General features: G+C 42.6%; 2 protein-coding genes and 1 long non-coding RNA gene across 4 annotated transcripts; 2 read left to right on the top strand and 1 right to left on the bottom strand.

Annotated features, from left to right (window-relative positions):
* The first annotated feature begins 61,469 nt into the window (after window positions 1-61,469).
* Window positions 61,470-77,863, top strand: API5 (apoptosis inhibitor 5). 2 transcript variants are annotated; one of them, XM_075152360.1, is made up of 14 exons: window positions 61,470-61,665; window positions 65,209-65,370; window positions 66,305-66,398; window positions 67,455-67,520; window positions 67,880-68,031; window positions 69,388-69,594; window positions 70,140-70,244; window positions 70,930-71,019; window positions 71,595-71,776; window positions 71,986-72,079; window positions 72,587-72,643; window positions 73,562-73,638; window positions 73,990-74,126; window positions 75,724-77,863. In XM_075152360.1, exons 1-14 carry the CDS (start codon window positions 61,597-61,599, stop codon window positions 75,801-75,803), a joined length of 1,572 nt encoding a protein of 523 aa, XP_075008461.1. In that variant the 5' UTR covers window positions 61,470-61,596; the 3' UTR covers window positions 75,804-77,863. The 2 variants fall into 2 exon arrangements, with proteins under 2 accessions (XP_075008461.1, XP_075008462.1); XM_075152361.1 differs by lacking the exon at window positions 75,724-77,863 and adding an exon at window positions 74,404-74,520.
* A 70-nt stretch (window positions 77,864-77,933) lies between these two features.
* On the bottom strand, window positions 77,934-79,269 carry LOC142083149 (uncharacterized). Its single transcript, XR_012673992.1, has 2 exons — window positions 78,866-79,269; window positions 77,934-78,758 (listed from the first exon to the last, which is right to left on the bottom strand). It is a non-coding gene; the product is annotated as an uncharacterized LOC142083149 (long non-coding RNA).
* TTC17 (tetratricopeptide repeat domain 17) lies at window positions 79,207-143,488 on the top strand. Its single transcript, XM_075152359.1, has 25 exons — window positions 79,207-79,437; window positions 97,328-97,417; window positions 98,954-99,123; window positions 100,133-100,244; window positions 101,390-101,521; window positions 102,180-102,289; window positions 102,580-102,724; window positions 103,102-103,241; window positions 103,485-103,645; window positions 103,959-104,071; window positions 105,631-105,771; window positions 106,212-106,327; window positions 107,466-107,640; window positions 108,226-108,303; window positions 110,542-110,766; window positions 112,956-113,142; window positions 130,160-130,330; window positions 130,976-131,226; window positions 132,238-132,403; window positions 134,862-134,982; window positions 135,320-135,479; window positions 135,957-136,040; window positions 137,663-137,782; window positions 139,954-140,097; window positions 142,416-143,488. The coding sequence occupies exons 1-25, from the start codon at window positions 79,222-79,224 to the stop codon at window positions 142,545-142,547; spliced, it is 3,660 nt and encodes a 1,219-aa protein (XP_075008460.1). The 5' UTR covers window positions 79,207-79,221; the 3' UTR covers window positions 142,548-143,488.
* The last annotated feature ends 691 nt before the right edge of the window (window positions 143,489-144,179 follow it).

Raw genomic sequence — 144,179 nt, 5'->3', positions numbered from 1 at the left:
CAGGCGGGAGGAATGGTCCGTTCCTCCCAAACCTCACATGCTGCCTAGAACTGTTACAATGAAGGGGCCATATTTTTAACACACACACAATTCTTTTTAAAAATATGCCATCTCAGGCCAAAGGAGTAAAGCTACAGAGTCAGTCTGAAAAGAGCTCTAAATTGAATGGAAAACCAGCAAACTTCACTCTACTAGAACTCAGATAAACTGAATTTTCCTGGTGGAATTGGAAATGTGGAGGCAGAAGAGGAGGACTCTGATACCCCCCTATAATCCCCTAGCCCCAGTGGCTGCATATGCCTGTACATAAGATACTAGATTTGGCAACACATCGTCTGGATTGGGCTGATATGTTCTAAAACACCCCTTATCTTTAAAAATGAGCTACATTCTTTAGCAGTTGTAATCACACAAATGCAACTGTCTGAGTGTCACCCCATGTTCCAGGTATAAGCATTTGTATTCATTAGAGTTCAGGAAAAAACTCAAAAACCAAGGGATTTCTATCAGGTGTTGATGTGACCAAATACGCACCAACCCAGCAAGTCAAGACGTGCCAGTTTTACATCTCTCTCTGACAGAGCTGACCTGCACTTCACTCTGAAAGCATTAAAACTCTTTCTCATTGATTTGTTTGTTTAGTTTTGAATTTGTCCTATTAACAGATTCTCTGTCAGCCTCATAATGGAACGAGGCGCTCACTAAGAGAACCAGTGGAGAGTTTCTCTATGAATTTGTCAGGACGATGGAGAGTGGTATTGCATTAAAGAGCTGCTTCCAAACGGTGAGAGAGGACAGAGGTGCTTCCCTATGCACAGAAACCCCACCAACAAAGGCAATGGTATTTTATAGAGAGATCAGTAAAGGAGCTGCAGCACAGAATAAAGCAGGCAATGGAGACCTCATTGTTCATCTGGTTTTGTCCACCTTGAGTGACAAAATGCCATCTCCATTCTGAGACATCCATGTCGGGGTAACAAAGCAGTGTTATGTCTTTGTATCTTGATGCCACACTATGACGAACAAACACATCATAAATGTGAATACTATTGCATTGCGTCACGGACAGCACAGTGAGACTTACAAAGCTGAGGCTCTGCCATTACCACAAAGGTGGGGCTTGGGAAACATGAGGCTCAGAATAGAAACGCGAAGACGCATTGTTGGTGGCTCAGGGAGTGAACCTTCCTTTGAAGCATCCAGTACTGGATTTGCCAGGCACAGGTTTACCTGGGGGGACAGACTCTACAGAGGTTGCAGTCCCATCTCTAAGCAGCAGTACAGCAGATGCTCACACGGTGCCTGGTGCTGTCTCAGCTCTGTAGCCCCTACTCAAATCAGAGCTCTGTGTGTTAGGAAGAAAACATGATGGACAGAAGCCTGAAAGGACAAGATAAAGTCTGTCCTAGTTCAACCTCTTTTAGTGTAGAATCGCTTGAAAAACTAGTTAGCACCAATATTTGCCCTTACTATGAAAATCCTAATGAAGATTCTTCAGGAAAATATCTATATACAAGCATAATATTAAAGCTTCAAATCAATTGTTCTTGTGTGTGGGAACAGACCCATGAGATCTCCCTTGCAATCCAAAGGATTCCATGATTACAAATCTTCTGTAGTCTAATTTGATCTGTATATGAATGTGTGTCCCTTCCATCTTTTCCCCTAGGTGAGTGCTCTGCAGCTGGATGCTTATCTGTCCATCTGTTTCAGTAAACACAGAATTAACTTTATGGCCAGAAAATGCCATTTAATGCACTTAACCACATTTAATGCAGAGGTAATGAAAGGCACACTAATGCTTCCACTGTCCACGTTGGGTATTTAACTACCACTGTCAAAACCCATCTGTCTTTTGTCTTGTTGTCTCCCACATAGTTACAATTGTGATGTTGTTCCTTCTTCCAGCACTGACCCTATCTTTAGCTATTATGGGTACGTCCAGCGTGATGTCGGCACCTTGGCTGACTCCTCATGTTGCTGTGTTGTAGCACTTTACAGTAGCTGCTTCGGAGTATTTGGGCAAATAGGCTGTCACCTCCCTAGATTCCAGCTGCTTCTGCCACTGCTCTTCTCCATCGTATCTTCATCCTAACGGTTGCATTGGCATTTTAGAATAGGTTGCTGTATGGTCTCTGTGTCCAGACAAAGGATCTTGTTGGAGCACATTGAAGAGCTTTCCCAGCCTTTGTGTGTGTTTCCCTGCAAGGAAACAAGGGCCCATGGTGAGCTGGAGGGCACCCACGTCCCCTCCTGGCAGCAGGTAGGCTATGACTGCAGCGCACACTGGGGACCAGCTCAGGGCCATGCTGCAGAGAGCATGGCAGTGTAGGTAACATCTTCCTCTACCATCAAGGCTCATATTCAACTCCCTGCAGGCCTCGGAGGTAGCTCAGTCTCTCTCGGTACATGTACCTCCTGTGGGCCCCTTGCAAAGCATCTCTCCATGACTTTGCTCTCCTTTCTCTGTCACAGTCCTCTCACCACACGTTCAGTCCTGCAAATGCACACCTAAGTGAGCTGTGAGGACGTGTGAGTTGTTCTGATCACGTTTTCAGCTTCACTTCTGTGAAGATTCGAACAGCTGAATTGTTTTTGCTTTGTTAGGAGCTTATATTTTTCCAAATATAGAAAATTTTTCATGAATGAAAATTTGTGAAAAGCTGCAGACGCATAAAAATTTATTGTTCTGGTCAACTCATAGAAAATAGAAACCATATCAAACAACTCAGCCGACCAGTCAGGCAATGGAAATTGTGAGCTCTCTGTAGTGATTACTCTAAGGAATCCTTGTTATGAACAACCTAAGCAGCTCACCAGCTGAATTATTTCCATTAAGACAACTCCTCCCCAAAAAGAACAGCTGAAAAAAACAAAAGCCAATCAGTGAAGAAAAAACATCTGGCTATCTGCAATTAAAAAAAAAAAAGAAGAAAGAACAAAACTAGCATCTCACTTCTCCACTCCCTTCCTAGGCAGGCTGATTGATCTTCCTTGACTTTCACATTCAAAACGCAGCTAATGGACTTCATTCCTTGCGCCTTGACTTGCGGACCTGGGCTGCAGCTAAGCAGAAAGCATTTATACACCAGATGCAAATAAACAAGCATTATTATTATTATCATTATCGTTATTATCATCATCATCATTATCATTATTATCACTATTAGCAGCAATATCATTATTATTAAACGAACTGCTGTTTATTTCTATCACCATAGCTTTTAGGAGCTACAGCCATGGATTAGGACTACACTGTACTAGCTTTATCCAGCCAAGCAAAGTCCATAGTGATAATCTCCTTAGTTTATGGCCCTGTTTACACCTGTGCCCGGCTCTGCAGGAGCGGGATGTCAGTGGATGTCTGCCTTCCACACTTGGTTCCCTGGAGAAACAATAATGTTGTGTTTGACCTAAAAGTCAAGGGGACTCTAAATATTGGTGAATGGATCTGGAATGATTTTCACATAAAATCTCACTGTAAATCCTTCACGGTGATGAACAGACCAGTATTTTAAAATGCCCGTGCTAACGGCAACCTTTAATAAATTACGAAACGGCTGAACTACCCAGAGCTGCCACTGCCAACCTGCACACTTGCAGCGGGAAGTGTTTTATGGCCAGATAAATGCTTATGTGGTTGTATTTATGCGAGGAGACCATGGCATCCTGTGAGAAGTAAATCACCCATGTCTATACCACTCCCTTCTCCATCTTCTCTGAAAAGAAGTCTCAGCACCAAGCACAGTGTCAGTCCCTGTCAAACTAAAAAGTGTTTGGGGTTACCCAGCACCAAAATTAAACAGAGTAAGTCATATTATACGAGAAAACTATGAAGATGAAGCCTCTTCCAAGAGGTCCTTCATCTCATGCCACCAGTTGTCGCCTAGGCCCAAGCACAAGTCTTTCCCTGACATCTAAGGTTTCACTGTGAAAGAAGGGAGGCAGTTACCATCAGTCTTCTTAGGGCTGTCCTTCACATACCTCTTGGTGGACTATATTTTCACTGCTGATGATTACCCAGCAAACGGAGACTGATGAACCTAGGAAGCCATCAGTGATACTACCTACATTCAATTCCTTTGTGGTTACAGTGAAGTTTCCTGTTGCAAATGCCAGGTCCTTGGGATCAACAAATTAAAATGTGAGCTTTCTTGTCCATGTTTCCCGAATTTGCCTTAGTCATTCTGCTCGATTTTAAACCAAAGGACATGAGCGAATGAAGCAGTTAGCACATGACAGGGTGTGACATAGACCTACAGTGAGTAAAACACTAAAGGGTAAACAACTTCAAAGTATGTCACATCTACTTCAGGCTTAGGCGTACACGTGGATAGTTTCTGGAGAAAAGCTTAGAAGCTTCTGTAAATTGTGAATCTACATCATAGAACTATAGACTGATAGGGTAGTTCAGGTTGTAAGGGACTCTGGAGGTCTCTAGTCCAGCCATCTGCTCAAAGGAGGGTTGGCTATGGGGTTGGACCAGACTGCTCAGAGAAATTTTCCACCTCAAGATATTTCCCCGTATTATATATTGTTATGCAATTCTGCTGTTACTATGAGGCTGCATATTGACAGCATGTGCAAAGATCTGTAGCCAAAGAGACGGAGAGTATCAGTCAGTAGAGGTAGAACATTATTCTTCTCATCCTGAATCCTGTCACAAGGTGGGACAGTAATTATGATGGGTGCAGCCAGGAACACCTCAGCATATTCTTGTTCTTCAGAGCAGGAAAATTAAAGGAATTGGGAATCTTATGACCAGGAACTACCACTGCATGGCCCCATGACCTCCCTGAGCCTCACTTGCCTCCAATGTATCATCAGCCTGACACTTTACTACTTCACGTCTTAAGCCATAATAAATGTTTAGTGTGTTCATAGCCTTAAATGAAAGCACCATAGAAATGCCGTAAAACTCATACACTTTGGGGCAAAGACTAATTTCATTATGAAATAAAAACATCTCCCTAATATCAAGAAAAACCTGAAAGAAAGCAGAGAGGGAAACAGTCAATTCTTCTACCTTGGCGGCCTGGCCTGTCTTCATTTGCAAGTCATGTAACTTAGCAGGCGTGTATTTGACTGCACTTTGCAGGATATGCACTAGCAACAAAATAATTTTCTTTATAAAATGATGAGAATTTATGTTTCCCTACAAAATGCTTCAATAACATAAGCCATCAGCTCAGAGAATATGTGACCAAGATACCTAACACCTTCCTCTTTCATCTTTATAATAACTTTAAGGGTCTCTCCTGCAGCTCTTAACAAAGTAGAAAAGGGCCATATGGCTTTCTCCTAATTTCTTTAGCATTTCTCAGTGGATATTTATGAGGATTACGAATAGGCAATTGGGAGGCAGCTGGCATATTCGAAACATGCCACACTTTTCCATCACAAGAGAGAAACAGCCAAGGTATACGGAACAAAAACCTTTCTTTCTCTTCCTTCTGTGTTCAGACCATCAGGCAAGGAGTCAGGTACCAGCCTGGTATGTGCCACATAAAAACAACTGGGCAGCAGTGAGTGTTTAAAGAGTCAACGAGTGATGAAGTGCAGAGGTGAAACCACCTACTTTACTCAAGGAAGTCTACCTTTGAGAAGACATTTCATTTCTTTCTTTTCAGTGGTCCTGCTGGACATTTTCAACTATCAGTGCTTTAGTTTTTATGATGCCTTTCATCCCAAAAGATCTTCAGAGGCATATCCAGCTGCACAAATACCCTCATCTTTGCTTGGTATAAGGTTCTGCAAGTACTAAATGATGTGTACAAATGATGTGACTGCTCAAGGCAGGAAGCGGTATCCTGTAATAATTACTACCAGAATTTGATCGGGCAGTTTAATTTTTCTTCAGAAGTTTAGATAATCTCTTCAAAAGGAGCTTTTGACTGTTGCTTTATTAGCAAAGTAACCTATCAAACTCCTTCTTCTGACTGTGACTTTAACAGGTTTGAAATAGGACCTAGATGGACAGTAAACATGGATTTAAGTCTTTTTACTAATGTAGATTTCTTTAACCCAGTTAAACAGCTGGTCAGACAAAAAGGCATCATGTTCAGTGTTCATGAAATCATACAGGCTTCTCTTGTAGGAGAACCCGGCTTCCGTCTGGATCTCAGTTCAGGGACCCCAATGACTCTCCAGCCAGGTGGATCGGACAGCTCAGAGTGCCCAAATGATAGCTAATAGACACCTCCAGTATGTGTGAGATAAGTCAGCTGCGCATCTCATGTCATGTTATTTACCCAGCTGATACCTCTGTGATCAAGCTCTATATTACTGCTTGGGATGTAGTGTCTTTTTCTAGTAACTCCGTAATCAAGCATTTTACCTATATAATACCTTCTGATTGCATGAACATATATATTTTATGTGTCTATTAGAATCATATTGTGCTGTAGATAAGATTGTGCTGTTTCTAAAAATCCCAGCTAGCCCTCCCGTCCATCTTTAGTTAACTAAAGACATTAAACATCAGGGTACCAGCACACTGAGATACCAACACCAGGTAGAAAGGATTTAACAGTGTTCCTAAAACTTATTCCAAATCGCATTTTTTAGACTTAAATTCTGATAATCAGAACATTTGCTGTCATTATGTAAATACTATGATGAATATTCAATGATATTCAAATTAGGACAGACATCATTTGCGTTAGAGTTCTACATTTCTGCACTTCTAACATGGGTATGTATCATTTTGCTGATTTTGCAGACTGAAACTGTTAGTTACATTTTATTCTTGCTAATCATGCAGGACTAAAAAGTTTGTGAGGAAGCTAGCACATAGATCATCAATAATACTGCTGTACTGAAAAAGTAGAGTTTTTCTGGTTAGTAGCATGCAGGCAAGCACCAGCCTATCAGATCTAAGACTTAGTTTTAAAGCAAACCATTTTTTGTACTTGTCAGATGAGCAGATTTAATTTGGAAATACAGGAAGGCAATAAATATAGAGCTCCAAGACATTTTATGACATTTTTTCATGAATGTATGCTGAAAGGGAATACTTTCTAAGCACCTGATGTATCACAATATTTCTCATTTTACTGACTTACAGACAAATGGCAAATATTTTACTGTTTAGAAAAGTATTAGTCCTGAGCATCCCTAGCAACTTTTTCTTCATTTGATTTAAGCAGAGTTCCCACACTCAGGATGTCACTCATAGGTCCTGAGTTGCAATTCCCAAAGCAATAAGCAAAGCAGAGCCAGAAATACCAAATGTTACACTGTGAACCCACAGGTCATCGGTTTTCACCCAAGTAATGTTTCTGTTCTGTTAGGGAGTATGAAGAAAAGGACTAAGTCTGCAACAGAGGCCAGAAGTCTTTGCAACAGGGTTCCCAAAACATGGGTGATTGTGTTAGGAACACAATTACTCTTTTAAAGCTTATAAAGTAGGTACATCTCTAATTTTGTTTGAACGTAGATTAATTCACTCTGCTGAGATCCATGAGAAGAGAGAGATCCTGAAGTTCCTTAAGAACTGTTGGAAGAATTTTAATTGCAAAAGATCATGTGGAGATGTTTCTTCCTACACAATAAATAGAATAATGAAAAGTTACTAGAAATTTCCATGCTTGTTTAGAAGGATATCAAATGTTTGCCCCAAGAGAGTCACTTTGGTGTGTATAAATGCAAAAAAGATACAAGTTTTTCTAAGCAGGTTGTACTGGCTGCATGGAAAGCCAAAAATACCAGTTCAAATATCCTAATAAACAAAATGGACATAATGGAAAAAAAGAAAGAATCTGTTTTCATGAGCAGTACAACCCAAATACGCATGCTTGAGAAGTTAAAATGATAGGCAGTCCCATCTTTAAATTGACTATAATCCATAATTACCTGTTGTCTCAGTATTTCAGTAAATTAGAATAAATATTTAATCGTAGATACATCTATCTCTAGCAGTGAAGTCCATAACATTTGACCATGAAAAGTAAGAAGAAAGTAAAAAAAAAAAGTTCTTTTCCAGTTACACAGTTAACCTCCAGTGTACATTTTAAGCATTTTCACAGGGCCCGCAAATATTGTAAGGAGAGAAAACTAGTCAACACATATTTCATTTCTTAAATCAAATTAATGGTTTTCTTTCTTAAATGAATCTGGGAAATTCCCTGAAAGAGATATCAGACACTTTGACAGCACATTTTTAAAGACCTGAGCTATTTCATTTGAAGACCAATGTGTTGCAAATAATCAGATCTCCAGCGCGTAGGGTCCAGGTCGAGCAGCAAAAGAATTTCCAAAGCCTTGTACAGAATGTTAAGTTGTCGTGGGTGAAGTGAGAGAAATTTTGTCTGTTGATTTGTTTAGTTAGTCGCTTTTTCCTTGTGCTTTTTTCTAGATGGTCTGCTAGGACAATGATCACACAAAGCTGTTCCTGTCCTGGACAGGGGAAGAACGACAGGTAGGTCTTTTCTATTATATAAGAAGAAAATAGTTTCCCTCTGCAGTGGCAAGTACCTTCCTTCCCCCTTTAAAATAAAGAGTTGACCGGGATTTCCCATCCATGAGAGTGGATAAAAAAGGAGTCGTTATTCCTAAAATATTTCAAGAAGTTCTTCAGACATCCAAGTTACAAAAAAGTTGCTCAATCTGTTAATAATCTCATTCTAAATGGATACTCAATTTGCAACATGGAATTTACACAAAACATGTACAAATGAAACAGCAATTAACCTTTAGTTCTGAGCATTTTTTTCTTCCACCCAACATGGGTCAGTTACCATAGACATTATACCTACGTGATCTGCAGATGTGACTCAAAAACAGCTGGAGTCTCCATCTCAGCCACATCTCAGCACCAGGATAATTAAAAATCTGCTAAAAAAGAAACGAAAGTTCATCTGAAACACTAAGAAAAAAAAACGAGTTAAAAGGAAAATTGCTGTGGGGGAGAGGACTTTGAAACTCTGGGAAAAAAGACTCCGTTCATCAAGACAAGACGTCCTGGCCAGACCACGAGAGTCTCCTCTGGAGGTCAACGCGCTGTGAACGTTTGGTGTCTCGTGTGGTTCAGAGCCCAGCACAGAGCAGGGCCTGGTCCATTCACAGCTGAACTCAAAGTGGTCAGTGCTTTATAGCTGAAGCACGCACCAACGCCATGCACTTATACCATAGAGCAGTTGATTGCAGCCGCCTCTGCGTACAGCTCTGGGTCACTGTCCAAGGCGTACGCTGAAACACTACGATAACTGTTCCAGTCAATGCCTTATAGAGAATATATTAAAATTAGTTGGCAGGAGACACCATCCTTTCCTGATGAGATTTTCTCAAGGGCTTTTCACCAGCTTCCAAAAAAGCCTGAAAAAGAGCAAAAACGCTGTGGGAGTGTGCTGTAAGGAATCAAAGAGAAAGGAGGCTTCAGGGTTTTGCTTAGCCTTCTAATTTTAGTAGGATTGCATTTTGGTTACCCTTCCAAAATTATCTATGTTAACATTCATATGATACACTTGCCACAGGATTTGTGCAACGCCTTCAAAATGGAATAGCTTTGTGCAGTTTCTTTTAGGCATCATCTGAGAGGCTTTGTTAAAAGTTCTTTCTGCAGAAAGGAAAGGAAGTTCAAAAGGAAATTTGGCTGCACAGCGTTCACCTTTATGGCATGGATATTTCATTGAGATAAGTAACGTGGGCTTCAGAGAGAGTGAAGAGTGCACAGAGCGCTTGGAAAACACACGTGGTCTTTTCCTCTGCAAAAGAAAGGAAATGAAAAGCAGTGTCTGTCCCCACAGGCTGGACCATGTAGCGCATTGCCACATTTTTATTGAAATCATCGTCATAAACTTCACGTAGCATCACTCATGTTAATGTATCACAGAAAGCTTTACAGGCTGAAGAACATTTCGAGAATTACACAAATCATGCTATCCGTAAGAGAAGCGAGTCAATCAAATATTTATGGAGCCCTATAGAAGAGCTGCATGAGTGGATAATGCTACTCTGTATGGACGCAGCGTCTTTTACCTGACAATGGCAACTTTGTATGGACTGGGAAACTGAGGCAAGGACGTCTTATTCCTTTCACTCCAAAGTAACTCAGCCAGAAATACAATCCACATTACCTGTTACAGCCAGTGCTTCTAACCAATGTATTGCATTGCCTTGAAGGTAAAGCAGAAGGGAGGAAAAGAAAGAGCTGAAGAGATAAAAGCATAGAAAAGGCAGGGGATTTTCATCTGAAATATGAACAAAGATATTGAATCAATTAGGTAGAGAGGCACAAAGAAGGAGAAAAAGCCTGATGTATTTGGCTTTCTTGGGGAGAAGATGAGGAAACAGTGTGCCAGAATCCCAGAACTCCAGCAATGCTCATGGGTGTCTTGAGGAGCAGGAGCAGTGGAGCATCCCTGCCACAACCCGTAACTCAGGTGATTTGCTCTGAACCAGCAGTTACAGCCGCCCAGAAAGCAGTATGGAAAGGACTGATTACATGGAGCCCAATGCACCCTGCCTGGGTTTTATTTCTGAGATTATGGTGACACAAACTATTATGAATTACTGTTTGTACAGTACTTGGGCAATGTAAATCACTGTTTCTTTATAAGTCCCATGCATTATTAATGGTATCATCCTCATGAAACTAAACATCTTTATTCTACTGGGTAAAGTGTGTAGAAATTAATAACCAAATTAGAGTAGCATTTCCGTAACAGAACAACACGGTTCTTCTTCTCTTTGAAATGAGGCCAGAAAGTAATCCCAGATGGAGCTGAAGTACATGACATGGGAGGCTGAATATCACTTACGCTACCGTGCTATGTCTGTGTGCAAGAGAGACAGAAAGTGCCATTACCTCCACTTGTGCATGAAATCCTATTCAGAATGTTTCAGTGATACGGATAGGAAGGGTAAACCTGCCACCTGGGATTGCTTAATGAACATTGTAATTAGCAGCACCAATTAACTAATTGTTAACCTGTCAGGAGATAGTGCAGAAGCAGCCAGCCTGCCTGTCCATGTTGTCCTGAAGGGTGTTTTAAAGCTGGGGAGGCTTGCAGCATATTAGGAGCCCTTCACCTCACAGTTTGAAACTGATGGCTTTCCTAACACATCCATCTTAAATGGAATACAGCACTGCCTTGAAAAATTTCCAACATAGCAATCAGAAATTAGCAGTTTGCCAACCCTGACAACACTTCTGATCCAGGTAGAGTTTTTTCTTCCTACCTCCTATTTTCCCCTGGGGGTGGGGAGGAAGGAAAAAAAAAAACCAAACAAACAATCAAAACAAAACTTGAAGGAAATTGAGATCCTAAGGGTCAAAGCTTTAGATGAGGAGGAAATTTTAGAAAGACCAGTCCAGACGGAGGTTCAGAGAAGTCCAGTACCCTAAAAGTGATGATGGCTTTCGAAAGCAACAGAATGAAAGACAGTTCCGGACCACAAAACCAGCTGGTATGAAATTGTAATCCTTTCCAGGCAGAAGCGCTGATCCACAGGTCACCCATGAAACCCGAGAAAGAGCCTGCAGTCTCTGACTCCACCAGTAACAGACTAGCTGCAGGATGGTGCTGAGCACCCACTGCTGCCCTGCCGCTGAGCCCAGCCTGCTCCTGGGGATGTGCTGCAGCCCCTTGAGTCCAGGGGAATCTCCTAGGCCCTCTGATCTTTGTTGTTTCTTAGACCAAAGTCCAAATTTTATCATAGAATCATAGAATCATTATGGTTGGAAAAAACCTCTAAGATCATCGAGTCCAACCGTCAACCCAACACCACCACGCCCACTACACCATGTCCCTAAATGCCTCATCTACACATCTTTGAAATACCTCCAGGGATGGGGACTCCACCACTTCCCTGGGCAGCCTGTTCCAAGGCCTGACCACTCTTTCAGTAAAGAAATTTCTCCTAATGTCCAGTCTAAACCTCCCTTGGCGCAACTTGAGGCCATTTCCTCTCGTCCTATCGCTGTTACTTGGGAGAAGAGACCAACCCCCACCTGGCTACAACCTCCCTTCAGGTAGTTGTAGAGCACGATGAGGTCTCCCCTCAGCCTCCTCTTCTCCAGGCTAAACACCCCCAGTTCCCTCAGCCGCTCCCCATCAGACTTGTGCTCCAGGCCCTTCACCAGCTTCGTTGCCCTCCTCTGGACGCGCTCCAGCACCTCCATGTCCTTCTTGTAGTGAGGGGCCCAAAACTGAACACAGGATTCGAGGTGCGGCCTCACCAGTGCCCAGTACAGGGGCACGATCACCTCCCTGCTCCTGCTGACCACACTAGTTCTGATACAGGCCAGGATGCTGTTGGCCTTCTTGGCCACCTGGGCACACTGCCGGCTCATGTTCAGCCGCTGTCAATCAGCACCCCCAGGTCCTTTTCCTCTGGGCACTTTCCAGCCACTCTTCCCCAAGCCTGTAGCGTTGCCTGGGGTTGTTGTGGCCCAAGTGCAGGACCCGGCACTTGGCCTTGTTGAACCTCATACATTGGCCTCGGCCCATCGATCCAGCCTGTCCAGGTCCCTCTGCAGAGCCTTCCCGCCCTCCAGCAGATCAACACTCCCGCCCAGCTTGGTGTCATCTGCAGAATTAGAATGCATTGTAAATGTAAATGCTTATCAGCATTCTTGTAACAGATGGGTTTACTTTAACCACAGCTAAGCACAAGCAAATTTCGCAGTAGCAACTGCCATAATATGTGGTAATCTGCACCTTTGCCATGAAGGAATTAAAGGAAACAGCACGGTATGAGAAAATCACTGGGGCTTCCACCTCACTTCCTTCAGATTTTTAGCAAAACACAGCTTTATTTCTGAATGAATAAATCATACAATGTTGGTTGAAATACGGAAACACAGTAAGATTAGCTAGAATTAAATACTTTCTCATTTTTTCTGCAGTCCCCAAGCACTTCTTCCTTAAATTTTACCCAGGCACACACAAGTCAATCAATGAGCGGAACTGTGCTCCTCCGCAACTTGGCTTTTTAGTCCACGGCCACCCCCACTCTTCTACTAATCTCTTCAGAGCAGCGTCCGGTGCCCCGGGCACCCCATCCCCCCCGAGCGCTGCCCCTTTAGCAGTCCGGACGTCTCTGTCTGAAAGCGTTGTGTTTCTTTATATGTCAGCAGTCCTTCGGCACTTCCGTGAGATATTCCAGTGGTTTTGGAATCCTTGTATTCACGTCACACAAAAAATGCAACTTCTCTCCAAAACCACTTACAAGCAGGAAGATGTGTAACATTGAGAGGCAAAGAAAAGCAAAGAAAATTTAAAATGGGGTCTATAATGTTAATTACAGCCTCTCAACCGGCTTATTTAGATTATTTCTAACTTGCTAACACTATGCAATGGAATGGGCTAACATTAAGTTTAAATTTGGCAGACTTTCAGAGGTACAGAGGACTAAAATCACCATCCCGGAATGTTCAATACATTTTGATATGCTGGATCTAGTTCTAATTACACGGCAGAGATATTTGTAGTCTGGAGAATTCAGCGTAGCATACAGAAATCTGACCCGGCTTCAAAACAAACTACCTTAGGTACCAAAAATAGCTTAGCTATGGCAATACAGGTCTCCATTTAGGTTAATTTACACTTTACCCAGGCAATCCTTGCTGCAATAGGATCACTCTTTCTGATGCAGCACTTAGAGGGAAAAAACCCTTGACATCTGCAGTCCCAGGAATGAGGAAATAGGGCCAGGGAGAGCTAGAACAAAATGCACCTTGAAGAGTCCTGGCTAGGCAGGATTTTGCCTCTGAAGTGATGGAGGCACAGGGTAAGTCACTCTCTCTGACCCTCAGGAGGAGCCACCACCTACGCCCCAGCTCCAGCAGCAGCAGCCTGCCTGCTTTCCGGGGCTCTTTGCCTTGGCAAAGTAAGGCAATAACGGGACACGGCCTATGCCACCACCCCTCTTGCTGCCGTACCTTCTGGATCCAGGTTCTTTGTGCTACACCACAGTCCGGCCATCGCGTAGTCTTATCCGAAGTTTGACTTGGCGTGCTTCTGGTTCATTCAGCACCAGACGTTCCTGTTGTTACTGTCCACAAGCCTCACTCTGAACATATATGATGTTTGCATTGAATCGTCAGAACAAGCTGGCACCAGGCAATTCCCTTGCTGGCAGTTACGTTGGAGACTTCTACTTCTGAGGGGGCCATATGGCCTCTCCTTTAGCAGGGGCTCTCCTAGGCACCCTGTAGGCTCTTTCCTCCGATCGCTTCAAGCTCCGCTGTAGCTACACCAATAAACTGAGAACCTGAGTCTTCAGGGATATCAGAAAAGCTAGCACCTTCAATTAGCATCACATTTTCTGAAAGTACTATATATAGATGCCTTTTGTTTGACTTGTTCTTAGGGGTAAGATGACATCAATGGGTTTTACAGAGTTTAGAATGCTCTTATCTACCCTTCAGTATCATTAGATGTCCTATATTAGAAATTTCTATTAGGGAATGCACATCATGATGTTATCTGATTTTTACCTCACAATAACAATAAAACAAAAATCCAGACCACCTAACTGTGTGCCAAGAGCACATCATTACTTATCTTTTCTATTTTTCAGTGTAAGACTGAGATTCTTTCATTGCCTAAAGTACTTTTTGCAGCTTATCTAGCTTCAAATGTGCTTTGAAATACAAACCTACGGTTTCGCAATAATGACTCTTTCACATCTTCTGATCACTTTTGGGAAATCAAAATTGAAAAGCATATTTGAATGGCAACTTCAGGTCATGTGCCCATGCAGTGGAATTCTCAGCTGGGGCTTCAGGAGGTATGAACGGCACAAGAAAGACAGAGGAGCTGCTCCATGTTGTAAGATGTACTTGGAGGACAAGAAAGTAGGAAATGGCATAACACACTTATTCAAGGGTAAATCGTTTGATAAGAAAGAGGCTGTAGGAAGGAGAAGCAACAAAGTTTAATACAAAAGGTTATGAAGGGATAGAAATTTTTAAAAGTTTTTCTTTCCATTCTGAGCATCTCAGATCAACAGATCACAAGGTATCTCAGACAATGGAGATTTTTATCCCTCATTCATACTCAGAATGAGGCAAGAAGAAAAGGCAAGCAGACACATTGCGTTTGTCCAGGATTGCACAACTAATGACAAAGGCAGAAGTAGGACCCAGCAAAGAATCCAAAGTCATCGAGTGTGAGGGAGCTAGGGGCAGAATTTCCTGACTCCAAATCTGGTGGTGTACTTCACTAGGTCTCTCTCCACTTATTCCAAAAACTTCTGTTTCCTGAAAACATCACCTGCTTGTTGGGAAGCAGAAAAAAATAAACTTGAGATGATTGAGACATGTTTCGGAGGAACATTTTGTGGGGTTCATACAATTAGAGTGGGGTTCTTCTGAAAATATTTCCAGATATTCCAAGTGTAAGTTGTCAAAGCTCAGATAATAGATGATGAGTGTTGGTTAAATAAAATGAATACGTAAGTACTGAACAACTTCAGGCGTCCAGCCCCTAAACTTCCATTCATGGTTTGAATGCAAAAAAAAATTTGCATTTTTAAGTGGAAAAATGAATGGCACCCTTTGTAAGTAACCTCCTCATTAAGTTTTCCTCATTCTTCCTTTGGGCTTCCCAGTTCACTAGATTACGCTAAATTAAGCTTACAGTGCAGCATAGTTGAACAGTCTGTATTTTCATCTTCTTCCCTGGGAACCATCAAGGTCAATCTACTAATCAGTTCATTTTTCTCAGAGATCCACAAGGGTTGATTACCCCAAGGGCATCACTAATTAATATTCAGGGTTGAAATAGAAGACAGTTAAGCTTGATGCTAATTAAAGCTGGAGACTTTCATCCCCAGAAACCCACAATGAAGTCAGTTTTATTGTTAGAATGTGTTTTGCACCACCTGTTTTTTTTCCCTTTTACCATTTCAGAAATTTCTTCCAGAATCAAATCTGCCAGGCTTTTTCTCTGTTCAGTTTAATGGTCTGAGACACATTTGGTCAGCTTTAAAAGTCTCTGCTACTATTCCAAAGGTCATCAGACACCTTACACATCTTTTTCTTCATGCAATCTGGAAGGATATTTGTGAACATCCAGCAAACTCCACATCTTAAAGCATTCACAGCACACACAGTCTGCTGCTTCTTGCAGATTCGTCCTTCACAGGAGATCTCAGTGGGCATGAATGAGTTTGGAGGATCAGAGAACTTTTCTTGGGCCTCACCCAAGCAAAGCTGTTTATGATATCCCTGATCATCACTGAAGACCTCTTCTAAACCCTGTAAAATCAGTGCCACCTATTTAAATGCACTTCAGATCACGCCTTACAAAGACATGAAAAATGTCCCTAATGTATATTCATATTTTCAGATATCTTTACCTTCTGGAGTTCCTGCCATTCCTCATTTACCCCCAGATACATAGAATAATTACTCTCGATACACTTCAGGAACTATCAATAGCCTATTAACTTGTCATTTCCAGGTCTATACACAGGGCGCTGCATCACCCTCTGTGTCACTGACATTTGATGTCCTGCTATTTGCTTTTCTTGATAGGGCCAGGGTCTCTGAGGGACAAAAGATGGAAGTAATGTCCTGCACCCATTAAAATTAATTGCATGCAAACATTAGAAACCAGCCACCCATTTCAGTCATGAAATATGGATAAGGATTTGCTGAAAGCCATTTATATTAAATTACTTTTATGATAATATTTAACTTTTTGGTATTAAATATTTAGTGCCCTTTTGCTTCCCCAACGTGACGAACCTTCAAGCTCCCATATTTCTGACAGAACTGCAGAAAGTGGCTCACTAGTACCTTCGACGCCTGTCCTTGAACCTACAAGTTGATTCTGAAAAGCAGGGATAGACAAATAAGCCAGAACCATGAGCACCTGCATGATGCAGCGCTGGACCGGTGCCAACCAGTTCAGATTAGAATGGGGCATACACTCTTCCTATGCACTGCATCCTTCCTCAGAAGATGTCAAAGGACATCACTAACTTGTATTGAGTTCCCATCCACAGCCTTCATGAAAGGTAACTAGATCTCCCATATCCGTGGTAGGCCGTTGTCACCAAACGAACCCTTTCCTGACAGTCAGCAATGGGCAGGCAGAGCTCTCAGATCCGCTCCCAGCCCCAGGGCAGGGCTGCGGTCTCCGTACTTGTGCGTCGGTAGCAGGACATCCACAGCCGCTCCCAGCCCAGGGGTCTTGCCAAGAGCCCACTGAGAGGATTTGCCAGCCTTTGGGGCATCAGAGAAATCTGTGGCCAAATGCAGAACATCAAACGACAGAGACCAGCTCCAGTCTCACTTCCATGTTACAGCCAAGAAGCAGCCAAGAAAAAGCTTGGTGCTACAACAGCAGCACCATTTAGCTCAACTGGGAGTTGAGTCAGGATTGACACGCCCCCCCCCCTTATAAAAAAACCTTTTCCCTCATTGTTTTTTCCTTCATGTTCCACAGTAATTCAAAGGGAAAACAACATCAACAGCAATTCTGTGTCTTGACTCCTCTTCCCAATTTAAGCAAACTTGGTGTTGACTTGAACTTCCCGTTAGTTAACATGGGAGCTCTCTGTGTACCAGCTGCCTCTGCTAATATGATGATCAAAACCAATAGCTCAGATTATGTTTCACTGACAGCAAAAGAGATGCTTCAGCTGCTCATAAGGGAAAGACTAGAGTGGGATCAGCATTTATGGTGTTGAAATATTGGCCTCTGAACAGCCTGGAGCGATAATATGATACACAGAAAAGCACCCAGCTGCTGGTTGTGAACAGAATCTCAAGTGAAAGACCATGCAAATAAACCCCAGCTTATCACTGTCAGTATCAAAGATTATAGAAGGCACATTCACTGTGCTACACAAAGCTGCTCAGTCCTGGGGATGCCGAGGAATTAACCACAGGAATATTAACTGACTGGGGAAGCTGAGGGCACTTGCCCTCTTGCTAAAGAAGTGTGTTTGACTGGGTGGCTGAAAAGCTGGCCAGAGCAGTTTGATCCTGCCTGTGGCAAATATTTCATATCATTCATAGACATCTATGCTTAGTTCACATTTAATTTCACTTAAATGAGAAACTACTGTCCAGTCTTGAAATACTAAATTAATATTTATAGGTGTTTACTTAGCATTAACAGCAAGCAACTGTGCGGAGTATGTGTCTTGTGAATATAATCTGGGGCTGCAAAATTAGAGGTGAGATGGGACTCAGCTTGGGCAAAGCCAGCTCAGAGTGGGGTCCGTCTATTTTGTGTCTTTGAGTCAAGTAAAGACAGAACACCTTCGGTCTCAAAGAGAAGCCACCTCCATTGCTTGAATCAGAATAATTAGTTCCTCCCCCATCCACTCACACTAAAATGAACTGTCGCGTTTCTTCTTCTCTCCAAAGATAAGGAAAAGCTGGCTATAGCTCTAACGAGCGCTGCAGTACCTTTTTGGAAGTATCTAGCATGTTTCTTCATTTGCTCAAGTGTTTCAAGGCGAGTTTAGGCTACACATAAAGATCAGTCACTGTCAGCAATAATCAGAGGAGCAGCTCTGTTTCTCTTTGCCTTATTCAACCAAAGCTCAAGGATGAAAAACAGATGCTTGAAGTTGAATTCAAGCAGGTTAGGCCAACTGGCAGAGTGCGCTGCTCACGGAGTTCGCAGTTATGGTGCAGGCACCTTAGGCTACTGATATAAAAGCCCATTTGGTCAATGCTGTGCATAGATAAAGAGAGTTCCTCAGTCTCTGATGGCGAACTCTCACAGTGCTTCGCAGGAAAATCCAGCTAGTGAAGAAAGCTACAGAACATTAGCTCAGCCACAGGGGTTATGGCAAATGCACCTTCCAGTCTTCAGCTCTGTACACGAGCTTCCCAGAGGACATGGAATTAAGTTCTTAGTCTCGGTCTCTATCCTCAAGATGTTCAATGGCTTGAGGCCAAAATAAGCTAGAAGCTAGGCACCCAGAAAATGAGAAACACACACATGCTGTGTTTGAAAAACCTGGTTTAAATGACTTGCCAACTTCCTAATAGAAATCTCCTACAAAGATTTTTTTCGCAATAGATGAAGAAATGGAGAAGCAAGCATAACATCTACTTCTGTAATATCTGTCAGGCAGCTGCCGGTTCGTAAGAACTTCCTTTCCTTCCCGACGCTCCTTGTCTTACTGACTGCACGTTGTTTAACACCTCCAGCAGACAACAAAGGCATCTCACATGAAATGATTTCATGCCCTTTGTAAGCCTGACTCGGCCCACAAGCAGGGCCCGTGCTGTGCTGTGAATGGGACTCCGTCAGAGAAGGTATGCCGCTGCATCATCAAGAGCACTCTGGGAAGCGTAAAAGGACAGCTAAGATTTCAAGGGCAAGTTTGGTCACATCTACATTTCTTGCTGGGGCTAAGGCCCCGTTATCCACGCTGTCCTACTTATATTGCCAGCTGGTGTAATGACTTGGAGTGAAGAGGTGAGCAAACACAACACAACATGGAAATCAACTATTTTGGGCTTGAGTGCCACCTAGGCCCCTGAGCTACTATAAAAACATAACCTTTCTTAATACATCATCTACTGTTCTTTGGCCAGTGGAATTCACAGGCTCAATGTTCTTCCTGTTTTGAGTAGTCTCAAGCTTTTCTCAAAAAATGTTACCCAAGAGCGTGAGCTGAAAAGCAAGTTCTCCCTGATTTCTGGGGACGTAGGGCCAGATCCTATGGGAGAATGATGGTCCACCAAGCCTGCAAATCTGCTCCTAAGGACCTCGACCCATAAAATCATTACTCTCTTCTCCTGCTTGAAGAGGTACCTCTTCAAGCATCACTTTGCACAGGATAGAGAGCTGTAAAAAGCCTTGTTTGAATCGTTTAAAAATTACCTTTGAGCATACAAACTCTGCATGGGCAGGATCAGAGGCTCCTGTTCCTCCTGTCCTCCATCCCCTATGTTTTCCTTTTTCCTTCTCTGGGGTATGTCAGTTCATAGAGCAGAGAGCAGAAAATGGCCTAGGGGCTTAGGGGGTCTACAAATCCTTATCACGAAACAGCAGGTAATAATTATACCTCTGCACTCACTGGGGCAATGGAGACCAGGGGGATTTATCCATAGAGGAAAAAGGGAGTACTTTGCCTGGCCATGTAAAGAGTTGTGTGTTATAGTGACAGCACATTGAAAATATTGAAGAGAGGCTAGAATATAGAGAATATATCATGAGCATCTTCTTTCCTTCCAGCGGTGTGGGTCTAGGTGTTGAGCTACCTTTCAGCTTGCTGCAGGTAAGACATCGCAATCCTCGTGCCCTAGAACTTTTCACGTTATGGTCAGCTGCTCTGTCCAGGCTCTGCCGGATCTTAGCAGCTTCTTTACTCTGCTACTGCATATTATTTCCTCACTGGATGAGTGCAAGGGTGCTGCAATTCCCCAGCCCTAGGCTGCTAACGTCCAATGTCAGGCTGAGGGCAAATGATCCAGTGTATGCCCAGCACTTGCAAAAGCACAACCTTTGCTGGTAACGTGGCGAGTAACTTTGGCTGTAAGTGTCTTGGCAGATTAAAAACCGGTCATTGGAGGCTAGTGACATTTTGCCTGCCACTATGTACAGCTGCTCACTTGTTACAATTACATCTTGCACTTGTCTCATGCTTTGTGGCAGTCAGCCCTTTGCTTGGATTTAGGCGAAATGGTCTGAAAAGGGACAAAGGTTCATGGTGTGGGAGCAGCAGCTTAAGAAGTGGTTTTGATGTCTGCCCAAACCATTGCCATTAGAGGCAAAAGAAATGCCAATCCGGAGCTGGCAGAGTGTTTCAAGTGCTTTGAGTGCGCACAACTGCATGATGGAAGTGACAGTCAGATGATGCCCCAATCATCCTTTCTCACTGGAAAAAGCTTAAATGCACAGTCATTCTCTAGGAGATAAAACTATTCTAGGGAAAAAGGTTTTGTTGAGGGCTTGAGGGAGGTACTGAACAAGCCAAAACATATTTTAAAGAAATTGTTCATAACCAGTGCTTGTATTAGAAATTTCTAGGGGAAAACGAAGCATATCAGGAAGGCGGAAGGCATTAAAGGCACAGACATGAGTTTAAACCTCTATTGGGAGAATAAAACAAATATTTGAAGAGTTTCATACCTGATATAATTCCATCTTTTCATGAAATCCAACCCCTAAATCATTTTGGTTATCCCGGTTTCCAGAAATGGATGAGAAAGGAAGAATTTTAATTCTCGGAATAAAATGACGCTTTCTAATCAGCCTACAAAACGTTCAGACCCTAATGTTCTGAATGCTACCATTTTAATTTTTCTAGAACAACTCATAATTTGACTTGATTATCCCAAAAGACTATTTCCTGAGATAGTCTCACCAAATGAGGGCCTTCTAAAACTATTTCAGTTCTTCTGTTGACTCTGGCAAGGTCTTCCTGGAACTCCTGCCATCTCCACCAAGCTCGTCCAGTTGTCACTGTGGGGCTCTCTCCAGCGTATGGCAAAGGAATAGATGCCCACACACATCCTTTATCTGTCTGAGGGAAGAGCTATGCTGCTCTAGGCACAGCTGTGGATGGAGCACACAGCAGGGATGGGCACGTTCTGACTTGATTTAATACTGCATTTTGCCGGGCAGAAAAATACCCCAGTGTAAAAATGTCTTTGGCAGAACCTCACCCTGCAATGTCGATCCTCCCCTCCCTCCCCCCGCTTCTCAAACAGCTGTGGTGCTCTCTCCAGTGTTACTCTAATGCCAGAATGTTTGCTCATATTGCAGAGATTTTAGGGATACCAGCAAGCATGTGTGTGTGTGTGTGTGTGTAATGATTGTTGGAATACCTCCCCACTGTCAGTGGAAAGGCACCAGGAAGGGAAGGATCCAGAATGTCTGCAAGAACTGGTGAATTAGTCACCTTTAAAGAAAAAAGTACCTGCCAGAAATTCTCTGCTTTAACACTCCGCAGACCTCTCCTTCCCACCCTATGTCAGCAAAATGTGCTTAATGGATCATACTGAACCTTTGCAGAATAGCAGCTGCTCATTTTAGAGATTTAATAAATTAAAGGCCAGATTCAATGGGCTATGGGTCTGCTAGTGCCAGACACGAACTGCTCCAAAAGCACATGCTAGATCTGGATTATTCTGTGATCTTCGTTTTCCCAGACTACAGGCCAAGAACTCAAGTTAAATGGCCAGCCATGGCAGTAGTGAAATAAGAGTTTGTCGAAAGCAATAGAGAAGGTGCCACACTTGTGAGCTGAACTCAATAATATACATTTTATGGTTCCAAGCAATAGCCCAGTTTAGGAAAAAAAGTCTGCATCACAAAGGACTTGTCCTTGTATTATTGCTAGTGGATTCTGAAAAAATAAACGTTGAAGAATTGCCTGAGCCTCTCTGGTTATCCACTGTTGAGCTGGGTTCTTAGCCAGATAAGTCAAGGCGAAGTATTAATGATCTTGGTCCAAGGAAGCACTCAGTCACATCTCTAACTTTGGTATTATAACTAGTCCCATTGGAAGCTATCGCACCACTCAAATGCTTAGAGGTAGACACATATCTAACTACTTTCCTGCCTAAATCCTTCAAATGAAGAGCTAATATTTATAAACAGGACACAAGCTGAATAAAAGCAGAGAGTGATCCAGACCAAGCAAAAATGGAGACCAGTAAATGCAAGTGCAAAGTGTTTCCAGTTAAGGGAGAAACTAGAGAGATACTGAAGGGATGCAAGACGAAGCTCTACATGTAGACATTAGATGTTGTACATGAATTGCAATACTGAGTAACAATGCAGCAAAAGGACAGCTTTCCCCAAACGCTTGGACACGATATTGCCCCTGAGGAAATTAATTGAATTAGATTAATAAGAATGTGAAAGTCCCCTTTGCAAACATAACTGCTCACATACACACAAATGCAATTATTTTGTGTTTAACTGACAGGAGAAATTTGTGTGTGAAATTAGCACGGAGAAGAACTATTGTAAAACAAACAAATAGCATGGGAAGTGCTAACCGCACAGTCAATGCGGCAAAGATCCTGTGTTCTGTCTATGACTCAAGGAATGAAATAGGAAAGTTAAGAGCTCACATCATGAGCTCCCAGCAGCGTGACTGTTTATGTGCAACAAAAGGACTAAATAAATATAAGGAAATGGGGAGAAAAAAGTTCCATCAGCAATTTTTAACCATATGTTTTCTAAAGAAATAACCTCTCATGGAGCTTTAGCTCCACTTACTGGCTGTAAATTAAAGTCCTTCTAGACGTTCAAAGGACAGCTCTCAAATAATTTTTACTGCCTCCAGCCTGATCTCCCTTACCGTGCAGCTGAGCTACCCTCACTGACCTTGGTGCAGCATAAATCAGAGGCACAGCAGTCAGCAGAAGTCGCTGAGGTCCACATGACCGGCCACACCAGCATTCACCACATTCCTGGTGCTCCGAGCTCCTCCAGGCTACCTCACTGCTGCCAAGTGGGTCCAGCGCTGGCAGGGCACGAGGGCATACCTGGGTACGGAACATAGCAAGGGCAAGGCAGGGCGAATGCAACCGCGATTCATGAAGCAGAGAGATCACGTACAAGTCCTCATACAGTTGCAAGAGGAGTATTTACCTGCGTGAAGCAGTGGCCCTGCCACCTCAGCACAACCGATGTCTTTTTAAACGTACTACAACGGGTGCGTGCCTCACATCATGGAGCCGTGGAGACACTGCTGTGCTTATCTGGCTTGGCTCCTCCTCAGCATCACAACTGGATCTGCAGCTTGAATTTCCTCCTCACTCTGACCATGCAGCACCCATGCCCCATGTCAGCACAGACACTTAGGAAGAACCAGAAATGCCAGACATAAGATAAGCCACAGTGGCCAAAAGCGGGTAAGGAAACAGCTGGAAGTCCCTGAGTTTCCCATGCACTGAGGCCCACGGCAGACTCCTGGCAGGAACAGGTACCACAGAGCCTATAGATGGCTGCTCAGAGAAGAGCAGGGCAGGCTGGACTTACACCAGCAATATTCAAGGGATCCCAGCAGTTACCCATTCAGGCACAGGGAAGCACACACGATCCAAAGAGCTAGACTGGAGCTCACCAGCAGAAAGAAGAAAAATCCCTTCCGGACTAGGGAGAACAGCACATGCTGTCAGTGGTCCATGTAAGGGCATTGCATTACCCTAATTAAGCCTGAACAGCAAATGGCAAAAATTCCTTTACAGAGGCAGAAAGCAATAAAAGGTGGACTCAGAAAGCCATGAGACAACTGTCTGCCAAAAAAACCACACCCTCATGATACCTGTAACATCAGACCATCCTCGAGAATGGAAACAACGTGCTTAGTCAACCTCCTGTTCTCCAGTACTCTATATTCTGGACGTGCGAATAGCTTCACTGTTGCCAATTTTCACAAACTTTTTCTGACCTTCAGCAGGGTGAAACAGGCTGTGGATTTCCCTAGAGATCTCCTAGCCATGCCCCAGTTCTCGTGGGAGGAATCCCACGAGGGTGAATCCCACCTGCTGCTCTTGCTCACAGTCACACACTTCACCCAAGCGCCTGACGCCCGTCGCGATCCGACAGGCTATGGTGGGTAAGGCAGAAGCTCAGGTGGTAGAAAACGCTGTTATGATCACTCCGAGTCTGCAGGGAGTCGAGGCTACCTCTTGACCTGCTCGTTTGAGGTTAAAAGACGTTGCAGCACAACTATACTATCAAAGCAGTCATCTTTAGGTCAGAGTTAACTGAACCCAACGTGACCTTACCTCTGCTCATTTTTCTAGCGTAGAAAAGCCCAAAGGCAAATGCAAAGTAACATGTATTAAGAGGGACTACCTTAGAAAGGTTACCTCTTCATTTAATCATACATTTCAGTTATTGCTCAATTAACATACCTCATGCATTTTCATCCCTCTATTACAGCGGCAGTATCTTTAGACCTGGGGCTGTACGGCTCTGTGCCAGGCATTTACTGTTATCTGCTCAGACAGGTCAATCATTTTCCTTAGTGCAGACTGTCAGCATGTGTCCTTTCAAAGCAGAGGATAATTTCTGGGGTCTTTTATGAGGAAGCATGCCAGGTATGTAATACAGCGAGGGCACCCCTGTTTCTCCTCAGCTCCCTATCTGCACGAGGGCTGGAGGTACGCCGGGTTGTGTGCAGGTTCAGGACCCAAGATGACAGCACAGGACCCCCAGCTCTAAAGTCTCCTGCTCATCAGGAGCTTTGGTCTCTATACACCAGGTAGCACCTAACTTCTCTGTCACGTCCATGAGTAAGAGATCCAGTACAACACTTCAGAAGTTCAGAAAGAATGATCAGGAATTTCACAGGCAGACTCTATAATAGATCAAATTATCTCTGAGCACAGAGTGAAAGATTTGATTCGTTTATACAACAGGGTGTCATCATGACTGTATTGCACACACATGCAAAGAGCTCCCCAGGCAGTAGAGTCCAGCACAGGTCCAGAGAGAATTAGCTACAACTCATACAGAGCTCCTCGCCAAGCTGATCATGCTGCTTTCAGGACAAAAGCTAGTATCTCCAGATATAGGCAGAGTACTGCCCTACCTATATGTACCGCCCTACGTCGCGGTCATGCAGACGCCGCAGTGCTCCAGTGCAGTGTACATGAGCCTTCTGTGGCTTGAGCTGAATGAAAAGCATTTGTAAGCATGACAAGTGAGTCACAGTTTTTGTCCAAAGTGAACTCTGGAAGCATAGGCTGGTTTTAGTGCATCTCTCTGCCTCTCCAGATGAAGCCCATCCGTCACTTCACCTTCAAACTTGACCAGTTCATACGCACTACAACTACTGCCCCAGCTGCTTGTCACTGTAAGTGGCGGAACCTTAAAAGCAGTGTTATAGAAAAGATGAACTGGGTTCAAAACAGGAATACTGTGTGTCGATCCTTTGGGACATGGCCTTCCATATCCATAGGGAAGAAATTGCGTATTAAGTAATGGATTGCACAAGCCATGTTCAGGCTTACAAGGCTGTTTGACTCAGTCGATGAAGTCGAGATGTTGCTCTTCTGGTGAATGGGAGAGTGAATTCATGCTCCCATGGCTCCATACGCAGAGCTCCAGGTCTACGTCTTACTTCATTTTCCAGTATGGCGCACAGAGGCTTCATGCTAGCTATCTCCACAGGGAAGAATCATTCCCAACAAAAGCCAGGAGAAAAATCACAATCACAAAAGCCCTTCTAATAGAAATACATTGCCATAAAGGACAAGGATAAAAAACCTTTGAAACTGAAGAAGGCTTCGCTTGCCCAGAAACATTTACCCATTTAATATAAAGTCTCAGGAAGGAAATGCAATAATCTACAATATTATCGCTGAACTGCTGTATTACCTAAAATATACATTAAAAAGTCACCCAGCTGCGAGACAAAATATCATTAACTTCCTGATCTTTAGAGCAGCCAAGTCCTTCAAGGGATACTTAATATCAAAGCACAGCATATCTCACTCTCAGCTGAAATGGCTCTGTACAAAGTATAAAAGAAAAACAGGCCTTACTTCTATTAAGCATGAAAGCTGAAGACTACAACAGAAATTTTTGATCCTCCCATACCTCTGAAATGGAATAATTACACAGAAAGAGAACAATTTCATCAAGAAATTGTCCATCAGCTTTCCGTTGGAATATGATTTTTGTTTTTCCTTTTTTCCCCTTCCTTCTCTACACAATCATTCCGGTGTTTCAGATAAAGTTAACAGTGATGAAAATGTGCCTGCTAGCCAGAAGAGCCTGAGGAATGAATGGATGTGGGGTTCCCTAGGGGAAAATGAGTGGAACAGGTTGCAGGATACATAGTTCACAACTTGTGTGTCATTATTCAGAGTGGGATTCTTCTTGTTCAGAAATTGAGCTCAATGTCTTTGTATTGCTTAAGTCCTACAAAGAGTATTAAAACGGTGTAGGGGCCTTGAGCTGGCCAAGTGTACTGCTCTTTATTCTAAGTAGTGAGCCTTGTCTAAAACCAAATGATCCATTAGACTTATGGCAAATTCAGATGAGATCGGTAAAGATTAAGGGATTAAAAATCAATATCACATTTAAATGTAGATTTGAAAGTAATTCTTACCAAGTCCTGAGTCTGATATTCTTGAAAGACAGCGGGGGAATAGTAGGTACTCTATCAGGAGTCACAATCCATTTCTACTTGCTGAGTGTGGAAAGAAAAATGCCTACTGCAAAATAGTGGCCGCGGTATCACAATATCTCTTCAAGAACAGGTAAAGATCAAAAATTATGGGAGAAGGCCCACATCTCATCTTCTCTCCAGAAGATGTATTCCCCTACAGTGAAGGGGACAGACTTCTGAGTCCACCTTCTCCTCACCACAGGATTTACCACCAGCTCCCCTACCCCAGCATCACGGGCAGCACCAGTGCTCTACCCACCAGACACGCTTCTCCCACGAAACATAAATGTGCTGCACATAAAGAGAAGGGAGGAAATACAATTTAGTCTGAATTTGGGGTCACAGTTCCACGAAGACTGCTCAGAAATGTCATGATTTATGGAAGGAGCTGGTATTGTCTTCATTATTCTTACTAATGTGGAAATGTGGGATGTAGAGAAAATGACCCAGAACAGGGAAAGAAGTCTGGGCATGTAACTTCATTATTCTTTTAGAAAAGGTCTTCAAAAACTCTAGGTGTGTAGACAATTTGGACTTCTAAGAGATGAAATGCCAGTATAGGGTGCTGTTGTACGCTGGTCCCTTTTAAGCTCTAGGTACCTGTAAATGTCCCCTTGTGTTTAAGGGAGCTTAACTAACACAATATTTAGACACCTAAGAGGTCTATAAATCAAAAGCACATAAGGTAATCCCCTAGCATTCACGTCCATGTTATAAACTAACTGAAACCTCAGATCAAATTCGCAAACATATCACTGTTTTCACAGACTATTCTCCAACATGATATTAAGTGATACTCATTAAAACCGGTGATGCAGTTGGAGTAAAGGGAATAATACAGAGGTAGTTCAAAAGGAGGACGCAAATAGCTCAGAAGCTGGCGTAAAGCACGGGCGGACCATCCCTGTATCCACCTGACAATGCGGTTTGCGGCACAGGCTTGTCACAGCCACGCTGCAGCACCAGGAGCGGTGTCAGCTAAATGCGAAAGCTCTTTTCTTTCTCAATTCTTATTCATGCTTACAGGTTCTGTGTAGCTCTCCCTCCTGCAGGCTGAGATCTGACAGCCAAAAAAGGGCTATTGGATGAATTTCACTTTTCTCTCTGCTTAAGTCTCAGCTAATTCTTCAGCTGTGTCAATTGGGACTTGAGTGGTAGATAAAGCTTGCAGAGGCTCTCTGCAAAAGAATAAATTTCACTCTTTGCTGCTGTGTAGTTTACAGTGGCTGATTTTACAATTCACCTGAGAAATCTTTAACAGAAATATTAATACTGGAAATACAAATATTGGTATGAACGAGATATGAATGGAAATGTGGGTATATGAAAGCACCAGGAAAAAATGGCAGAACAAGGGCCAAAGGACTGGTGTGCATTAATTGCTACAAAACACCGCATCTGTGATTTTATGCAAATGACCAAAAAAAGGAAGAAAAAATTCACTTAAACATAAGGTGAAGGTGGAGAACAGTGCTGGAGCCATAAAATACTCCGGTAAGGAAAAAGCGAAATTCATGAGTTTTACCTACAACCTATATGGGGCAAGACAAAATATGAGGCAACAGGTCCAAACATCATGAACTCCATATAAAGGCACGTGTATTTCTTACATTCCTCATTTTTAACTACAATAACATACCACTGCAGAAAAATTTCAGAACGAGTCTGTATATATTTACTTCCTTCTTCACAAATAAGTCATTTTCTCCATCCTTTTATTGTCTGGTCTCATTCTAGTTTATTGGCATCCTCTCTTTCTGGGATGTCAAACAGTGAAAGAAATATTTCCAGAGCTCCTTCAGTGCACACCCTCTTCAAAAATTGTGCCTTCTGATCTACTCGGACAGCCGCTGTTTGTTCTGTGAGTCTCATAACAAGCACGTAAGCAGTTTGCAGCACATAGGGCAGAGGGCTTTGTTTGCAGGTCTGATGTTTCTTTTTTAAAAAGGTGTTAAAAGAAGAGTCAGAAGGGCCTTGCAGCTGCTGACAGCATGTTGCACAGCCTCTGGAGTGATGGGCATTTCTTCACTAGAAATATTTCAACACCAGAGATAGACCTAGGACCGGTGCTGCTCTTTGCCGCGTTTGCTCCAATAGCAGCAGCAGGAGACTTTGGCTCCGGCCATGGCAGGATTTATGCTCTCCCTAGCCCTGCCGCAACTCCCGGTGAGGTTTTAGGTGAGCTGCCGACACAATCAGAGCACGCAGCAGACTCCTGTCCTACGGGCAGACTCGGGCAGCAGGCTGCACTGCCTGCCCTAACGCCCAGATCAACCGTGCCAGCGTAAAACGTGTGATGTGCAGCTTCGACCTGCGGCAGGTCTGGAATGACCACTGTCGGTCCCCGAGACTGACTCCTCCGATCATTCACGCGGCAGTCCATCTGTCCTAGCTCCAAGTTCCAGCGGAGCGAGAGAGGAAGAACTACAGACGATAGGTGGGCTGTGCTGGCGGGGACAGTTTGTTTTCGTTTGTCATCCCCTTGTGACCCCAGTGGCAGCAAAGGGGCCGTTCTCACTGCACCCCGACCTCGCCCACAGACTAGCAGCCAGCTGCCAAGAAGGTGGAGGCAGGAGAAGCACTCCGTTCCTCCAGCTGGGAGAAGAAAGGGTTGAAGCATGCAGGAACAAACCTGTACACGTGGCACACGGGCAGTTCTCAGCCCGTTCCTTCGCTGCCTCCGTCTAGCGCTGGCGCAGTTAAAGAATTAGGTCCCCTTAAAACAATCAAGTAACAGAAGACATTCTCTAAGGTTCTCTTAAAGACGTAACTGAAGACGGAGTGGGTTTGGCTGCCACGTGAAACAAGATTCATGTAGGAAAGGAGCTACTTACCCCATGAGATGTCGCATTATTCCGGCCCGTGAAGGAGGCCACTTACCAACTTAATGAAAGAACGGGAGGAAAGCGATGGGTTAGGAGCAAGACAGAGCATGAAGGGAAAAGCAGGAGAGATTAAACAGAATGAGAAAGTACAAGTGAGCTCTTTTACATCCACTGCCACATAACACAACATACTCCAACCGATCGATCGAACATAATGTCGTAATGCTAATGCAGAAACAAGAGAGGTAACTTGGCCATTTCGCTATCTGCCACTACTGTAGTTAATCAAGTTTCGACATTGTGGTTTTCTTTCCTTTTTGTTCCTCCCCAGACTAAACCAACGCAGAGGCAGCATGTTCCTGCAAAGCGGCAGGGGCCAAAGAAGCAAATGGGGACAGGCTTGTTCCTCGCTGGTCCTGGTACGCTCTTCACACCATCGGTTCCTGTGCTTTGCCTTGTGCTGTTAAAATTCCTGCAAGCGAGGGAGAGAGGATGGCTTGTAACACAAGCACAGCATGTGAGCTGTAGCTTTTGTCTTTATTTCTAGTCCAGGTCCCTGAGTCATAGAATATGTGTTAATTCTCAAAGCAAGAAGATATTCCTCAACTGCTTCAACAGTCACATTTTTAAAAAATAAATCTTCTCTTTCTTCCAGCAGCTGACAACTTCAGCCTCTCTTTAGATTTCTGTATTATTCTTATTATTGTTCAAATCAAGGCAGCAGATTTACTGGCACCATAAACTGGAAGACCAGCAGAGATACTCGCACAGAGTATCCATTTCATATGTTCCACCATGCCTGGGCTGGACTGACTGCATCCCTCCAGAAGTTAGAGATGTTTTTCTTGCTTTTGTCAGACCTTTTTCAGTGCAAGGTTATACAAAGTTATACACACCACCCCGTTGGAGCAGCTCTCGTGAGGAAAGCCCACGCTGAATACCACGGCATGCTTTCTGCAGCAATTACCCAGCTGGTGCTGTTCCCACATCTCTCTGGATTTTTGATGACACTGACAGAACGGTAAATCAGAGAGAACTACCTTCGCTTCTGATGCATTAGAGACGTGGTCGTTGTGCAGGCTAAGCTCGTTCTTCTTGTACACTTGAAGATAGCTTCTCCTATTTTATTCTGGGATATGAAACAGAAGGGAGAACACCAGATGATTTGCCAAATGGCGAGGAATTAAACTGTGCCAAGCACTATCTGGAGTTTACTCACAGACACATACGCCCATATCACAAACTGTCTCGCTGCAATGTTTTTCCACCAAAACTAAAAACGGTGCAAGATGCATTATTGTGCATTTCTTTGTGGATTACAAGCTTCCTATGTCCTCCGGCACCTCTGTATTGGTAATGTGTGCCCTGCTGGTTTTGAAATGCATGTTGGTACCTCAGAACCTGGCTGCTACCTGTCAGCAGTGAAAGTGTTAATGCGTCAGACACAATAAAGCTTCACGAAAAATAGCCCCCCCACCAACGACGGCTTATTCCTTGGGAGGCAGATAACGCTTTTTGTATCATTTTGACTAAACCCTGAGTTCTCTTACAGTTCTGCGGATTTTTTCCACCACACCCCAGCACCAGCTGTTCCCAGGCAGTGGGCACCCCTGTGTCCTGCAAACGAAGAGCATTTGCAGGTCTGTAAGTATATGAGAAATGGCTGGGCGTCAAAGCTGTGCTTGTCCAAATACATAGTCTATCTCGTAATTGACTGTCAGCTTGATTTACAATGGCAGTTGTGACGGGTTTGGAGATTTCAATCCAAAAGGCTCTCTGAAGTAAATGAGGGGAAAAGTCAGTCCAGCGAGGCAACTCAATTTGTTAGTATCATCAAAGAACAGGGAACGGTTTAGGCAACACATCAGCCCCAAACAAAATGCACTCGGGACAGAAGCAGCCCAGACAGAGGCAGTTTATAAAACAAATCACAACAGCTGTAGGAATTACAGAAGCAGATGGAGGAATGAAGGTCAGAAAGGGGAACTAAAAAAATCAGCCTATTCAGAAGCAAAGCAAGGAATGAGCAACAACATTTAGGTTCTGAAGATTTTGACCTTTCAAATGCTTTATGTCATTTATGGAAAAAGCTTCATAAGAATCCAAATCAGATGTTATGGGCTTGAATTGTATGGGCACTGTATGATTGTTATGGGCACATTGTATGATTGTTGTGGGCACTGTAAATCTTCCAGTCAACCACGGTTTGCTTCAGAAACATCGTGCCTGACCATTTAATTTTTGTAAAATCCTGAAACTCTGCTTAAACATTAGGAAGGGAAGTAAAGGGGAAGGGAAGATGCTGCTGATGGAGACCTCCACATTCCCTGGGTGGTTTCTGGAACAACAGACCCTCATCTTCACTCCCAAGGCTCTGAACACTTTGCATTTTGTAGCCATTGCCTTTCCATTTTTCAAGTGAATAGAGACACTCCAGATGCTGTAAGGTTATCCAAATCTGAGAGGACTAAGGGAAAACCTATTTCACAGCTATTGCAAGAGCGTGTCAGCAGGTGGAAAATGTTAACACCTTGTTTTCCAGCCACAACTTTGTCAAGTCTCACTCCTGTGTTCAAGCTAATTTTCTTTGTTTAGACTAACACACCTGAGATTTTCACGGAACTAGAATCATTCATGGACATTTTTGGCTTTGTTCAGATGTAATAAACAGCAATAAAAAGTAAAGAAAAGCTGACTTCAAAATCTATCACATATTTTATACAGAAACTTGTATATTAAAATAGGACAGTTTTTGAAAGAAACCTAACAAATTAATACATGAATTATGATCTTGATTCTTCACGTAGACCCAACTGACTGATTTGAATAGTTTATTACTTTGCCACAGAGATCCTCCCATCTCCTACTTCTGATCTCCATGCTTTGCTGTTAGACTACAACAACTCAATAAGCCAAACAATTAGCCACATCAGCAAGCAGCTGCTTGGTAATAATAATACTTTATGCATGCCCGTTTTGAACTTGACATTGCAAGCTGCAGGTGCTGTGGTCTGCCTTTAGGTGTGCCAGTCCTGTGGTCAGGCAGGTTAACCCTTTGGTAACTAACGCATGCACAGACAGACATTGGGTTCAAAATCAAAAGTTTCTCCAAAGTGAACTACAGAATAAGTCTCCATTTATTAGCACCGCAACAAAGTCACCTCTGTCCTCTTGCTACTGGAGAACACGGACTATTGAATGCCTTATTCCAGTCAGCAAGGGCACCATACACACATGCCCAATATCCAGCCCGAAGTCCCATTCCTAGTGCTCCAATTCCTCTTTTCCCTTGTATAGCTAAGGCACTCTTCTTCACTCCTTGAGAAGGTTTAATTATTTCTGGATTTAAAACCCTTTTTCTCTGTTGGGAAATTATGTCCATATTGTTTTCAGTGACAACGTTTACAAAAAAGTTCTTTTTTTCAGCTAAAGAGGCGTACATTTTTTAAAGAATATCATTCTGTTCCAGCTTCTGTTGAAAAATATTTTACCTTAGAAAATGAGAGGAAAACACAAACCAAAAACTGTGTGAAAATATTTGTTTCAAATAAACCGATATACGAAAAAACAGATGGTGCTTTTCATTGACCTTAATTCTCCTTCCTTACACCAACTTCACCCGTTTTCCTCATCTTCAGAGCTTAGTGCAAGTTTGTTCAAGACGCATCACCATTCTCCTTCCAGGACTTCCTATCTTCTTGGCCTCATCATTGAAAACTCCCTCACCTTTCCATTCACATGCATCTCCTCGTATCGATACCTCTCTCCTGTTTCCCACTACTGCCAGAGTGCCTTTCAATCCAGACAAAAAGCAACGTCCCAGCTTTAAGGCTCTACCACGGTTTCTCCAAATATATCAGCTATAACCGTGCTCCCTGTTACACAAAACCAGATCCATTAACCAGACTTTTTCTTATGATTCCCTTGATTTAATTCATTGAATTTTGTCTTTGGATATTATCACTTTTACCTGGCAAAAACCTATGGGATCTCATTAAAATTGCTTTCTTTTGCCCTTCTCCCAGAAGAGTATGTAGGACAACCATATTAATTAAAATACAGACAGGTCCCAAAGTCTCAACAACATTCCCCATGAGGAACATGCTCATAAAATTCCATCCGTTCACATTTCCCAGGATCTAGGTTTATTTTTTTGGCTGTCTGTAGCCCTCTTGGGATTGTTGGCTGGGGACTCTGTCTGGGGGAAGGGAGGAACTGCTGCAGCTGCATAATGCTACCGAGATAAATCATTTAGCACATTTCCATATACAAATGGCTTTATTAAAGTCATTTAAATATGGACAGAGATGCTGAGGTTCAAAATCTCCACAGAAGTTAAAAATAAAACCAAGATGAATATGGGATTTGACAACAGCAGTCTTCAGGGCATTAATACAGCAAGGGACAATGCAAAGGAGATTCAAATATGGCATTTTGGGATGGTAGAGAAACAGTAGAAATAAAGTATAAAGGAAAAGAATAGGAAAGAAGATCTGGCTAAAACAGAAGTTTCTCAAAATATTGGAAGTCTTTGAAAACAATCTGAAATAAGCATACACCAAACACAGTATCATCAGTGTGTTGTGATCAGGGAGTTGATTTAAACTAGATTAAAACATGAAGTAGATGCTTCCTCCAAAGCAGTCGTTCTCTGAAATCCAAAAAAAAAAAAAAGAAGAAAAAAAAAAAGATTGAGAAAGGATAAAACATAAAATAACTGGAGTTCCCTGAAAGATGCAATGCAGCAAGAGAAAGCCTCTCTGGGAAAGCTTTCTTTCCAGGTTTCTGAAGAGTCCCTGCTTTTTAGCACAGACCTCCACTCCCCAGGAAACTCTGCTCCTCAGGACTGTCAAGCCCACAGCCTGGCTAGCAAAGGGCAGTTGCTTGGAAAGTATTCACTCTGATTCTGAAAGAAGAAGTGGCAATTGTTTCTACCTTGTCCATCCTCTGTTCACAAATGCAAAGACAACGTCTTAGACTGAGAAAAGCTCCCGTGAAACAGCGAAGGATTTCGAAGGATAGCAAGGGAAGTCAATGTAAGAAGGAAGGGATGGCCAAAGCCAGCTTTCCACAGAGTACTGGAAGCTTTTGAAGTAAACTTGGAAAGGACATTCACCAAGTTCGGCAGCATTTGTACGCTGAGATCTGTATAGATAAAATCAGCCTTTGAGTTCTGTATCTGCTTTGGATCCATCTGCTTCTTGACTGCTACATCTAAGTTCTACTTCTAAGCTGGTATTTTACATGCTGAAAGGAAGATGAAAAGAGCGATACAAACTAATGCATATGCTCAGTAGAAGGTTCCTGTGAACATAAAGGAGGGAGGACTGAGGGCCAGAGGCTGACTCAGTGTTCAGCAACAAATCCAAAATTATGCCATTGGCATCAGAATGCCTATTCCAGGCTTTGCTGCTGTAACTGAGAGCAGAATCCAGCTTTATTTAGGGCTGGTCAAAATTTCTTCATCGTAAATGTGTGTGCCCGTTCTGGGTGGTCCACCATCTTCAGAGAGAGTCTCTGCCTGCACCATGGGATTCCTGTTCTTGGAACAGAAAACTAAAAATAATCTGAGGTTTTGAAGCATCGATGTTGATACGCTATCCCTCGATGGGAGCCATTGCTCTCCAGCTGAGGTCAGACGTTCTCTTTCATAAATAAACGTGAGCCAGCAACCTGTCTTCTCACCTTCTGCTCAACCTGCCTTCTGCTAATCTGTGTAAAGTAGAGTAGGAAATCCAAAATGAGAGGGCAAGGCTAGGAACAGGCTAACAAAGCGAAGTCCTCCTGTGGAGGCTTTGAAAGTAAGCACCAGGAAACTCGGCAAGTAATAAATGCTTCAAGGTTCTCTCTCCAGCAAGGGAAGGAACATGGCCAGGATGCACTGGATACCTCACTCCAGAGCCTGATTCCCTCTGAAATGCCTGAGAGAATTTGGAGCTGCGCAGCGGCCACGTTGCTCCCCAGCCAGATGTCTCACAGCACAGCCCTCGCCCTGCCCGTGTGCACGTGCTGCTCTGCTAACCCGTCGTCTACCACAAGAGGATTTCTGTAACATATGGGAGCTGCACACCCGGAGCATCCTCGGGGTGGGAAGCTGTCGGAGAGAGCAGGGGAAAGATGGAAACAATTTACCAGGAGCTAGCATAAGATTTTTTTTTTTCCCTAGCTGCTGAAAACATTCATATTCCTCTTACAAAAGAGAGTGGAGCTTATTCAGCTCTCATGAAAATCCATTGACTCATGGTAGAGATAAATTTCCCCCTCAGGACTCAAAAGTAAGCAGTCAAGGCATTCCGGCATGCAAGGAATCGCGCCTGCTCCTGAAATCCTTCCTGGGCTAGAGCATATTCTTCTTCTCTCCCACGCAACTAGCAAGCTCTGCTAGCGGGCACAGCGTAGGAAGCACAACAACATCTCTGTCTTCTCCCTCTCACCTTGCTGGTTTTTTCCAACCACTATCCAGCTGACTGTACGAGAGCAGCCTGCTGGGTGCTGCTTAGCCCTTCCCAGACACGGAAAAGCGGAAGGCGATCCAATCTCCTGTCCTCCCCCCAGCCCCCGTCACTTGCCTGAACACCTCCAGACTGAAACCTCCCTACAGATGCAAGATCTTAGAGGTCCTCCCAGCTGATAGGGGCTGTGGAAACATAACATGAATCTTAATGGCAGTGCCTGCGATCATCCTTGCCTGCCTGCAAGCATTTATTGAGGTCAGTAAAACCACTCTGACATTTACGTGTTGTTTGCAGAAGGAAAGGGGAGGGTAAAAGACTTACATTGGAGGCTGAGGCTCCGTTTTATCGGGAGCTATTTGAGGAGTGCTATTTGAAGAGTCAGACTAGATTTAGCGAGGCGGTTCAGGAGGGATCAACGGAGCTTTATTTCATATAGTCCCAACGCGAGCAGCAGGATTGCTTTACCTGAAATTGCTCTCGAGCTGTTTCTGAGCAGAATACATGTGGATTTTATGCAACTTGCCACCATCTTCTCTCCTTAAAGCCCTTTAGCTGATGTCTCAAAATTTCAGCCTTTGAGGATGTGTTATTTGACTTTTACAAGACGACCTCTTTGATGCATCAAGATACACACAGAAGCCTGACAGTTGCAAAAAGGCCCAAAGCAGCAGCATTAAGTAGGCACAAAAAGCCAGGGTTTTCTTTGACATATAAATAAAAACTACAAAATTTCCAGGGAGAAGTTCCCATCTCTGTTTGTGTCCCAAGCAGTCCGGACAATGGCACTTTTATCAAATCACCAATATTGGGGTAACACTCTGCCATTTTTGCCGTGCAGCCCGGTCAGCAGACAAGAGCTCCTGGTGCAGCTCGCTGAGGCCACGCGCCTCGCAGGATGAGCCCTTTCCAGACTCTTCTGTTTGTCCATTTGAAGACGTCAGAGGGGCTATGCCAAACCAGCCCGGCTCCTCACCTCATTGGTGAGGTTCAGCAGCTTTCCTTAGCCCAAAACAAGGAAAAGGAGACAAAGAAGGTCACCGCTGATAAATAACGTTTTCTTCATCCCTCCTTCCCAAAGCCTCAGAGTGCGGAAACTGGGATCTAAGACCTAGGTCCTCTGGTCTGGTGCTTACGAGTTCTCTGAAAGTAACAGCTCGGTTCTTACCAAGGACTTATAGAAGTCCTTTTAACTAACACAAGGATTAAAAGATTAACTTATTGCTGAGACCAGACTGTGATTCTCCTGATTCAGCAGTACTCACTCAATGTGCCTGAAAGTGCTTATAAATTTAATCACTCAGAGCCTACGTGGATGACAGATGGAGATAGACAAAGTGGTGATGGCAGGGGTGGAGGGTGCAGTATTTCCTTTCCTTTTTTGTTCCTTAGTCAAACAAATGGCAGTCAAATAACACCCTCCAACCTCCCCCATCTCTGCAAGCTAATGGCAGCCACAAGACGTAACATTCATTAGTTCAATGGTTTGCAATGTAACTCAAGGCTCAGCTGGTGTTTTTCATGTGGAATGAGGCAAGAAAATATAATCAGAAGGCTTGGTGGCTGCATGATGCCTATTTCTTACTTCTCTGATTGTACCTGAGAGCTAAGTGTGGAATTTTGCATTTAAAAAAATGTTATGTTATAGTAACAACCCAATAAATCTGTGGAGCTTTTAAAGAAGCAGAAAACAATGAACTCTTAGTACTCACTTGTAGGAGTATTTCAAGCAGTCCTTTTAATTAGCTGTTATTCCTGACCACTTTTTCCAATAAACTAATTTTGTACTGGTAAAAAATAACAGAGCGAAACTCTTGGAACTTAAAGTCCTCTAACCAAAGAATGACTGTAGCACATGCTGCAGCAACACAGTCTCTCCATCCTTCATTATTATTGCCGTCCTCTTGGTGCCAAAGAAGGAGCAAAGCAACCTGTGTCCTTTCTTTGGGCCATATATATCTTCAGCCAGGTCTTTGGGTGTGGAGCAAGAAATGCCAGGCTTGCTCCCAGGTTACCTGTCCTTAACGCACTGATTTTAATCCATGGTCCAGCTCTGCTGGCCTGTCTATACCCTCTTTATTCTGTGTATCAAAACCACTTGCTGTAGGTGCCCGAAATAGCTCCATATGCCTTTTTTCCTATTATTCTTGGTTGTTACATTCTTCCAGCTTCTTCCTCTTATCTACCCATCTATTATCATTGGCCCTGTCATTTTCTACATTTCATTCACTGTGAACACATCCATCATACAGTTATGGCAATTGTGTCTCTTCATATCCAACAGCTGCATCTCACCCCAGCAATGCCTGCATTTTGCAATCTGCATCTATGAAAATACAATAGTAATGGACTACAGTAAAAATTCCGTTGCTACCTGTAGTGGTTCTCATTTTCTGTCCTTCAACGGGTTTTCTGCTCCTGGAGAAATTCTTTTCTTTGCCAACTTGGAAGCTGAAACTTTGCTATTTTTTATGGTGTTTTTTTGCTTAGCTCAGTAATGGTCTGTTGTTATTGTCCAGAAGGGAGCCCCAGGTGGGATCTGGGCCTGAGACATCAGCTGTTTAAACAAGTGGAACAGCTGTCATTAATCTTTGCTTCTGGAGCTCATAACAGGAAAATGGAGCAAGCAGGGAATTGGTTCTCAATAAAGAAGCGTCCTTCAGCCTTGCACAGTTTCATGTCCAGCCACTAATCAATATATATTGTTCCCATAGATCACAGTAGCGGCAGGTGAGAAATTGCTTGGACTAGAGGCTTGTGTAGAGCGGACATGTGAGGATTTCCCATGCACACTACAAACAAATCAATCTTCTAGAATAAGACTCGAAAGAAGTATCAGGAAAAGGCAAGAGATGATACCGAGGATGTTTGGGAACAGACCCTTTGGGGGGAATATTTAAGACAGGAAGAAAGTCTAGTTCTTGTCATTCGGGTTTTCTTGTACTTCAAAGATCAATACAAATATGTTAGAAGATACGTCTTTGCAAAAATACCGGTAGCTGAGAGCTAACTGAAGAGTGTCACCTGCCTGCACACCAGACCCTCCTTGTCTTAACGCCTCTTCTCGCTAGTGTCTCAAACACCTGCATCCTCCGTCCACACAGGCCATACTTCTCTATATCGCTTCTCCAATCTGACTGCCTCACTCTTGCCCCTTCCTCCTCTCTCCACCGAATCTCTCTTTGCCACAGCAGGGCTGTATTCATCAGCAAAAAGTTATTCTTCTTCTACAGGAAAATCCCCGTATAAGCCCATCCAGCCTCCCTCCTGCACTCTTGAACTGGCCAAGCAGTTGCTACGAGCATAATTTACAACAGCCGATGAGAGTGGCCCCAAGGCGCAAGAGGCCCATACTGCTTAGATATAGGAACGTAACCTTCAGATCACTGCTGTCTGCGTCCACAGAGCGGACTTCAGTCTGGCTGAGGCATCACACTGAAATTTGACAGAGCCAGCCAGAAGTTCCCATCCAGCTCCTGGTTCTTTGTTAACAGCAACCAAAAATCTGCAGTTTCAGAACTACATTTCTTACTAGAGGCTTTAGCTACAAGCAAATCCGTTTTTCTTCAGGAACAAAGGAAAACATCAGCAACGTTTAACTGGCTGTGGTGATCAAACTGTGCAAAGGCTGCTATTTCACCATCTTCTCCCTTTCCACTGCTGACAGCAGGGCACGCTAGTTCTGGCGTAGACTGGATGGGGCATCTCTGAAAGAATGGTTTAACGGGCCCAACAGCTGTCTGTTTCTGTTAAGGACAGAGGGTGCCTTAAAGTGGGCCATGAGGGAGAGTAGAAAGGTGTTAATGGCTGAGAATTTGCCCGGTAGGTAATACGGCCCCTATGTTTTCAGCTGCTGAGCAGGAGAGGTTACTGCAAGAGGCGTTTCAATTCCCAGAAGGAAGAAAGCACTTCTGGTTATATTACCAAGACAAATAGTGCAATGAAATGAGTTCTGAGAGACAAGAATTGGTCCCGAAAGATTGACTGAGTAAATTTTCAACACAATTCAATTCATATGCTCCTTTGGTACTTCCTATTTTTTCCTTATAGGCAGGTGGTAGGCAGTGCAGAATGTGGCAAGCTCTTTTATACGATTGATGGTTTAGACTCCCCAATTAAAAGCATGTTTGCAGGCTTGAGGAAATCTCTGTGATGAGGGAGAAGGGAGAGCTCTGCGTGTGTAAGGAACAAAGTCTTATTTTGTGTCTCTGTTAGCACCTCCGCTCCTGTTTTAATTCTGTCGTTATTTGACCAAGGGGACAGGGCACCACAGCACACTGCTGTTGGCTGGAAGAGCGGTACCCAGCGCAGTGTCCGCACCGCCCTGCCAAGGACAGGAGGGAATGGAGCCTCAGCTGGGAGTTTTGCCATTGCTGACCGAGAGCGGGTGCCGCCGTCACACAAGGACCGAACGCGCTGTTGTTCTTGATGCCTTCTGTCGCCCATCTTACCATTCTCTAAGGGAGGCATGTACTCAGGGAAGCTGTGTGTCACTACGGGTCTGAGCGTTTTTAAGAAGTGAAAAAAAGAAAAAGATTATTTCTGCTCTGGGACATTATCATCCACTGCCCTTTTTTTCCTTGAGAACACTGGAAATGCCCGCTGCTGGTGTACCTGCTCCTCCAAGCTGAGGAATGCCCTGCTTTGGTTTGGCAGATCCGGGGTCACAGTCCCCCCCGTGTCCCTGCTGGCTGCCGGGGCTGGGCACGAGGGCTAAGCGGAGGCTGCCGGGCTGCTTCCGAGCGCTGTTTTGTTTTTACAGACTTTCTAATAAGCACCGAGACCAGACACCTTGGATTGCCCTGCTGCTAAAGAAAGCCTGGCTCCTGGCGGCGGTTTTGAAAAGGACATTTCACCTTTGTTTGCTGAATGAAGATGACTCACTGAGGATGACATGCAGCGAATATTCAGATTCCCTGCAATTCTTAATGAAACTTGCTTATCCTATAAATGGTAGCCTGTAATATGTCCTTAGCACATGTTTTTTATGGGATTCGGTATCTTTGGTACTTGGATATTTCTTTTGCCCTCTAAGAATTAAGATTCTGATTGATTCAGTTTATAAATGGCCTTTTGTTATGGTCATGATTGCTGAGAGCGATCATAAGCAAGTTTTTTCTTTTGCTTTCACTAATTTATTGCAAATTACACTAAGGAGCATCCCACTGAATGGCCGCTACCTTCACTGCCTAAACAGTCCCGGGATGAAAAACGCCTGTTGTCTGCTGGCTGTGAGGAAAGCAGCCTTTTGTAACCATGTTCCTGTTAGCGGTATTCTGCGCCGGGAGTTCACTGACAGTTACTTGCAAGGTACTGAAACGACATTGTAAATTGGCTTGGCTCCAGCTGTACTTCGGAAGGAGTGCATAAACAGTGGATATCATTCAAACCCGCCGCATTTCAGAGATGTGCTTTTGTTGTAAATTTGGGATACAGAGCCATGTTAACGCATCTATATGGCTTCCGGACTACAGGTGTTACTTCAGTTAGCTGTCATGTTCTGTTAATCGAAGGGATGTTTCTACAAAAGTGCCTCTCACTAGCTAAATCTGAGTTATCCTCTGGAGATGCCCCTCTTTCCTTCCCTTGATTATAGATATCTTGGTATATTTTGATCCCCAGTGGAAGTACTTGACTTAAACATCTCAGACGAGATGGAATGAAGCAAGTTGTGTGCATCCCCACCGAGAGCCGTGGAAATTGATGCAATCCTGATGTGGCCCAAGAGATTAAGACTGTGCAGTTTTTAGCAAGATTGCTAAAGCAGGCAGCATACATCGGGCTGGATCGACAATTTGGGATGCTGAAAATATTCCCATTGGAACAAACGTTATCGCTGGGTCAGAGGCTTGGCCCTCCTGTGCTAACTTCAAACGTATTTAGAGAACAAATCAGGTGAGCAGTCCTTTGTATGGACTTCTGTGGTATTTGGGGCAGGAAGGTGTTTTAATCAACAGAGGCTATCATGGAGTATAAGCCACATTGTTGTATCATCTCCACCACTCCCAGCCCCTTGCAGGTTGATGGATTTCTTCTCAGAAAGGTTTCTCGTGGCCATAGGCTGTGTTGGGGGGTGATAAGCCTGGCCTTTCCTTCTTCTGTTGTCTGCACTGACTTAGGTCTGAAAGGTACATGCCCAGACCTTACCTGAGTTTCCCTTTATGGCAGCAAAGATAAAACCTGAGACATGCAGCGAGGATGTAGCATTAAATTATTTTGACAGAGCTAAGATTACTTGCCCAGAGTGTCAGGCAGGAGAAAGCAAGAAGACAGCATGAGAAGTACACTGATAAGGCAGCCAAGGCTGGAGTCCAGAGAAGCGTCCTTTGAGGTGGAAATGCAGCAGCCTGGGCACAGAGTTTTTTAGAAGAGGCAGACCTGGTAGCGTCTGCAATACTATGCCTTGAATCCTGCAAGACTCTGAGAGCCCCTGCCCTTTGAATGTCTATGGCTGTTGAAGATAAGCGGGACATGAGCAATGGTAATTAGCATCTCCCTATCTTTTGTGTGCAGTCACTCAGCTCCCAGTACCATGGTACATACACCATAAAACGTTACTGTTTAAGAACGACTGAATCAACTTTTATCTGGATTTCCATATGTTTCTTATAAATATTCATGTATTTAGTTTCACAACACCATTATTGCTCCTTCAAAACAGGGATTTAAGCACCTGAATGACCTAAACTGCCAGCACAAAGTATTAGTCCTCTGAAGGGACAGGCGAATGCCCCAAAATCTCACCCTAAATGATGGTCTACATCAACTCAGAAACATGTGCAGTATGGAGAAGGGGGCTTGCACAATCTCAACTTCTTGTGCCATTTCTTAGCCAGAAGACCATCCTTTCTGTGTATTGTTTTTCCAGCGTAAACTACAAGACTGTATCTTACTTTGTTTAAATGGAAATAAGTCTTAAAGGAGTGTAGTGAAGCAGCAAGTGAAAAAGTTCTACTTAATATGTATGGTTTGAGCTCTACCTGCATAACTTCATTAAATCTTTTGGGGGGGATATGGGACAGATATTTGGGTTTTTATACAAATAACCTCACCAAACGGAGGGTCCTTACTGCAGCCTGTGAAATTATTAGCTACTCACAACACTCATCATAACTCCAAGCACAGCATCTCAGCCAGCCACGGCTTCTGACAGTTCACTTGCCAAATCTATGTTGTGCCTTCAGTGCCTCGATGATCAGTAGTTTCTTTGTCCTTCCCTGAATGGACGAAGGTGTGAAACTAAGGGGCTATGAATGTTTTTCACCTCTTAAAGTTAGAATTCCAATTTATAGCATTGCCACTAGAATAATTACTTATTAGATTTGTCATTACTTCTCGTTCTTTTTAATGCAATAGCATAGAGGCTGTAAGAACCAAGGGAACAGAAACATTGGAAGCTACTTCTCACACATCAGTGAAATAATAAAACACTATGAACTGAAAGAGGAACATGAGCTTAAAAGAACAAATTGCATCTGGAAATTTTATTTATGTATCAAAACTAATTATTGCAAGTTCCACCTCAGTAGCACTTGAGGATTTCATTACAAGATCTAATTGGACTTATATGTGCTGTAAAAGTTTTTTATCTTTTAATTGGTAGCAGAGATCAAAGCAAAGAGAATGAGAGACAAACTTGGTATTTGTTCCATAAACTCATCTTCTAGCTTCATTTGCATTTACATGGTTCTTTGGAGCAGCTCACAGCACAGGCTTGTATTAGCATGCCAAAAGAGAATCTGCTCCTGGTCCTTCAGTTCAGTGCTTCAGAAATTCATCAGAGTCATTCAGCCAGTCAGATCTTAATTACCAAAGGATGCTACTTCAAGTCAGCCCTGAGTATTCTGCCTCTCTTCACGCCTCTCTGGAACATGTTTGGAAAAAAGACAAGTAGGAGCTGTTGTGCCATTTTACTGCACTGTCCGTGATGGAGCTGCAAGCCTACTTTCCCAAGGGTGAGTGATTCCTCGGAATAGCTCATCTGAACTAAGTTTGTGGGTCTGGACCATAGCCCTTTTAAACTTCACCCAACCTGGCAGCACGAACATTTTTGGTTGATTCTACCTTAAATGTACCCAAAACCAGAAGCACTATAGCTGTTCTGTCAATTGGCATCCGTTAAAAATGAAACATATACAAAACTGAGAAGCCTGTAAGAACCTCGTCCCCACCACCACTTTTCACAGTACATCCAACAGCCACTGGAGCTGAAACCACTGTGAATGAGGCTAAGTGAAATATCTCTTGAATTGATGTGAAGACACTTCTAGAGTCAGTGACGAGGAGGTGGATTCTTCCAGTCCAGTGACTCAATAATAGCTGAATTCATTAATACTGAGGCAGCAGTAGCAGCAACAGGGGGATATAACCCACCACCATCTTAGGACTGCGATGTGCAAAAGCTGGCTAGGTGCTAGTGCTACTGACACACAGCACAGCAAGGCAAACAGCGGGGAGAGATGGCCTACATGGTAACAGTTATAGAATCATAGAACCATAGAATCACAGAATCATTAAGGTTGGAAAAGACCTCTAAGATCGAGTCCAACCATCAACCCAACACCACCATGCCCACTACACCATGTCCCTAAGCACCTCATCTACACATCTTTTAAATACCTCCAGGGATGGTGACTCCACCCCTTCCCTGGGCAGCCTGTTCCAAGGCCTGATCACTCTTCAGTAAAGAAATTTCTCCTCATGTCCAATCTAAACCTCCCTTGGCGCAACTTGAGGCCATTTCCTCTTGTCCTATCGCTGTTACTTGGCAGAAGAGACCAACCCCCACCTCACTACAACCTCCTTTCAGGTAGTTGTAGAGCGCGATGAGGTCTGCACTCAGCCTCCTCTTCTCCAGGATAAACCACCCCAGTTCCCTCAGCCGCTCCTCATAAGGTTCCAAGACTAGAGGTAGTAATGAAATGGTGGGTGGCTTTAGGGCCCCGGTGGTGAGATCAACGAGAGACTACATGTTGGTGACACCAAAATATCTCCTCATAAAAGTCAGGCAGCATTCTTCATCTGAGCTTGAGGTGAACTAGTTCAGGTGCATCCCTTACATTATAACATCTGACATCAAGCTGTAAGTGGACACTGCAGCAGGAAGGGGAAAAGGTATAAAAGGTATAAAAGGGCCTCTTGAATGTTGAGGATTTATGCTGGCAAGTTGGGAGGCTGAATGAACAGCTGCCAAAGAGACTGGAGGGCTTGTGTTGTGCTTATCATTCACGTGTTCTTGACTTGATTTGTTGTATTTTACCACAGACTAGCTGTGTCCTTTCTTCCTTTACGCTTTTATTTCATACGCAAACTCAGTGTTTATGAGGGAAGTATTGCCTGTCGAAGTTTCCATTGGGAGGTGTTTAATCTCCCCAATTTTCTGTGTGTTTGAGCCCTGTGTGTTACTCCTATAGGAGGCCCACGCTGGTACTGGCCACCCAGCCTGGGAGAAAGGTTATATATATCAGAAGTGTAACACCTCCCAGCCCCTCCGTTTGAAATGTGGAAGTTGCCAGTCCACCTTTCTGGTTCTCCAGCAAAAAAACAGGTAGATTTTTTTCTAAATTTGCAAATACACATAACTGGCAAGCTGCATTCACACCACAGACGGAAGCAGAGAGGGTGCAGGAACATTGTTTTCAGAGGCCATTGATCTCCTTGCTGTCACCTTGCTCTGTCACCTTGCAGCGCTTCACTTTGCCAGGCACAAAAAGGAGACCACAACATTTACACACAGGTTTCCAGAGGGCAGAAAGCCAAACTGTCATTGTTCAGTTGCTTTGGGAACCTTCCCAGAAAGTGACTCAGGAAAGACAAAAGATGATGCTGACCCCAATGACACCATCATTTTCTCTCTGTGATGGTCCTGGGATGTGTCCTCCACCAAAAAAACATCCTGCTTCCCATGATGTTTGGACATAAAATGAGTATTAAGGAGGAAGTCTTTCAGGAAGCTGCTTTATTCCTTTTCCTCCAGCTCATTCTAACCCTCACCCTCTCCTTGAAATGGCCCAAGGGCTTCAATAGTAGATCCTTCCCTTTCTTTTCTAGATATTTAATTAAAGAGCTCAATCTTCAATGCATTTATTATAATAAAATACCCACGCAGTGTAAAGCAATCTAATTTTCCCTACTCCAAAGAGGCCAACAAAATGCCCACTTCGGGGCCTTAATATAATGAAAGAGCTGAGAAGTTATTTAGAGTCACACTGAAGATTCACATGTTTGAGCGGGTCACGGGTGCTTTATTACACCCTCATCATTACAAAAAAAAATGCTTATTCTGTGATGAGCTCCAGGGTGACAGAAAGCAGGCAGAGCATGCTTTAGAAAAGCACTTGTAAGAGCAGCCAACATCTCATAGAAAGTATGTGCAGTCCTGTCTCTAAATTATTAGCTTCTCCCAGCTAAACAGCCGCAGAACCGGCTGTGGCCCGCGATACAGATGGGTACACAGCAGCACGTTTCTTCCCGAATCAAATGGTAGAGCACTGTACCAGGCCATATAAACGGACAGATGGGAGGAACGGCTACAGCTTCTTCCTCACGGTTAGTGTGCCCCAGTGGCAACGCTGGGAAGTAAATTTTGCTCTTACCTGGTATTTTTCCTATCTGAGAAAATGAGGATTTTTGAGATATGGTCATCCTCACTCAGCACTAGATAGGCCACATGAAGAAAGCAGTCTGAAGTGCCTCCCCTGTAGTTGGTACGCTACCAGATACTAGAAAATCCAACCACAATACACAAAACCACAGGAAACCAGACTTCATTAGTCCATTTGCTCTCAGAACTACGTGTTTGTTTACGACGGTAATTCTCTTGCAAAGAAGCTCTTCATTGCGTGAAAGTTCTCCTGCTTTCATAATCCGCTGCCTGGAACATCCTAATCCTCTGTTTGCACAGGGGTGTCTGTACTCTGAAGTGTTAAATCATTGAAAGAGGACACTTCACAGCCCAACAGCCCAAAAATGGCTTTGGAGCTTTGGTGTATCAAAACATACATGGGAGACTGATCTCCCCCTGCCTAGGTAATCATTTTACATCTGTGCAAAACGAACGTCAAGCTTTTGCATCCTGATTCAGTTGAGTTCTGACACCCTTTATGGGTTAGTTTAAACGACGGCATAAGCGTCAAGACAACAGAAAATCAAGCACTGAGATATGGATATGCCAGCTCAAAATGGATAAAGCAATAATAAAACGGATTAGCATTGTGGCTTTCATGCCAGCAATCCTAATACAATTTACAAACTCTACAGGAATCACAGGAAAATAGGGACGCAGGATTGGCAGGGACTGCCTAGGTCATTGAGCCCAGGCCTCTGCTATCGCAGGCAACAATGTCATATAATCCCTTTCATAAATCCTTTCACTTGCCAATGAAATGCAGCAAACACAGGGGAGAACGCTGCAGCTGTTCAGAAGAGCACAGAAAAACCCACAGCCTGTTTACAATTAAAAATGCAATTGAAGTTATACAGGCTTTTAATAGGGACGAACCAAAAAGTTTGGTTGAGTTCAACTCTGATTCCAAACTTTTCTGGCATCCAGGTGGGAAAGGGTCACATGTGAATATCCGATGCAAGAGATTCACGTTCCTCTTTTACATATAAAGAGGGACTATGAGAACTGAGATCTGATTTGAGCACCAGCATGGTCAAAAAGCGCCCATGGATCTTGAATAATCAAGACTGGTTGAAAATTCCCCTTTATACATCACTTGCGGTATATGTGAGATGACAATTAAACCAGGTTGCCTGTTGGCTCCAGGAAAGACTAAACAAATCCAGAAGAGAGAACAGACCAGCTTAATTCCTATTTTGCACAGGATATCAGAGGCATTAATCTATGACATGGAGAGTTCTGAGAAAACCACAGGTGTTTCCCAGAAACTTGAAAGTCTCTGTTCAATTTGTGATTCAGAGATTTAATTTTGTCTTGCTTTTTTGCAAGTTACATATAAATAACCCATTGCTGGTTGAGTTGGCTGCCGGAAGGGCCAAATTCAATGGCAGGAGAAAGGGATTAGCTGGAATGGCTCACTGGGACCGATAAGACTAATGAGGAAACAGTCTGTGTTGTAAACTTCTATAAAGCGCATGTCAAGCAGCTTAACATTTTGCTGTTTCCTTGCCAGTGGCTGATATTTCTGCCACTTCTGTATCTTAATAGGGGAAGCATAGGTCTCTCTTTCAGAGCTCTTCATGCTCCAGACTGTATTATTAGCCAAACTATAAGCAGTAAATAACCAAGACATTTGAACCCCTGCCAGAAGCAGAAGCCCGGACTGTTTCCCAAGCTGAAGAGGGTTTGTTCCCTCCAGGAGGTGATTCTCAATGCCGCATCGAACAAATGAGGACGAGATCCACAGCTGCAGAGGATCTTCTCATCAAGCTTGTTCGGTCTGGACTGAGAAATGGCTGGTTTGGTCAGCACTAGGTAAAAGCTGAGAAGATGTTTCAGTGGCTCCCTGTTGTCACAGACTCAGAGTGAATTGGTAAGGGAAAAAGTTTAGCCAGTCCACAAACTTTGCTCACCCTCAGGTATCTTCACTAGTCACTGGTTCCCACCTTTCGAAAAAGACGAAGTGGGAATCGAGGCCAAGCCACTGTGCCTCTCCCAAACTGTCGTGAGATAACACGATGCCTCTAACATTGTTCTAAAGTGAATATTGCACTTTACTGTGGTTTATACTCAGTTTTCCATAGTACGTGTAAGATTGCATTGTAGTTGCAGATCTCCATTGTGAAAGGATATAATTATACTAGAGAACCAGTTGCTTGGGATGCAGAGACGAAAGAGGCACTACATGAAGGAGCTGGTGCTCGTTTGGAGTATGTGATGTCGGGGGAGAGAGGAAAAAGGCCAGCTTATAGAGTTGAGACCATTCTGTCAGAGATGTTAAAGATAACAAGAGGGTGTACATAATGAGCTCCTCTGGCCTCCGAGCTTTGGAAAAGAGATGAGAGAAACAAAGGATGTGAGAAGTAAATAAAGAGTTAAAGCATTGGCAGAAAATGATAAATGAACAACTTCTAGCCTGGTTTCGGGACAGATATGCCAAGGAAAATGATGGAACTGAAAATCTAGGGGAATAAAAGAAGTAAGAAAAGTGAATTTTAGTGCTAAATTTATCTGGAGTGTTCCAGTAACGGCCTGACTTACTAGGAAATTCCTCTTATACTTACTTTACTCAAAATACAATGTTGATATTTCTGTGTATGTGCATGACAATAATTTATTGACATTTATACTCAGTAGACTAACCTTTCTGCAACACTCCTGTCTACTTCTGAAAGTTAAATTTTAGCGTATTTTCTCATAGGAATGAACTGGACAGATAGGTAACAGTCCCCTTGCATGTTTCCATGGCCCACACAAAATTGACCCAAACCAGTCATGCACAGAGAGCGTATGTTTTTAAGGGAGGTCAAGAAATTTAGACGTGAAAAGCACACAGGCAAGTATTTCTGAAGCAAAATAGCCTGGTTTTGTCAAACTGATTGCAGAAAGAATACCTGAGTGCAAATGCACATGCAAACTTAGGAAAGGTTTTGTCAGCAGGCAAGACTATTAAATATTCACATTTCTTTAAGAAATCCTTAAAATATATCTTTATGTCCTTCTTCAGAAGTTTTTAAAAGTTTTAAAAAGTTAAAAGTACTTTCTTAAAAACTTTTCATTGTAAGGTTCTTTTGTTCTCACTTCCACTATTAAAAATTAAGGCATCCCCTTGTCTTCACTGAGGTGTATTCATCACATATCCCAAAAAAGTCCTTTCACTCCCTGATAAACGTTATATATATATTCCCTACATTTCCCTGTCACTTGCTTAGGTCCATATTTTAATTAGCTCTTTCCCTTTGAAAAAGCAGGGAAACTCAACCGTGTACAGTGTTCGTAACGGTGTCACAAAATCTTCACACTTTCACCACAGTCGGCGTAACTAGTAAGTGCGTGTCCTTCAACTTCCATGTCTCGACAGAGAAACCCTGGCAATACCAGATGCTGGCTGCCTTCACTTTCATAAAGGAATTTTTAGATTGCTTATTCCGATAAGTGCTGTGCTGATTCTCCGGATCGTGACAGATACCATCAATGTCTCACTCCCTGATGCCGGAAGAGAAAAAGAAGGAGAGGAAAGGCGGGCTGTGGACCTGAGGCAGCACCCCTCATCTCAGGGCAGGCTGTGGTGAGGTGAGCAGGACTGAGCAGCCGGCCAGGTGATGAGCTGAGAGGCACGGGTCCGACGAATTCCTGTGGTCCCAGGGACACAGAGAGAGATGTGAAAGAGCATCTCAAGCGTAGTGCCTTGAAATGCAAGAGAGAGGGCAGATAACCTACGCAGCAGGTACGAACGAGCCACTGGGCAAGCATCACGGCACAGCCGTGCCAAGAGGTGGCAAGGCTGATATCTCCTGAGACTAAAGGCAGGGAAGGGATAATTTCTAACAAAAGAGCAACAACAAAAACAAGGTGAGAAGGGAAAAGAAAATGAGATAAGGCAAGGAGGTCTTCTAAAGGAGGTCCAAGCCAAAGTAAGGTAAGTAAGCAAACCAAAGCAGGGAGAAAAGGACCGGGTACATTCACCCTTATTCATAAAACTAGGAAAAACACTCAATGCTGCCACATGTTGGAGAGCAGAGAGAATAAAAGAATAAGGGGTAAAAGAAAGAGTAGCTAATTGTGATGTACTTCATGCCTCTCCTTCCAGTAGTTATAGCTGCAGCAGCAACTTGCTCCTCTTCCTCTGTTAGGAGAGAGGAATACTGACACAACGCACTCAGGTGGTGAAGGGTCCCCAGTGCCTTTCCTGCAGACTAGCACTGTCTATCCATGGAAAAACCACCTCCCACACCAGTTATACCAAAGACACACTGTGCTGTTCCGGAGGGAATGAGCTGTCACTCCGGCCATTCAGTCATCAGCTTCCCTGTTCAGTGCGCTCATAAATGCACCGGTTGAGACTAATAGGGATGGACTGAGGAGAGAAATGACTTGTTTCTTTCCCAGCTTTCAGCCCGTGCAGCCATGCTCAGCTGTGGGCATGACAGATGAACGCAGTCTGCTGATGGCTGTCGCAAGTCTACCTCCTGGTGGGCAGAGTCCATTTCTATCGGAAGTACAAGAGCAGAGCATATTGAACGGTGGAAATGTCACCAAATTACAGCAAGGTGAGCATTTGCAAGGGAAAAAAGGCGTGCTAGCCAGCAAGCATTTTCAAAGCATGTTAACAAATCCAGCTTATCTCACATGCCAGCTCTCCCCCCTCCCAAGTCCCATTCCCACTGAATAGACACTAATTGAAAATTATGTTTTCAATGTGAAGCCTTCTTCTAATTTGGTCTTGTTTAGAAGTATTTAAGGATCCTATGGTTTGTTGTATTTCAAAGTGATTTGCATGAACTCCCTGGGGAAGCCAACAAAGGACACTGTCAACATTTTGCTGGCAGACGGCAAGGGTTTCTACTCAGCACAGAATATTCATGTGCTCCAAGGAGCACAGATTCTTGGGGTAGAGGAGACAGCTGCAGAGCTCCAGTGCAAAACATCTAGGAAAATGCTGCAATATCTGTTCCTCTCCAGGGTTTTTTGCAGTCCTTTAGCAATCCTAACTTCCCTGGTAGGCACAGGAGAACTCTATTGAGTATTTAAATCATTAAAAAATATTTTTAATGGGAAAGATAAAATTGCCAGTGCAGTTTAGTTAGGTGTGCTCACAAAGATGCTTTCCAGGCTTTAAGTCATATGCATGCATCGCATTGCATACTCTAAAATCTTTTCATGGAAGTCTATACACTTCTGCACATTCATGACAAATGAGCATACAAAATATAAACAATTTTGTATTTACCCAACAAAATATGCAATCATGCACTCAGGCATGTACTACACACATGCTTATATATTTGGCACATGCATGATGCCAGACATTTTGTATATGCACCTATGTGTGCATTACGTTATACGTGAGTGTCTTTGCAGATCATACAAGGCACAGGAACAGCCTGCACCCTCCAACGTGCACCTGCGGGATCTGCACACCGCCAGCTATGCCCATAGAGTTCAGACTGCTTACACCTCTGCGCATTAACCACACCTGTGGGGTTTACTACATCTTCCAATCTCTATTTATGCAATACGTGCCTGTACATTCATTTACTTAATACAGTATGGTATTGAGGAGAAAAACGTTAAGAAGTACAGTGAGGTCTTCAGAAGACAATTTATTAAACAGAAAGCCCAGTTTCTATTTTTACAAGTTTTCAGATTAGTGTAAGACCTGGTCTACGTGCAAAAGTTTAGCTGGCACAGCTAGGTTAAGAACATAACAACCAACCCCATTAATTGACATCCCCATGACAACAAAAGTCTTAGGGCTATGGCAGAGAAAACCTCTTTGGCAGTCTAATTTCTCTACTTCAAGAAATGGGAGAAGGGAAAAGAATATTTTGCTTCTTTTTTAGGGTAACTGGAGATAGAAACTACCATCAAACTTTTTTCCAGTGTAATAAAGGCCTGAATCTACTTGGGATTATTTTTCTCATTAGAGTGGCTCAGAGTGTTAGAGGGACACTCTTTAATTCAAATCTAGTCAAGTTCCAAGCAGAAAGGGATCAGCTACTCAGAGATCCTCTTTCAAACTATGATTTGGGGCACAGTAAGTGCTGCAGACTGTGGTTTCCATAGCCCTGTTTACGCTACAGCCCACAGTATTTCATCCAGTGGCGGGGACCTTTTATTATTAAGTTTGAACATATAGTCCAAGTATTCCACCTCCACTGCTGGGATTTTTTCTGAAGTACCTCTGGAGAACATTGCCAAAACCAGCTAAAAACCAACCTCAGATCCACACGATTCTTCTCTCTCTTTTGTCACCGTGTGGCTCCTTCTGCATGGCCAGTGTCGTTTTCACGCTCTTACCAGCCAGCATAGACGAAAACAGTGCTCCATGCCATTGCAAATGCCACAGCAAATACACAGGAGCTGTGGAGAAGTTTTCACAGCTTGCTGCCATGTGGCTTCAGCGCTGCCAACCTGCACTGTGCTGCGGAGCAGCTCTCACGCGGCTTTGGAAGCGGTGGCCACAGCTGTCTCACCAGCAGCAGCCGCAGGGGCACTGGGAGGCACAGGAGGTCAGGCTGCGCAGCGTGGGAGCTGGGTCAGCATCCGCGGCTGAAATGCTGCTTCTGAATTCATCAAGCAAGAGACAAGTGGTGGGGAAGGTCCTGGGACAACCACCAGCATCTACGGAGTTGCTGGGTAAGACAGACCAAATTTTTGGATGTCTGTGCAGGGCTCAGCTCAAAGTCCGTGCCGCCCGCCCGAGGACCGGAGCTCCTGCGGGTAAGGTGCCGTCCTTGTTTGCCTGGCTCAGGCTGGTGCAGACAGATCGGACTTCTGTGCAGGGCAGTGGACAGGTAGTATCAGCAGGTGTTACAAGGTTGGCCAATGTTCAGAGCTTGTTGAGGGCTTTGTACACACACGGTTGGGAGTCTGAAAAAAGAAATGTTGGATGGCTATTCTCTCTTTCTCCTGCACAAGGTGTTAGTAGAAATGGGTACCATTGCCTAGGGCTGCAATACCTGGATGAGCACGATGGCAGACTTACTAATATGAATGCAGATGCTCTAGAAACAGTCCTGACTCTGGTAATGCCAGGGACCCTCAAACTCATATTCAACAAAACTGCTGGTTTGTTCCTATCACTGTAACAGACATTAATGTTGTTGGTATTCTCCCTATAATCCTGGAGAGACTGCTCATCCTTTATGTGTGACTAAATCTTTTACTTGATAACATGCATGCTAGAAAGAAGTTGGTTAATTATTTGTAGCTAAAGGATAACATTAGAAAGCATCCGAGTGTCAAAAGGGGAAATGTCGCTGCCTTGTAGTAAGTGGAAACGCCGTGGAGCACTACCTGCTGCTGTTCCAAGTGCCGAGTTTTGCCCAATGCTCGTGAGAACGAGGTGGAAATGCTCCGTGAGAGCTGGGAGGTACCAGTGCACAACTCCTTCTCCAAAGTGGCAGCTGCTTGGGACACGTACTCAAGGGTGCCTTATGTTCCTGCCTTTGGTGATTTTATACTTACGTCTGATTAAACTTGTGGCTGTGTTGCTTGCTTTGTGTAACGCTCCATGAATATTGCTATGAATTTCAAGACTTTAACAGGGTATTGAGAGCGAATACTTCACGGATGGTAGCACAAATATTTCATAGAGTTATTTGAAATATTTCACAAAACATTAGATGAGTATTTTGTACGGTCTGATTTGTGTGATTCCAGAGTTATATCTTATTCAAGGTGTGGAAATACTTCATCAGAATGGCAGGGAATATTTCATGAAATATGCCATGAATATTCGTATGAAATTGCATTAAAAGTTTCATATCTAGCCACACTCCAATGTTTGGAAAGTACGTTTTATGGACTTTCCTTTCGAAAGTTTCCTAAAAATATTACTACCGCTTTTCAATTATGCTCACGTTTAATTCAAAACATTTCCGAAAACAGTAACTTTCTTTTTTAATGATTGTGTAGAAGTGAAAGGGTTTTTCAAGAAATATGAAAAGCAAACCCAGCCATTCCTTTAGTGACCTACAGGCTAGAATGACGGGACAGAAAATCCCCTAGTGAACCACGGTAGTTAATGGTGTATAATGGTGTATAATCACATGAACGATTAAAAGAAAGACAAGTACAGAAAGGGGTTCCCTCCCCGGCGCTCGTAAGGGAGTGCTTCAGCGTTGCAAGCACACCACCACTTCACCACCAGGATGACCAAGGCCTCCTCCTTGTCGGTATGACAGTCACTCCTAGAGCTCCTGGTATTTCTTTGCCCCTCCAGGGCGTTTCCTATAAACTATTGCAATTTCTGTAGCCTTACTGCTCAACCTCCCCTTGCCCATTTCGTTACAGCTTTCTTCTCCCAGTCTGCCTTCCCAAGGGCCTCTGAAGCTCCTCCTCGCCAGGGGTCTAGAAACTGGCCGAAAGTAAACAGTGGGCGCAGCTGGGTGCTGCTGTCCCGCTGCAGCACACTGAACTGGCAGCACAGCGATGCAAATGCTTGGAGCCAGAATTCAGGGATGAAACCTGTCCCGAGTGAGCCCAGAGGAGCAGCGGGCTCATGTTTAAATGTCCCAGGAGGTAGAAGGGATCATGGCATGGCAAGCGGAGGATGACCATGCTAGCAGAGAGGCACAATGCATCCGAACTTCAGCCTGTAGAACATGAACATCCCAATCATTTTATATCTTTTCAAAAGGAGGATGCAGTACTCATTATCCGTCCCATTACTTTGCCCTAACCAGCGCTGTATACCCGTGAAACTTTTCAACAGAAGTAGAATAAACGCAGTATAAACCAGTCACCTGTCCCCCTTCCACAGATGCTCTTTGAGCTGAACAATTTGCAGATGCTACGTCCATTTTTAAGTCTTCTTGCCAAACATTATATTTCACAGTCACATTTTTCTACCCTTCGAGGTGTTTCCTCTCTATTATTGCTGCGTGAATGTTCCACACAAACAAGAGAATCAAATTGACTCTGGCAAGGGCTGAGTTTTCAATCTTTACACAACCTTGCCTGTGTGGAAAGGCACACAGCATTCTGGGCTCCAAAGAATAGTGCCAATTAACTGTAATTAACATGCAAGGCACAAATGCTTTGTCAGGACTGTGGTAGCTTCTGAGCCATAGAGCAGAGTGAGCATAACTTACAGGTTCACAAATCATTTAAAAGCTTACTCTAAAATTCCTACACACCGTAGCAGTGTAGGTACGGGTAAGACGGGTACGATCAGACTGCTATTACACGTACAAAGGCAGCAACCTCAAAAAAATAGGGAAAAAAACCCAAATTTTATTTCTCTAATCTGATTTCCGGGCTGAATTTGGAGATGTCACTTGGAACAGCCTAGGTGTAACGTTTTTTCAGACAGCAGTGCCAGACGGTTCTCAATACTGCACGGGAATCGTTTAATGAAGGCCCGGTGTTGTTCCGTTCACGGCAGCAGGCAGCGCTCGATGAGGCACCGGCTCCTCCCGCCGCAGCGGGAAGCGGGCAGCGCCGGCGGGCGGGCGGCGGGGGCGCCCGGCTGCATCTGCGGGGGCAGAGCGCCGCCTGCTGGCGCGGGGGCTGCGGGGCCTGGGGGGCCTGCGCTGCGGGGCCTGGGGGGCCTGGGCTGCGGGGTCTGGGCTGCGGGGCCTCGGCTGTGGGGCCTGGGCTGTGGGGCTTGGGGGGCCTGGGCTGCGGGGCCTGCAGGGCCTGGGCTGCGGGGTCTGGGGGGGCTGCACTGCGGGGTCTGGCCTGCGGGGCCTGGCCTGGGGGGCCTGTGGGGCCTGGCCTGGGGGGCCTGCGCTGCGGGACCTGGCCTGGGGGGCTTGGGCTGTGGGGCCTGGGCTGCGGGGCCTGGCCTGGGGGGCCTGGACTGCAGGACCTGCGGGGCTTGGGCTGTGGGGCCTGGGCTGTGGGACTTGGGGGGGCCTGGGCTGCGGAGCCTGCGGGGCCTGGGCTGTGGGGCCTGGGCTGCGGGGCCTGAGCTGTGGGGCCTGGGCTGCGGGGCCTGGGCTGCGGGGCCTGTGGGGCCTGGCCTGGGGGGCCTGGGCTGTGGGGCTTGGGGGGCCTGGGCTGCAGGGCCTGGGCTGTGGGGCCTGCACTGCAGGGTCTGCGCTGCGGGTCCTGTGTTGCGGGTCCTGCGTGCAGACCCTGCACTGAGGAGCCTGGCCTGGGGGGCCTGGGGGGCCTGGGCTGCAGGGCATGCGCTGCGGGGACTGGCTGTGGGGCCGGGGCTGCAGGGGCTGCACTGCTCGTCCATGCACCAGGTGCAGGGGCTGCCATTCCTCTGGGAAAAAGAAGCTGACAGCCTTGCCAGGGAGAAATTTTGCAAGAAAATCAGATTACACTAGAAGGAGTCTGGGGGCAATCTGTGCATGGCTGAAGACAGCAGTTAGATTCTTATAACCATGCAAGATACCTTTAATGTGTGCCAATATAAGGCTTTACATCTCTGAACATTTTTATGCATTCACTATTCCCCCATATTTGGACACCTTTTTCTGAAAAACAGTAAGAAATTTTTAAGATGGATGGGGGATAATTGCCATATCCCTTCATTTGTAAAACTAATTTCTATTAGTGACTCAAGCCCAATTCTACAGAGTGAGAAACAGAAAATTAGAATAATTCAGGATCAGTTGGTCATCTGGCATAAACCAACAAATGGACTCGATTTCAGACACTTCATTATCCACTGGGTATCTGGCCCACAGAAACCTTCCGGGTTTGGTACCTCAGGATTCATGGGATTGAACCACTGTTCCAGTGTGAAATTTTCGTTAAGCGTGTCTTCTCCTTCTGGCATGGTCATAATAGAAATTTGTTATTGCCCCTGTCTATGCGTTTGTCTGAAGTCTGTCTCCACCAAAGACCAGGGCACTTCTGGGGCAACTGAGGAAAAAAGCAAATTTCATTGATTTCACAAGTAAATTATTTTTCCTCTGGAGAACCTGCTGAAAACTCTGTGGAGATCTGCAATGATTCCAGTGTACGTGGATTAGTGGGCAGGGTGCAGGAACGGAAGTCAAATGTATAACGATAACAACACCAAATGAGTCTATAACTTACCATAGGGTTATCTCCACATGCATTGCCGTGAGGAGATTGAGGAGAAAGAAGAGAGGAAAATCCTGACTGATGGCTAGATTAATCATATTTCATGAAACGAGGAGTTGCACTGCGGAGTCTGAAAAAGCTATGTGTCATTCTCAGATGAGCTTTTGAGTTTCTAAAGATACGTTTCCAAAAATAACTCAACTTTAACAAACCAAGACATCCCTGACTAACTTTGAAAAATCATTTCAAAAAATGTCTCCTAAACTTGTAACACCATCAGCTCTTCATTTATGTTCCTTCATATTAATGCTAAAGACTAACGGTGATTAATTTTAAACAGGTTCATTATAAAAAATATTTCATATATTTTCATATATATTTCATATGTAAGTGAAAACTAGAGACTGGAAAATGGAAATTGTTGTAAGGAGAAAAAAAAACGAAGCGAAGAATGATGCAAAGCAAAAGGTGAGGGAAAAAACCAAAAGACGACGCATGGAAGATCAAAGGACGGAAACAGAACGAACCCCAGAGAAAACATTTTCTTAATGTGGCTCTGAATACCCCTTTTCATTTTGCGTGTTCTCTGTGAGAAAGCTGATGAGCACAGCTGAGTGTATCATTGCCAGAGGAGGTAAAAAAGTATAATTCCAAGGCATATAATATATGTTATGATACAACATATATAAACGTGGTTAAAATAATACGTATATACTTAGAGACGACAAAATATATAATGCTATTACAGTATTTTGAACTTGCTTACCATCCGACCCCACCCACTCATCTGCCTGTAGTGCAGCCAAGTCCAACAGCTGAGCTCACCCTCCCTTCCCATCACTCTCCGCTCTCAAGCGCCCGTTCTGCTCCGCCACGGAGCGCCAGTCTTTCCCAGAAGGCACACAACCCCCCTCACACCCGTTTTCATTCATGCCTACTTCTTTTCTTTCCCTCCACCTTTTTCTCCACAGCTCTCATACATACAGTAATGTATACATGCTACATACTTATCTGATTATCAATGTTTGCTATAGAATGTAATCACAGTTTAATAGCACGCTGTTGAGGAAACAAGCAAGAAGAGGAGATAACGAGGCAGCTCCATCTATGTAAGCATTTCAGGGGGTTAACAAGCAGTTAAACGGGAGGTTCATCTTTCCTCCTTTCTGGCCAGGTTGTAAGAGCTTGCCATGGCAGTGCTGATAGAGATGATTATGCAGAGTTTTAAAATCTGCATTGAGATGCGATGCTGCCTGGAAGATGCTGCAGGGCGAGAGATTGACATCTCTTAATTTCCGCCAGGCTGCCCGAGGAAGCTGTCCCTGCCTGGAAGTTGAAAGGTTCGGGTAAGCGAGGCATGCACGTACTCTTCCGACGCATTAAAAATATTTCTTCTCTCGTGTTATACTTTGTTCCCACTACTACGATTAACCAGAATATTCTTTTAAGAAGATTACTTCGGGTAAATGAGAAGATTACTTAGGGTAAATATGAAGATTACTTTGGGTAGATAGAAGGAAGAAATTTTTTATGCTGAGGGTGGTGAGACACTGGCACAGGTTGCCCAGAGAGGTGGTGGATGCCCCATCCCTGGGAACATCCAAGGTCAGGTTGGACGGGGCTCTGAGCAACCTGATCGAGTTGAAGATGTCCCTGCCCACATCAGGGGGTTGGACTGGATGACCTTGAAAGGTCCCTTCCAACCCAAACCGTTCTATGATTCTGTGATTCTGTTCGTGCGATGGTCACAAGCACACCCAGGGTCAGGCCGTGGTTAGTGCTCTCCTGGATCTGACAGCAGCCACAAGCCGCCGCAGCCTCGGGCCCCGTCAGAGCACGCAAGAACCACGTGAATCCACCTGTGGACAGGTAAAGGCAGCGGGCCTCAACTCAGAGAAGGGGAGAAAGGTGACCGATGCGGTCACTGCTGCCACTTGCTGAAACCCTGCGAGAGCAGAGGGACAACGAAAGGAAGGTAAATGACGTCGCTGTACCTCCCTGAAGCCTTGGATGTGGCTCTTCTGCTCCTCCCAAACCTTCCTGGAACACCCCATCCTCAGTCCCTGAGACAAGCAGTGTCAAGGTGACCTGGACGTATAGAAAAGGCTGTATTTCAAAGGCGGTTTTAGTAAGACTTGAGTGGTTGCCAGGGTCGTCCCTGACAGAGCAGCAAACCTGTGCCCTAAAACTGAACTTTGCTTCAAAATGAGGAGGGGGCACCTCCCCAAACGGCCACCAACGACCACCAGACCCCCACGCACGCGCAGAAGGGCTGGGAAGAATGCCAGGGAAGATGAGAAGTAACGTTTACACAATCTCATGAATATGTATTAGTTAGGCATGGCTTTAGGTGTGCTTTTGCTAATTTTGTACTATAAAGGAGAGCCTGGAGTTTGTGGCGGTGTGCTTGATTCGTGGAAAACACCCACCCTGCGCCCTGCGCAGAATAAAGCCATGTCTCCTCTCTAAACATGCTTGTTCAGTGTGTTTTGAGGGCTTAAAATCGACACCCCTGCTGCGGGTGGACCGCCTGCACGGGCTCCGGAGAGAGACCGGGGCTTCGAATGCCTCCGAAAGCGCCCTTCGTCCCGCAGGAAAGGGTATAAAGGAAGGGTCCAGCGTTTTCTTAGCTCGGCCTCAGGCTGACGCGAGGGGAATCCTCTTTCGTTTTAAGCGCCTGTGAAAGCAGCAGGGTGCTAAAGCATCCTGAGAGGAGGGGAAGACGCTGCTACAGCCTTTTAACTTTTACCACGATTTATATTTAGATCGTTTGAGCCTACTGTGCGCGTGCTGCCTCCGTTGACATTAGTTGCAGATACTTCGGTTTCTGTATGCTGGAATTAGGGGGTATTTTTGTCTGCAGGAAAAGATGAAAGTCGCCAAGTCACGGGAAACCAGCCTCTTTCTTGCACCGGGAGCTCGGTGTACGACAGGCACGTCCCATCCGTCTTTCGTAGTATTTGTATATGAGGGACAAAACGGGACGCAGAAACCGTAGCTGGGGGAAGGCAGCAGGCAGGGACGGGAGGAGGAGCGCAAAGAAAAGCCCAGGAAAAAAAAAAAAAAAGCAGGGCTGCAAAAAGGTGAAGGACGTGGCACATCCCTGAGCAAACACACACATCCCCTACCCCTCCCTGACAGCAGGAAAAGCCGCTGGCTGCCGTGGCTCGAGACTGAGGGCCGGGCGGGTAAAAAACACCTGATTTTGAAATATTTTCCACACCAGGCAGTTGCGAGAGCGCGTTACGTTTTGCGCTCCCGTTAACCCAGACACGAGGCGCCAGGCGGGAGCCGGGGCACTCCTGTTTATATTGAATAGCCGTTTAACATCACCTAAACTCCAGCGTACAACAGATTGCGGGGGGGGGGCGTGGGTGTGGGGGCGCGGAGCGCTCCCGCGCTCCGCGCCCCCACACCCACGCCCCCCCCCCCCCACGCCCCGCCTTTAACCCGGCCCTGCAGCTCCACCGCCAGCCGGCTGGGGGCGCTGCGCAGGCGCCGGCACACGGCTGCTCTGGGACTTCCGCCTCGTTGGTGCTGACGGCGGCGGCCTGAGCGGTAGCGGCGGCCTGAGCGGCGGCGGCGTCAGTGGCGGCCTCGGTTGCAGCGGCGGCTTCTGCCCCTTCCCCGCCGCACCATGCCCACCGTGGAGGAGCTCTACCGCAACTACGGGATCCTGGCGGACGCCACCGAGACGGCGGGCCAGGTGCGGCGTGGCTGCGGCCTGCAAGGCCTCGCTAGGCCTCGGGCTTGAGTAGCGCGGAGCCGCCGCCGCCGCGGGGAGTTCCGGGCTGGGCGGGCTGAAGCGGGGCGGGCGGTGGGGGAGCGGGACGGGATGCCGCCGGAGGGGCTGCTCGTCCCGCCGGACAACCGGGGCTGTTCTCGGTGTAGGTTTCCTCACGACTCGGGGTGGGGGGGGCCGGGTAGAGGTGAGCTTCGCGCCTGCGGTTCTGCAAGGACGGTAGCAGCTCTCGTGGCTTTTGCAGCATCCCCCTCCTCCCGTCCTGTCGGCAGCTCTCCTTTTCAATGTGGCGTCGCGGATATTAACTAGTTATTAGCTAGAGTCAGACTGCTTTTTGCGTGGGGGCGGGGAGCTTCGCCTGGCGAATTCAGGCCATAAAGAAGACACCGGTAGTCATCCAGATCTGATCCAGTGCACTTGCGGTTCCGGAGAGCTTCTGGCAGGCTCTCTTGCTAAAAGGCTTGTGGGAGGAAGGTGAAGTCTGTTATGGTTTGATAACTGCCTATAGCCTTTTTTTTTTCCCCTTAAGGCAAGAATGGAAGGTCAATCCTCACTGTTAAAGGAGATTTTTACCTGTAAGCTCTTGGCAAGATCTGCCGTTTGTGTACACCGTTACTGAATTATTCAAAAAAAGAGGATGACTTAGTATATTACCAATACAAAATATTATGGTTAGTTAAAACTAGTTTTTTAATTGCATTAGGCTCTCCTTTTACTGAATGACTACCTGAAAAAGCAGCAGATACTTTTTTTTTTTTTTTTGGTCATACCGTACATAAGTAGGAAAGTAGCTTTGCACACACCTAGCAGTGGATTTTAAACTAGATACTGCTACACAAGGTCATTTGGAAAGTTCTTTAAGAGAACAAATAATACGGTAGTTCTTTGTTTTTTTTAAAAACAAGGTTTTTTCTTTTTAATTCAAGTCCGTTCACTTTGCTTGTGTAATTATGCCCTACTGAAATAAAGCATCCTTGCAGACAGTCCTACAAAAACGTCATCTCAGAACCAACCAAAAAATGCAACTAAAACGTTGGGAACTGTGGGGAGAGATGCAGAATAAAACAGATGCTATTACTGTGCCGTTTTACAAATACATAGTCCGTCATCATTTTGACTGTTGTGGGTAGCTTTTGTAGGATAAGAATGGCTATCTTAGGTAGAACAAACTCTACCATAGTTAAGAAATGCAGCCTGTGACAGGGATCAATAGCAGATATGTAAGAACGTCTGGGGCTAAGTATAGAATGATGATTCCTGATATACTCTCCCAGCTTTGCCTCTCTACAGCTTGTCAGCTTCCAGAGCCAGAGATAGTGTCTTTGTAATTAGTATATCTTGCTAGATTGTTCTTTGTGAACTTTTCTGATGCTTTTTTTAACTGATTATATTTCTGGCACACAAATGTTCTGTGGCAAACGTTCCATTACTTCATTAACTTTTGTGAAGGAGTTATCTCCTTTGAACTTGTCATTTTATAATCTTACTTGATGTCTCCAATTTTTGCATTCTGAGAAGCCATGAGTAATTGTTCCTTATTCATCAGTTTTATCCCACTTATTACTTTATTATCTCTTAACAACCTTATGAACATGATCTCTCACTACAAAAAGTCATAGTCACCCTGGCTCAAAAAAGAAACTTTGAACATGAGGAGAAGGGCAAGGGGACAACCAGAAGTATGACATTAAGAGGAGTAATTTAAAAGACCAGAAGTATTGAGCTTGTAAAAGAGTGTTTCAGTTGAGAAAGGGGCTCAGGTATGAGCAGTCTACCTCACGAGTGGAATGAAGGTGAGAACTTGGAAAAAACTGTTAGGAAGCAGGCTTAAAATAAAGAGGAAGACAAACTTTTCTCCGTAACACATTGTGAAACTTGTCACAGGACATTATAGAGTATGAATTGGTTCAAGAACTAATCTAGAGAAATTAATGGATGATTGGTCAATTGACAGTTATTAAAAATAAAGGTCTGGACACTGTCTCTGGCTTAGGACATTGCTGTGTTACAGATTGGGAGGAAATGTGCAAAACTGAAGGGTCACGCTGCTTCTGCAGTTACCTGCTTTTTTCTGGAGCATTCAATGCTGCCAGGTACAGGGTAAAACAAACTCCCGCCTGATCTGTATTTTGCCTAAATGATAGGAGTAGTTAGCGTGCAGTAATACAGATTCATGGAACACAAGCTGCTCTATTTCATTGCTCTATGAATGCTTTTTTAATATGTATTAAGTTTAAGTAATTTGTTCCACAAAAAAGTTGTTCAGTCTGAGAACCTGTGACTATAATAATGTGTATTTCGTTGTTAGTTTGTGCGGGCTCATTCCTGCCTTTGCTGTTGAGTGCACTGTGTTGGCACAGCTACGGAGCAAACCAGATGGGGTTGTGGATCAGCTGAAAAGCAACCAATTTTTTTCCTTGGTTATTTTTCTTCCAGATCAGTGTCCCAATCCAGTTCAGAATCTGGCAACATGGGGAGCTATCAACAAGGTGTAGGGAGTGTTTAAGGAGCACTGGTACTGAATGTTAAAATACAGCTTGCTTTAGAGGGAATTAATGCAGTGTACTGCTTTGTAAATTAGTATCTCTATTTGCTGTGGGTGAACTTTTGTGTGGAGTAGGGGTGATGATATATGTGGCTCTGGGAAACTGAATGTAAATAAAGCAAAGGGTCCTGTGCTGTTGATGTTGCTGTTCAAAGTAGGATAAGTTGTCTAAAGCATTCTTTTCACAACCATGAGGAAAATGAATGATAGAAGGTTCTGATTTCTGCTAGCATCCTAGTAATGCTGACTTTTATTTCGCAAACACATAGCTAACCACAACAAAGACTTCCGTTTATTCTGAAGTTTCAGTCCTGCAGGCACAAAATCAGAAACACCTGTGTGATTCTAGTTGGAGCAGCTAGAGAATATTCTACTCTGTTGCTGAAGTGTTTATTTCTATATTTCAACTGGAGATTTCTTTTTTTTCGATCTGGTCTCTGTTAACAGATCTTTTAAGTATTATCTTTTATCTCAGATTAAGTTAACTGCTTGACTAGATGCCAGAGATGCTTTAGCGCAATATACATTAAAGATCATTCGTGATCCATTCCAGTGGCACAGTTGTTGGGAGAGGTAACCTCTACGTGAGAGACAATAAACGAGCAGACAGAAGGCAGAAACTCCTTGAAAAACTGCCCAAGTTCAGTGAAGGTGATCATGTAATTCCTTGAGTCAGCACTAATCTGATCACAAGGGGTGTGCAAGAGCTGTTAGCCTTAGGGCTGGCAGTTTGAACAGTAAGTACTTGAACAGACAGAGGAACCAAAATAACAGTAAAAACCAGTCAATAGAGCCAAATTTTACTAAATTGGTACCGTTACATCGGTCTAAGAGATAAATTGTATGAAGCTTGTGTAATACAGTTCACTTAAATAGCTGAAGTGGAGAGGAGAAAATCCTTTCCTTGTCTTGAGGATACCCCAAGGTTTTTCTATTTATGAATTCTGCTTTTCCTCTCTCAGCATAAGGATGCGTACCAGGCGATCTTGGATGGTGTGAAAGGAGGTGCCAAGGAGAAGAGACTTGCAGCCCAGTTTATTCCCAAGTTCTTCAAGCATTTTCCTGAGCTGGCTGACTCGGCTATCAATGCCCAGTTGGACCTCTGTGAGGATGAAGATGTTTCTGTAAGAATAAGAACCTTGTAGCAAGTTGATAGGTTGAATTTGTATTTTGTTATTCTTTTTTTTATAGGCTACATCTCTCAGGAGAGGAGGGTTGGTCTTTAGAAAACTTAAGAATACTTAGTTGTATTCCTGCAATAGAAGAATCTATTGTGTGATGGTATGGTATGAGAGATCAGTTTTCGTTTGTCTTTTTCACTCCCATCATTGATCAAAGGAATAGCTCTGTAAAAGAAACTTAGATACCGTTTATTTGAATATCTATTATTTTTTTTTCGTTTCAAAAAGCACTTTGTGGTTATTGATTCTCATAAATCATGCTGGGAGGCAAGAAAATTTTGTTCACACCTGAAAACCATGGGGATGTGATTCTGAATTTATTATTCTTGCAAAAGTCTTGAGATGCTTCGTGCTGCTTCTGTGGTGTTGATAGAAGCTGTACCTTTGAAGCATCTTTGGTTATCAGAACTTGAATTATTTGGGATCATTCAAGGATTTTTGTCAGTGCTGGGAACAAAACCTAGAGTTTCTCTCTGCCATATGCACAACTGTAGAACTATCCTTCCTGTTAGCAAATAAAACTCCATAATAACAGAGATTCCAGGCCTTCATTTTGTTGATCGAATGAATGATTTTGTGAACAGAGGTGCTGTTTGAATTTGGTTTTTCTCCAGTGCTTCTTAGATCTAAGAAAAGTATATTATTTTCGTCATAAATGTATCATAATAGTTTCACGGCAAATAAGAAGTTTGGACTGTCATTAAAGTCTGAAACTTGAACATTGTTTTCTGAATATGATGTTAAAAGAATATATGGGCACTTTCTCAAATTTGGCTCATTTTTCTGACAAACTTTGGTAGTTGAATTGCCTGATTTTTTTTGTAATTACTTTAATTTTTAATATTTTTTATTTCCACGGTACTGACAATTTTGACAGATCCGGCGACAAGCAATCAAGGAATTGCCTCAGTTTGCCACTGGAGATAATCTTCCTCGCGTAGCAGACATACTGACCCAGCTTCTACAGTCAGGTAGGAGACATTGGTAGTTTCCTGGCTGATCTCCTTGTGGCACACCCAAAAATGTATACAGTTTTGTTCTGTAAAACGTTTTCTGTTGATGCATAATTTGTTACAAAGCAGTCTGTCCAGTGCCATTCATGTGCTGCTTCTGCTCTTTTTACCCCCCCTTTATATTTGCTGTACAGTTATGCTGCTAGTTCTGCTGAAAGGTCGCTAATTATCCTAATATAAACTGAAAATCATTCTTTTAAATTTAACAACTTTTTTTTCATTCAAGTCCTCTGAAAGCATCTGCAGAAAGGGGCGGGGGGGGAGGGGGCGGGGACCAAAACAAAAACCCCTCCAGTTATGGACTGCAGCAAATTGCATTCTGAAAGAGTTACTGGATTTCTAAACCAGGTACTCGGGAACTTTAAAAATCCTGAAGGCATTTTCTTCCATACAATGTATTTCTAGTACAAAATATTTAATTCAGAATTTAATATACAATATGTATTTTTTAATCTCAGTGAGTTATAGAGTGCTAAATATTAGATGTTCAAATTTGTATTAAAAATGCATTATTAAGTCTCCAGGCTTCTCAGAAGGGACGTTTTCTTTCTTTTGAGACTTATACATTTCTCCATTTAGTTCAAGAGGAAAATTGTTTCTCCCATCTAGAAATACTGTAGATTACTTAAGAGTTTAAAAAGAAATAACTATTTATTTTACCTTAATTTAGTAAAGGTCAGCTTGTTTATTCAGCTGTTCCTTAAAATGACTAAATATATTGATTAATAACTTCCCTTCAAGTTTTCAGTCCTATCACGTTTGTAATGTTAAAGTTTTGGCAGGGAAGCTGAAGTGGCAAATAGCTTAAATAGGTTTTTGTTTTGCTTCCAGCTTTCGTAATCATGGCTTTCTACTTCCTCAGTCTAGTAGTCGTTAAAAATACAAGTTATGTTATTTATGATTAAATGCTGAGGATAGAATACTTCTTGTGTGAGATCAGAAATCTTTCTTTGTTTTTCTGCTCTTATGTTTGCATTTCACGGATATGCATATCGGGTTTTTTTCTCTCTTCAGATGATTCTGCAGAATTCAATTTGGTGAACAATGCTTTGCTCAGTATATTTAAGATGGATGCTAAAGGTAAAGGACACATTTTTCTATAAACGTATTTTATTAGTACTTCCCAGTCTCTAGTAGGATGAGAACAGGATTCAATTTTGTATCTTGTGCAATGCAAAAGTTAGACACACGCCAGTTTGGTTTTACAAACAGTACCGAACTTTTCAATAATTGTGGATCTGAATCATACAGATCAATAAAAGAATGTGGATTCTTATGTCAAGCTATGTGAAAATTGTTCTTTTTCTTAACAGTTAGTATAGCAGTTATTTTAAAATGTGTCATGGAGTCTTACAGGAGGAAACTTCTTTCTTCTGCTTAGAAGGTTCAGCTCTTGACTTCTAAGTCAATTTGCGTTACCTGATTTATTCTCCGTTCAGGGACTTTGGGAGGCTTATTCAGTCAAATTCTTCAGGGAGAGGATATTGTAAGAGAGCGAGCCATCAAGTTCCTCTCTACAAAACTGAAAACCCTGCCTGAGGAGGTGATGACAAAGGAGGTAGAAGAGTTCATATTGACTGAATCTAAGAAGGTGAGTGTCTTATTTCAGCACAAACTGAAGTATTATTAAACCATCCCTTATCACTGATGATGCTTTGGAGGTCTGTTTGTTAAACCACATGTAGAGTTAAGCATTGTACAGATGCGGTCTTCTAGTTATCCTATTCTGCTACAATCCAAACTGTGCAGTATTTTTTGTGGGAATGTTAAAATAATCTAGGCTCTTCTCATTTTGTGAGAGCAACTTTTATTAGAACCATAGAATCATTCACGTTGGAAAGGGACTTTGGGAGATCAATCACCTCGGTGAATCATGCTCAGCTGAATTCAGATCAGATTTCTCGGTGCTTTGTCCAGTTGGGTTTTGAAAACCTCTGAGGATGGAGATTTCCTATACTGTCTGGGCTGCCAGCTCCAATGTTTAATTGTCCTCAACATGAGATTTTTTTTTTCTTTATCCAGTTGGAACCTCCCATTTCAGTTTTGTATCATTGTCTCATTCTCACCCTGTCCACCTCAGTAAAGAACCTGGCTCCTACTCTTGATGACTTGCTCTTAAGTATTGGAAGATGAGTGTTAGGTCGCCTCACCTCCTTATGACTTTTTTCCTTTAGGCTGAAAAAGCTCAGTTTCCTTAGGTTCTCCTCACAGGTCACGTGCTCTAGACACTGTTCACCTTGTTGGCTGGGCTTTCTAAAGCTTATGAAGAACTTCCTCATACAGGAGGGCCCGACACTAGGTGCAGTATTCCAGATTTGGTCTAATGAGGGCATAGTGAAGGAGAAAGCTCGATCCCTTTGCTTCCCTCAGTCTACTGGCTATGCTCTTGTCACAGCCCAGGACGCTGTTCATCACCCAAGGAATGCTGCTGACACTTAACGTTTAGCCTGCTGTCCCCCAGAACCCTCGGGGTCTTTTCAGCAGAGCAGTTCCCCAGCCAGTCAGTCCCCAACACGTGCTGATTGAGGGAAGTTAGTTCATCCCAGGTGCAGGACTTCGCATTTGTCTTTGTTGAATTTCATGAGATTCCTGTGCATTCCTCAAGCTGAGAAAGATACAAAAAGTATTAAAACAATCTATAATGAGTAGATACTCATTTAACGTTTATTCTGCATGAAGCATACAATTTTGTTAGAGAAATTTGTTCTTAAGGTTAGAGTTCAAGAAACATAATGTTTCCTATGCACAACTTGATGGCAGTTACTTTAATTTGGAGGTGCATACGATTATACTGCATGTTTTCATGTGTTCTTTAAACTTGTGTTTTTAAATAACTAGAAGCTAAATTTAAATGCTAAATATGTGCATACTTTTCAAATCAAGCAGGTTTGACTTGGAGGTTTGCAAATTACCACCATAGAAATATGTTTTCTGGTGTTCTGTTAAGGTGCTGGAAGATGTGACAGGCGAGGAATTTGTTCTGTTCATGAAAATATTGTCTGGATTGAAAAGCTTACAGACAGTAAGTGGGAGGCAACAACTAGTGGAGCTGGTAGCCGAACAAGCTGACCTGGAACAAACGTTCAATCCATCTGATCCAGATTGTGTGGACAGACTTCTGCAGTGTACTCGGCAGGCAGTGCCACTCTTCTCAGTATGTATTTATTTGCTTTGCATGAGGAATATTGTGGAAAGTTAATGGCTGTAGCTTCTCTTTGGTGTTCTCAATGATTATGTTAGAATGACAGCATATCAGTACTTCTCCACCTTCAGCTTCTAATGTATTAACATGTCGGAAAACATCCTTAAAGGTTCCAACTACAAAGAGCTTTTGTGTTATTCTCTGCTCTTTGACATTTTCTTTCAAACTTAAGATGTTACAGTGAATTTTGACAAGATTCTCACGTTGGGTTCATCCATGTGTGAGTTTGATTATTTCAAGTCTAGTGCCAGGCAATTGCAGCACTTAAAGGCCTGTTCTTGGGTTACAGGCAATCTTTTCAGCCCCTGTTGCAGACAGCCTCTGAGTTTAAGCTACCTGGAAGGGTCTCTGCATTTTAGGAGTTAGAGGGAAGTTTAATAAAGCTTTAAGGTGTAGCTGTGTGGTAGGCATTTATAAGGGTGGCGGAGTGATGGGGAAAAAACAATTAACTCCTTCAAACTCAGAGTAGCCTGAATAATGTGCGGTGTTTTTTGCAGAAAAATGTTCATTCCACAAAATTTGTTACTTACTTCTGTGAGCATGTTCTGCCAAACCTCAGTTCTTTGACTACTCCAGTGGAGGGTCTTGATATCCAGTTAGAGGTAAGCCAAAGCTAAAATGTCTTTCAAATCATAAAAAATAAGCATCGTAGACAAAGACAGCTATTTTAAAAATCGCGAACTCTTTTCTTAAGTGGTTTTCAGTTCTTGGCTTGGAGGAAAACTAGCTACGCTAGAAAAAAAATGTTTGCTGTATTGAGGCATGACTGAACATTGCCTTTTAAAGCATGTGTCATTTGTCCCGAGCTTTTGAGGCAAGGCGAGAATAAGTAGATCGGTGTAATAATTTTTATATTACTGTCAATTTTTTTTAAGCACGTAGCATTTACTAAAATGATTGTTGCATGGCTTGTGCTAATTTAGCCCCTAAGGGAGTGGCTTAACGTCTGTAATTTTGCTTACGTTAATCAGTGCTTGCAGCTTCAGTTAGATCTCTGAATCTCACTTTGAAGGTGAGCTGCGCTGCAGACGTGGGAGACGAAGTTTTATTTACTTGTTGACTAATGATGTTTGTTGGGATTAGACACGCAAACCTGTGTTTCTGTTTGAGGACATGAAAAACAGACTAGGCATGTTCCTCCTTGTACTCTTTCCTGATGTTTAGGAGGGGCTTAATTGTAATAGCTGACCTCTACTGTGCCAGCCATAATGATGTGATAATCGCTTTTAGGTTGAAAGTTAAGCCTTTGTACTTTTCACACAAAAATGCGGCTATCCTTATGTGTAGGTTTTGAAGCTTCTTGCTGAAATGAGTTCATTTTGTGGCGATATGGAGAAGCTTGAATCAAATTTGAAGAAGCTGTTTGATAAATTACTGGTAAGACTAATTCAATTTTTACTCATGTAAAACACTTTTTAAAAGTTTTCATCAAAACAAGTTATTTTTTATCTATTAATCTATTTATCCTTTTTCTGAAGTGGCTACTTCAAAGATAGCTCTGTCCACGATACAAGGTCAGACATCATTTTGCCATTCAAAGCCTTTGTAGATACAGAGAGCTGTTACCTGCAGTAACAGTTTAATCCAGTAAACTCATGTGGTTTTGTTGTTTTTAAATTTTATAGTCACGAGAGATTCGTGTTGATCCCATTAAAGGCTATAACTGCACTGACAATTTTAAGTCAATTCAGCGCTGTTTCAGAAGCGTTGGTGCAGTGCATTGTCGCTTCCTGTGGTAGCAGTGCCACCGTAGTATTTCCTCCGAGTCAGAGGTGCCAAGCCACCTAAGTGTAGCTAACCACCTGCACCAGGACTTCATCACGTTAGCATAGGGATGGGGGATGCTTCTTAAATTGTCAGCATAAACAAACCCTCCAGTTCCAACACTGCAAAAGAACAGTCAGTCTGCGTAAATGTGTCTCATGCGTTTGTTTTTCCTTTCTGTTCATTAGGAGTATATGCCCCTTCCTCCGGAGGAAGCGGAGAATGGGGAAAATGCCGGCAATGAAGAGCCCAAGTTGCAATTCAGTTATGTGGAGTGTTTATTGTACAGCTTCCATCAGCTGGGTCGTAAACTTCCGGACTTCCTCACAGCCAAGCTGAATGCAGAGAAATTGAAAGACTTCAAAATCAGGTAATCATTTAGAGGCAAGTGTTAGAGTTTTGTTAGAAAGTGTGAATTATTGTCTGGATGCTAACGAAGCACAAATCAGATTGATAGCAGACTTATTTTGAGCATTTTTCCTAAAGGGGAAAAAAATGAGATTACAGCTTCCCTTTGCTTATGCTTTTATTTTATGGGAATATGTAAAATTTATTAACAGATTGCTTTTAAATTTTTAGGCTACAGTATTTTGCTCGAGGATTGCAGGTATATATTCGACAGCTTCGTCTAGCACTTCAAGGAAAAACAGGAGAAGCCTTGAAAACAGAGGAGGTAAGTATTGTTCAGGAATTCTGATTTTTCTCATTGAGCCTACCGAAATAACCATTGGCATGCATGAATGGGCTGCAGTCTGTTGTAAGCATGCAAGTAGATGAAGGGAATAATACTGCTAACATCTATTGCAACTGCATCTCACCTGACACTGCATTTTGCAAGCTAAGGTGATCTTTTAGTTTCTACTATTAGCTGTTCTCTGCATCCATGTGTATTTGGCTTAACTGTGCTCTGCATTTTGTTTTGAAGGGGAAATTTTCATATATTGGGGGAAAAAATTTTAGTGGGAAGTACAGTGGAACATTAAAAGCAACTAGTTAGTGTAAAATTGCAAGAAGCCTAAAAATAGTTGTAATGAAAACTCAGCAGTGTACACACATTTCACTATTGCTGTAGCAATTCACTGGGAAGAGCAGTCAGTTTAATGTTACGACTTCATCCAACGTAGTTGGCATAATTTAAAGCTACTAGAATAGGTGTTCAGTGGTGTTTCTTTTTTTACAGAACAAGATTAAAGTGGTTGCCTTGAAAATAACCAATAACATTAATGTTTTAATCAAGGTAAGTCCTCACATTATGAAGGAGTAAATTCACACAGAGTAACGTATGCAGAAAAAGGGAATAGATTTGAACTAAGTTGTGTTGTGTTATTAGTCAGTGTTAGCCAGTTCAGGGTGGCTGCCTGCTTTACTGTTTCTGAGGAGACATGGATCTGCTGTTTATGCAAGCTGCTTGGCCTTTGCTGCTGCTGCTGTTGGGATAGGGTGTTGAGGCCCTTTTTTGCAGCACTAGTTGCCCGCAGGAGTAGAAGACCTTGCTTCAGGGGTCTCTGGATTCTGGCTGAGCCTTTTCCCTTGCCGTTTCCCTTTCCTGCAGTGGCAGTGAGGGGTAAGGAGTAGTTTGAAGAGGTGCAAGGAGATGTAAAGGAGGGAGGAGGCAAAGCAAGCTGCTTTACAGAACCTTTTTCTCCAAAAAGTCTAGGAGAGATGGGCTGCAGAAAGAGACTTCCATCCAGAGCTCTTGAAACCGTTCTGATTTCTTCGAAACACCTTTTCCTCTCTTCCTTCACTTCCCATCTCTCACCCTCAGTCACCACAATAAACCAAAAACTTTGCCCACAGTATTGAGAAGCCTATCTTTTACCACCATAGGGATATCAGATGTCTGCTGCAGGAGCCATTGTAGTTCATTATAAGATGCTTGATGTGCATAGGGAGAGGGAGGAAGCATATTATGTCAGTATAAGACACTATTCTGTTAATATAAGGCTCATTTGAATTTCCCAGTAAAGTGTATGGGCTAAGGCAGCCAGATAAGGCAGTTAGCTACTGCCGCCTTCTCCCTCTGCCATGGGATTTCAAAAAGGATTTAAAATTGTTGGAGAGTAACTGTTACTCTGGAGTCTCGGTAGCTAAAATTTTGAAGTGCAATCGACATGAATTTAGCTGTAGAATAAACTGTCTGATTTTGCCTCCATAGGATCTCTTCCACATTCCTCCTTCTTATAAAAGTACAGTTACACTGTCCTGGAAACCAGTACAGAAGGCAGATGCAAGGTAAGAGTTTTTCATAAAAAAGGAAAACGGTGGTGTTAATATTTGCTGTTTACAAAATAAAGATCCCAAGCTGTGTGTATATAATACACACAGCACATCAGCTAAAAGTTTCACAATCAAAAATAACACCCATCCTGGAAGAAATTGAGGCTGTGGAGTGATAGTCTTGCTTTAGGGATACAATAAACCGAATCAACTGGAGACTAGCTTACGTCCTCTTCTGAAGTATTATTCAGGACATCTTCATTAGCTGCTGCTAGCTTCCAGTGGTTAATCTTTTGAGGCTGAACTGCTATTCCTGTACTTGTCACCACAGGGGTGTAATGTTCTGGTTTTGTTTTCTTCTGTCAGTCAAAAAAGAGCGAGTGAAGATACAACCTCAAGTTCACCCCCAAAGAAAGCTTCGGCAGGACCAAAAAGGGATGCCAGGCAAATATATAATCCTCCCAGTGGAAAGTACAGCAGTAACCTGGGTAGTTTTTCTTACGGTAAGTTAGGCAGCTTGGAAAAACTTCGTCTAGTGACAGTTGTGCCTTGGGGCGGGGGGAACAAACAAATTAAGCCAACTTACTATCACATTCTCAGCAGGTCAAATTGTACTGTCACCAATTTTTGTGTGTAATGATCTCTTTCTAGCTGTTGATCTATTACAGTGCTTGAGTGTTACCAGCCTATAAACTATATGTCGCTTGCAAGTTAGTTCTAGTAGTGTTTTAATACATAGTTAGTAATTGAACTATTGTGTTCTCTGTCACGACACGCAGCACTCGCACCCCAAATTGCCCATTGGACAGACCAGTTTCTGCAAGTGGCAGAGCTGGGCCACCTGCTGTCATACGACTGGACCTGTGCTGAATTCCTATTACAGCCACTGCTGATGTTGCTGCCAGGTTCACTGTGCAGACTGCTCCCAGCCAGGGTGATTCTGTCTCGGCAAGTCGTATTTCTGGGCAAAACGTGAGAGCAGTTGCGAACTGGATGAATAGGCCCAACAGTGGCAGCAACCCGTTCCTCTCGTCTTCTCTGTCGGCCCGTTGGTCCTCCCCTGTCAAGTAAACAGCCTGCTATGACCAATTGTCACCCATGCCCGTAGGTTGAAAAACTGATATAAAGCACTCTCTTATATGTATAAAACAAAGAGAAAAGATAAAATCTTCTGCAAATTTCTTACTGCAGAGTTCAGGTGATGCACCTGTGTCTTTAAGATAAGCTTGTAGCCCTACGGTTCTAAATGAGGAATTTTCAACCAAAAATGTTTTATTGCTTGCTACTGTTTCTTGTTAGTGAGCTGCTTAGGCCTCTGGTCAGCTTTTGATTTCGGTGCTCTTTAAAATCAGTACACAGTTCTCTTTGTAGATTAATGTGACCTGTATTTTTAGACTGTACGTGAAGAGAAAGCATGGAAGGGGAATGAGTGTTTGATATATTTTCAAACAAAACCAAAGAAACTTTAACAAAATACTTTGTGGGGTTTCTTGCTATGGTCAGATTTGTTCTTAAGAAAGGGAAAGGAAAAATTTTCTACAGTATACAAATAGCTTGTGTGGTATCTATCTATGTCTGATTTTTAACTGGATATAGTCAAGATACCAGCCTAGCAAAAACACTCAAGTATGCTGGTGATAACTTAATGTTAAGGATAGAAAAGGACAGATAGCCTGACAAAGTTGTGGTTTTCCATCATTTTATAAAATCACTAGGAGCAAGTCAGACACCTCAAGATTGACATGGTATTATTGGACAGAAGGATGAGCTAGGTAGTCTAATGAAGTTCATTACAGACCAGATTTCAATTCTGTGATAATGGATTGGCCCAAATATCGTTCTAAAATAATGGGACAGTTGTATTATAGTATTAGTGTGCAGAAAGACTACATTTAGTTTAGAGAGGCTAGTGCTCCTGACCCCCTCTTACGATTAGTAGGGTCTGTTGTCCATCAAAGCATAACTGGGAGATCTCATGGTGTATAAGCAGGATTAGCCTCAGAGACTTAAGTCAACCTTCAATACCTCCAGTTATTGCTATTTAATTTTAATCTGTATATAGCATAAAACCTGTATGAAAAGTTCTGACTTTTATTTCAGAGCAAAGAGGTGGTTTCCGGGGTGGACGAGGAAGAGGCTGGGGAGGACGTGGCAATCGTAGCCGAGGAAGAATCTACTGAGTAGACCGCTAAAGCTTCCATGCCCCTGAAGGGCTAAAGTGAAAGTGCTACTCAGCAAGTTTGCTTGGAGTATGTTTCCTTCAAGGACTGCCTTCCACTAAGACTGACTTAAATGTTCTTTATACCTTTGTATGTATGATCTACTTTTCTAACGGACTACAACTTGTCCATAGTGAAACTACAACTGTATTTTTGGATGCTTACAGTCAGCAGTTTTGGGTTCTTATTTTTGAAATGTCTTCAGGATCTATTCAAAATTGGAAAAGAGCGTAGATGTTTTATCAAAAGCTACATCTTGACAGTTTGTATATTAACCTAAAAATCAGCTACTGCATAACTGAAACTATGTAATTGAGTTTATGTATTAAGTAATGGACAGGAAAGGCATGACAACAGAGATACATGTCAGATAAGCTTAGCAGCTGAAGTAATCCTTTCCTCATCTGTAACCATATTTTGCAATATGTGGAGAAGAGTACCATTGTTAAATTCGCTTTGATTTACTTTTTTAAATGGAATTGAATGAGATACATGCTGTTTTTTTAAAGTTTGCAACATGGATGGAAATTTATTTTGCTTGTAGCATGAAGCAGTCCTTTTACTTAGAGATGTGGAGAATGTGGTGTTTTTTGGTTTGCACATCTTACTCTTCTCCGTGCATTGTAATGCAAAAGTGATGTTTTGCAAATGAATTTTTAATGTTTAATATGAATATGTGCATATAGTTATGCCGTGAAATTTCAGTAAATGAACAGGAAAAACAAAACAATAAATGACTAGAATTATTCCAGGAATGAGTAAAGACTGATGCAGTGATTAAGCTTCATAGGCTAGAGCTGGACCGTAGCAGTACCTGGCTCTTTTCTATGTTTTGCAGATTTCTGGATTAGTTGGCACTTGAGGGTGGTTGTTGGGGTTTTTTGTTTTGTGTTTTTTTGGTTTTTTGGGTTTTTTTACCAATACAGTTGCATTTAAAAATATATAAATAAAATTGTATTTTGGGTAACGTTGAAAAATTCCAGCTATGTAGTTCAATTCAGGTGGAAAAGCTAACAATTCCATGCTATTTTTTTCCATAGCAACTTGGGATTCTTATTTACTGGTGAACACCCAGAAAATACAATGTAAGAGCACAATGCTTTTTTTTTTATTCTCACCACTCAAAATTTTTACTTCTCAGGTCATTCAACATTGTAAAGGAATTAGCAGATAGTAAAAAGTTGGGACAGAGGAAAAGAATTTTAATAAGTGTTCCAGGGCATGTTGATGTAAAATAGCTTAGGCTTTAGAAGAATGAAGGTTATTTCTTATCCTCCTTTTTTTGTCCAGCCATTTGATATCCGCAGACAAATGCCTGAAAGTGATGTTTCCTCACCTAGTTCCATTTGTATTTGCTTGTGAATCTGACTCGGGTGTCTTCATTAACACTGATATTTATCACTACCATCAGAAGGCCAGAATACCGAAACTATGTCAAAGTTAGAGATGTTATTGACGCTAAATTAGAAGTCTATTTTTGCTTAACTCTGAAGCAATAGGCAGCAAACTTTGAACATTCCAGGACATGTGAGCTGACTTTGTATTTCTGATTGATGCCAGCTGCTGAAGTCAGATTTGTCACTAAAACCAACAAACTTGGCAAAGAGCTTTCAAGGACAAATTGATGAGACCAAAATGTCACTCTGAAAATAGGCGCTAGATGGGTAATAAGCTTCCATCGGGGAAAAAAAAATAGACATTTTGCACTTGTGGCTATAATTTGTGTTTTGAGGGAATTTAAAAATGTAATCTCAAAGCCTAAACATAGCTTGTATTTAGACTAATAACTAGGTACTAGCAGCTTATTTTCTCACTGAATTTTGAGTGAGGTTTTTTTACGGGACTCCTGTTTTTCAGAGGTGATATGCAAAGTTCTTGTGGCCTCAGTAGTTAGATTTCCCCCCCCCCCAGTTTCATATTTAATTTTAATGCAGTGAGTTCTTGTGGAGACACCTGTTTACCATCTTGTTGAATTGTAAATGTTCCCTTACGCTTTTGGAATAAATTCATTTTGTAATTTTGTTTGGCTCATTGTTTCACAGTTACTCTGCAACATTTTGTGTTGGCTTAGTAGAAAGGTACTGTGGTACCTTTTTGTTTTAGTGACTTACTCCTTAGGTTGCTATAGATGTATTGAGCTGTTTGCCACTAAGGAATAGATCTTAGCAAGACTGCATTAGCTGTTTCAACTTCTAAGTAATTCAACTTTTAAATGCAAAATTTTGGATAGGCATTTAAATATTCATGCATGTCATACATCTTATTTGGGAATTATCATGTGAAAAATCATGTCATTCATTGTCTTATTCAACCTCTTAGATGTTGACAGTGCAATAAAATTTGTTAGTATCTCACGATAAAGCAAGAGTGGCTTGGAGAGCTGCCTGGTTTTTTTGGTGAAATCTTCAATATGCCTGATGCGAAAACTCTGGCAGCAGTAAGGCACTATCAGACTTGTGGGAATATGTGCTCTATCCTGAGAGAAACTGAATCCCTTGCATTAATTTAAGCACTATGACACCATTTGTAAACTTCTTTCTTGTTTCTGTTTACTGAGTTTGAGTTACAGGCAAATTTTACTGTTTAAGAGGCTCTGGGACGTCTGGTGTCCCCAAGCAGCAGAAGTGTTTGCAATTGCTTGCTGACTTAGAAAGGTCAAACCGACCAAAGTTTGAATGCGGCAGCTTTTAGATCTTGCTCAGGACTGGGGAGGCAGGCTGCCGCTGCTGGGCTGGCATTCCAGCTAACTGGAATAGGAAAGGAAAAGTTTAGATTTTTCCGTGTAACTGGAAAGCATTAGACGGAAAAAGGAGCGATGTGCTTTTCGGAGCTACCTTCAGCCGCCTCTCCAGTGAACTGGCATTGACCGTGGATAGCTGCAGGTACGGGTTCGTTTGATGTGGCCGCTTCCTCGAGCTGTCGGGGCAAAAGACAATTTTTTTAAATGAAAGCGCTCAGCGCGGCGCCACACGCTGCTTGTTGGCGGTTAAAGTCCGGGCTCCGGACAGCGGCCCTGCCGTTACCGGTGGCTGCTCGAAGTGCAAAAAGGCTCAGTTAAGCGGACCCGGCGTCCCCGGCGGGGTCAGATGTGCGTGGAGCCGTCGACGCCGCGGGGCTGCAACACGGAGCCCCCTCCCGTGCCTCGGCCCCTGGCGCGGGCGGTGCCGCCGCCATCCGGCCTCCTTCGCCTTGGGCTGCCGCCGCACGGCGGGGCGGGCGCGCAGCTCCGGCCGGTAGCTCCCGGCACCTCTGAGGTAGCGACCCGGGGCCACCCGGTTTGCCGGCGGGGAAAGCGGGGCCGCCCCAGGGCCCGTCCCTCCGGAGAGGCGGCACCGCCCCGCAGCGGGAGGCACCTCCCGCCCCGCCCTCCCCTCCCAAAATGGCGGCGAGGGCGGTTCCGCTTCCGGGTGGTGCGGGCAGGCGGGGATTGGGGAAGATGGCGGCGGCAGGAGCGTCCGGGCGGGGCGGGCTGGGTCGAGCGTGGGTCTTCTCCGGCTGGGCCCTGGGCCTGTGCTCGCTGCTGGCCTCGGGGACGCGGCCCGCCGCTGCCACCACCCACTGGGTGGTCACCGAGGATGGGAAGATCCAGCAGCAGGTGAGGGGCCCGGAGGGCGCGGGGAGCTGCCCACCGCCGCCTGCCCCGGCGGTCGCGGCGGCAGGGAGAGCCCCCGCCCGCGTCGCCGTTCACCCGCAGCCCCGGCCTGCCCCGAGCTGTGCGGCGGGGGGACGGGGCCTGCTGGCCCGGCGCGAAGCCCCGCCGGTCCGAAAGCCGCCGCAGCCGGCCGGGCGGCGGTGGCGGGCGCTGCCGGCGGCCCCGGCGCGGGGGTCTCCGAGCTGGCGTCGCTCGCGAAACGCGGCTTGAAGTCGCCGGAGCCCCGGGGTGGGGCGGCGGGGCGGAACGGTCGGTGGGCCTAAGCGAGCCGAGCATAGATTTCAGCTAGAACCGTGTTCGGAGCAGCGGCGTTCGCGCTTACCTGCAGCCTCCCTGAAAGCCGTCGGCTCCTTAGGCCGTGCTGCTGAGTAAGCACGAAGCCGGGGTCCTGCTGCGGCCGCGAAGGCAGCAGGAGCTCGACCCTCTCCCGCAAGGCTCGCTGTGACCTTTCCCTGGGGCTGGGAGCCCTCCCGGCGCCGGCGGGGCTGCGCTGCCCGTCGCCGTGCCGCCGGTGCCGGCCCCGGAGCGGCTCCTTCGCCGTGGCTGGCAGCCCGAGTTGTGAGTGAGTTTGCGATTTTTCCCATCCCCGCCGCCCCCGCCCCGGCTGCTTTTCCTTCCTTCTGGAAGTCGGAAAGAAAAACGGTGCGGCGTCTGCTTGGTGCCCCGCTCTGCGGTGATTGTGCGGGTTTCGTCAAAGCGTCTTGTTTTGGTAGCGGGCTCTGCCTCACGTTCACTGAGCGGCTGAGAGAGCCCACATGTGTTTCGTGTCTTTTCCTACTTGCTTTGCTCCCTCTTTGTTGCAAGGGGTACAGCACCACTTTCATGTCAGATCAGCACCAGAAATCCACTTGCGTGTCAGATCCGCTTTGCTCTTAAGCGGAACTGCCAGATCGGTTTCCCTCTGGAGTGGAAGAGTTAATCGCTGTAGCAAGCAGTGTGGCCTTCCCCCCATGGAAAAGAGCGTGGAGAGATGAGTGTCTGTTAACATCACCTTCCTTTTACGAGAGTTTTTGGTGGGGCCTCCCCTCAGAAAGCATTAGGTTCCTCAGACGGGTGGAACTGGGTTTCTCTGCAGGAAGCCCCTGCTGCCTTTATGGTTCTCAGGCACTTCAGCTGTCTGCGTGGATCCAAGCACTCTCTCATAGTTAATCATAAATTAATGAATGACAGCACTTCCAGTGCTATCTCACCTCCTTTTCCCACTTTATGTAGTGGGGAAGTGGTGAGAGTGTATGATAATGGTCTGAAAGCATCTGTGTGCGCACGTTAATTGTATATTATCAAATCTGGGTGAAGCGTTGATTTTGATTATTGCATGAAAAGCAGCTGTGACTTGAAAAAATCTAATTAGCTAAAATGACTTGAAAATCTGATTAGCTAAATTCAGCACTGATTTAAAAAAAATGGCTTTTTATGATGTCAGTTAGCTGATGGTACAGGTAGAAGCTCTCACCGTACCACTGCTATGCAGTAAGCTATTCTATTACAGTTACCGATGCTTTCTAAGCAGGGGGCAGGGGTATTCCCATGTTCCATGTGTAAAGTACTCAGTCTGTAGCGGAGGTGATAAAATAATATCTGTCAAAATTAATCCATCCATCCATTTCCAGCAAGGAACTCGAATTATAAATATGGTATTACTTGGAATATGATGAGCTGGATTCTTCCGTAGCTGGGATGTAGTGCTGCTAATTGTCCAGTGAGTTTTTTGTAATAAGATGTATTTCAGCATCTGTTACTGTCATCTCCCGGGCTCTTGCAAAAATGATACTTAAATTTTGGTTATTGCTATCGCCATCCCTGCAGAGCCTCTCTGAATTTAATTTTTCCACTTACTTGTATCTGGGGGAATGAGAAGAGTGGGCGTTTTCTAGAGTAAACTTGAATGTTTTAAATGCCAAAATGTAATTGTGGTTCAATAGTTAGCAGCAAAACCAACAGATCATCTCCATTGTCCAGCAATAGGAAGGAGTTGTTATTGTCCCACTCTACACCGCACTGGTGCAGCCCCGCCTCGAGCTCTTTGTGCAGTTTTGGGTGCCTCCATATAAGAAGGACATCAAACTTTGAGAGTGTGTCCAGAGGAGGGTAACCAAGATGGTGAAAGGTCTCGAGGGTAAGACTTCTGAGGAGCTGCTTGAGGTCACTTGGCTTGGAGAAGAGAAGGCTGAGGGGTGACCTCAGTCTACAACTTCCTGAAGGGGGGCAATGGAAGGGGAGGTGCTGATCTCCTCTCTCTGGTGACCAGCAACAGGACACAAGGAAATGGAATGAAGCTGCATCAGGGGAAGTTCAGATAGGACATTAGGAGAAGGGTCTTCATTCAGAGCGTGGTCGGTCACTGGAACAGGCTCCGCTGGGAAGTGGACACGGCACCAAGCCTGTCCAGAGTTCAAGGAATGTCTGGACAACGCTCTTAATCGTATGGTTTAGTGGTAGGTAGTGCCGCGAGGAGCAGGGAGTTGGACTCGATGATCCTTATGGATCCCTTCCAACTTGAGATATTCAGTGATTCTATGAATCATTGGCAATGGGATGCTTCGTAACTGATTTATCAATTCATTGGTAGAACCACAATATTCCAAAACATTTGAGCTATCCTTCTCCTAATACCAAGACATAAGTACTTCGTAACAGGACATAAGCCTCAAATTTCCCTGCAGAGCATCCCTTTGCTTTAATTTTTCAAAGTATTTTTTGTTAAGTTGATATTTATCATGAGAACTTGTACTTTTACCAGTACACTTAGCCATTCAGTCCTTCTCTCCAGCTATTTTTACTCTGTGCATTTTCAGTGGGGCTTTTGTCCACGTTCGTCTCGAACTCTTTGGCTGTGCAGCTTCTTGTGTTTCTCTGCAGCGTCTGGCATTTCAGCTTCCCAGTGTACGTAGAGCATTGCCTGTCATCAGCTTCTCTACTAGTTCTAATTAATCTACTCTTGTTTTGTAGAAAAATATCGTCGCATCAGATTTTTCCATAGTACTCTGGACTCCTCCTCTGAACGTCCAAGTATCGATCCATTGTGCTAGTTCTTGCTGCTTGCACAGCAGCCCAGGTTTGAAGTTTGAAGCACCTTACAGATGTGTAAGTCAAGACTCGTGTTTGGAATAAGCTTCAGCTGCTGCTGATTTGGCCGCAATAACCTAAATAGGGTCACAGAGCATCGCCGCCTGCCCTGCAGCTCAAAGCAGGGCCAGATCTGCTCACCGAGGGCTAAATTTTGCTTCCAGGGGTGGGGATTTGACAACCTTGCTGGGCACCTGGTCCAGCGGTCGACTGCCTTCAGTGTGAAATTTTTTCCATCTTTTCTAATCAGAGTTTCCCACGTAGCAGCAGATGTAGGGTGCCTCTCGCTGTCACACCTCAGGAAGAGTCTGGCTCCATCTTTTTCACCCGGCCTTTAGGAAGGTGAACCAGCAGCAGTGTCCCCCTGCAGCTGAGCCAGCCTGCTTCTCTCAGCTGCTCTGGGTTATGTGCTCAGGTCCCTCACCACCTCGAACGGGCTTTGCTGGCCTCGAAACCGGCGACAGAAAGCCGAAGCAGGTGGGTTCTCAGGGGTGGGGGGGAATAATCGCTCCCTCGCCCCGCTGGCCCAGCCTTGCCGCTGCAGCCCAGGATGCAGTTGGCCGCCTCAGCTGCAGGGGCACGCTGCCGGCTCATCGCCAGCTTTCCCCCGCCCCCCCCGCAGAGCCCAAACATCCTTTTCCACAAAGCTGTTTTCTGTTCGGCCCCAGCCTTTCCTGCCGCACGGGTCCGTTGCATCGCAGGCGCTGGGTTTGCGCTTGCCGTTCTTGACTTCGCGAGGTCCCTGGCAGCCCGTTTCTCCAGCTCTCTCTCTAACCGCAGCTCTGCCCTCCACCGTGGCCGCCCCCGCCCCGTGTTTGCAGAGGACACTAAGCCTCCTGAGGTTCTTTTTTCCCCTGTCGTTAGTAAAGACATTAAACAGTGTTGGCCCTGGTATTGATCCCCGCGGGATGCTGCTGGTGACCAGCCACTGTTGGACTTCGCACTGCTGATCGCAACCCTTCCAGCACTGCAGTCTCTAACTGGAAGTGGCTAATGCTGTCTGGTGGCAAAGAGTGGTGGTATTAATTAGCATTTATATTATTTAATTTTACAAATACTAGCATTCACAGTCTGAAACACATTTTTAAAGATTGTCACCTTTTTACAGAGGGACAGGCTTAATCTTCACTTCGACTACCTCAGTTTATCTGAATGAAGCCCGTATAATTGATTAAGATGTGGGCAAAACTTGAGTGGTAGTAAGACCCAGACGTTTACCCTGCTAAATGAACCACTAGCTGTGGATGTCCAGATAAGCACCAGTGACTTCCCTGCAGCTTTTAGTTTGCTACTGTGAACCTTGTCTTCCTTGTTACCAAAGTGTGCTGTAGATGAGGAGCTGAAAGCAGAAGTTACAGATCTTGACCCATATATAAAATATAATAGCCGGAATCTGTTTGAGGAAAGAAGGGTGAGAATATTTGATATTATTGCCCCAAAATTTCCACTAGCTGTTTCTCCTTATAGTGCAGCAAGGATGTCAGCCTTTAGTATGGGACTATATTCGAGTGAGATTGATTTTCCTGTGGCGTAAGACAGCTGGCAGTACCCTGACTGAGACTTGAGCTGGAGTTCTTAGTGGTATAACAACCTGGCAGGGGTGGCAAAATTAAGGCAAACCGAACAGTTTTCCATATATCGGCAAGATCTCATCTAGTAAGTGGGAGTGCTTGCTAAGTAGGCCCTGCTGTTCCAGTTTCTAGTGAACATTTCTGAATGCTGAAACAAATTAATTCCCAGCAGTGCATGTGACATTTCGTTGTCTCGGTAAGCCATCAAGAGAAAAGCCATCAAGCTGTATCTGTTGCTCTAGTAGCCTGTTTTCAGGTCAAAAACATCATTCTGTGCATCAGTTCGTCTTCTTTTGGTCTGAGTCCACCTTCAAATGTGTGTTCCTGCAAGCCAGGGACTGAGTAATCGTCTCTCTTTAATGAGATTATATCTGCTCAGTGCACATGTTTATAAGCCTTCTCATTTCACAACTTGCGGTATAAAGTTCAGGCTAATATATAACTGATTTTAGACAGTGCTTGTCTGCCAGTAGGGAAGCTAGCCACTCTACGGAAATACTAGTGTAATTCAAGAGAAGGGAGAAACTTGGCGTAAAGAGGGGGCAAACAAGTGACAGATTAAATGCAACGCAGGAAGCAGTTTCAGTAGTCATTCAGGGCGTTACTGGTGGGGACCAGCTGCTGTCACCTCTCAGAGACCTGACATATCAGAGCTGAGGTAGGGTCTTTCTAAAGATCCCTTGATGGAGGCGACTAAAGCCGAGCAAGCTGGCGGGGACTCAAAGGACTGCCTTTATCTGGACTACTATAAATGCTGAAAAAGTTAGTTCTGAGTAACTGAAGGAAAAGAAGCAAAGAAGCCTCCCAGGCAGATGGTCCAAAGCAGGACTGGGGAAGTGTTGCCAGGAGCAGAGAGCCTCTTGGCAAGGAATCTGAGTTGGCGAAAAGTTGTTTTGTTTTTAATGCGCTGCCGTGTGTTTTGAGATGATCTGGAGAAGAGAGTGAACGAGCGAGGCTGGTTAGCCTGTTCGGGGCTAAGACGACTAGCCGCTCAATAAACGCGACATCCGAATTTCATGCAGTGCAGTAGTGTGCTTAATTCTGGCTTAGTACAAGTACCTAACAGTTGTTCGTTTGGTTGCGAATTTGAATGCGAGTGTGCCTCAAGTTGCAGCAAGGCAAGATGATCATGGATGGCTTTAGAGTTGGTTAATGCATTACTGATGTCTGTCATCTGACTGCACGCGTACGCTAACAGGCTGAGATGAGAACAGTGGTCCATACGCTCAAGACTAGAGGAAAAGCAGCCATCCAAAACCAAGGAAATCTAGTGCAGCCAAATAAAAAGCTGTTTGCTGCTTACAAAAGCGTCTTCTGCGATATATTAAGCAGTCACTCCGACCCATCTTGAAAATGACAGGTGGATGTTTGCTTTGCTCTTTTTCTAAAGGTTAGTTTGCTTGGCTGCATGACCTCTTTCTCAACTGAATTTCTTACCCTTCCAAAGTCTGTTGTGTGCTAAACAGAAAAAAAATATTGTTCGTTCTTACTGACGTGTGTAACGTAGCAAGCCTTCCCCAAAACAGTTGCCAGTGCCTCTTTATGAGTGTGTGCAAAGAGACCTAGGCTGGCGGGTGGTGTGAGTCTACTGCGTTCATTAGATGGGTGACGAGGTGAAGCATGATGGTTTTGAAGCATAGGTCAGTTTATCTTCAGGAAAAGGGAAACTTGTTCCGTTTTAAAACTTCTCTCTTGGTCACCAAAAGACTGTGGGATTTAGGCCTTCCTCTAGTGTGAAAAATAATAATTTTTGAAAAACCCTTCACTTTAAATTTCGTGCCTTTTCATAGGTATATTCGAAAAGTTTGAACCTGAATATTTTGTGTAGTGAATGGCTGAGACGCCTAACGTCCTTGTCCCCGGCGGGGTGCTGCTGACCTAGAACCGCACTTCAGCAGCGCTGCCTGCTCGCAGGGGAGCCTCCGTCTTTCTGTATTGCTGGGAAGGTCACGGCTAGATCTGAATTTGATAAAAATAGGCCTTCTGGTAGCCTGTATGTGGAGTGCAGTCAGAAATGCAAATTTTTTGTTCTTTGGGGCAGTGATGGAGGAGAAGTAGCCCTCGCTGTTCTCAACTCGGCAGTGAAAGATTTGCATCTGAGGTGGAGCAGCTGAACGGCTGTCGGTGCCCGTGCTCCTCAGCTTGCCGCAGTCTAGCAGGTAACCTTATGCCAGGTTTTGACTGCTGACAGCAAAGCTTTATTACAAAAACGGCTGGCTTTAGCCCAGCATAGTAATATACGCCGAGGTGGTTCCGTTTGTAAGTCCGGAAGGCCCCAGCGGTGGCTGTGGCTGCGTGCAGGCGCCGTGTCCTGCTCGCTCCTCCGCTCCTGGTGCTTCCGTGCAGCCTTTGTCCTCCGGGCACAGGGAGGCTCCCAGGTCCCATTTCTCTTAGCATCCTCCCACTTGGATTTCCCGGCCTCTCATCCTGTTTTCCGTCACTTTTAGAAGAAGGGTAGGACAAACTGACAAGATGATACGAATCAACTGTTCAAAACTGATCATTCTGTGGTGAAAGCTGTGCTCGGTGGCTGGCATGCCTTCCCCGTATTGTGAGCTTCACAGCAAAAGGATAGCCTGGAAGTGGCCCAAGCACATGTTTGCATGAAGGCCCCATCAAACCCAAAAGAGCAAAGTCAGCAAGACTGTGAAATCCACTGTTGTTTTGTGTAGCTGAACTCTTTTTTTTTTTTTTTTTTTCCCCCCCGCTTCTTCTTTCCCTCCCACATTTAAAGCTGAATCCCTACCTGCTACTAACCAGTTAGGAAATGAGAACCATGGTGTACAAGTGCCTGCCCTAAAAATACATCAGTGGATAAAGTCATTTCCCTTAAAGTTTAACCAGAAAAAAATAATGGGTTGTCTGCTGTTCATTTGCTGAAGAAATTACTGCTCGGGGATAACCTTTTTTAGGTACCTTGTAAGTCTAATTAGTATTTTTCCTCTTCTGTACTTTCAACATTAGAACACTTAATATTTTTAGGATTTGGCAGTGAGCAGGCAGCAGGAACCAGTCTGCCTTTATGAAAGCAAGTACTTGTTCATTACAGATGTATATGAGTGATCTCTCCATCTCTTGTTTTGATTCAGCTGAGTGTATGGCTGGCATCTGGTTTTGCTACTGTAGAATGTAAAACTTAGCTAGAATACACACATTGGAAATTTGTTTTGTACCCTTAAGTATGACCAACAACACATTGCAGACAAGTGGTGTTACAAATAAAGGCTTGTTTTCTTTGAGGTATTTAGATCTGTTATCTACGATATTCATAGCTGGTGTGCTCTCTGGAAGTGATCTCAGTTGAGCAGACCTATTCAATAATACTGCAACTTCATTAGGTTTTATGTTTGAAGTGCTACAAGTGTTTAAAATTTCTGTCTTCCCTGTAGCGCAGCTACCCTTAATAATATCCAAACACCTAATGCTGTTTGTTAACAGATTCTGCAGCTGTAAGCTTTTAAATGGCTCAATACTTATTATAAAAACTCAATTCAACATCATTTTTCTGTGTGAATTTTTCAGTGATATCCCTTGGAACAAGAATCTTCTGATACTCCCTGCTCATCATTTGGATAAGCCAAAGCATATATTTTCCAGTTTTGTAGCTTGTCTTGCACTGAAACCTATACAGAATTTTTTTTGGCTTTTTCAGAAATGCCGTGGAAGCATCATGTTGGAGTGTAGAGTATCTCAAAACAGCAAGAATATACCAAAAGCCAAGCATCGGTTTTTAGATCCTTCGCTCCCACTTGAGACTGCAAGGCGTTCCAGCCTATTTGAGTGGAATTGCCTTCATTTCACAAGTACAGTGACAAAAGATCCACCATCTATAAAACAAGCCTATAAAACAAGTACGAGGAGCCCGTTTTGCTGTACGCCATCATTTGATGTAGTATCTTTTCTAGCTTCTTTCTGTCATAATCTGCCTTCTGCATCTAGTAGAATGCTTTTAGGACATGCAGAGGCACTAACAGCTGTTCTGATTTTGGTGATCCTGTGCCACAGTACTTTAAAAAAAGCCTTACCTAAAAATTCATTGACCCTCATTTTAGAAATTTACTTCCTAGTGCAATATAACTGGATCTTGGGGAAAAATATACCGGAAGGTTTGGCAAAACTTACAAGTCTAATTATTCAGAGACTTTGATATATGCAGGTAACACAGGAGAGACTCTCTAAAACTTCAGGGTTTGATTCGACTCCGATGTCTTTTTCTTGTTACACAAATTCTGTGTGTTTCTTGCTGAATCAGGTTCGTGGTGTACTTTGTGACAGTGAATAAATTTGAACTGTGCTTTATAAAGAAACTTTCACCTTTGGGCAAAGTTGAACAGAGAACACTTATTCTAAAAGTGGTTTGCTGGCAGGCTTTCTGCAGTGTAGCTATAGTAGCCGTCAGAGGTTTGGGGAAAGCTTTCCAGCACTATTTTTTTCCTGTTTACTGTGTTTGAATTGAAGTCAGATTCTTGCATTTCAAGCACTTCATCTTGAATGTCACAGTTTCAGCACTTTGGGGGAAGGGTAAATGAATGTAGTGCTTTGCCGTCAGCCTAACGCTTTGAGTTAAAAATGAGTAGGTTGGAACAAGCGTCTGTTCTGGCGCAGGAGTCTCCGCTCTCCTCGGCGCGAGGCTGGAGGTGCTCTGCGGGCTGACTGTTCCGGTTCATCCCAGCAGTCCTGTGGGGAGTTGCTTACGTTTTGCAAAAGATGAGCTAAACCCATCTGGTTTTCACTCGTCTGACTCCCCTGATCAGATGATGAGGCACAACAGACTTTGCATGAAGGGGTGAAGGATCCCTAGTGTAAGCAGGCCACTGTCCTATATCACATTTCTAATGCAATTTGGATTTATGGTAACATCTGCAGCTCCTGTCTTAAATGTGACAGGAAGCATCAAATGTGAAGTGGTTCTTAACACTGAGGGGGGGGGGGGGTGGCAGGGCAAAGTGTAACACGCTAAAGTGAGACCAAGTCCTACCTGGCAGAAGATTCAATCCTAAGGTAAAAAGGAGCATCTGAGAACACCTGGGTATTTGATTGCAGCTGTAATGTTGCAATAAAACATGACAGCTTTTGAAATAACACCTGCCTCTAATAAGGTTTTAACTGTTGAAGACCTATGCTAGTTTCCAGAGCAAAGTTTTGTTGTGTTTTCTTTACTAGTTAATGGTTTAAAAACGGACATTAAATGCAAACACTGTACCACATACATCTTCAGCAGTGCTCAGAACAAATACAAACTTTTATTTATTCCAGCAGTCCCAGGACTGTATCATCAGCAAGTCTGGTGAAGCTTAATAAGACGGGGCCCATGTACGCCCTTTATTTCAGTACACAATTATTTGCAAATACCTGAGCTGTCATAAAAGAGGGGAGCTATGGCTTTGAGCTAGTAAATACATACCGTTTGTACCCTAAGATCGTATGCAGTTGTGGATATAATGTGCTTTTTCCTCAAAATGATCCAGTACCGTTCATGTTGCTTACTGTTTTCTGTCTAAAGAAATATTTTCTCTAATGGATACCATGAAGATGTCGTTCAGCTGTGCAAAGGCAACAGACATAAAGAAAAGGAAAATAACTTGATACTTTATGTAGAAATTCTCCGGTGGAACCAGCCTCTTGTTTTGTTTTAGATACTTTCTTGAAACTGGGGGCATTTCCCCAACCGGATCAGTCTCTGGGTGACTTAAATAGAGGCGGCGAGTGTCTGTAAGAGCACAAGCATGACATGAGACTGAACGAAACCACTATCTTCTAAAATCTGCTTAGAGTCTTCAGAGTATTTTTCTTGTGGGAAGGAAGGGGTGTAATCCAGAGCAGGCTTCAGGTATCCATCAAATACGTTTTATTTGGACTATTGTATTTCTGACTAAAGAATTATTTGACAGGTGAGTGAAGCTCTGAGGGCTTTTCTAAATCTTCAGGGTGCGTTGTCGTCTCTTTGAATTTTTCTAAGCAGCAGCCCACAGGAAAGTTCTGGCATGTCTTATGTTTTTATTCAGGGTATAATTTTCTGGGTTTTGGGATAGGGCTGCAGTGGAAAGCAGGGAGATGCTAGGTGGCACTCGAGCACGAGCAGCACCAGCAGCAAGGACGGGGCGAAGAGTGAGCACCCATGCGGCAAGCCCTGCAGAGCTCTGAGCCTGCGTTCTCAATTTCAGCACGTGCTGCTGCCCACTTATCTTTACCGCTGCTGCTACTGTTACTTCTGCTGCCTAGATTATGCCGATATATCATCTTTGTTTGCTACCTACTCACTGCGCTAAATTCTTCATGAGGTGGCATTACTGCCCTCGGTGGCAAATGCAGTATTGGTGCTCTTCACAGCTGAGTAGGTCAGCTTTCCCTTTTTCCAGCTGTAGAAGAGGCTGCCACTGTAAAAGAAAACATGTTTGATCTGGGGAGGGATGTTGTAAAAAGGTGGATGACGGACCAGAAGTCTTGACAGTATTGCTGGCTGGATCTGCGAGGAACAGGTTGCAGTTCGAGCGCCACGTGGCTGTCACTACAGAGAGGGGGATGATGAAGTGCTCACCTGAGGCCAATTCAGACTAGCCTGCTGATCTGGCTGAAAACGAACTGTTTAATCTTTTAAGTTATTTTTCAGCTGACTTGGCTGGCCTGTTTCTCAGTGGAGCTGTAAGATTACAGGTAGGAAGAAAAGGGAGGATTCCCCTACTTGGCAGCAGAGTGATTTTTTGGATCAATCTAAGCAGATTAGGAAATTGCACTTTAAATTCTATGAAATTCTTATGTTTGAGCACCGTCATCCTCCAAACTGATGCCTGTTGAAGACCAGGTTGGCATTATTTTCCTCATTTGCAGGCATGAGATCATAAGATCTCCTGTGGTTTTCAATTAAGAATCTGTTTTCCTTTGTGTCATATAGCATTCAGCTCTAAAAAAAATTGCTTTTTATTTCCTCAGTTATCATTTTGTAATGCCTTCATACTGTAAATGTATAAACTGAAGAGTATAAGAACTGATACAGTATATTCGGCTTACTTTTACAAGCTGCCAAAAGTGCTCTGAACGCATTGGATGTGCTGGCTCAAGTTTCCTCTGCAAACCTTGCGTGATTGTCCAGTGTAGCTGCTTAATTTTTCCATTCAAATTCTTTTTCCGAAATTATTGCACCTAAAATGGATTTTTATTTTTAGGAGCTAATAATAGCCTTTACTCTGATAATTTCTTGCAGTGGAAGTCTTGAACTTTCAGAGTCAGAAATGATCAAATGTAAACAAATGTAAAGTTGGATTTACTACTAAAGTTTTTATTTTAGAGCTTTTTGTTTACGCACTGCATTGGTCTTAAAGAGATAATGACTGCTAAGGTTATGTAATAATATTAACTTTCTACTAGGTTGAAGGGTTTTGCTATTATTAGAAAGTGCTCATTTGCTGGTGACAAACTGAGGTCAGATCTGGAAGTGAAAATCTGAAGACTAAAGAAAAATATCATGCATGCTGCTTAACTTGAGATGATTTCCTGGTGGATGTGACCTTTCATATTCATAACCTTACGAATGAATTCGGCAACGTTGCTGTTTGGTTGTTGTTATCGCTTTGGTTTCTGCTGCCAGGTAGTAGTTGATAGGAATTTGGTACTTGTTGCGTTACTTTTCTGTCAACCCGTGCACGCTGGGTGGGTAACATACCACTCCGAACTCCCAAACGCTAGATTCAGACCTAACTCTCCTGAGACTGGTTTTTCAAAAGTTAAAGCAGAAGCTTTCCCTGAATATCATTCCATTTCTGAATGAATGATAAGCCGAGATCCTTCATCTTTCAGAATAAGGCTTTCTAAATGCATAACTTTCTGCAAAAAATCGCTCCCCAGATGTAGTTTGTCACTGAAAGTGGAGCGGATCGTTGACTTTGCTCTCAGTGACTGTGTCATATCATGCAAGCAGCCTCTACATGTCAGAGGAAGAGTGCTATTTTGGAATGGGTGATCAAGCGCTTTAAACAGAGTAAAACTTTCCCTTATTTTCTTTGCAAATTCATCTCTCATTCGCTTGCACGTGCCACAGTAGTTTCTCTAGTAAATGAGGCATGGTCAAGTGCTACATTCAGTGCGTAACTCTGGTTTTGTGTGCAACCAGTTCAAGGTGAGGTGGGGCCCGTAGGAGGAAATATGAAATACAACTGTGAGTAAAATGCTGTAGACTTTAATACTTCAACTAACAGCATAGGGTTTTTTATATGCTATTTTCTGTGCTTCTCTGGATCATTGCTAATACTTGGTCACCCTTTACTGGCAACAGTTAAATCCATAATCTCCAAATTCATAGTGTGAAAATTAACTGGTGTCAGTAGCACCTGTTATTTTCTATTCATCTGGTGATATAAGAGAATTAATTTGCTAAGGCAGAAAATTAGTTACGTGTAAGTATCTGGACTGTGTAGGTAGCCACCTGCCAAAATGGCTCCATACTAAAAGAAGCAGTTCAGCTTTTGATTTGGGAAGGAATACTTAGCCAAATTTAGCCAAAACCACCCCTAGGGGTTTTTTTTTTGGGGGGGAATAAAAGGAACAAATGTTTTCATCTTAGAGGATAGGATCCTTGCTCAGGAGGGAGGTTTGCAAGGAACGTAGACTTCACAGTCAGTAGTCCAAAGAAAGTAGATTTGAGCTTATTATCTCAAGAGAACATGGTCCAAGGCTTAATCTGTTGACAGGACACATTAAAATGACCAGGAAATTTGCTGTTGTCCTGCTGGAAATGCAGTTCTCTGCAACAAGAGAGAGTCCCAGAAATATGTCCAAGTCGTTTGGAAAGTTGACAAAAAATGAAGAGCTGGAGCTCAGGAGGTTCCCCTGCACACGTATATATGGCAAATTTTTCCATTAAATTATAACGACACCAAGTTTAGCCAGATATCATGGTGGTGGACAGCCCATGTAGAGGTATCAGCGCTAACGCACAGGTAGTGCTTACTCCTTTACGCAGTAGCTAGTTCCGTGTGCTGAAAGCTTGAATGGAAACTGGACAGATCCAGGAACATCTTCGTGTAGACCGTCTACCTGTTGTGGTTTAACGCAGCATGCAGCTAAACACCACACAGCCATTTGCTCGCTCCCCGCCCCCCTGCAGTGGGATGGGAGAGAGAATCGGGGGAAAAAAAGTAAAATTCATGGGTTGACATAAAGACGGTTTAATAGGAAAGAAAGGGAAGGCAAAATGATAATAATAATAATGATGATAAAAGAATATACCAATAAGTGATGCATAATGCAATTGCTCACCACCTGCGGATGGATGCGCAGCCAGTTCCCAAGCAGCAGTTGCTGCCCCCCCGGCCAACTCCCCGCAATTTATATTCTGAGCATGACGTCATATGGTATGGAATATCCCTTTGGCCAGTTTGGGTCAGCTGTCCTGGCTGTGCCCCCTCCCTGCTTCTCGCTGGCAGGGCATGAGAAGCTGAAAAGTCCTTGACCAGTGTAAGCACTGCTCAGCAACAACTAAAACATCAGTGTGTTATCAACACTATTCTCATCTTAAAACCAAAACACAGCACTATACCAGCTACTAGGAAGAAAATTAACTCTATCCCAGCCAAAACCAGCACAGTATCCACCCCTTATTCTATACCATCTGCGTCATGTCCATGTCCCACACTTCCCAATACATTCCAATTAATCACCACCACTCTTCCTGTCCTTTGATATATACATACAGATATCATTCCCTTAGTCCGTGGGCCATCCCTATAAAATGTCCGTTGAGTTCATTTAGTCCATGACTTTGGGCTCCATCTGTCAGAACAGTCCTTCAGGGCAGGAGAGGTGGTGTGTGGTGTTGGACTGTTGCATGCTGAAGCCAGTTCTGGTTCCATTATCGCTGCGCTCATCCGGTTCTATCATAGTTGCACCTTGCTCAGTTTCATCAAAGTCCATTCTTCATTAATCTGGGTGGTTCTTACTGTAATACCGTTGATATAGCATATAGCAACCATAGAAGTGATGACATACATATTATATAGCAATTAACATCATACAATTTAATTCATTGGCTATTTTCACCCAAAATCAAATCTCCTTAAGGTACACACCAGACTTCCCCATCCTCCTGCATCACCCACCAAGTGCACCCAGGTCCTTGAGCAAAAGCAATCCCACGGATGGGTTTGCCTTTGCCCAAGGCAGGAATAACCCAGACTGTCTTCCCCAACGTATTTTTTATTTGCACTGCAGGGACTTTATCCCCTTCTACAGTACGTAAAAATTTTGACTGGGCAGGGCCAGCTCAGTTGGCAGATCCCCTAGTGTTGACTAACCAGGTGGCTTTTCTAAATGTGTGTCCCAGTGCTTGAATGTCCCACCACCCATTGCCCTCAGCGTAGTCTTTAACAGCCCATTGTATCGTTTGATTTTCCCAGAGGCTGGTGCATGGTAGGGGATGTGACAGACCCACTCAATGCCATGCTCTTTGGCCCAGGTGTCTATGAGGGTGTTTCGGAAATGAGTCCCGTTGTCTGACTCAATTCTTTCTGGGGTGCCATGTCGCCATAGGACTTGCTTTTCAAGGCCCAGGATGGTGTTCCGGGCAGTGGCATGGGGCACAGGGTATGTTTCCAGCCATCCGGTGGTTGATTCCACCGTGGTGAGCACATAGCGCTTGCCTTGGTGGGTTTGTGGGAGTGTGATAGAATGAATCTGCCAGGCCTCCCCATATTTATATTTCAGCCATCGTCCTCCGTACCAGAGAGGCCTTACTCGCTTGGCTTGCTTGATTGCAGCACACATTTCACATTCATGGATAACCTGTGCAATAGTGTCCGTGAGCAAGTCCACCCCTCGATCACGAGCCCATCTATATGTTCTATCTCTCCCTTGGTGGCCTGAAATGTCATGGGCCCACCGAGCTATAAATAATTCACCTTTATGTTGCCAGCCCAGATCCACCTGAGCCACTTCAATCTTAGCAGCCTGGTCCACCTGCTGGTTGTTTTGGTGTTCCTCAGTGGCCCGACTCTTGGGTACGTGAGCATCTACGTGACGTACTTTTACAGCCAGGTTCTCTACCAATATCTTGCCACAACGCGGCAGCCCAGATGGGTTTACCTCTGCGCTGCCAGCTGTTCTGCTTCCACTGCTGCAACCAACCCCACAGGGCATTTGCCACCATCCATGAGTCAGTATAGAGATAAAGCACTGGCCGTTTTTCTCGTTCGGCAATGCCCAAGGCCAGCTGGATGGCTTTCACCTCTGCAAACTGGCTCGATTCACCTTCTCCTTCAGCAGTTTCTGCAACTTGGTGTATAGGACTCCATACAGCAGCTTTCCATCTCCGATGCTTTCCCACAAGGCGACAGGACCCATCAGTGAACAGGGCATATTGCTTCTCATTTTCTGGTAGTTTATTATACAGTGGGGCCTCTTCAGCACGTGTCACCTCCTCCTCTGGGGATATTCCAAAATCTTTGCCTTCTGGCCAGTTCGTGATCACCTCCAAGATTCCTGGGCGACTGGGGTTTCCTATTCGGGCCCGTTGTGTGATCAGTGCGACCCACTTACTCCACGTAGCATCGGTTGCATGATGTGTAGAGGGGACGCTCCCTTTGAACATCCAGCCCAGCACCGGCAGTTGGGGTGCCAGGAGGAGCTGTGCCTCAGTACCAACCACTTCGGAAGCAGCTCGAACCCCTTCATATGCTGCCAATATCTCCTTCTCAGTTGGAGTGTAGCGGCCTCGGATCCTCTGTATCCCCGACTCCAGAACCCCAGGGGTCGACCTCGAGTCTCCCCTGGGGCTTTCTGCCAGAGGCTCCAGGTAGGGCCGTTCTCCCCGGCTGCGGTGCAGAGCACATTCCTTACATCTCGTCTTGCCCGGACTGGCCGAAACCAGCACACTACCATAACAGTCATTATGTTAAAATTATGAGATCTTGCTGTCCTTGCCACCCTTCATCCCTTCATCCTGTCATTACATACTCCTGTCCGTTTCCTTGCTTCTGTTCTCATACTCCTTGCATCCTCCATGAGCTAATTTAATCTACTAGTTCAGATAAAGCTGCCGATAGGGGATTATGTCCTGTTCAGCTACTGAGTTCGGGTTAGCTGACAGGAGAGCCTGGTGGGCACCAGAGCTGACGTGCAGGACTAACTGGTATCGCACCGACAGATTGGAGGAAGCAGGGCTGGAAGCCTGGAGGTGAGCCTTTGGGTCAGCTCAGCTGCTCATACACCACCTTCTCGACTGTAGTGACTTTCCCCCACCCGGTCAGGCAGCAGAATTGATTTGGCATGAAGACAAGGCTGGGGTATTTCAGCTGTGGAGTGAAGTGCCGTAGCTTACGGAGCCTAATGAGGGACCAATAAAGGCCTGGCGTGTAACCACTCTTGTCTGTGACTTACCTATAATGTCACTCTTCGTTGAGCTGCCAACTCCTGTGCATAGCTATGGAAGCTGTAGCACGGTCTTCTGTAACAGAGTTTTCAGTCTTCGTCTGCTTACATCTTGATTTTTGTTCATTTACGTCTTAATCCTGAAGGCAATGGATTTTAATGCTAGGCCGGTGTGTTAAATTAGTTGCATGGAGGAGTTGACTTGAAGCTGAAGTACTTTATGCCTGTTGAAGGACATGATGGAGGAATTTTCAAGCTATAAAAGAAAATAGGTTTTTGCGATTGCAATTTAAGGTATCTAGTATTTCAGCAGTAGCTACTCTTAGTAATGTTTGTTGTGAGAAATTTAGTTGCCTCTTATGCTTAGAATTTGTGTGCCTGAATAAACTAAAATAGGTTTTAAATTAAAGCATGGTTTGAATTGGATTCATAGAATCATAGAACAGTTTTGAGTTGGAAGGGACCTTTAAAGGCCATCCAGTCCAGCCCCCCTGCCGTGGGCAGGGACATCTTCAACTCGCTCAGGTTGCTCAGAGCCCCGTCCAACCTGACCTTGAATGTTTCCAGGGATGGGGCATCTACCACCTCTCTGGGCAACCTGTGCCAGTTGTTCACCACCCTCATTGTAAAAAATCTCTTCCTTATATCTAGTCTGAAATATTCTCAAATAACAATGTTGTTTGAAGTACAGATTTAAATTATGGACATATTATGTATGCTGAGTGGACAGAAAACTCTGAACAGACAAACTGTAGCTGAATGAACATAACTTCTTACCTTTTAAAATAACACTAATTAGGAGAATGTCTTGTATGATGGATTGTTGAAATGTCTTGCAGGTGGATTCACCAATGAACTTGAGGAACCCACATGATTTGGTAATACTAATGAGACAAGAAACAACAGTTAACTACCTCAAAGAACTGGAGGTAAAGCATAATGTTAAGTACTAACTAATTTCTGAAAATACAGGGTTTTTTTCACAGGCTTTTTAGTGATAGGTTTAGATGGGGAACAAAAGTCATTATTGGCATGATTCTGCTTCAGTGAAAGGATGATGAATTCTTCAGATCTCAAGAATTTTGTGCCTCAAGTTTGCCCAACTGGTTATCATTGCCCCCAGTTGCATCATTCCCTGTTGTTATCCATAAATCCTAACATTTTTAAGTAAAGTCATTTAGGTACTGGATTCTGTTGCTGACTACTATATTCCAGAAGAATACAGAGCAGGTCACCTCTATTTTTCTTCAAGCCCATTTATTATTGAAAAAGGCTCTGAGAACACCCTTCTGAAAAGGGCTTTAATGAACTTCAAACTGATAACTTAACCTAAAGTGTAAATATGATATGGGCTGGGCAAGCTAACAGCTCAAGCCTCTCTTCTGGCCGTGCACTCCTTTCTCTTGTGCCAGCTTTGGTTTTGTCAGATGAGCATAACCAGCTAAGTGGGAAGTCAGGTGAGCACCGGACGTAGCTGTAGGTGAATGGGAGAAGTGGAAGGGAGGAAGAAAAGCAGGGCTGCCCGCGGTGTGACTGTATTCAGCCAGGCTTTCTCGGCAAGGTGTCCTCATTTTTGTGGTAATGGACATTTTAGCTATGGGTGGAACAATAGTTGTAAGCTTTTCAGGACATGGGTTGTGGGTTTGGAAATTACCGATGTACAATCGGTGGCATACAAATTACTTTCAGCAGAAGTTATGTATTGTAAGATCTTGTACAAGTTGCTACTACTGTATATATCTTTAGTATTGCATAGTAGTGTGTAATCAAATGTGTATGGCTTTAATTAAAAATGCAAATTTTCTTCTCATTTCACATACGCAAATCCTTCTGATATTTAATGGGTTTTCAATTTGCAGATCTACGTGAGAATTAAATACAGCTTATTCTGCTGGGACAGATCGTTAGTCTATTCACTGCTCGTAGTAATCAATACCTATGAGCTTTATGGGGCGAAAGGTAGCTCCTAAGGCGCATCATAAGCTGATAGAAATTAGTCTCAATTCTTGCATTAGCCTGCCATCTCAGTTGTACTTAGCAGGCTGAATGGTTAAGAAGTGCATTTTGTTTGCAATCTCCAGTACTATTTCTGTGAGGTCTTACAGTGGAGGAGAAAGGTCCAAATATGGAAAAGTTGACGTACTGTTAACAACTATTTCTTCTTTTTCTGAATGGCCTACTGTGAAGTTGGAATGCCCTCTTTTTAGGTACAGCAGGAGAAATAAGTGCCTGTTCAAGTCATATTATCTCTAATGAAAGTATTTATATTCCATCTAAATCAAAAAATGTCCTACAGATGTTATAAAATAGAGGGAAATATTCCCAAAATTTGAAGAGAGTGTTTTAGATTTTCTTCAAATGGACTTTGTTTTAAGGAAAAAGTTGGACTGTTCAACTCCTAGTGACTATAGAGTTTGCTTTCATCAATATACATTCTCCTGTTTCCTTATTTTTTATTCCTACAGAAACAGTTAGTTGCTCAAAAGATTCATATAGAGGAAAATGAGGACAGAGACACAGGGCTGGAACAAAGGCACAATAAAGAGGATCCGGACTGCATTAAAGCAAAGGTGCCCTTGGGGGACCTAGATCTATACGATGGCACGTACATCACCTTAGAGAGCAAAGATATCCGGTAATAAGATGCTTTATATTTTAAGATTTTTACTGAATGAAAAAATCGACAAAATCTCTAAATGCAAGTAAAAAGAAAAATACTGTCACTGGCTGTTCTTTAGATGACAGTTGTTTTATTTTGTGTTAGTGTGGAATAAAATTGAAACAACCTCTGCCACTAATTATGAAAGGGTACGACACAAAAATGCTGTCTCTCGCAAACTGTCCGTGTTAGCCCTACCCTGAAACTTCTCCGTTCTGCTCCCAGGCTCCCGGTCAGTTCTGCCACTGTAACTCTGCTGATACGACCAGACGTGGATTAAACTGAAGTGCATCGTGTAGAAGGGGGTTGAATTTGCTCGAGTGCGCTTTGGGTGTTTTGAGCTATATACACTTCTTGTAGTGGAAACTGTCTTGACTTAAATTTGAATGAAATTCTGTTGATTACCCAGCTGTTGAACCTTCTGGTCATATTTCATCCCCTGGGTTTAGCAAGTAAAGGATGTGCGGACAGTCTGCTTGACATTCAGCTTCATCGGTAATTCATCGTCAGGGCTGACTGTTGTTTTTGTAGTTTTATTTTTTTAACGTAATCAGATGAGTACTTGAAGTGGGAAAACATTAATTTTATCCTCAGATACCTTCATTTTGGCTTCTGGCTAATACTTGGGGTTGGTTTGTTTCAGTTGAAGAGTCTTCTAATCTGCACACGTTGCCGTTTGCCTGGCAGATAGATCATTAATCATAGTAGTGATACACTAGGTTGACACTGATGCATTTTGGAGGCTATCCAAATGTTGATATTTTCTCTAAAGCAGACAGAAATTTATTTACTTTATCCTATAGTGATGACATCCTGATACAACTGAAATCTGGGAAGACATCAGAAATGGTCTGGTGTGCTCAAGCACGGGATTTTTGTAACAGTCAAATCAGAACACTGTGCCCATAAACTACAGTACTGTCTCTTTTGAACTTCAGCAGTATTTTAATCTGGAGTCTGCTGTGTTATGTTGTTATGTCCCCAGCCCTGAAGACTATATAGACACAAAGTCGCCAGTGCCTCCAGACCTGCAGCAGCCAGACTGTACAAAAGTTCTAGATCTTCCATACAGTATTCATGCTTTTCAGCACTTACGGGTAAGCGAGCGAATGCAAGTATGGTTTTTTTTCCCCATCAGGAAGAGGAATAGAAAACTCTCACGGGCATTTCTCAGTCAAGGTTGAAAGGTATTGTAATCTTTCAAGACTGTTCCAGGCTTTTTTTAAACCACAGTTGTGCCCTGATTAAAGTAGCTTCTTATGGGAGGACAGTTCTATCAGATACACAGATCCTGTTTCTCTTTTGTTATTGTTTGCCTTACTTTAGAGGGCATTTTTAGGAAAATGCAGGATTTTGTTTTCGTAACACACGTTTCATTAGTAAAATGGTAGCTTTCATTGGAAATGCTTCTAACTTGTGAATTGTTTCAGTTGAAAATTGGAGAGTGCCGAATAGGGTCGTTAAACTGCGTGAAGATTCAGGGTCAGAAAATTGTTTGCAGGCTTGTCGGTAGCTCCTAACATACTTGACTGTCTCCTTGGTATCTGAATGGCAAGCCCTAACCCAGAGGATGAGATAATTGTTCTTTACTAGTACAAAGTTCATCTGCTTGAGAAAGGTTACAGTGGAAGCATGGTGCAAAAATTGTTTTTGTCAACAGTATTATACAAGCAAATTTTCTAATGCAGATGCAGCTTTCAGTGCTTATATCTTGATACTTAGTTTATTACAAGTCTTTAAAATAACTTTCCATCTACAAATAAGGATTTTCTTACGGACAAAACAGGAACTGAAGTTTTTTAGCTCTGTTCCTGGGTCTGGATGTACTTTTGAAAGGAGCGCGTTTGTTGTTGGGGAAGGAAGAAAGAGAAGAAGAGGTGTGGGGATGCTTTCATAGCATGCACGTAACCTGACAAACATGAGTAAAGTGCGTCAGTGGTCATTAGTGAAATCAATAGCTGTCAGATACACAGTGCTACCAGAAATGAATATTTCTCCTATAGCATTCACAAGCAGAGACTGCTTTTGCCTGCTTCTAGTGTTTGCCTATCTATTATAATATATGTTATTCATCTGTCAAAGGTGACATTATCCTGTCAAGTCCCTAAGATCTTAATACAAAAGGATGATAGGAATGTAAAATAACCAAGCTGTAAATTTTCCTGGGAGTCACGCTTTTGTGTGTATTTCTCTACTTCTAGTTAAAGTGTCAGCAAATACCTATATCCAATTTTTATTTTAGGGTGTCCAAGAAAGAGTTAATCTTTCCGCACCCTTGTTACCTAAAGAAGATCCAATCTTCACATACTTATCACGGAGGCTGGGAAGAAGTATAGAGGAAATAGGTCATCGTATTTATGACGGGCTAATGAAGGTATGAAACTGTAATCTTGCTGTACGCACAAAAAGAGTGCTAGAAAGGTCTCTCGAGATTAGATATGCCTGGTACACGCAATCATATCCAGTACTAGTTTTGCACATGTATTTTTGGTTTACATTTCAGTTACAAAAGGCAGACTAAAAACATTTTCTGCTAGGCAAGCAGAAGTAGGAGAAGGCATCACCAAAGCCAGTAAATAGAGAGTTACTGTCATCTTTAATGACTCGTATTTGTGAGGTCTGGCAAGCCACATTCATTGCTCTGTCAAGGTAACAAGAGCTTTTAAACAAAAATGCAGGTACTTAAAGAAGAAACAATAGTACTGAAATGTGTATGTTTTTATTAAATGCCTTCCTGCAAAATATAGGAACTGTCATTGAACTCCAGCTAAGCTGTCACTTCTCATGTAATCTCATTTTGAATTTTTACCTGTCTGAAAGGGAGAAGTTCTGTTTCTTTAATACATTTATGTGCTAGTTCATTCTTCATGAACATTCACAAGTATTGCCAAATGGCAGCTTTCCAGAGGAAGAGGATAACTTAGAGCAGGTTTGGTGCTCAGCTTTCCATCCCATAGTAATTAAAGCCCTGATTAACCTTTTAGTTCATGTCTTAGTAGTTAGTACAGTTCATATATTTATCTTTACTGCAGAACTCTTCTTCCTGGGTACTCTATAATATGGCTTCTTTTTACTGGCGGATAAAGAATGAGCCATACCAAGTAGTAGAATGTGCCATGCGTGCCCTTCATTTTTCTTCAAGGTGAGAATTGCTAATAAACATTTCTTTTCAGATTGCTTTTCTAGTTATCCTAACTAGTTAACAGGTTTCAGTTTCTAAGACTCTATTCTAAGGAGTAATCCATGTTACTTGTTCTTAGTCTTTATGTGCTATACTAGGCATATATATAATTTAGAAATTTTTCTATCAAATTGCATATTTAATATGTGACGACGGATTAATGTATCCTTATGCTTGATTCTTACATAGTCTGGCCTTCTTTTAATGTCTGTGTTTTCTTTTTTTCTTGTCATTTCCTTTTTTTCTTTTAGGCAAAATAAAGATATTGCACTGGTAAATTTGGCAAATATTCTGCACCGGGCTCACTTCTCTGCAGATGCAGCTATTGTGGTCCATGCAGCTCTGGATTACAGTGACTTCTTTACCAGCTATTACACTCTGGGAAATATATACGCAGTAAATACTATCTTTATTTTCCAAGACTTGTAGAAAACCAAATATTATTTAATCTTTCTGGCTTGACTTGTATGCTTTACTCTTTTACAATGTGTCTTGTGTTCCACATGCATTTCACGCTTAATGTTTAAGATTCTGTCAAGATACTTTCATCCAAAAGTCTGTCTTTCAGCAAAAGTTTTTATCTGCACTTGGAAATAAATCCCAGGGAAATTCTCCTACCACCTTTGTTTAGCAGATATAGTGGCTTGGGTTTCAGAAAAGACAGGCTGCTTGTTACCACAAATTAAAATTTGAGTTAATGGCTTTAAAAATTGATATTTTTTTATTAAATATTACCGAACAATGGCTAATTCTCTCTCTCGGTCATTCTTCAGATGCTTGGAGAGTACAACCACTCAGTCCTGTGTTATGATCATGCTCTACAGGCCAAACCAGGGTTTGAGCAAGCTGTAAAAAGGAAGCATGCTGTCCTGTGTCAGCAAAAACTTGAGCAAAAATTGGAAGCCCAGCATAGGTAACTAAAGAAGCATTCTAGTGGCAATTCATACAATCTCACTTTTATTGTTCTGTTGCAGCAATTATTTACGTTTCAAATAGAAAGTTGAAAATCATTATTCTATATTGCTTTGACTCTGCAATAAAATTATTCATAAGCATACTTTAGGAAACCCAGAGTTGAAAATGTGCAACACTGTAGGAAAAGCTGATACTTTAAAAAGCATTCAAAGCAAATCTTTTCTACTGTTGAATTTTCAAGATCACTTCAGCGAACATTAAATGAATTGAAGGAGTATCAGAAGCAGCATGACCATTACCTTAGGCAACAAGATGTTTTAGACAAGTACAAGCTCATCCAGGAGGAACAAATCTTGAGGAACATCATTCACGAGACACAGATGGCAAAAGAAGCTCAATTAGGTACAACTTTTTAGAGTTCATGCTCATTATAGCAATGAGGAATTGCACATATTCAGATTAATGTGAGGACATAACTTCTTTATATATTAAGGCGGCCCTGCGGCTGTTGTGTTTTGCTTATTAAAACAAGGGATTGCAATATGTTCCTGAACAGGGTCTTTTTCGAGTCTTTTGAAGACAGAGTTTCCTCTGTGCTGATTAAATAAATAAAAAGGATTGACTGAATTGGGGGTGGAGGGATTCACTGTATGCTGTCTTTGTCTCCTCGGAAACCTCGCTTATACAGTAGGAAAAAAATGTTTGTGCTCTGCAGGGAACCATCAGATTTGTAGACTGGGCAACCAGCAGCATAGCTTGCACTGCCAGTGGGACCAGCCTGTTCGTTATCACCGCGGAGACATTTTTGAAAACGTGGAATATGTTCAGGTTTGTCTGTGAATTGATACCATTGCTTTAAGTTGCATCCCATTGGCTTTATTAGCGACATAGTTCCATTTTTTTGAGGCTTGACAAAGGGGGTCCATTTTGGGTGTGGTAATTACAGCGAGAAATCATTTCGTCTCTTTTCCAGAGTGTAAAGTATTTAATGCTAGTTTGTTTTGCTAGTAATACAAGCTCAGATCGACTGTGGATTATAGAAATTTAGAGAGTTTATTGTATAACACGTTATTTTACTTAGAAAAGAGAACTGTTCGAATTATTTGAATTGAAAAGCTTTATTTTAGTCCAAAGTCTTAGTTTTCTGTGAGTTACCAGCCACTTCTATATTGACTCCTTTGCTTTTTCAACCCGCTTAGAACAGCCAAGTATTTCTTTCTAGGAAGTACGAGAATCCTCACTTGAGGAATTACAGCTTTCTCTTACATAAATATACTACATTTCAGACATGCTAGCAGGAGCAAACATGTTTAATTTTCCAATTTAGTTTCCTTCAGAGAGGACAGGAAAAAGCATTAGGCAGCTAATGTTAATGAAGAGGCAAAGGTTTTCTAAGGAGTCAGTTTTCTAATGTACGTGTGGTACATGGAACAAGAATTATTCCTTAGTGGAAAGAATATTCCAACATAACAGCTTAAAAGTGTGCTTAAAATAATATTGTAGCAATCACTTATCTCTACAGCCTTAGAATGGATCATAGTTTCTTTCGTTTATGACACTGTTGTACGACTCAAGCTACACAACTTTTGCATGCTCCTTCCGATTTAATCTTTTTTCTTACCAGAAGGAGCACAAAACTGCCATAAGCAATTAACAACTGGAAGAGCAGAGCTCAGTGGTGTTGAATCTAGTGAGTGCTTTTGCAGCCCAAAAATAAGGTGTTAGTCCGGTTTTGTGTGTATTTGCTGTTTGTATATCTTTAATTAAACAGTGCACCAAGGATATCTGATACGGGAATATTGAGAAGTTTTGGAAGCAAAGTGTATACTAATACTGAAAATCCAGAACAACAGCCATCCAAGCAACACCGCTGCTGCGTTAGAACTACAGATAAAGATTGTAGTTTCATTTATTTTGCAATGTGGAATGTGTTCTGAAGTTTGCCCTTACCTAGTTTAAGAAACAGGAATAATTATTTTTAATTACGCTGTTTTCTTTTTGGATGTTCTTCCTATTATAATAATTACAAATTCAGATTATCAAGATAATTTTGGAAGCCACGAGTCTTAGTAACTCTGACTTGAACTAGAGCTATGCCATCTAGATAAGTAGATTTTGTTTGTGGTCTATTAGAAATGTTTGCTTGGTACCTTTTAGCATTTTTTTTGTTGATTTGCACTTGTGTTTTCATTGTTGACTTATTTACAACATGGTGCGAGTGGATCAAGAAGCTTAAATCTCAATTTTTTTTTTTCTGCTACCCAAATTTCAGCTCATCGGTGAGGCTTAATTACATAAATGGTGGGGAAAAAAATAATGTGCAGAAATTCAGCCAGTAATATACCATCTCTTTTCTTTATTAAATATTGTTTTTCTGTTGTTTCTAGTTTGGTGAAGACTCTTCAACTTCTAGTATGACATCTGTGAATTTGGATCATCATGCAAACCAAAGCGACCACAGCCAGTCCTTGCAGTCTTCCCCTGTTGCTCGTTCTATCGTTTCAGTGTGGAGTGTAGAATCCAATAGAGTGAGTGGAGAGGATAAGCTTTGCCCTTTCGAAGAGGAGTTGTGAAAGAGTGAATCTTGCCCTTGTTTACGTGAAGCTTCTTAGCATTTGGGCTACAGTTTTGATGTGCAGCAGCACTGGAGAATGTAGCATTCTGAATTTCTTCAACATATAAGCATCTCTGTAGTTTCTCTGTACCAGTTTCCCATCATTTGAAACTATACTACAGCGCAGAGGCGGTTGTTCTTAGCTACCTTTGTAAACATCTGCTGCAAATAAAGCAATACAGCTGAGTAAAGATAGAAAACTAAACTGCTGATATTCCAGAAAAGATGGAAAAATAATAGTTTTAAAGATATCTGCTCTTTTTTTCCTCCAGACTATTCCTTATGTTCTTATTAGCTTGTTAAAATATTAAAAATGTTGAGAAAATACTAAAAGATAATTCCTTTCCCCCTTAGGACAAACAGCATATTCTTTGGCCTCAGCGATCAGAGTGCATGAAATCTTTCCCCAAAATTCCTGATCCAGAAGAACTGCCAACTTATTTCCTGCCTCCAGAAAATAGGGGATTCAGGCAAGTTTTTATTTTTAAAAATTATATTTGTAAATTTTCACATTAATGTCTTAATGAGTATTTTCTTTCTGGAGAGGGTGGATGCAGTTAGTAATCAACAGCACAGATGTGTTTGGACCTCTTTCTCTGGCGGTTCCACAGAAGGACGGTGTTTTCCTTTATTGTCGTCTTTGCTGTAACTATAACAGATCCAATTTCATGATGATTCTTCCCTGACTGTTAGTACAAGGTGAATACCTGAAATATCTACAGTATTACTAAAAGAATGAGGATTTAAGCACAAGTCTGAATGTCTTGTAGAGTATATTAAAAAAAAAAAAAAGACCTTGAGAGAGAGAATGAGGTGAGTATCTATTTAATAACTACAATTAACTGCTGTACGTTGCATACATCCTCCTAGCTTTAGTTATGATAACAGAAAATTGTGAAGACCAGAAAATACTAAAAAAGGATTAGGAGTGAAAAGCCCTGGCTCGTTCCTTTGGGATAGAGGTAGAAAACCAGCTTAGTTGTGGAATAGTAATATTTGTTATTACATAGGATAAAATAAATGTGTCTATGTTGCAATAGCTGCCTTACATAGATCAATGCAATTTCATAATATCCTACTCACTTAACATTACAATAGTGGTAGTAAGAAAGCGTTCTTCTCCTAATCAGTATAATTCTAGTATTGAGCAGGTGTTAAAGCAAAGGTTCCCATCCACAAATGTCCTGAAGCTTCCTTTGAAAAAAACAGTGTTCAGCTTAGAATGTTGTTCCCAAGGCTACCTCTTGATGTTTTTGGAATCAAACTTTAGTTTAAAAAAAATTCAGCATTTTCTTTTTCACTGATCTGTTTAGTCCTAAACTTCATACAGTCCTTATTAGCATAATATGAGAACTTTCTGTGTCTTATCTCTACTGCATTGTCCATTATTTACAGGTATTCTATGCTTAAAAATGGAAAGTAAAGACCTTATTTATTAATGACTTTTCAAGGGAAGGGTGGTCCTTGAACTCTCCTGGTTTGCAGCTCCTGTCTCGTGGCAGCCTACAGTATGAGGCTTGTCAGTTGATACGTAGCTGATTCTTACGTTTATAGATCAGGGACATGCAGCACATGCTATTAATTTGTCTTGGTTCTCCTTATTGCTAGAGTCCAGCCAGTCCTGAGTATCCCAAGAGATACTGTTGGGCATGGAGAAACCCAGGCACCAGACTGTTCTTCCATTACTGATGCTCGTAACAACGAATCCCTAAACATACTGGTCAAGGAACTAGACAGTAATCTAGATTTGAAATTCAAGATGCCGGATGATCAAGCAAGACAAGTAAGAGACATTTTCTCATTAGTTCTTTCTGTTTTAAAGTTCTCCTCTTTATTGCCTTAAAAATCTTACTCAGAACATGAAAGATTCTGATATTCGAAAGATTACTTGATATTACAAGCCCATCAGTACTTCCAAAAAAGGGGAGCAAGTGCTTTCTAATAGGGCTGGAGAAAGGGAGAACTTGTCACTCAGCATAAGACTTGTCGTCTGACTTCTTTCAGATGGTGACCAAAAGCACACAGAATAGGAAATTTAATTTACTATTTAAAATTACTTTTAAAATTTCTTTTAAAACTTCTAACAGTCACTTGACATGATTCATCTTCTTGAGGTTTCCAATAAGTACTGTATTCTACTAAGTTGGTAACTTCAGGCTGAAGTTAGTCCTTCATGCTGCTTTCTGGAGGTTGGCCGCTTTAATCGTTACATGTTCACATAATCTGTTTAGAACAATTTTTCTTCCCCCCCGTCCCCTTACTAAAGGGAAGACTTAGGGAAGTGAGACTTGAATGACCCATGTAGATATATACTGTAAAACTAATTCAGTTGTTTTAAAAAAAAAAAAATTAAATCTTTGTTGTCCAGGTTTTGCATTCTCGTATCAACAATCAAACTATTACACAGGCGAAGATAGGAGCGTTTCTAGATCATGCCATGAAACAGGTACGTAAAAAAACTGTAGCATGAGATAAATTCAAAATTCTTATTTGAGACTTGTTTCTGTACTTCTAGAGAAGTCAGTCAGTGATGTGCAAGAAATAAGCTTATTTGCTGCCTGTAACTGAGGTGAAACTAACTTTAAAAATCCATGTTTACAAGTAAAGCGCAAACATATAGGGAAGTATCCATTTAATTTAGCTTAGTGTGGACCAAACAGCCCTGTAGTTACTTGTTCTTCTCGTGACTGCAGGACGTGGGGCAGCAAATATATTAGCTAATCCTGGCAGCCACTTGCTTAACTGAGAGAAATAGCTTGGAACTACTCCTCCATTTTTCACCCCTCCCTACACGCCTGCCTTTTGCTCTTCCTCCTCCTCCCCAGTACCCTGCCTTCCCCCCCAAGCCCCCTCCAAAGAAACCAACCCTCTGTCAATCTTCTGTCAGGATAATTAGCACTCTGGGGCAAAGAATGTACATCTGTGTAACACCCTGTGGAATGCCACCTCCATCTTGCATGGGGCCTTTGAGAGTCATCACAAGTCAAATGACAGGAAACATTGAGGTAGATGTTGACTCTTTTTGACGTGTCAAGCTGATATTTCTCAAATTAACTCTCTTGTACAAGTTTTGTCAAGGCAGTGTGTGTATGTATTGGTTTTAGTCTAAAATCAGTACCATTTACTATGTGCATCTGTCTTACCCAGAAGAAGAATTAACAGTAGGAGTTGATTCTTATGATGCTGTTCAGAACAGTCTATACATGTCTAATGCCTTACTGTTGCAGTGCGTAGGTATTTTGGTTTTAACTGCAGTATTCTGTTGCCTTCATGCTAAATGTCTGAACTTCTGGGTCATTTAGATGTTGATGCAAGAACACTGTTGTGTCGTGCCTGTTCTGCTGATGATAAACTTTCTAGAGCAGGAGTGCCACAGTTGGTATCTGTGTGCTGGGAAAGACAAAGTGCTAATAACTTGCTGAGGATTTAGTTAAAGAAAGGTCACTGAGACCTGCGTATGGAGTGTAATTCAGTGAGGAGTTTGGCATGAATAACGTGTAAGTAATGTTATGTATGTGCCTTGCAAAATAGGGGTGATAAGTACTCTTCCAATTATAGATTATGTAAGGTACTCCGAACAAAGAGGCAATATATCCTATTGATATCTTCCAGTTCATCTTGAACCATAGGTAGAACCCTCCTGTGTGAGGTTGTTTTTAAAATCTGGAAGAAAATCTTTGTACTGATTAATTTTTTCAACACAGTATTACTGTGTTGCATTAATACAACACTACTGTAAAGATCCTTATCTGTTTTGCTTCTTTAATCCTAGCTGCAGGTTTCCTACTCATGCATGCATTTGGGCTTCAGACGTGTGGGTTGGATTGGACGTGAATTTCAGTTGTTGCTTTTATACTTTAAACTCTTCATAGAATTGGGTAACATGGAATGCTGAAAATATTAAAAACGAGAATGTAAGCGTTTCTAAACCATTTCAGACTGCTCCATCTGAAAGTGGATGTTTTACATAGCTCTGCCCACCTGTCAGTATTTCAAAGTTTTGCTGTTTCTCCTCTAGGATGTGTTTGTTTTTTCTGTTACAAGTGAAAGAGGAGGAAGGAACGTTCAAGGTGTACACTTCCTCCGTTCTTCCACCCGCCCTCGCTTGTTGCTTGCTATTTTATAATCTTTAAACAGTATCTAATGTGTGTCACTTGTCAACTTTCATAAGACAAATAGATAACTAAATCTAAGAAAAAATGACTCTGAAACCTTGAATTGACAGGAAATCTTGATGTTGGATATAGGACCTGGAAGCACATCTAACTACAATTTAAAAGCCGCCTGACCTTCAAATTGTAACATTTCTGCATAGATCCGTATTAATGTAATTTTAAGACCGAAGTGACTCACAAGTGTTGCTTCCTGAAGTGAGCTAACCATTATCACTGGTATATTTTAAGGGATTTTGCGGTCATGATATAAGGCAGTCGTATGAGGAGAGTGTGAGCAACAGCTGCTGCTAAATTACAGTTCAGACTGTAAATCGGGTCAATTCGAGTAGAGTAGAGCAGACTGAATAATCTGCCAGCAGTCACAGCAAAGTGTAATTTGTGTCTAGTCAATAAGGTAGTATGCAAGGGTGAGTTTTGTTTGTTTGTTCCTTACCAAAGAGCAGGCGATTCTGTCCTCCTGAGACACCTCTTTGTGGGTGTTTTCATCCTTTTCCCTGACTCTCCTATAGCCGGAAGATCCTCTGTGGCTTGTGCTTAATGAAGCTGGATTGTACTGGCGTGCAGTTGGAAATAGCACCTTTGCTATCACCTGTTTGCAAAAAGCATTTAATTTGGCTCCACATGAGTATCAGGACATCCCTCTGGTCAATCTTGCTAACCTCTTGATTCATTATGGTCTTCATTTGGATGCCAGCAGGCTCCTGCTGAAGGCTTTGGCCATCAATGCCTCTGAGGTAAGATGATGTTTTTTGTGTTCGTTCAGCAGTGAATGTCCTTTCCTTCATTATTTCCTAAATACATGTTACTTACTTGTGCTTGCTTACCTGGGCATGCAGTTCAACTTCCAGCTTGTGATTTGCAACAGATGTTAATTTTCATTTAAATTCTTGTTCGCGCTGGGGATGATGCTGGTTGCTGAGAATATAAACATCTAGAGCAGAAGTTCTAAAAGAGATCACAGACTTTTTGCCTCCCAGAACCTGTATTATCAGCAGTGGCTCCAAGGAATCTAATCCTGGTCTTTTGGCAACATTTTCATCGAAAACAGAGATCCGTAATGCTGTCAGCATTGTATCTTGATTTTTAAAACCCTTAAAGTAGCATGTATATTACCAAGATCTTAGGCTGTATGGACATCTTTCTGTGCCACTTGACTTTTTATCTATACTGTTTTATTTTTCCCTAGATTTCATCTGTATACCTAGAGGAAAAGCTGTGTTCTAGTTGTTTGGTGACTTTACTTCCAACCATAGATTCAAAACAGGTTTTTGTATTTCTGCCTGGTAACATTACAAACATTTTGTAGGTTGTCACCGATGTCACTTAGAAAGTTCCTGTATAAGCTGTTTAACTACTGGACTGGCCAGAACAATTGTGAAAAGGAAGCGGGTGGGGGGCGTGGCGGGGGACACCTTTTCTCCAGCAAGTAATTTTGGTCTTACGTTTGAGATGCTTCAAGAAGAAGTTCAAGTGACTTTTTCCTGTGCTTCTACCTCTGTAGTAAGATAAACAGAGAGCTTAAACCTGCCGGGCCACCAGTCATCTAGCACATAAAAAAGCTAAAAACAGAATAAGCTTTTTCAATATAGCATTCAGGAACAATTTTGCAATTGTTGGAAAGAAATCTAACGCATTTGGGTGGCAGGTAAGAGTGCAAAAAGGAAGGATAGAAAGAACTATGCTTGAATGGTGTTCCTTAAGAAGAACACTTGAAAGGACAGCCTTGGAGGGGAGAAGTCTAGGAATCCTTAGGACCGTGCTGCGTGAGTAGGGCTTTTCTTCAAAAATATTGGCGAGTCCTACCTCGTTACAATAATGCCTGCTCCTATTTTTTTCAGGCATTCTCAGCCCTGTAATACCTATTGTATCAAAAAATCTGGCAGGAGAATTTGTACTTGAACAGTATTTCCTGGAATATAATGGAAAGTAAATACAAATTTAAATGAATTACAGCTACAGGGAGTGAAGGATGTGCTATATTAGCAAAAGCTTTTAAAAAAAATATATCCTGTTGCTCAGCTTGCACCTTTTTCTGAATGGTGTTCAATAATACAAGCTAAGATGAGTTTGAAAAATCTTAAGCTACTGATCAATCTCCGCGTTTTCCTATAATGAAGGTAAAATTATTTCAGTGGAAAAAATGTCGGCTAAATTACAATATTATAGCCATTATTCTAGCATTATACTGTTAATTACAGCAAATTATTTTGTGTAAGTGAAAGACACTTCAGTCAATAAACAAAATGTAATGCTTTACTATGTGCCTGTGTTAAACTGCTAGTTAAATTTTACCCAGTGAAAAAGGTGTTTATAATTTGTACTTTAAAAAAAAATATGTATTTTAGGGAGACTAGCCAAAAGCAGTGGACAAAAACACTAAGTTTTATAAAGAATTGAAAGTAAACATAAATGTATACCCCTAAGCTGGTGTGACATTGGTGTTTTCAGTAACCTAGTTCTGCTTAAGTAAATCCTGAACACTCTTGGCAAATGAAATGCATCTGGCCTGCTAGAACACTAGTAATATTTTTATATTTTTGCTAACTTTTAATCATTCTAAAATGTCTTCAAGCATTTCAATTTAGTTCTTTGCTACTCTGTGCAGTAAGCATTATGTTTATGATGGGTTATAAGTAAGTATTTAATGCTTCATTTCAGCTTGTGTGTATTTAACAGCTGTTTTTCATCATAGGAAGATGGAATCCTGAACACAACCTTATGTCAAAACCGCTTTCGTTTAGCACCAATGCATCAAGCTGTTACTTCTCCATTCTAAGAATAGGCAGCCCCTATTTAAGAAGCTTTCTAAATTCTTTCCAGCCAAATTTGGGAGAATGTGCATTGACAGGGGCTTTTCCTAGTTGGCTTCAATTTTAAACAGTGAACGTACTTATGCTGGGATATGTTGCTTTTCTCTTTGCAGCCCCTGACCTTTTTGAGCCTAGGAAATGCGTACCTGGCTCTGAACAACATTAGTGGAGCCCTGCAGGCCTTCAGACATGCACTGGATTTGACGACCAAGTGCTTGGAGTGTGAAAGCAGCTTGAAGATGATCCGCTGTTTGCAGTTCTATCCTTTTCTGTACAACATCACCTCTTCTGTGTGCAGTGGTAAGCAACTGCTGAAAGGTGGACCACAAGTGAAGTAGTGTCTGTTTGCCTTGGGTGTTGCACCTGAAATTCATGATTACTCTACTTTTTTTCCAAGGATCCTCCCTTTTGCTTTGTAGTGCTTTCTCCCTGTAAGGACCAAGATTGAGGCGCTGCTTCTAATGGAAAAGTTACAGTCCATTACGAAGTGCTGGAGGATGACTTCTTAAATATCTAGCGGGCTGCCACTGAGTGCAAATTACTTCCTGAGTGTGTCGGTAATACCTTAACAGCCTCACCGATATCTCTTACTGGTAAATGAGGAATGGTGGATTCGGTATTTATGGAAGTGCACAGCTGCTACTGCTAGGCTACTCAACAGCGCCTTTGTACATCCCTTCAAATTTTACAGTCAGATGGATATGTTTTCTTAAAGCTGAAGAATTTGGTGAAGAGCAGTTTAGTTTTAATTCATATCCTTTCCGTGTGTTCAGTACTTTGGATGTCATTTTCTATTGTTCAGTCTTTACAAAATAGACTATATTGTGGCCACATTATTTTGTTTATATGGGGTCTGTGGTCACTGCTCTTAACCTCCAAAAATTTGTAAGAAGAATGACCCTGAACCCCATCTCTCTCCAAAAAATATTTTAAAATATTTGAGATGGAGTGCTTTATTGTCCTTAGTGGCTACTTGTATAGAAAAAAACCCCAATAATAGCTTTTGGAGTTGGATTCTTTCATTTTAGTGAATCCGACTGAATATTTCAAGTATTTTGGCTGTATTGGACATGGCTAATAAGCTACTCATGAGCAATCTTGAAGAACATTTATGAATATATTTTGTAATCCCTTCTCTCTCAAATTGTTACTAAGGTATCTTTCCATCTAATCTTTCCTTTGTTTCTAAATGAAAACTTCACGTGAGAGAAATGCTTTTGATTTTAGTGTTGCTAGGACTTCCTCTGAATTTTTTTTTTAATTCCCTCTCCAGTGGAAAGACCTGGACAAACCTCCTCTAGGTTTAGCATCTAGAATTACACTGTCTAAACATAGACTAGAGGCCATCATATCTTGTGGTACAACATGGATGATGCCATTGTAGGTGAAATTCCAGGACTGTGCCATCAGAATAATACTCTCTTTTGTGGCCTTACGCATTTTTGCTCTGATTGCCAGCACATCGGTTGTGCAGCGAAATGAATGTTGTTTGGCTAAATGAGGTGTAGCAAGTGGTATTGTGGCCCAGCTGATGGGCCTCTTCCATAATGTCAACTCTTACACTGGTACCTTTCATTGACTCTCTTAACATCAGATTGCCCTGCTTTTAAAAATCCCGACAGATACCGTAAGCAGTAGTGGAACTCGCCCATTTCATTACAAGAGAGACTTTCACTGTTCTGGACAAAAAATTCAATGCTTGTTTACTTTTTATTAAGATCTTCTTTAAAAATGGCTGTAACTCACAAGGTTAAAGTTGTTCCAGTCAGACCTTAATGATAGCCACTCTATTTTGAAGTTAATTAGAAAGTAATTTAAAAGTATATTCACAGAACTGAGATGGTGATGAGCAATGGCTGTATTTGAACTCCAAAGTGATCTTTTACATCTTCCTTTTCTCTTGTATGGTTTTCTTCCTTAAACTTGTCGTAATACTTAAAAATATACTCCCGTGGTTTGGCTGATTCTTTGCTGCTGTTTGCATTGATTCCTGATCCAGGATGTTAATTTTGAGATCAACTATTATGCTGTTTAGGAAGTTTGTGTTCCTTGAATGTGAGGAGAAACCCATATCAAAAGTGCTTATGCGAAAAGTGTTATCTTTCCTTTTTTGCTAGCTTGGCCACAGGTTAACAAAGTGAGCGTGAATATATTCATCTGGTATGTTGGGGTTGGTTTTATTTGTTAAGGAATCTGTGAAGCTGCTAAATCAAGAGGGAGTTGAATATGCTGTAGCATGTTAATTTGCTCATTAAATTTCCATATTGCAGTATTTAAGTATTTTACTCTACATTTTTGCCTTTTTCTGGGACTCTTCCTGTCTTAATATTTCTTTTTCATTTCTATTTATAATATCCTTTAGGTCGTCTTTTGTCTGAGTGCAAGAAACCTGAAAATATGAACCTGACAAATAGTGTAAATGTTCTTTGTACATTCTTGTGCAGAGTGTAAAATAAACATATTGGTTAATTCAACCTTGATGGTGATAACGTGGAAAGGTAGATTTGCCTGTCTTATTTTCATAAGGTTTGGGGAAATATTTTTTCCCCCACTGTAAACTTCAACTGACTTGAGAGGAACCTTGACAGGCTGTATGAAAGTGAGGTTAAGTCTCCAAAACCAGAATTATTTCAAGAATACGTACCCAGAAATCACACTTCGCACTTAGAAGTATCCTGAAATTTTGGGAGTCTTCTGTTCATCCTTCAGTCCAAAGAAAACAATTGAAAAGAGATTGTAAGTTTGAATTTTGACCTTACATACATAATGCAATAGTATATACAATTATTCAACCACTACGTAGAACCTAAAAAATGCCAACTGTATTTAGATGCTAATATTTAACGTTACCTGTTGCACTTACAACATTTGTTAAAATGTTAATACGTAGACTTAACATGATTCATAAAGCGACATAATCCGCTCTTGTTTGGCTCCGTGACAGACTAGAAGGCACGTTTTGATGACAAGATGCAAACTGGACACTACTTTCACACACGTTTCTGAATGTGGGGCTTTAGGTATAGAGCTAATACAGCACACTTGTAAGTACATGGATCAAATGTATGCCTGACAGTCCCAGTATCCCTGGATTGTTACTTCAGGAGATTGTCACAGCCTTTCAGATCATGTGCTGCTGCTCGGGGACATCTGATACTGAATTTGGTTTGTCCTCTTGTTATTACGCACTTGATGGCATGTCATAACTGTTTATATCCTTTGAGATGGATATGTTATGCTGAAAAATTTACCAAGAAATTGGAATGTCAAATGTTGTCTCTGGTTTAATATCTTGTTTTGATAAGCATTCATTCAGTATTTCTGACAGTAACAGCAGTAGGGCTGCCTGTGCTTTGGGTTGTAGGCCCATGTGATAGCTGTGTTTTTGCTTCGCCTGTCAAAAGCCTCTATTCACGAGAACTGAACTAACTAGCGAGACGCGGAGTTCCTTGCTCTGCTGCCGTCAGCCTCGGCAGAATCCAGCAAATGGTCAGTGGGAGTTACATGCTAGCATGAGGTGGAATATGGGATTAAAAATCTGAATTTATAGTCTGATTTTTTATTACAGTGTGTGTCTGGTGTATATTTCAAATAGGTGAAATAGGAATTTTCTCAAGCATGTTGGGACATTTGCTGTTAGCACAGGACTTGGGAAGTGTGATACGCTAATGCTGACTTGTTGGATGCTTGCTTATATGCTCCTGTCTGTACTGCTCCTTGGTACTTTTTTTTTTCCTGACTTAACCTCTGTTCTAGATAGAAATTTATATTTCAAATCCAAGTCAGTTCTTTTATGAGAAGGGGAATTAAAAACCTCAGACCAACACTTTTCTATTTAACTTCTGCTTCCTATATTGAAGTTTATATAAATGTTTGTTTTCATTGTAAAAGGATTTCTAAATCTGCAAAGGTTTTTGGTGGTTTTTTCTCTTGCGGAGGAGGCGTGTGAAGTGTCCAAAATTCAGTACACCTATATCACCTATGGCATGTATTTTAGGCAGCTGCAGTTCAGTCAGTTGCAACTAATATGGATACTATACAGCAACAGTGCTGCTGTGCTACATATGCCTCCACTGCTTGGACCAACAGCCCACATACGGCCTTATTCTCAAATAACTGAGAAAAATGGTCAGAAGACTTCATTGTTACGGGATTATCCTGTGGTGGTCCTTCTAGAGGTGCCCTGGCAGTGTTGCGGGTGTTGCTACTGGATGTTCAACTATTACGTTACTGGCAAGTCAGTTCCTGAAGCATGTTAAGTAGCAGAAGCTTTATGTTGCTTGACAGATACCTAAGCAGCCGTATCTGACACCCAAACAACAGGACCGAGAGACTTGCCTAATAAGTGTAGAAAACTTCATGTGAAAAACATGGTCAACTCTCAGAGCTGTAGAAATGAGATACTTTGGCTTTGTGCTGCTCATTAAGCTGGTAGAGAAAGCCAACATTATTTTTGTCTGATACTGAAATGGTGCGTTGCCAGGATTTGGTTGGCACACCTTTATGGCTTAAAAAATTGCAAGTAGCTTTTGTCACGTGGTAAGGTCTGTAGAGGAATATCCAACTAACGCCTACGGGATTGTTCCTGTGGCGCTTCATTGACCGATGTGAACATTCAGATGTTGTCCAGCCTTATGAAAAAGGTTACAATATACTAGAAGCATATCTTTAGTGCGATGGTCAGCTGGCCGTGGAAACATGCTGATTTGTTAATTGCTGTTGCATAGGACTTTTCCTTATGTGTGTAAACAGAATTGCTGCTTGGACAAGCAGAAGTCATTTGTACTCAAAGTATTTTTATCTGATTGTAAGCATCTACCTCTGACTTGACAGTTCCAATTCGTTACGAGCTCATGCACTTCACATTCTTTTAGATGAGATCAAAATCCAAAATCTTAAACTTTATTAATGATGGTATTCAAAAAAACATGAAGCACAACTTGTTTCAAGCTTCAAGTTTCTTTAGTCTCACTGTCTTTCATTGCTTGGCAGGATAGTGCTTTTACAAAAAGCTTTGTGCCGCTCTGTTGGAAGTAGAGGCAGTGTGAGTACATTATGAACGTATATGCATGCCATCAAGATATCTGAATGCTTTTGTGTAGTGTGTGTGTTTGTGAAAGCAATGCATACTTGCTTTATGACTTAGTTCTGTAATGTATGCAGCAATAGCTTAATGATCCACTTTAAGTGTGGTTTTAGTGCCCTCTTGTGGTACAAGTACCCTATACCACATGAAATCAAAAATCTTGTTTTATTTCATCTACTTCCTCTTAAAATAAAACATGGGGAAAAGGTATTTGATCTTTTAAGTGTATGGATTTTCGTTTGTCCCCCAGCACTTAAGTTCTTACAAAGTTAATAAGCTTAGACCTTTAAGCAAATTGACCTGAAGAGGAGAGGTTGACCTGAAAGGAGAATCTCTGCTTGAAACTCGAATAGTAAGCTTATGGACAGATTAAATAACTTGCTTAAATCAACATCACAGTTTAAGCCTCTGACTCTAACTTGACAGCTGCAATCATTTCGAGTTCCCTATAGCGATTTCAGATACGCAAACACTAAGCAAAAGCATCACATACATTTTCTTTACAATAGCGTGTTAAAACATAAAGATGTGAAATACTTTGCATTTTTAAATGTACCTTTCACTTACTCAGTGATCCCCTACAAGCTATGACTGACTTGATAGTCCCAGCAAGGGGCTGCTACGTTTTGTTTCCATTTGCTATAGCATGAGATCCTTTTAGACATTTTTATCATAATAGCATTTTAGTTTCCTCCTTCTCAAGCTGCTGTATCTTGTTCCTCCAAGGAATGGTCATCACTTAAGGTGTTAATAGGTGGAAAGAGGGGATGTGTACTCTTGGGGCAAAGGGTGTTGAGCTTAGCTCAGAATTTAATCTTGTTTTAGTTGAAGCAAAAGGCCAGAATCTATACCAATTGTATGAAATTCTGAACCGAACACTATGTTTAAAATTCAGCTTTTTCTTTCTTTGTCTTGTGTATCATGTAAAGGCAGAATTGTTGAGTGCTCCCAAGCCTTATTTAGACTACCACAAATGTTAGTACTCTTATTTATCTGATTATAATTAATGAAAGGGATGGGATCTGTGACCATTCATTTATCTGTTGCTTTTACTCTCTCTCCGTTGCCTTATGGGAAAGCTCATCTGTATAAACAGAATAGTCAGCTCCGGTAGGGTTTTTAAACAAGCAGAATTCTATGAAGCACGCAAACAGCTTGTGAGCTCTCAGAAACACATCATGGCAAATGTTTGCATTGTCATTTAACAGTAGCATAGAGAAAGTGGGTTCTGTCTTAAACAGCAGCAGTTCTAAAATCAAAGTATCACCTGCAGTTAAATACTCAGTTGCTTATTTCTACCCCCTGCACGCACATGCGTGCACCCGTGTGGCTGTTGTTCACCCTGCAAGTTCCACCCGGGATCTGAAAATCAAGCTGGGTTCTTCCTCCCTCGAGCATCTCTGGCAACGGCGTGTGTCAGTCCATCTGAAAGATCTGTTGGTTCTGCACAAGTGGAATCTAGGTCACCGTATTCGGGCTCTGCAGGAGTAAGAGGAGGTTAAATTGTACTTGTGTAGAACGAAAACGTCTTACTGAATGCAGGCAGGTGGGAGATGGGGGGCATGAGGACTGCTTTGTGTCCTGTTGGAGGCAGACATCCCTGCGGGTGGGGGTGTCGGGACATGTCAGATGTGCCTCTGACTGGGAGATCCTGGAGAAATCTTACGTGAGAATGTGTTCTGTGGGCATAACGTGACCCAGTTATTCTTTCAGTTCTGTGCTACCGTTTCTGCACCACTAGCCCAGCGAGGGAAGAAGCAGTTCCTGCCATCCACCTTGGCTGCAGTAATCATGGCATTCCTAGAATTTTAGTGCTGTGATCTGGAAGATAGTTGACCAGATGCAGGCTTTTTGATATTTTGTATAAATCAGGTCTTCCCCTGAAAAGCCTTTGTCTAGCGTCTCGAGTGGCTGAAGGAAGTTGAAAGTGAAGGATCTCGCCCTGACAGTGCCATGCCAAGCTCACTTTGAAACCTGTCTTTCCTTTCCAAGCTCCGTGTATTTTTCTTCTCAAAACTATGCAGAGATGTATAGATTGAGATTCTTAAATTTAAAGAATGTGGTACTATGTTAAACACGGCATTTTTAGATGTATCCACCAGTATCCAAAGGCTGTATACCCACTGCTCATGCACATTGCTTCCAAGCTACTGCTTGCCGGAAAGCCGTTATGCATCTTAAAGGTTTCTGTGACCAGCAAACAAAGCGTGCTGTCTTAAGTATATCTCTGTTGCTCAAATGTATTTCTCTTTTGCATTTGTTAAACCTGCTAATGGGTGAATTTGGTCTGCAGCTTCTTTTTATGCTAACTTTAGGTGACTTCTTTACATCGCACAAAGTCTGTCTTGCTAGCTTATGTACTTATTCTGCTTATTTACAGCATGACAGTGTACCTAACAACTTCTCCCAACAGTCATCAGTCTCACTTTGCATCGCGCTATAAGAATGGTATGCCTGCAATATTTAGTGTTCTGTATTCGTTCTGTCTTTTCCCAGGATCAGAAGGCCACAGGCTAGCAGAGGAGGGAGGAGAAAGTCATGGCCTCAGCTGCAGGAGTAACTGAGAAAATGGGGATAGCACGGTGGAAGGCAATTTAGAACTGTAGGAGAGTTCAGTGGGAGTTTACTGATGCAAAACTATTAATAGATGAAGGAAAAGCAGTACAGTATTAAACTAAATAGAATATGACATTTCCCATTTTTATCTGCCTTTATAGTGCAAATGATTCTTCATGGTACGTTATCTGGATCCTTCAGTTACTTCAGCATAACTACATGCTCACGTAGTAGGAGGTGGATCGTCAGCGGTTAGAGTGGAAGGGAGGAGGTTCTCTTTCCAACTAAATTTTTCAAAACCTGATACCTTCAGTTATCAGACATGTTAACATTTCTCTGCAATGTTTTTGGTGCTTTTTTTGTGATAGGAATGTAGAGAAAATGAGACGTATTTGCTACTGTCTGTGTCTTCATCTCTTTTTAGGAGGCTGCTTTTGCCAGTGGCGGCTTCTTGCACGTAGCTGCTAAAAATTCTTACTGAACCTGAATAGTGTGCACTGCCTAGAGCTGGCCCTTTTTAAAAAGGTCCAACAACTGCATATGTTCAACAGCCTTTTTAGGAGGAATAGTAATTCCCCAGCTACACGTCCAGGAAGATGTAGTTGCACGAACAACTTCGTAGTTGTACAGGCTGAATTAGTGAGTTAAAGCGTGGTGGTTAAAGCATGTTTGGAAGAGAAAGAACATGTGGTCCCTACGTATGGGAGAACTGACAATGCGTAATTTAGTGTCATTAACAACTTGGCAGGACCTTGAAGGCTGTATTCACTTGGCTTAAATCTGAGAACTTGTAAAGTGGTGATGTAGCCCCAGCCTGTAATGAGTCATGTTGAGATTGTCTCAAAGCAGCGTGCGATGCCATGTGCTCAGATTAAAATGAGCACTGCATGCTGAGCCGTGGAGTGCCAGGCGCTTAACTACCCCTGATCTGTCTACTTTATTGATTTGTTTTTTCCTTTTAAGGTTGGTCGCCTGGTTCATGCGAGTTTGTGTTGTGTTCTGACTGTCCTCAAAGCTTTAAATCTATCATCTGTTCTGGCTGCTGGTGACCGAAACGAGGACAATTCAAAGTTCCCCTAGAGGAAGAGATTGATGCTTCTTGAATACAGCAGTTTTGGGGAGAAGGGACATTCTTCCAAAAATTCCTAGTCTTTCTGCAGGCATTGTTCTGTAGCTTTGTACTATTCTGGCAGTGTGAGGAGAGTATTTTCCTGTTGAATCTAAACTAGGGTGGTTGGCAGTATTTTTGTCAAACTTAACCGTCTGCAGCTATTCCTTACCTGGATTCAAGAAAAGGCTAATCCAATTCTTGTTAATCACTCCCTCAAAACCAGGATTGTTTTTTTTATCTTATTTACAGCAACAACTCTGCTTCTTCATGGAATTGTGTAAAACGTGGCCTATCAGACAAACTGCTAAGCACTTAAAAGCTATCTTAGATTAATAAGGGACATACCTACCTGCCCAGTTAACATTGTTTTGCTATTTGAGTGTGTCAGTGTCTCTGCTTTGATCTCCGGTTAGGAGGAAGATTGCATGGATATCTATCCCAAACAAATCTATAAATTGTCATGGATCAAGTCTGACTATTCATCTGCTCTTGTTGAGCAGCGTAACCTAGTGAAAAGATACGCAGATAAACATAAATACAGCCTATCAAAAATATTTTCTTAAAATAAAAAATATGAAATTAGGTCCCTGTGGAATACTGTTTAAATTCCAATATATGGTGCAAACCTTACAGACAGAGTGGTAGTCAAAAGACACACGCATAAGGCCATTACTTGGCTTTGTAGTGTCAACCCCGTATGTTGAGAGAAGTGGAAAGCTAACAGTAACTCATCATGGGGTGAGTTAACTGTTGTAGAGTTCAACCACATGATGCCATTTCTCATGAGTGGGTTACTCTTGTACTTGAAGTCCCTTTTAGGGTTCATAGCTGCCGTAGGATCTAACGAAATATTTAATGTTTAGCATAAGAAGAGGTGTGTGGCTTATGATGGAGGAAAAATTGGAAAGAGAGCAAAACAAATGCAGGCCACTGTTGCCTTTGCTTATGCTAGTGATCCTTAAACTAAGAATTTCCATGGCTTAATCAGAAACAGATTTCAGAAGTGTGTTGTGTGCAGGGAACTAAATATTAGTCATTCGGTATTCATAGCATACATTATACTGTGATCTGCTGTGGGTGAGTGTTTATTGTTAAGGAATTAATAAGTAACTATTTTCTTACCTGACAGTAAAAAAAAAATCTGGCACATAGGAGAAGTCACTGAGGACAAGTCTTTCTCTTCAGAACTTACATGTGCTTGCTTCCCTTGCTTTCTTTCCCTTTCCCCAAAACAAGCGAACAAACAAAAAATCAAGCTATTCTTGAAGCACAGGCTGAAATTCAGACTGGCGTGCTACTTACCTTCCTACTCTATATGGAGGACCAGGGTCCCCTGAAAGAGACATTTTCTAGTCTCTTTTATCCACTGACAGGGTTGGAGAGTTTAAATTTAGATGTTCAGATGTGTCTATGTTTTGGGCCCTATTCCCAGGCATCATAGAGCAAGTTGCTGCTTCTTGATGTGCGTCATAAAAAAAAAAAAGTTCCTATTTTAGTGGGTGGTGAGGAAGGAGGAGAGTGAAGGCTTTAGGTAGTCAACCTCTGATTTTCCCCTCCCTGTTTTTAACTATGGAAGAGGTGTTGGCGGGCAGGGTTGACATTTTCTACTCTGTTATAAAGTAGCCTACTGAATTCTTCAAGATGTTTTGCATGCATGTCCCTTGTTAAACTGCATTGTGTTCTAATTTAAATAGGTTTGTCTTCCTCTTTCAATTTTTTTCCATGTTTTATTTATCACTTCTTTGTATTTCATAAGGAGAATTTGTATGTCTGTTCATCAGGGACTGGTCCGTTACGCAATGGTGAGGTATTTCTCTCAATATGAACAAGAAATCTGGTTATGTATTGTTGGCATTTGTATGTTTTGAAAGGTTTAATCAGAACTGCTGTAATGAGACAAATAGATAATCTTTAAATCTATAGCTAAGCCAATTTAGAGGCATCTTTTGGCTACAAATCAGATTTAAAAACTATTTCCTTACGAGTGAGAACAGCTGTTTTACTATATAATCCTCTTAATTGAAAACCTGTTGTTGGAATAAATAATAAAAAAGAAAGAACTTTTGTATGCTTCATTTTGTGTGCTTGAGTCTAAATTTTGACCATATAAGTCATCATCCTGTTGTTTGCTATGCATCAAACCAAAGCTTGTTATGTAGCGCACTCTTCTGACTACTCGATTTTGAGCATGCCTCTCATCATCTTTGAAGAAGGGCCACTGACTGCTCAGCCAGGGGAGGAATTTAGAGAAGAGGTAGGAATTTATGAAAATCAGCTTTTAAAATACTTCATATTGCTTTTCATTATTTGTTCTCTATACTTAGCTTTTATTTTTCAGTTAGCAGTGTGTCCTAGCCTTTGAAAATGTTTCTTTTTGTCCTGTAACTTCCAGTTTTGCAAAGGAGGGTTTGTATTAGAGGACAAAGCTAAAAATGAACAGTGTTTCGGGGGGGGACACAAAAAGCTTAGTCTAAATTTTGGGCATCACATTCATCATTCTCTGCCAGTACCCACATTGATACTTAACTTGAAATACTTGACCAGGGAGGGAACTTACCACAGTCTGTCCTTCTGTGCTTCTGCAGATGTCGGTTGCCCATCTGCTTTGTATCTTCCTGGGTCTTACAGTGCGCAGTGAATATGTAGTAGGACTTGTGTATTTCTCTTCAGTTAAATATAGACCTATCAGACATTCACAGGTCAGTATTGCAGAGCCAGGTAATTGTAATTAAGAACTACTTTTCTTTTCCCTTTACTTCCCTGCTCCGTCTGTCACTTTGTGGATCATTTTTCACTAAAAATAAGCTGAGAACTCTTTGGTTATTTTTTTTTTTTTTTACGCTTACTAAATTTTCTTTGGTATTGCTTCTGGAGCACAGTGCTGTCTTGCACTTCAGCAGTTATGGCTTGTGACCTTTTTGTAATGTTTTTGATGACAGTCCTGTTCAGTCAGAAGTGATTTGCAGTTTCTGCTTTCAAAGCTCAATCATGGGATTCATTTTGAAGTGTAAATACGTATTTTTTCAGGAAAGCAGTAAGAAAAGGAATGCATGAATTTTAGAGCAAAATCTTAATAGAACCATGTTAGGTTATAATTAAGGTGAGCAGAGCAGCAATAGCTGCTAAAGATGGGTCTCTTCTCTAGTCACTGCTCATCCTATTGCTTTTAAAACTCATCTCAAAATAACTGGCATGGATTTTTTTCCCTTAAATGTTTTGCAATCGAATATCCGTTCAAATGTGATTGGAATAACATGGTTGCTGTTAATGGCTCACAAGATTCTTTAGGAAATTATCATGCTCACCTTGAAACATCAAGGTAATTGGGGTATGCAGTGCATAAATCACCAGTGTTAACATTGCCGTGAAAGTCAAAGCTCACGTTTTATATGTGTCTGAAGGATGGTCTCTCGAACAGCACTTCCCCATCACACTGCCCTGGCTCGTTAATGTCATGTTGCAGTGAAGTCACCGGGTGGTCCAGAAAGACAGTTCTTCAGGTGCTAGTTTGGCCCAGATTTTGGTGACACAGATCCCAGCAGTTTTAGATGCACAGAAGGGCTCTGGTAGGTGAGTTCATTCATTCCAGATTATTTTTGTAAACCCTGGTACATGATATATGACATGAAGCACTGAACAAGACTTGTTCTGTAAAAGTGATGGGTGACAATATGCAGGTTTTCAGTTTAATTTCTATAATGGATATATTTTAGCCTAAGTCTAAATATGCAGTGTCACCCAAGCAGGGAGCACCCCTGAGATTTCACATGACCTAAGAGCAGCATTGTTACACGTTTTCGTGGGTGAAGTGGTAATATACCACCCCTTTCGACTCGTGTCTCTCTGCGTCTGTGTAAGCAGTGACTAGCAAAAGTGAAAAGACGACCGCTTATTGATGCGCTGCTCCTGAAATGTCTGTAGATGAGACTATTCATGTGCGTGCAGGGATTAAAACCTAGTTCCATTAAGCTTAGGGATATGTCATTCCTGCTATAAAGAAAAGAGAACTACCTTTACTGAACTTCACTGTGGGGAATACTAGTTTTGAGGGTGCATCAAAAAACAAGTGTGGAGGTAATGACTCCTGATAGCAGCTTGGTTTCGGTTCTCTGACAAATCATGTATTAGGCTGACTTAATCTGTATTAAGTAGAGTTCTCGCTTTGCGTTGTTTAACTGTGAAGGGGCACATCATTTAAGTGACACTTACCTCCAGATAACTTGCATTTTGTGTAACCTAATGCAAGTCACTGACTACAGCAAGTCGCTTGACTTTTGTTAGTTATTCAAGAGATAATCCAGCTCTGCTTATTCCAAGTGGCAGGAAAAAAATCGGTACCTAAATTTTACTTTTGTTTTGAAGCATTATTCTGCCATCGTAATTTCTAAATACGTACCAAAAAATTTAAGGAAATTAGTTTGTCTCATCATAAGAAGTTAGGAGCCAATAATTTTCTTAAACCTAGTATGTTGGAACATAGGTGGTGGAGTTAGGAACGCCACATTTTGCAAGCTCTGCCCTGACAAAGAAAGAACAAAAAGTCAGTAAAAACTCTGTGCTGACCAAAGACACTTGGAGATAATTTTACTTTTTATTTCCAATGCTGTTGATGAGACCAAATCATCTATCTTAAGATGGAGTGTGGGAATTGAACAGTGAAAATACTTAGTGAGGCGTCGTTCTCCCTGCCAGATGTACCACAAGACACAAACAGCTACAGTGGCGGTTAATTTAGATTTTTAAACTAATCTTTAATGGTGAAGTTTGATTATTTTCCAGACCTTCCTCAAGATGCAGCACTTCCCTGTGACACACTGGGGGTGTTGTTTGTTCATCTTTCCTCTTTTCCATACTTCTCACGTTTCTTTCCTTGCTTTAGGTAAGTGGCTTTCAGTCTGAGGGTCTGGAGTCATCTAAATGGACAGAAGTTTGCTCTTAAACAAACAAAAAAAACCCAGGTAGTACCAAAAAAGTTTATATGTAATAAGGGAAGTTTCCAAGTGTGACTTTTCTGAGAAATGTGGCAATATGAAGTACAGTTCAGAATAAATATTTGTTATCCCTTTATAGATGAAAGAAGTCTTCAACGTCAGTTACTGCATCACTTCTCCTTCCTACTATTTCTCCTTCCTTGCTACAGATGTCAACACCCTGGGTGTCTCTTTCCTTACACTAAGTGGCTTTCAACTTGAGAGTTTGGAATCATCCAATTCCTAAGCAAGAACTGAAGTCTGACTTTCTGTTTGGGGTTTTTTAGCCCTACCAACTACAGTGGGTACCACAGCTTCAGTCGACATTTGAGAGAGGTCCCGAAAATCAAGAAGGTGGTTAATATTAGATGGGATGGACGATCTAGCCGATCTTTTCTGTATTTCAAATGTGTGTTGTGCTAATGCTGTGCAAGTGCATTCACATTGACCCCAAAAAATTACAAACCAGAACAATATGAGAAATAGAGACCTGTAATATATAATACTATGTTTTGCTTTTAATCTCCAAGGTCTCGATGTTTCGCTTTAGAGTTTGTATTTGCTTTTTCTATCCAATGGATTTGCTTTATAATTTAGGAACTATTCTCTTCTTTTTCCTCCCAATTTCTGCATTAACCTGGCACATTCAGTCTATTTATTTGTGTTATTTCCATCACTTATATAAAGGCCCAGACGCTTATTTTGCATAATGTCTATAGCATCTTTGTTTCACTGCCTGGAACATAGTAACCAAGTCTCATAATACACAAGGTAGGACAGACTCTGATCCACTTTGCTCTGAGCTTTCTTAGCTCTGCAGAATCACTAGGAAAAGTGGCAACAGCTGCTCTCGGAAAATAAATGAGCAAGAAGGTGATCCTTCTCTAGTAAGTTGTCAGGATGGAGTAAGCTGAATTGGTCAAGGACTGTGAAGTAGTTTTAGATTTCCAAGTTTTGTAGCTGCAGTATCACTGCGTCAGGACTTTACCCCTAAAATTCACATGTGCGTATTTAGACAACCGGAATATATGTGAAAAGTTAATACGTAGCTGAGCGTTTGTAGGGTGGCAGTCACTTTTGTCCTTCGCAGGGCTAAGGCGCTGTAAGTATCGCAGCGATGACAGCTGATGTTCTACAGCCAGCGATCGTGCCTGGAGTTTGGAGCTACGTTGTTCCCTTGCTGGTGGCTCACTCTGACCTGGTGGTCTTCCCCGTTGGTCTTCAGGCATCCGCCGATACGAGCTGTAAAGTTCCGACTTGCGGTGCTTCAGTACCACCGGCTTCATGGTACGCTCATCGGAGATCTGAACTTCCACTGGTTTTTCAACCAGCATTTTCTTTTCTCCTGCGACGTCAGACAACTGAAAGCAGCAGTTTGAAAAAATTAAGCCGCTCAGGTTTCTATATATAGCAGCTCTCAGATCCCAAGAAAGCTAGTGCTCTCATCGAGGCTGCTTTTAGCTGTCAGTGTTTGTGAATTAATATTAACAGAGTTGGTCTTAAGTAGAATTTTAAGTGCCATCATGTTTTTTTCCTTCTGCTTGCTATTTCCGGCTTTTTTTCTCTTTTTGGCATTTTTATGTCAATTAAAAATAGTTGGCTGTTTTTCCTTTGCTTTTTTCTTTATACTAATGATGAGTTGACCTTCAGCAAAGGGAATTGTGGTCATCCCATTACTGAGAAGCACCTGACTTGCATCAAAATCAGGCTGGTTTGATGTCGGGCAGGGTGACTCGTTTCAGCTTTAAGGTTCTGTTCACACCATTTCTCATAAATGAAACATGAGGATCTCCATATATTGAAGCATTATTTTGTATTTTTTTTAAGGAAACCAATTAATTTTTTATTGGCAGCAGGGGGGAGGTGGGGAGGGGATTAAAGAAGAGTCAATGACTGATAGAGTAGGAAAGGCAGAGTATAACTGTGTGGCAGATGTTAGAAGAGTTTATGAAGTTAACTGCTTCTGTTTTTTATATTTACTCATAAAATAACATTGTTTGCTGAGTTTTATATGCAGCAGAAAAGGGCAAGAAATAGTTTTCACAGAGGATTTGTGAATATAGTTTTATTTGTTTGATTTTGATGATACCCCCCCAGAAAATACTGGTGTGTTTCTCCTCCAAGGATGCCACCTGAGTGTTCACTGATGCAAAAGGAGAGAGCAGAGAGCACAAAGCTGTAGTTTCGCTTTGCTGAGACGTGGTGGAACAGGTTACCCTTTCACGAGAGTGACAACCATCCTCTCGCCCTGCTGGCCTGCTAAAAGTGAGACCTAAAAATATTCTTTTGTAACATGGGATCATTGCGTGGAGGAGAAAGGAGTCACGGATCTACTTTATTCACATTCTTCATACTTTATGCTGCGGTTGAAAAAAATAATGCTTTCTGTGCATGGAGCAATACAATTTGCATTCATGAGGATAGGACGGAGAGCATACTTGAGAATCTTGCATTTAATTTAAGCTTTCTTTGATTCGCTATGTGCTTCTTACTTCGTTTGTGTATGTATGTATTTTCACTCAGGAGCGATTGAAATAAAGGAAGGAGGGATTTGAGAGCAGCAGCTTTGTACACAGAATATGTTTTTCTCCGTGGTGACAGGCTCCCCTGTGACGATAGGCGGGTGCCCCGCTCCGTGTCTCGGTCCCGCAGCTGTGCAGCGGGGTTCGGGGCAGCCCCCAGCCTCTCGCACGCGGGGAGGATCCTGTCTCTGCGGCTCCGGGGTCGGCCGGGGCAGCCGCTCTCTAAACGCTTCTTGCCCTGGAAGACTGGCAAGTAATGATAATTATTAGAAAATCTGAGCTCTTTAGTTAAAATGGATTTGAGATCAAATATATTGCTGCGAAGTTGCAGGTGGCTACCCTTTAAACTCTCAGAGGCGTAACAGTGTCTGAAGGATGCTCAAAGGCCGCTGTTGCAGGTCGTGCTTTTTTTTGTATCTGCTCATTACTGGCTCTACATTTGGATTTTTCCAATGTTATTCCTAGATCTTTGTATTTGGTGGAGTGTGAGCCTGTAACCTGACCACAGAATTATAGATGTTAAATTTTCAGCTGAGTAAACTTCTGATTTTGCGCACATATTAATACCTGTAGCTTTTGTCTGTCTGTTTAATGAGCTAGTCTTACCTACGTACCGTCTGTTGCTGGTCAGAGCCTGGCCTTCTTTCTCTTGCACGTAAGCATGGCGAGCGTTATGGTGTCTAAGTGAAGTTGGTACGGCAGGCAACTCCCACGTGTGGTGCAGTGTCACTAAAAACATGTCTTGGGAACGCTCATCGGAGTGGCTACCAGCACACAGTCATTTTCTACGTACTGTGCAACCTTCCCTCAAAAGATACCTGGTTTTTCTTTCGTCAGTAGTTCGCAGTGTATACCTAATAACATTGTTTCCTGTAACTTTTAGGTGATCTGCTTTGACAAGAGGCAGATCAGCTTTTTAATCACTGAATGAAGCCTTTGATACCTTGTAGAATTATTCTGTTAAATGGTATGTAGAAAACTAGAAGACCTGTAGCTTCCACAGTACAGCTTCTGCGCTTGTACCCAGGAGCAGCAGTCTTACGTGGTGTATCAGTAAGCTTCTCTCTTTCAGGCCACTGTCATGAGAAAAATCCAGATGGCAGTCATGACAAGGAGAAATACTTTGATGACCACCATGAGCCAGTTACAGCGGCGACAGGAGGACACTCTGAGGGAAGTACGGAAGATCCAGAAGTCCTTACTCAGAGTTCAGCAAGCGATCCCTCCTTCTTGAGACTGGAAAGTAAGTCAGCCTTACAAAATCCGTGCTGGCAAATGAATCGGTTTCTAGATTTTCCAGAAGAGCTGTCTTCCTCCAAGAAGCTACGTTTTCTGTAAAGTGACAAGTAACCCTTAAAACCGGTTTCATTCTGTTCACTGTTCTTCTTCTCCAAGTCTAATGTCAAAATGCATTAAATCAAAAAATGAGATCAAGGTTTATATGCTTTCCAAAGTTTCTTGCAAGACTCTACAAACACATGTTGGTTGTACCTCAGTGAATTCTGTATCAGCTGTGCCAGACAGAAGGGAAGAAAAACAGTGTCTGTGGTTAAGGTACAGAGCGCTTTATTCAGTGTTTAATGCACATATGTAGAGAAAAGACACCACCTGTTTACTCCCTCAAACAGGCAGAATTCTGGTTTGGAGAGGAAACCAATGAAAGTGGTCTAGAGGTGTTGATTTTTTGAAGCAACAGTTGATGCTGCTTTGCAGTGGGGAAGTCTGCATTCTCCAGTCCCCCTTTCCGTTTGCAGCGTGCAGTGAGTGGTCAGTGATACTTGGTTTGTGCAAGTGAAAAAGTCAGGTCACAAAAAAAAGATCCTTTTTATCTGATTTGTGGAAGCAGTAGGAAGAGAATTTTTGAAGTTTTTACGGTATTCCTTCTTAGATGCAGTCACTGCAGAAAGCAACGGTTCAGAAGGAATGGAGGAGTTAGAAGATGATCAGATGTCTGAAGAGATGCTGGCTTTGGTGGATGAGTTTGAAAACTCTTGGCCTCAGGAAGCTTTCGAAGGGGCACTGGAAGTAAAAGGTCGTCGGATGGACTTGCAGGGAATCCGGGTCCTAAAGAAGGGATCTCAGGATGGACTGGCTAGCTCCTGCTTTGGGGACTGTGGTGATGATGATGAAGCTGAATGGGTAAGTTTGGATGAGTTTACTTAAGTCTTGTACCAACTTACTATTGTGGAGGAGGGAAAGATGAGGACAGTTCAGGGTGTTTAACACTGGAATATATATATATATATATATAGAAACTTCCCCCATGGGCCTAAAAGAGCTGGTTCATGGCTTGTGTGAAATGAACAAGTAGCTTCAATACATCTTCTAAAGGAAAGGCCTCCACATCACTAAAAGTGACATCGTTTAGTCTGGAGGAGAGGAGGCTGAGGGGAGACCTTACCACTCTCTACAGCTACCTGAAAGGAGGTTGTAGCCAGGTGGGTGTTGGTCTCCTCTCCCAAGTAACAGCGATAGGACGAGAGGAAATGGCCTCAAGTTGCGCCAAGGGAGGTTTAGATTGGACATGAGGAAAAATTTCTTCACTGAAAGGGTTGTCAAGCATTGGAACAGGCTGCCCAGGGAGGCAATTACCATCCCTGGAGGTAGATGTGTCACTTAAGGACAAGGTTTAGTGGTGGGCTTGGCAATGTTAGGTTTACAGTTGGACTCGATGGTCTTAAAGGTCTTTTCCAACCTAAATGATTCTATGATCGTAAGTCTTGATTATCAGCAGCAAGAGCTTAGGTGTTGAATGATGCTGGGTGCCTTCAAACTTCTTGCTCACAGTTACAAAGCAGAAGAGTTTCTAACCAAAAGTTCCGGTTAGCATGAAAACAATCAAATATCTGTTGTCATCATGTTGCAAACAGAATACATAGTGAAAAATGCCTTTCCGTTCTCTAGCAGTTAAATTGGTTTTCTCTGATGTTGGAGATTGAAGTTGTGTACTTTGTTTGCATGGTGTGATGCAATGGAAGGGAGCAGGCTTAGAGAATGGGTTGAGATGGGAAGGGAGGGAGAGAGAGAGAAAGACCTCACCTGTAACGTCTTTGAAACTGCATCTTTGGGCTAGAACAAGTAGTATATTGGAGCTGGTAACATTCATGGTGTTTCTTACTGTTAACCTTGCCAATACTGTTCTTTTGGTAGATCACTTTTCAGGTCAAACGTTTAAAGAAACCAAAAGCTGAAAGCTTGGATCTCCAGGAGCCAGTTGGGAGAAACGGAGAGGAAGGGACTAATGGAGAAAATGAAAACTTTTACCAAACCGCCCTGGAGATCAGTGGACCAAAGATACCTTCTCCTGGACCAATAGGTAACCTGCTGCTTCTAGAGAAAGCAAGTTGTTGGCAGCTTTTCTATTACCCTCATTTATTTCCTTTGCAGCTTTTATATATTACACTGGTTCGTTACCATAAATAGGCGTCACAAAGACTGCGTTGTGAAATATGCCTTCTAGATGAGTACGTGGAAAAATTAGAAATCTCTTCCATCTGCACCTTCTTCATGAGGTGCAGCATGACTTTATCTGCTGAATGAAAACTGTCTAGTTAATTCCCAGAACTTCTGGAGATAAGGTGGTAAGAGCGCAGAATGAAAGAGGTAGATATTGGGAGTAGAAGTAGTGAAAGACAGAGGGGGTTTTAATGATCTTTTTCTTAAACTAACGTCTCTGCCCATTCAGTTTTAATCAGACGGGGACAAATGCAGGACGAGAGCTTGAACTGATTACTGACTAAACATGAGACTCACAACTTAAAAGGCAGAAAACTTGGTCTAATCAAAATAACATTAAAAAAAAAAATTAAGGGTTCTGTTGTAATTGGTTTGGTGATATTATAAGAGAAAACTTAGAGACTGTCTTCCAGAAGACTGGAGTTACAGAAGAGTAGAGTTTTGCACCAACATAGATGAGGCGGTTTGGAGAGAGGGGTGGAGATTTTGCTAGTTGAGTAACAGGAATTGGAGAGCGGTCTGTTATTATGGTGCAAGCTAGTTCCACTGGTGTGTTCAGGTGGACAGAAATCATCAGCACATGATCGCTTGATTGTGTAGAGCTGCTGTAACCTAGTGATGCCAAAGAAGAGAACCAAAGTAATTGGCCCCCATACTTTTTGTCTTACCTTGATTTCAATGGTGGTAAAATCTTTATGTCGTAGGGCTGATGTGTAAGCAAAGATGGCAGGGGGGTTCTCCAATACCTTTTAGTCCTTGACAATTTGATGACCTAGAAGGTGATTTCACATTTTCAAGGCTTTTACATTAAATCTTTAACAAGCTCCTTTTTTAGCAACTGACAAATGTAAGTCACTGAATTAAATATTTAAATAGAGGGGAGGGATTACATGAAAACAGACTATCATTTGTGAGCACACAAACTGTCCTTTCCTTGATGTATCTTCTCTCCTCCGAGCTGCTTTTTTGGCTTTATCACATAGCGTCCCTCGATTGTAAAGTGGTTGTGTTCCTAACGCTCCGGTGGGGCAGGGTCTGCTGACATCCTCTTTACAAGAACTAAATCATCAAAGGTTTAAGTAACATATTGGAGGTCACCTGGGGAGTTCCTGGTAGATCAGGGAAATGACGCTAGCTGTCCTGTGTTTGCCTCTCAGGCTACTGAACTGTCTGTGTAGTGCTTCCATACCGCTCGCTACCTTTTGCTGTTCATGCAAATCAGAACTCACAATCAGATAGTTCACAGTGGCGGTGATGAGAACTGATCATTCCGCTCTGAAGTTTCCCAGAGCTTCTCACAGTTAATTTTCCTTTAATCAGAATACTTTACGAAAGATACAGTGTTACAGACTTCATCGTAACATCGTATTTTGCAAAATTATGGTGAAGCGTTTTACTATACCTTGGATGGAAAATAGGATTTGCATCCAAATGGGCAAAATCTCAGGTAACTAGAAATAAATACTGAAATACTGCCTGCGTAGCTGGTGCGATAGACTGGCACATTGTTAAGCTTGGCTTCCCACTGTGCAATGAATTTTTCTTATGTTTCAAACAGTTCAGATGATTCTGATATGAGAGGAAAATGTTTCCTAACAGTTAACACAAGCTGGGTTCCTAGGGCTTGGTACGGTATCCACCAAATGTAAGGGAAAGATTTCAGTAGGCTTCGGTTCAGATATGAAGATCAAGTTCTTGTTTCTCCCAGTGATCTATTCGTTAACATAAAGCAAGTTATTTAACCTTTCCCTGCCTCGGTTAACTTCTCTGCAAAATGGGAGGGCTGATGTGTAATTGCTTAATAGTTTCAGAAATGTTGCTTTCTTGAGTGTAAGAATGCAGTAAAAGCCACTGTCTGTCTTAAACAATATTCATTGAAAAGAAACGGCAGTATTTGTCACCTGGGTTTGTCAGAAGATGGAGCAATCAACTTTTATTAGTTTTTACTGTAGCTGTAGAACATAAATGATGACTCACTTATGAACTTTATTTAAGGACATTTAAGTAGAGACATTGCCTGTAAACAAGAGTGGTGATTGTTCTTAATGTGTAGCTATTGAAAAAGTGTACTGAAACAGGTTTTAAAACTCCACCTCCTAATCTGTCTTGCTTAAGATCCAGTTCTGTCTTTGGATCCCACAAGTTCCATCCAGTCCACTTTATGTTCTTAAAGAAATCTAGCTGCAGGACCATGATTTTTATAATGTAGGGAATGTATCCCCTGGTATAAAGTATTTTGTATATCATTGTACTGAAGTAGAATGTCTTTCTGCTTCCAGACAGTTTTGTGTTGTGGTTTTTTTTTTTCCTTTCTCAAGGAAAAAGGCGTGACTATCGTAGCCTTGGCTGGCCAAGTCCTGATGAATGCCTGAAACTCCGTAGGGTAGAGCTTACAACTGTAGCCAGCACATGGCTTGCTGTTTCTGCTAAAAACATTGAGTAAGTATCCTGTATATGAACCTTAAATAAGTTACTCGCACAAAGTAAGACAGTTACATGGCCTTCAGTGTGCATAAACTGAAGATTTTAGTATTCTTTAAAGTACGAAAGAGCTGCTAGGATTTCAAAGAAGTTGGAAAACATTGTGTGGTATTTCATCAATAGACTTGCAAAGAAAAGTGCAAGTGCAGACGGAAGATCCAGTTTCTCTTGCTTCTTGAGCTGCTCAAATGAGGTTCTGCCAGGTTCTAGGCAGCTTACACTCACTAGAGAACTTTGTAACGACTCTTCCGTTTTCTTCTCCTGACCGATTCAACTTGTTTTATGACCTTTGTAGCATTACAGAACACATTGATTTTGCCACGCAGCTGCAAGAACCAGCCATGGAGCCCCTCTGTAACCCAAATCTACCAGCCAGTATGCATACTTTGGACCACCTGCAAGGTGTCTCTAGTCGGGCCAGCTTGCATTACACTGGAGAAAGTCAACTGAAAGAGGTATGCCAGAGCTGAAGGCTGTCATGCAAAAATGGCCGTACCATGGCAGAGTCAAGGCGCATTTAGCTCAGTGCCCTGTCTCCAGAAGTGACCTTCAGTGAGTGAATGCCTGGATAAAACTGTAAGAACAATGCAAGCTGAAAGCGATATTTTACCAGAATGTTTTCCCAGCCATCTACAATCTGGCCTGAGGGAAATCCTAAAACACCAGTAGTGTCTTTGTATTTACAGCTCTTGATGGATGAATTAGTGAAAGAAAAGTCCAACTGAGCATACATAAACTTCTACCATTCATAGTATTCAGTGACATGGAGTTATAACACTGTGTGATGATACAGGTGGTATTAACTCAAGATAGACAGTTATGTTTAGGTTGGAACAGGTTACAGCGTTTGTAAAAGGCTGGGGAGAAAAGCAAATGAGGGACATCTCCTACCAGGTTCCAGCATCTAAGCACTTGTTCTTCCTCTTCCACAGGTGCTACAGAATCTTGGCAAAGACCAGTACTCACCACAGTCATTAGAACAAGTTGGTACTCGAATAGCCAAAGCTTTGGAAAAGGTATGTGTAAATGAGAAAAATTAGAAGTCTGGGCTTACCGCTCATGACTGACCTAGTGGTCCATTCAGTCTCGAACCGTTTGTCTGAAATCCCAGTCAAGGAACGTATTAGTACTTGGACTACGGATTTATGTCTATTCAGCATCTATAGTGCCCTCACAGGTATTTTGTTGAGCTGTATCCTGTACGTACACTGTCAAGTCTCTTGCATATCTCTCTACAAAAACCTAAGTTTGTCAAATTTCCCAGTGTTTCCAGCCCTGCAGTGAGCAGTGTTGCTGGTTGTTGATATATATTAAACGATTTCAACAGTTCCCAGCCCTTCTCTTTCTTTTTGTGCTACGTTGACTTGGAGCGTATGGAAAGTTGAGTTAAGCCGTGGCTCAACTCTCCGGTCGCGCACAGCTGACAGGCAGGGGCTTTTACTGCGTTTGGCTGAAGTCAGCTGCGTTCGGGCAGAGGTGTGGCACCCTGCGCAAGGCTGCGCTTCCTCTGCTCCCCAGAGAAAGCCAAGCTTCCTAGCTAGATTAAGGCTGCTAAGGACCTCAGCTGAGGCCCTGAGGAGGAGATGATTAGGGACATAATTTTCCCAGGAGCTACAAGGTAGATAAGGATGCAGGGATTGTTATTATATGTTTACAGCTAGTGGGGAGGATATCCCAAACTACCATAGAAAAGAGGGCTCAGCCAAAACAGTTTGGTGCCCCTAGCCTATTCTACCAAAAGCCATCTGAGGAACTTACTATGCTTTGAAACTAAAGCCAATACAGCTTTGTCATTCCCAGAAAGAAAAGATGTTACTCTTATGCTCATGTTACAGGACTTAGTATACCACTAACTTTTTCTCTTACCTGCTACAGTTCCCCCTGCAGACAGCAAGCTTTATCCGAACAAACTGAAAATTTAGTGCTGAGACCAGAAACAGAATTCTCAGTAAGGCTAGCCCTGGTGGAAATAAAATGCAGTTCTTCTGTCTACCAGTCTCATTCAGTATTCACAAGAGCTAATCAGGCAAATCAAGATGGCTACTTATCCAATTGCGTATGTGAGCATAAACATTCATTTACTGTATCTGAGTCCACAGAATTCAAGCACGTAGTATTTTCCTTTCTAACACGTGACGTGGGAGCCAGCCAGCTAGAGGCACCAAACTTAATCAGCTAGGCTTGTCAGGCTTCTGCTCGGAGCTGCGTACCAGCGCATCCTTTCTCCTTCCAGTGACTACAGAGAGCCGACGAGTCCCATCAGCTAACTTAGCTACGTTTTTTGCTGTGTGTTGGGTGACGTGTATACACATCTAGGTGCTTAGCATCAGACAGCTGGTTAGAAGCTGTTGTGGCTGCTGAAACTGCGGTTGCTGTTGAAAGCTATTTAGCCGCTGTTTCTTTCTTAAGAAAATGGTGTTGCATTTAGAATTTGTGTTTCATTTGGCAATCTCATTTACCTGGCTATGCATATATGTTATTAGATGAGAAACTTTTTGCTGCTGTGAAATAGTTTAATGCTATTTTTAAGTGTAACACCCTCTAACTCAATATATCAAACAATTGGAAGAGCGAAAGACAGGAAGACTGTTCACCACGGGTGTTTACATGACTGGTTTTTGTGTTCTTCTTTTGCCAGAATCAGACTTCATGGGTCCTCTCTAGCATGGCAGCTCTTTACTGGCGGGTGAAAGGCCAAGGAAAGAAGGCAATCGACTGCTTACGGCAAGCATTGCACTACGCACCCCATCACATGAAGGTGCGTACACGTGCCCGCTACTCTGATGAAATAATGTTTTGCTTGTCACAATAGAGCTTTCACAGACTATCGTTAAGGCCAACACTGTGTGTATCAAGTGTCTATAATGTATTAGATATTAGCTAGTTGTGGTGAAACCTCACCACCTGTTTAGTGTGGGCTGCGTCTTTTAAAAAAAAAAAAAAAATAAAGACAACTGCAAAAGAGGTTCAGTGGAATTTCGTGCAGTTCAGTGGGTTTGACACCTCTCTGGGCAATGTGGGCTTGAACTTCCCCGTTATGTAGGACTTTGAATCGTCATCAGCCTTTGTCTGGGCAAGTCTTCTGACCTAAGGTGTGGGGAGTATATTTTCTGGTTGTGCTTTTAAAGAGGGGAGGAGGTGATATCTAAATGAAGAACTTAAATGCTTAAATCTTAAGTGTTTGGGCTGTGAATCTCAGCTGGACACTAGTGCCTGACTTTGTGCAGCAGTTCTGTGCTTTACTCCAAAAAAAGGCAGTACTTTGGCCATAATCTTCTGTTTAGTGTTTCAGTTGACTGAAATGTTTTGCACCCTTCACCTTGCCACATGGTATGCTGGGCATTGTAACGTCTGTTCTCAGACACCAAGATCCCCTTGCAAACTGATAAATGCCGCATAGGCTCCTCGCTCAACGTTGCAGATCTCACTCTGGGACCCGAGCAACAAATTGTGCTGCACTGCAAAATGTACGCTCCTTTTTGAATCTCGGTCTTAAATCCTTCTCCGAAAATTGAGAGGCAAAGTAGTTTACACTCTCAGCATATTATTAGGAGGATTTAGCTGGTAACAGTAGAAACGCCTCAACTCAGAAATGCACATCCTGTGTATCTGTGTCCCCTATAATTCAGTCTCTTTGCACTTGTCCTTTTAAAACAAGGTCGGAACCAAGATCTAACGCAAGAAGCTCTTGCTTATTTTCCTGTCTTTCTGTGTAACTGGGAATGGTTCCTCAGAAATGGCGCCCTTAACTCTGTGACTTGTAAGGGTCAGAGTATGGATTGGAAACTAAATTTGGCAAGATGATGGTGTAGTAGTGCTGTTGTCTAGAAATGTGATATAATGTTGCTTGGGACTGGCTGACTCTCCAAATCTGTGCCTTGTTTTTAGCCTCCCTGCTGAAGCTGCCTCCAGAGAAAACTGTGGGTCTTGTTTGTAAAGATACAGCTGCAACTTGAACTCAGTGAGCGTTAGCACTGAATGAACAGCTATTTAATATTTTGTTTTATCCTCCTCTTTGGTTTTATGCACTCCCACTACTTTCTCTTGCCTTTTCTCCTGTAAATAAAAGGTAATTAATTTTCCTGTGGGCTTCTTTTGTGATTCTGACTTCCATAATATCTGCTTAGCAAACACGAATGACTTCTCCACCAAAGGTACTCCTTGCTTTGTAGAGGTCAAGGAGGCAGGGATCAAATACATCCAAGATTTTTTATTGTCCTGTTGAGGGCACCTAAGACTTGCTGCTAAGCAGTATTTTGTGCTTTGAAGGTGTGAAGCCCAGCTCCCAGAGAGTCTGTTATGGCTGTCAGGGCTCCACAGTTTGGTCAGTCAGACAAGGTCACGGTCTGGAAATCCAGGAAATAAAAAACATACCATCAGTGACTAGCTGAGAAAATCGTATTTATAGCTGTTATCCAGCATCATATAGGGATTCTGTGGCAGAGGCAGGAGAAAAAACAGTGCATCACTTGCACTAGTGGTTAGACCCTTTTTTCACTTCCCTGCTGTCCCCTTTTATTCATATTCCTTCCCTTTTTATGCAAGAGCTGAAGGAGGGTGCTCAAACAAACAGTTTTTGTTGTCTCTGAGAATGCGTCTCATCTTTGGGGAGAAAACTAGTATAAGAGCATCGGAAAAATAAAGGTACATGCTAGGACACTTAAGTGAGTTAATTTTGTAGTGGATTGCCTATGCAACAGTGGTGTTTGTTACTATTGTGAGCAGATGTGTGTAGGTGAGGCTTTTTTGTTTATAACTCGGGTCCAAATGCCGTTTTATAGTAAAATAGGTCTGACTCATCACTTCCAAAGTCACCAGATAGTGGAGTGGGCAGTAACCAAGTGAGAGCGGCCCCTGTTTGTCTGGCTGGTCCTGAGACAGCTTCAGTGGAAAGAACCTCACTGTTTGTCGCTTGCTCTTCTCTTTCAGGATGTACCACTAATAAGCCTAGCAAACATCTTCCACAACGCCAAACTCTGGAACGATGCCATCATTGTGGCTACCATGGCAGTGGAAATAGCACCACACTTTGTGGTTAATCATTTCACGCTGGCAAATGTCTACGTAGCGATGGTGAGTGTGCTGTCACCCAGTTGTGTCTTGTCGTTGGTACAGTCTGTGTGCGTGTGTATATATATAAAAATCTTATTCTGACAAATAATTTTGGAGGAGCAGCATTCAAGAAATTTGGGGTAGGGTCAACAAGAAAGAATCTTTTTTGATGCCAAAACTCTTATTACTCATTTTACTCTTATTACTCCTTTAGTACTTGAAGGCCAACATTTTTATAAGCTGGCTTCAGAATGCTGTCTGCAGAGCTTTGTTAAGAGAGTAGCAAACAATTGATAATTTTGGTTGGCTGCCCGTCTAAACACAGGATGCATTTATAATACTGGAAAATTGATGATAAATTGGGTCTCTATCCTGAAGAGCTGAGCTTAGCGTAATAAGTAAAACCCAGTTCACAGTTGCAATGAACAAACACAAGGGAAGTTTAATTTCAGTATCTGGATTATCAACTCCCAAAATAATTCACAGATTGAACTCAAATTTCTTCATACTGTCTATATATTCTAATCTGCAATTTAGCTTTCAGTGCTTACTCTGAACACAAAATGTTCATTCCTTTTATCTTACTAATGGTTCCTGTGCGTTTCATCCTTATCTTTAAAAGGGCCAGTATATTTGAAGGGTAAAAGAAGGCACCATTAAACTGAGATGTAATTGATAAATATGTCTGTCTCAGAAGTATTTTCAATTACACATGTTCTCATGTATCCCTGCCAGTTTTCAGCACTTGTCATAGATTTGTCCTTCATGTTTTGCTCCTGTGGTTGAGGGGATCACGGAGATAACGGGGCAGGTTGAGGAGGTGGTCATGTGTTATGGCTATCAGGGTTGAGAAGAGTTGAAATGCACAGTACTGTCAGACACACAGTGGAAACAAACTGAAGAAAGGCATGACTTTGTTCTATTAAGGTATTACTTCTGGCAGTTGTTTGAAAGAAATGAAGAAGTTTGATGTCTGAGTTGCCAATGTCTTTTTAAAGTTAGCACAGTGCCTAAGGATAACTTCATTCTCCCTGGATCTGAGAGAGATCTCAATGAAGCCCCATGTTCATTATATGAAAAGACTGTAGCAACAGGACAAAATTTATCTTCTAGATCAAATTATACTAACATAAAGACAAGTTAGTTTATTTGTGGCGTATTTAACCTGCTGTACTTGAGAGCTGACTCCGACCAACAGGTGGTAGAAGATGTCATGCTAATTAATAGCATAGCATTATAGAGGCCACGGTTCCTTTATTTGCAAAACTTTTCAGTAGGTTGCCTTGCCAAGGGAAAACAGTTGGCCATGTTAAGGACTGAGAACTTTGGATGGAATCTATTGATGTGGGAACCTAAAGGAACATCAAAACAATATCAGATCACAGCAAATGTAAATTATTACGCCTAAAAATGGAAAAATCCGGTTCTTGTTTTCATTGCTGTTTGTCAGTGCTCCCACAAACTAATACGGGATTTTCTATGTAATTCCTGTTGAAACTGTATTAAAATACACTTCTTTTAAAAATCAAGACTTTACAACTCACATTGGTCTAGTTAGTGTTTATAATGTGGCTAGAAATGGTATCTCTACTGGACAAATAAAGTTACTGAAGAAAGGAACTTAAGGAACAAAAACAGTGTTGAAAGTGACTGAAAAACCCAGAATGTTTTGGGGTTTTCCCCTCTTGTTTTTCTTCTCATACACTATTGGATGTTGGCGTGCTTTCCTAGTTAATAAAAAAAGCAGAGTGGCATAGGTAATTAGATTTCAGCTGTATAAAAATAGGTGTTATTTCAGCATGAATGCTTGTTACTACCATTCTGGAGTCCAGCTTATCAACTGAAATTGTCTAGCTACTGTGTGCTCTTGAAGTTTTGTTTGGTGGTTGTTTTTTTTTTTTACTTTGAGTAATCTTTTAAACATAATTTCAAGTTGTTTCTAAAAATGTTGGCTTTTCAGCAAAGTTGACCTTTTTGCATTGTCCAAGATTTTAAAGCTTTGATCTATGTAAATTCTGACTGAAATCTGTTTTCAGAAGTTACTTTTACAGCAAGAATGCTAAAATCTACTATTAAAAGGAAGAGGCGAGAACATTGGTCAATAATGCTCCGCAGTGATTTGACTCCCTTCCATGGACTATGCAGAATTGGGTCATTAGCCCAAGAAAATATCAGTTATTTGGGGGAGGGAGAAAAAAAAAACCCTAAACCACAAGGATTGGTTTGGTTACTTTTGTGCATACCATACTACTCAACTCCTTAGGACAGGAAAGGCATAGAAAACGTGTTTACTGTTTTTTAGAATCTGACTCTCTGCAATCTTCTTTCTTTCTTTTCAGGAAGAGTTTGAAAAGGCAATGAAATGGTATGAGTCAACACTAAAACTTCAGCCGGAGTTCGCCCCAGCAAAGAATCGAATCCGCACCATTCAGTGTCATTTACTTACGAAAAAAGAGCGACGGTCTCCTTAGAGATCAGCATCTTTCTCTTTTTTTTAAAAATGTCATTATTCTCTATTCTGCTTTTAAGTGTGCTAAGATAAATTGATGAATCAAAATTTTTAAAAAGACTTTTAAAAAGAGATGGGATTTGGATCAAGGGTTCTTTTTTTTTTTTTTTTCCAAATATAGGACCATCTTTGGAAAATATATTTCACAGACCATAATTTTAAAACATCCATGTAAATATTAAACCAACAAACTTCCATGAGTCCATGACCACCTGTACCAGGACCCAGGCACTGTTAGTTTTTCCTTAACGCTCAGATTGGCATCAGCATCCAAAAGAACTTGCTTCCTGTCTTACGATCTAAGTCAACGGAAATGCAAAGCACACCCCCGTACCAAATCAGCAATTCGTCCATGTGAAACTCATGCTTTGTCCAGTCTTGTTCGCTCCATACCACATTACCTGCTTTTTTGGAAGGAGAGGGACAGGATTTTAAATGCTTATAAAGAACATGAGGAGCATCAAGCATGTGTGGAATTGTTTATTTCTGTTGGGGGATGAGGAGGAAATGAGGAGGAGGGAACCGCAGGACACTAAAGTTAAAGTGGTTTTTAATCTTACTCGCAGAAAAAAAAAATCGCTCAAAATCCCAATAAGGTGTTTTATATTTGTCTATATGTTCATCGCCCTCTGCCTCCCTGAATGGTTGATTTACTAATTCTTTGTTCACTGTATTTTTAGCCATGTCAGAATAAGGTGCAAGTTTATGCTCGCTCTGAGCCATACTTCCAGCTGCCGAGGAGGAGGAGGGAGGCAGTGTCAAGGTATCACCCGCAAATAAGTCAGGTGGCAGATTTCCAAATCAGTTCTCTCTTTGGTTGGTGGAGGACATGATTCTCCAGACATCATTGTTGAATCAACAAGGGCACATATTTGAAACAAAATAAATTGTTTATGAACAAAACACAGCTTCTCCTCTACTCTTTGTGTCACGCGCCGTTTGCAAGAGGCTTGGGGAGCTACAGCCCTTCCTCAGGAGCAGACAGAGCTGGGGGGCAGGAAAGCCTTTAACGCTCCTGATTAGACAATGACTTTCTGCGCACCCGTGGAAGATTCCCTGCTCCTCTCTGCCTGACTCCTTGTCCGTGGCAGAAGGGAATAAGGGAAAGTTAACTAAATCACCTGTCTGTCACGTCACCTACCCTCTAGCTTTTAGTGTTAAACGTAATGCTTAGTGATTCTTTTTAAAGAACTAACGACGTTTATGAATTTACTCTTTTTTTTTTTTTTTCAGTCTTTCAGTGGTGCAAATAAAGAGGAAGTATGGCAGTGATGGAAACTATGACATCAACGTAATTTTTTTAATACTCTAATTTTTTACTTCATTAAAGGGTCCCTGAATATTTTTACATATAATTGAAGATGAGCAGTTCCAATGCAAATTTTACCTTTGTTTTACTGCAAGTAATTTTTGTTCATCTAGAAAGTCTGACAGAGGTATGAGCAAGTACTACTGTTGGGTAGATTTTTATTAAAGAATGGGTGAATGTGTTAAATTTTTGTCAACAGAGCCTTCCCTCCCCACGGCTACTTGAAGGCTGGATGTGGTTGACTGGAGATGGGCGTAGCTGTATCTATATAAGCTCCAAGAGGAA

The sequence above is a fragment of the Calonectris borealis genome, chromosome 5 (assembly GCF_964195595.1).
Source record: "Calonectris borealis chromosome 5, bCalBor7.hap1.2, whole genome shotgun sequence".
Taxonomy (NCBI): Eukaryota; Metazoa; Chordata; class Aves; order Procellariiformes; family Procellariidae; genus Calonectris; species Calonectris borealis.
The sequence above is the reverse complement of the archived record's forward strand: the minus strand, read 5'-3'. Positions and strand labels throughout refer to the sequence as shown.

Bases quoted from the DNA above. Each gene is read 5' to 3' on its own strand.
- API5 (XM_075152361.1), top strand. From the start codon at position 61,597: ATGCCCACCGTGGAGGAGCTCTACCGCAACTACGGGATCCTGGCGGAC. The intron at 68,032-69,387 runs GTGAGTGTCTTA...TGTTCTGTTAAG, and splicing joins TATTGACTGAATCTAAGAAG to GTGCTGGAAGATGTGACAGG. The intron at 71,020-71,594 runs GTAAGACTAATT...TCTGTTCATTAG, and splicing joins AGCTGTTTGATAAATTACTG to GAGTATATGCCCCTTCCTCC.
- TTC17 (XM_075152359.1), top strand. From the start codon at position 79,222: ATGGCGGCGAGGGCGGTTCCGCTTCCGGGTGGTGCGGGCAGGCGGGGA. The intron at 99,124-100,132 runs GTAATAAGATGC...TTATGTCCCCAG, and splicing joins TTAGAGAGCAAAGATATCCG to CCCTGAAGACTATATAGACA. The intron at 130,331-130,975 runs GTAAGTCAGCCT...ATTCCTTCTTAG, and splicing joins CTCCTTCTTGAGACTGGAAA to ATGCAGTCACTGCAGAAAGC.